Source organism: Schistocerca americana, chromosome 6 (genome assembly GCF_021461395.2).
Source record: "Schistocerca americana isolate TAMUIC-IGC-003095 chromosome 6, iqSchAmer2.1, whole genome shotgun sequence".
Lineage (NCBI taxonomy): Eukaryota > Metazoa > Arthropoda > Insecta > Orthoptera > Acrididae > Schistocerca > Schistocerca americana.
The window spans coordinates 185,953,467-186,088,679 of record NC_060124.1 but is presented as its reverse complement, the minus strand read 5'-3'; the positions used below and the strand labels follow the sequence as shown (position 1 = coordinate 186,088,679).

At 40.5% G+C, this 135,213-nt stretch overlaps 1 protein-coding gene across 1 annotated transcript; it reads left to right on the top strand.

Annotated features, from left to right (window-relative positions):
• The first annotated feature begins 34,299 nt into the window (after positions 1-34,299).
• On the top strand, positions 34,300-132,927 carry LOC124619672 (glucose-6-phosphate isomerase). Its single transcript, XM_047146213.1, has 11 exons — positions 34,300-34,500; positions 34,599-34,692; positions 59,892-60,083; positions 60,311-60,391; positions 97,339-97,554; positions 97,713-97,952; positions 99,760-99,899; positions 114,458-114,641; positions 114,780-114,984; positions 115,107-115,173; positions 132,202-132,927. The coding sequence occupies exons 1-11, from the start codon at positions 34,370-34,372 to the stop codon at positions 132,320-132,322; spliced, it is 1,671 nt and encodes a 556-aa protein (XP_047002169.1). The 5' UTR covers positions 34,300-34,369; the 3' UTR covers positions 132,323-132,927.
• The last annotated feature ends 2,286 nt before the right edge of the window (positions 132,928-135,213 follow it).

Genomic DNA, 135,213 nt, shown 5'->3' with positions numbered 1-135,213 from the left:
AACCAGGTTTTAAATTGTAAGACATTTCCAGGGGCAGATGTGGACTCTGACCACAATCTATTGGTTATGACCTGTAGATTAAAACTGAAGAAACTGCAAAAAGGTGGGAACTTAAGGAGATGGGACCTGGATACACTGAAAGAACCAGAGGTTGTACAGAGTTTCAGGGAGAGCATAAGGGAACAATTGACAGGAATGGGGGAAAGAAATACAGTAGAAGAAGAATGGGTAGCTTTGAGGGACGAAGTAGCGAAGGCAGCAGAGGATCAAGTAGGTAAAAAGACGAGGGCTAGTAGAAATCCTTGGGTAACAGAAGAAATATTGAATTTAATTGTTGAAAGGAGAAAATACAAAAATGCAGTAAATGAAGCAGGCAAAAAGGAATACAAACGTCTCAAAAATGAGATCGACAGGAAGTGCAAAATGGCTAAGCAGGGATGGCTAGAGGACAAATGTAAGGATGTAGAGGCCTATCTCACTAGGGGTAAGATAGATACTGCCTACAGGAAAATTAAAGAGACCTTTGGAGATAAGAGAACGACTTGTATAAATATCAAGAGCTCAGATGGAAACCCAGTTCTAAGCAAAGAAGGGAAAGCAGAAAGGTGGAAGGAGTACATAGAGGGTCTATACAAGGGCAGTATACCTGAAGACAATATTATGGAAATGGAAGAGGATGTAGATGAAGATGAAATGGGAGATACGATACTGCGTGAAGAGTTTGACAGAGCACTGAAAGACCTGAGTCGAAACAAGGCCCCCGGAGTAGACAACATTCCATTGGAACTACTGACGGCCTTGGGAGAGCCAGTCCTGACAAAACTCTACCATCTGGTGAGCAAGATGTATGACACAGGCGAAATACCCTCAGACTTCAAGAAGAATATAATAATTCCAATCCCAAAGAAAGCAGGTGTTGACAGATGTGAAAATTACCGAACTATCAGTTTAATAAGTCACAGCTGCAAAATACTAACACGAATTCTTTACAGACGAATGGAAAAACTAGTAGAAGCCAACCTTGGGGAAGATCAGTTTCGATTCCGTAGAAACACTGGAACACGTGAGGCAATACTGACCTTACGACTTATCTTAGAAGAAAGATTAAGGAAAGGCAAACCTACGTTTCTAGCATTTGTAGACTTAGAGAAAGCTTTTGACAATGTTGACTGGAATACTCTCTTTCAAATTCTAAAGGTGGCAGGGGTAAAATACAGAGAGCGAAAGGCTATTTACAATTTGTACAGAAACCAGATGGCAGTTATAAGAGTCGAGGGACATGAAAGGGAAGCAGTGGTTGGGAAGGGAGTAAGACAGGGTTGTAGCCTATCCCCGATGTTGTTCAATCTGTATATTGAGCAAGCAGTAAAGGAAACAAAAGAAAAATTCGGAGTAGGTATTAAAATTCATGGAGAAGAAATAAAAACTTTGAGGTTCGCCTATGACATTGTAATTCTGTCAGAGACAGCAAAGGACTTGGAAGAGCAGTTGAATGGAATGGACAGTGTCTTGAAAGGAGGATATAAGATGGACATCAACAAAAGCAAAACAAGGATAATGGAATGTAGTCTAATTAAGTTGGGTGATGCTGAGGGAATTAGATTAGGAAATGAGGCACTTAAAGTAGTAAAGGAGTTTTGCTATTTGGGGAGCAAAATAACTGATGATGGTCGAAGTAGAGAGGATATAAAATGTAGACTGGCAATGGAAAGGAAAGTGTTTCTGAAGAAGAGAAACTTGTTAACATCGAGTATAGATTTAAGTGTCAGGAAGTCGTTTCTGAAAGTATTTGTATGGAATGTAGCCATGTATGGAAGTGAAACATGGACGATAAATAGTTCGGACAAGAAGAGAATAGAAGCTTTCGAAATGTGGTGCTACAGAAGAATGCTGAAGATTAGATGGGTAGATCACGTAACTAATGAGGAAGTATTGAATAGGATTGGGGAGAAGAGGAGTTTGTGGCACAACTTGACCAGAAGAAGGGATCGGTTGGTAGGGCATGTTCTGAGGCATCAAGGGATCACCAATTTAGTATTGGAGGGCAGTGTGGAGGGTAAAAATCGTAGAGGGAGACCAAGAGATGAATACACTAAGCAGATTCAGAAGGATATAGGTTGCAGTAGGTACTGGGAGATGAAAAAGCTTGCACAGGATAGAGTAGCATGGAGAGCTGCATCAAACCAGTCTCAGGACTGAAGACCACAACAACAACAACAACTTGTTGGTTATTTGGGGGTCTATGCAAGAATGGTCTAATGTCTGTATTTGTATCTTTGTATTGTATATATGTCAGCTGAAATTTTTCGTCTATATCTAACATGTGTGTCACTTCTTGTTCAATTTGTGCTTGTTCTGGTGGCTGTCTTAAGATCTCGTTTTCCTCTGATTGTTTAATTGAGGTGTGTTGTTCTTTGTTTGTTTGCTCTGGAATGTTTGAGTCCATTACTGTATTTCCTTCTTCTTCTTCTGATTGCACATTATTTTGTTCAAGTATTTGTTGTACTTGTTGTTTGATGTTTTCTAATTATGACTGGGGTATCCTGTTATTTTTGATTATTAGATGGATCTGATCAGCTAGTCGTTGTTCTTTTAAAAATTTTAATTCTGGGTATCTGGTAATAAATGTTGTGTATACTTGTGATCTGTATCCTGTTGTGTTGGTTCCTAAGTTTGTTGCTTGGTAATAACAGAACATGTGGTGTACGTTACCTTCATCTGACCATCTCATCCTCTATCTTTATTTTCCTTCTAGAGTGGTTGCAGGAAGCATATCCTGCAAAATACCTCTATTTGGATTTAAATCATTTTCCGTGTGGCTAGCAGTGTCGTTACCATTGTGGACGGGCATAGGGTTCAAGCGTCGTCCCCAACCATGACTGCGCTTGTCCAAGGCTTAATTAGTTCTGTCCTGATCCAACTAATCACACTAAAAGGGGGCTAGCCCTATAAGTGGTTTGTTCTTTTCGTCGCCTTTTACGACTGGCAGAACATACCAGAGGCCTATTATTATTATTATTATTATTATTACATCACCTGACTGCTTTCACATTTGTCCCTGCCTTTTGGGAAATGCCTGCGACAGGACTGGAGCGTGTTGTAGTATGGGTCAGATTTTGCATCTATTACAGGATAAGCCCCATGGGACAGCTAGTTTCGAGATGGGGTGGAATAGGGGCAGACATGGATATCGCGTGAGTTGGGTAGGCAGTGGAATACCTATGTGGGGGGGGGGGGGGGGGGAATTTTTCATTTCAGGACATGATGATGAGAGATAATCGAAACCCTGCTGTTCTCTGAAGTATCATTATTGAATCCTGATGATGACAGAAAAATTGTTATGAACTATCATTAATGCAATACAAGTCATCCAATCTTAGCATTTAAATAAAACTAAATTATTTGGCTGCCTTAGTCTTAAATCAGTATTTATGTCTCCAAGAATATATAACCTGTCCTTAGACCATTTTTCAAGAAGTAAGTCAGTTTTCTCCAAGACTGTGCAAATGCCTCAACATTAGTGTCTGGCATACAGTACAAAAATATAGTTACGATTTTTAATATGGGCTGTAACAGTGCACCTGCTTCCATTGCATTTTCTATGCTTGTATCACCCACACTAAAGACACTGTATTGCACAAGTACTGTAAGCCCACCAACCTGATTTCTGTATTCTCTTCTATGATGCCTCTTCAGTAACTCATCAGTCTGAAATCACAGAGCTGAAAATCTTAATGAGTTCAGGATAGTTTTTGCCCAAAAATGTACACACCACCACAATTTTGGTTTCAATTTTTCATTTATTGTCTTCAAGGTCCTGTTGTTGGATGATGTCCAATTTCTTGATTCATACAACAAAAATACTACTCAGGACAGACTATCATTATTAATTTGGTTTGTAAAACGTGTAGTGATCTAGAAGTTTGGAAAAGTATGAGGAATCATTTTACACATCTGGATTGTTACTAATCTGTTTATGCATACAAGCTCAATACTGAACATCACAGTAGAGTATGCAAAATTCATAAGTAATGGTTCAGTCAATTAATGAAGTAAGCCACCTTGTGCATAAAAATTGGAGTAACAGAAGCACAGCAGTCAAAGATGAAATCTAAAAAGCACAGAGTCAAAATCTGCAATGTGTAATGTGTCTGCTTCTGAACTTTAATGATAATTGTCGTGTAAGTTAATTTTTTCCGCAAACTTGTAGCTGTGTTAACGAAAAGTTGGAATGCTAGTCTTTACAATGAGTGGTATGATTGTCACCAAATCTATTTATTAGCTCAAAGTATTTTCACTGCTATTTACTACAGTAAAATTTTTAATCAGGCATAACTTTTAAACAAAACTTTTTTTTTTGCTCTCAGATTGTGACCTCCCCTCTCCTTCTTTCTCTCTCTTGCTCTGTCGTCGTCGTTTTCTTCTGTTCTCCTCGGCTGTCCAAATTTTCTTCCTTCTTCCTTTGTCGTACCACAGCTATATCTCAGGGTTTTCGACAAAAGGGAGGGAGAAGGCGGTACATACGTGGTTGATCAGGATGATATAGTGCTATGTGTGAGTGTCACACTTGGGGATAATTGTAGTGTAGACTATAATTTTATCGATCTACTAAATTGAAGGAAAACGACACAGTTTATAAAGTTCCAACTTTGGAAGAAGTTTATTGATCCCAAGAAGTTGAAACAAAACTCATCCGTTCCAAATGTCATTCACAACGAGAGTAGTTAGTTTTCTAGTGTGCATGTTGTGGTCACCACTGATTAAAATGATCATTCCGGTTATTCCATTACAATCTGTGTATTGGTTGCTAACCAATGTATCAATCAATCGACTATTCTTTGATTAATATATGTCGTATTCAAACAATAAATCAAACCCCATTTACTGTAAGCACCAAGAACGATTAATAAAACGTCCAATAATTCTTTAATAATTATTACCAAGTTAATGTCAAGAAATTACGGGTAGTATCAATTAAACCTTCATGCGACCATAACGCACGATAGCCTACCGCGTATCTCAAAATTCACGCCATTATTTCAAAGTCCGGCGCGGTCTGTTTGTAACGAAGTTTAGCTGTGGATCTCTAGAATATTTTCCAAACCAACTCGAAGTTGTGGATTATCAGTTTTAGGTCAATTCTTTAAAATTAAAGAGTACCCACACTCGATTACAACTTGTCCGCGCACTTGAGCAACTCAGAAGTTATTATCTTTTTCAAAGAAAAGAAAAATAACACATAACGTAGCATTGTTATCTGCTACGTCAAAAAAAACTCATTACCTATTGATTCTTATACAGTGTCAATCTCTCAGCAAAGATTGCACTACAAAAAAATCTCGACTTGAGATGATGTCACGTGTTACTACCTGTTTTGACTCTCCTACTCTCATTCTCTCACGTGACACAAAGTATATCTTACTTTACTGGACATCCCGACAAGATTATTGCTTGAAGATTTCGTGGGCTACTATTACGATTACTCATGTAATGCTACACTGCCCCCCCTCCCCCAAAACCTTAATATCTTTGAAGAGGTCATAGATGTTGGAAGTTTCTCTGAGCGATGTTGTGTACTGTTGTTTTTGAACCAGTCATTTCCAGACTCATACCACAAGTTATGGACACTGTACATCGATCTTTAAAGTGATGTTAAAATGTGGGGCGTAACAGGATTTGCCCATTAAATAAACCACAAATGTCATGAGATCTGGCCAAATTTTTAGGTACATTTTCATAACAAAATATCACACTTTCACTTCACTGCACTAATTTCACAACACTATTAGTTGAGAAGCCCTTTTTTTAACTGACTGCACATAGCAGGGATTGCAGCCAATTCTCATGGATAAAATGGCCAAGGCAGCAGCTGCCATCGGCTGTTCAGGCTGCTAAAGACAGCTCAGTCATCTTCTTTGGCTCTTCGTCGTTCGAAGATCCCAGTACTGCTGCTCGTCGATCGGCGATTCCAAACAGGCTGCTTATAACGCCGGGTTATCTCATAGTTTGGCTGATAGGGTCATCTCTATTTCCCAATAGTGCGTCTTCTTAATCTCTTTGGGGTCAGCATTAGATCTTTGACACTTCATGTTTAACAACAAGTCGTTGCATATGTTAAAATAATGTGTTTTAATTTTCCTTTACAATTATACAACGAATGATGTCCGAAATGAATTCAATAAAAGATATCCACGTTATTAATGCATTTCCACATTGTACCTTCCACTGTTCTAAATTACTTTGGTGACCATTCCAGTATTTCTATCATTCTTGTGTTTACACAAAACTCGTCCTCCTATTTCGCACCTTACTGATGATTATTTTACGATAACAGGCGTAAAAGTATCTTAATGTATTTCGTGTCCAGATTCACTGTAGTTGACAATGAATTCTCCAATGTGATCTTTTGCAGGTCATCTTCTCATCGATGATGATCTCCTTTCCCTTTTCCATACAGATCTTCCTTCTTATATTCCTGTCCTTTTTCTCTTTATAACCACTACACACAAATATGGAATTATTTTTCATCTTAATACTATTATTAATAACATATTCTTCACAATGTATAAAAATGTAAGACAAATACTTACAGATTTTAAATCAATTCTTCATTCCTCTGAATAACACTCTTGAAATCCATCAGCATTTCCTCTCTTTTTAACACAGAATCTGTTATCCAATTACTTTTCCAATTCGGATACCATTTTTGCTGACTTTCTTCATTCTGTCTCCTTCGAACATATGCTTTCTTCTATGTACATATACTATTTAATAACAGTTAAAAATACTCTGCTTAACTGTATACTACCAATATACCATAGCATTCATGATATGCTTTTGCCCTACTCGTGTGGCTCCATTCCACTAACGGTGTCCCAGTATCAAATTCCTTCTTTATGCTTCTTTCTTGCAGTTTATTTCCATATTACTGTCCGTCTCTTAATTTCTTTATGGTGAAAAGAGTCCTTTTATGGTATCTGAGTCACAATCTGCTTAACTCCCTTCATGTGGTAGCTGCATTATCTTGTATGGCCCTGTATATAAATACTGCCACTTTTTGTTAAGTTTCTTCTTGCTTGATGGTTTTGGATGATTTCTTATTAGTATTTTCTCACCAACTGTATATGTGGTTACTTTCTTTACACTTTTGTCAAACTTTGCTTTCCGTAGTTTAGCCTGATGCTGGAGGTTCTCATAAACGTTTTGCAGAATGTCCTCTTCTTGAATTCTGGGCCAATTCCCAAACCAGTCTCGAGATTCGTTTCTTCCATGCATTATTTGATTCAGTGAATATCCAGTAGAACCATGTGGCAGGTCATTGTAGATCCTTTCGAATTCCGGCAACCAATCAATCCACTGGTAGTGTCACTGCGGTATATGCACACCCAGATATCGGTTTACGAGGGTTGTTTTTTAAGTAAGGGCCGTTCGCGCGTATAGCCCCGTAGTTCGCGCGGACGCCGCAACAAGCCACCGCGCCACTTGCCGGCATCCTTCCCGTTCGCACTGATGCAAGTTGCAGCTCTGTAGCTGACGTGTACGCATCGCTGTGCTACTATATAATGTTTACGATTATTGAATCACCCGCCGCGTGTGAGATAAGGTCAGTGATACGTTTTTTGACCGCGAGAAGCCTATCAGCTGCAGAAATTCATCGTCAGTTAACAGAAGTTTATGGCTTGAATGCAATGTGTGAAGGTAAAGTGCGTCAATGGGTTAGAGAGTTTAATAATGGCTGTCAAAACGTCCATGACGAAGAACGCTCAGGCCGGCCCTCTGTGATCACTGATGATTTGGTGGCTGCAGTCGAAACAAAGATCCGTGAGGACAGAAGATTCACAATTTCCACTCTTTCTTTGGAATTTCCACAAGTTTCAAGATCGGTTTTGTACAAAATTGTGTCTGAAAACCTAAATTTAAGAAACTGTGTTCTCGGTGGGTACCCAGACTCCTCACAGAGGACCACAAACGGAAGAGATTTGCCACTTCATTGGACTTTTTGATTCGTTACGAGGAAGAAGGGGATGACATGTTGAGTCAAATTGTCACTGGAGATGAAACATGGGTATCCCATATCACTCCCGAAAGCAAGCGACAATCGATGGAATGGCGACACACAACCTCACCCGTCAAGGTCAAAGCCAAACAGATGCTGTCAAAACGCAAGATTATGGCAACTGTGATCTGGGACTGGCGCGGTGTTTTGCTAGTGGACTTTATGCCACGAGGAACGACAATCAACTCAGATGCCTACTGTGCAACTCTAAAGAAGCTCCGCAGAGCAATTCAAAACAAAAGGTGCGGCATGCTGACAAAAGGAGTTTTGCTCACACCTCTCAAAAGACTCGGGATTTGATTGATTCTTTTGGCTGGGAAGTTTTGGACCATGCACCATACAGCCTCGACCTTGCTCCTAGCGATTTTCACCTTTTCTGGTACCTGAAACACCATCTTGGCGGGCAGCGCTTCAATGACGATGATAAAGTGAAAGCGGCCGTGAACTCTTGGCTGTCGGAGCAGGCGGCCGAATTCTTTGTAGAGGGAATTAAAAACTTAGTTGTACGGTATGACAAGTGCTTAAATAAACAAGGCAACTATGTAGAAAAATAGGTAAAAGTGTGCAGAATCAGAAAATAAAAGCTTTTTACAAAAGTATTTGTATCTTTTTAAAAAAATAAAAACAGCCCTTACTTAAAAAACAACCTTCGTAATTCCCGAAATAGTCTCGCGATCAGATTCCCACAAGGATAGAACCGTGATATGTATATATGTTTGATATTGTGTTCCTTCATAGTCCTTTTCCACAATCCACTAGTATAATATGCTGAATTATCAGTTAGAATCAGCTTTGGTTTTCCATAGTCAGTAATGAAGTTGATGATGAACTTCCTTAACATTGTCTGGACAATTAGACTCCGCAAAGGATATAATTGACATAGTTTGAAAAAAATGTAACAGGCCAGTATGTACTTCAACCTCCCTCGTGCAGTCGGACATGGACCACACACATCGCAAGCTATTAGCGTTAAAGGTTGGTGAGGCTTTATGGGATGTAGCTCAATCCTTCTGCAATAGTTTATGCGTTTGGTCTTTTGACATATTTTGCATTTGTTCAGAATATTATTCGCTTGCTGTTCTAGCTTCGGATAATAGCAATATTGACCCAACTTAGCTTTGCATTTAGAAGGCCCAAAGTGTCCCCACTTCAGATGAGTATACCAAAGTAATGGTTCTATATAATCTTTTGGGACGAACCTTTCCATCCATCATTGTTGTTTTCTTCCCTAAATAATACCTCAGATAGCCGGCTGAAGTGGCCGTGCGGTTAAAGGCACTGCAGTCTGGAACCGCAAGACCGCTACGGTCGCAGGTTCGAATCCTGCCTCGGGTATGGATGTTTGTGATGTCCTTAGGTTAGTTAGGTTTAACTAGTTCTAAGTTCTAGGGGTCTAATGACCTCAGCAGTTGAGTCCCATAGTGCTCAGAGCCATTTGAACAATTTTTTTGAATACCTCAGATTGTAAAATATATTGACATTTAGCATTAGTAGGATTTTTATATTTACTTTACCCTTAATAGTCTTCCAACATAGGTCTTCTCCTTGCAACTTTGACAGCTTTCGATACAGTTCTGAAACTTGTCTTTCACAGTAATTTACTGATACATCTATTATTTTAAGATTTAAAGATAGTTCATCATCTTCTTCATTTGCTCTCCCTTTTGGTAATATAGATAAAGAACAAGAAATGACATTGTCTTTTCCCCTTATGTATTGCACCGAAATGTTGTATTCGTGTAACAACAGGGCCCATCGGGTTAACCTTGAATGAATCATTCAACCCGTCAAGATATAGGGTGAAGCATTACGATCACAATATATCGTAATCCTCTTCCCATTAACAAAATGCCTGAACTTCTTGAGTGTCCAAATTACAGCTAATACCTCTAATTCCATGATACAGTATGCTCTCTTGCATTTAGATAGTGTTCTGCTTGCAAACCCTATAATTTTAATGGTGTTCAGTTCATGGAGATCATCTATTTGGAACAACGTGGCCCTAAGCCTTTTTCTGTGGCATCCGTTGCAATACAAAAGTCTTGTTCAAGTTTCGGATGGTGCAGAAGTTGTGCATTAGTCAAAGCATATCGGTTTTTATCAAATGTTTGTCTGCATTCCTGGATCCATTTCCAAGTAATGTTCTTTCGTAATAGTTGTAATTAACAGTCTTGGCTAGTTATTGGTCATGCAGAAATCGTGGAAAAATGAATCGAGGCTCAAAAAATACTTTAATTCCTTTTTACTCCGAGTATACAGTCACTCTTTGATGGCATTCATCTTCTTGGGGTCGGGCATAATTCCGTCCAGCGTAATTATGTGTACAAGAAACTTTATTTGATTCTTGACGAATTTTGACTTCGTCAGATTCACCGTCACTCTGTACTCTGAGAACTTCATGAATACTTTCTCTAATAAATCGAGATGCTCCTCATATGTCGTAATCGCGATCAAAAGGTTGTCTACACACTCGGTAGCTCTATCAAGTAGACAGCTTTTCCCAAGAAAGATAAAAGCAATGTACTTCCGTAATTCAGGTGATATTCTCGTCTGCCAATATGAACTCCTCATATCCAGGGATGTCAAATAGCGGGCACCGTTAAACTTCTGCATAAGTTCTTCCAAATTCTCTGGTCTCGTTTGCGCCGGAACAATAATTTTGTTAATTTCCCTGGCGTCAAGAACCACTCTTACATCACCATCTGACTTTAAGACAGCCAAGAGAGGGCTCGAATATGGAGAATTAGAGTGCACTATTATTCCCCACTCTTACATCTTAGTGATTTCTTTTCTTACTGCCTCTCTCTTAGACCACGGAACAGAGTATGAAGTGTGACAAAAAGCTTCATGAGGATATGTCTGAATATCAAACTCGAACTCCTTGATGATTCCTGGATGTTTACTAAATACTGGTGCATAATTAGTCAACAAACAGAGTAAGTCTTCCCTCTGATCTGACGTCAGATATTCGGAGTCAGAGACTTTGCCTCGTATTGTGTCTTGATCTATCTCGTCTTTCAGAAGATTCGATAAAATAAATTTCATTTGCTATATCACACTTAATACCACTATAGCTAATCATTAGCTTTTTACATCACTCTGGGACTACTTGGCCCTTCATCATAGTAATTGTTACAACCTCGCTTCCGGAGTGTAACATACACGTTCCTTCCTTTAAATTAATTACTCCTCCAGCTCCACAGAAAAAATCAAGACCCCAAACACAAGGCACGGCCATTTTCGAAACGATCAGGAAGGCACTTTCTATAGTAGCCCCCCGCATTATAATGTCGACTCGTGCCTGTTTTGAGACTCTCTGCGCTATCGCACCAAATGCGTCGGATACAGTGCGTCCAGTAACAGGAAACGTTAACACTCTCCCTTCTTGGCTGATCTGTTTATAACAATCTAGTGTCATTACACTAATGGTTGCGCCCGTGTCGATCAAGATTTCAATATTGATGCCATTTATTACTGCTTGCACCACAGTCTGTAAAATTCGCCCACGTATTTTGGAAATGTTCGGCACTTCTTCACTTAACTCTTCCCATAAGTCCAAATCATTATTATATCTTAATCCATTTCTTGAAAAATGATGCCTGCCCTCCTTTTCATCCCCAGTCATCCTAGGAAGGCTTTTGGAGACCAGTTTTAGTTTAACCTTTCGCTAGATGTGTTCATTGGCGGTTCATGAACTTCAGTTATATGAATGCTGTGTTCAGAGATCGGTATTGGTTCCCTCCATAATTCTGGTGGTCTGTCATTCATAGGGATCGGTCCTTGCGGCTGTGATGCTGGTGCGGCTCCTTGCGGATGATCTGCCCACGGTTGTATCCTATCAGGATCTTCTTCCCCATATGTATCACGTCTGCTTTCCCGTATTGATATAATTTACTCGATTGCCATTATTCCCATAGGTTTTCTTATTATAATAAGCATCGCGGTTATATTGATCTCTTTCATTGTTAGTTTTATGATAGCCATAAGACGTTTACTTTCTTTCTGGTAGTGTAGGCTTAGAATTCCTATCTTTGGTGTGGTCATTACAACCATCACCACGATTACATCATTATGCTGTGTAACAGACATTGATTATTATTCTAAACTTTGGAATCTTCCAGAATCATATCAACAGAATCAACTGCAGACAAAAATTGTTCCACATCACAATCAGGAACATTTATCAGTTTTTTGCGAATATGAATTGGTAACCTTCCCTATAGAATGGGTATTACTTCCCGATGTGAGATAGGACCGTTCCAACACCTCGTTTTGTTAATGTATTTATCGAAATACTGTCGCAGTGAACTTCGCTTACTGTTATAATATTCGGGTTCGTACACTTCCTTATGCAACCGTTTCTATTTGCTCTTGGACCAGTATTTTGACAGGAAAAGCTGCTCAAATTTTGCGCAAGTACTACAGTTCTTGCTTGCTTCTGCAGTCCACACTGCTGCTTCACCTGCGAGTTTGGATACGATGACCTGAAGCTTATCTTGTTCCAGCCAACTATGTGGAAAAATACGCTTGAAGTTAGTTATGAAAATTTTTTGATGTATGTTGTTCTTTTCTGATGAAAATGTCGTAAAATGCCTGCTTTTAAAGATGCTCGTTTCAACTTTTAGAGACGATAGATGCCCTCTCTGTACAAACGGATCATGTTCATTCTCGTAATCTTCATAGAATCTGTCAGGTACCTGGCACCGTAGTTACATTTACTCTCACTACAGTGTCTACCGTTTTTCGATTTGTCCACTGAATGATTATCGTCAACCAAAACATTTTGTGATGACCTCCGACCTAATTCGGGAATTTTAAAATTAGTGTCCTTTTGTCCCTTCGGCAATTTTTCAATTCTTCAAGTACCCTTTCTTTAATTTCCTGAAATTCATCTGTAAACAATTTGACAAGTTCCGACTGTTTCCTTTCGATAAGCTCGGATCGTTTCACGTCGATGGCGTTATTAAATTTCTCCTCAACTTCGTTATTTTTAGCCACAATCCATTCGTTAAGATCTTCCTCCAATTTTGAAGTTTGTTCCTGTAAATAATTTTCAATACCCTTACAAGTATCTTTTTCGAAATCTATCATTTGTGCTGACAGGTTCTCGATCTGCACACCGGTTTTCAGACAACTACTTTCGCAATTGCCGACTCTGTTTGATAAATCGACATGCCCTTGTGAAATAATATCACATTTATTGTCTACTTCACTGATTTTTCCCACAAGTTCAAAATATAAATCACTGACATCCTTAGATACCTTTGTTTTAAATTCTTCGAACTTAGCATTTAATCATCCTTCTCAGTTAAGTTGTAATTTCTCAAACTTCTCATTTAGGGAACCCATTTCTATTTTCAGTGAACCCGTGTCTGTGTTCAGTGAACCCACGTCCATTTTCAATGAACTCATGTCTGTTTTGAGTGATGTCATGTCTGTGTTTAGTGCCACCAACAAATCCAGTATCTTGGCATCCCTGTCCGTTATCACCTTTACTTCATTTGGGCCACCGGCTGTGGCACCTATTTCCCTATCTGTTTCAGTATCATGCACATCACTTTCACCATCCCCAGTGCTTGTGATTCTATCTCTCCCACATCTGATATTTAATGGCTCCCCACTCTTAGGTCATGCAATGTCTGTCCCACATTTAATTCCTGAAATGCCTCACCCTGATGCTCAGGTTCTGTTTCATTGTCACTACTCCCTACGTCCATATTTTTCCCACTCTTATTCAGGTCTCTTTTTCTTCGAGTAAGAATTTTCACAAATTAAATATCCCAACACACTGCTGTAACCAAAGTCGTGACAACACTCAACAAAAGAATACAATAATAGGTTTCAATTCACTACTCTACTCACACCTGCGGGTCTCACATTTCAGTACCGCATACTTATTCGGTAAGGCCGTGCGAAGTTAGACGTTACGGCCAGATGTCTCCTACGCTGCAAGATACTCAGGGCCCAAATTGGGCGCCATATGTGATCTCCCCTCTCCTTCTTTCTCTCTCTTGCTCCGTTGTCGTCGTTTTCTTCTGTTCTCCTCGGCTGTCCAAACCCTCTTCCTTCTTCCTTCGTCGTACCGCAGGTATATCTCAGTGTTTTCGACAAAAGGGAGTGCTACGTGTAAATGTCACCCTTATCTCCGTTTTGGAAAGATTGATGACTAAAGCTGAAACAGTTCTGTAAAAAGGTAAGTGCTCTCTTTTTCAAACGGTGAAAATTGTAGTGTAGACTATAATTTTTATCGATCTACTAAATTGAAGGAACATGACACAGTTTATAAAGTTCCAACTTTGGATGAAGTTTATTGACCCCAAGGAGCTGAAACAAAACTCATCCGTTCCAAATGTCATTCACAACAAGAGTAGTTGGTTTTCTGGTGTGCATGTAGTGGTCACCAATGTTTGAAATGATCATTTTGGTAATTCCATTACAATCTGTTTATTGGTTGCTAACCAACATATCAATCAATCGACTATTCTGTGATTAATATGTGTCGTATTCAAACAGTAAATCAAACCCCACTTATTGTAAGCACCAAGAACGATTACTGTAACCTCCAATAATTCTTTAATAATTATTACCAAGTTAATGTCAAGAAATTACAGGTAGTATCAATTAATCCTTAACGCGACCATAACGCGCGATAGCCTACAGCGTATCTCAAACTTCAAGCCATTATTTCAAAGTCCGCGCGCGATCTGTTTATAACAAAGTTTGGCTGTGACTCTCTAGAATATTTTCCAAACCAACTCCAGATTATGGGATAAAGAGGACCCACACTCGATTACAATTTGTCCGCGCACTCGAGCAACTCAGAAGTTATTATCTTTTTCAAAGAAAAGAAAACTCACGCATAACGCAGCTTTGTGATCTGCTATGTTAAAAAAAAAACTCATTAAATATCGATTCTTATACAGTGTCAATCGCTCAGCAATCGACTTGAGATGACATCAAATGTTACTACCTGTTTTGACTCTCCTACTCTCACGTGACACAAAGTATATCTGACTTTAATGGACATCCCAACAAGATTGTTGCTTAAAGATTACGTGGGCTACTATTACGATTACCCATGTAGTGCTACAAGATACGGAGACTGCAAGTGTAACAATGAAATCTGCACTAAATAACAAATGGGCAGATTTATGCCGACACCACATGCAAATATTACTGAAAATCAAAACCAAAAGACGCCCAGAGACAAAAAGGAGAGAAAAAATTATTGGTAGTAGTTGGGGTGTAATTAGAGCAGGTGGAGGATGTCAGCTCTATCTGCCACAGTATGTCAGGACTGACATATCAGAGGCTGATCCCCCCGTGATAAGTACAGTTGTAGCTTATCTTCAGTGAGTCAGTGTTTATTGACACATAGTCTAGTTCCCTTGTTTATACCTAACAGAATACTGAGATTACCAACTTTATTTTCTAATGAACTGACATTTATATATAAGAATAATCATGAATCATCACCACAAAGGGGTAAAGGTGGATTCTTAGGCAGCAGCACTTCATTGTCCTCACTTTACACATAGTCTTCTCTTATAAGGAGATTGTGTACATACAACAGCAGCTAACTTCTTGATTGCATTGATGCTCCCAGCAAAGTAATTTGCTCAGAACCAGCCATAAAAATATCACTGTTCCTTTCTTGTTCTGCTAGACTCTCATACAGTGACTTCATCCATGGCATGAGTTTCACCCAGGTTCTGTGTATTTGTTTTTTGCAATTTCTTACTAATATAATTGAACATTTGTAATACTGTCCTATGAAAGAAATGTAATTGTTACCTTTCTCATGGATTTGTCTATGCATTTGTAGCAGTAACAGTAACTATGAAAAGATGACCAAATAATGTAATACTTAAATTTTAGTTATTGCATAGAATGTAAACAAACAGTGATATACTGAAATCATGTAATAATACCAGTTTCATCTTCTCAACTATTTATCATGAAATAAATTAGAACTATTTATTGTATGTGGTGAAAGGACAATATGCCATTCCCCCAGTGCTTTTTTTGTATTTTTCGTACAATATATGTCATGCACTCATGAGGTACCTGTTTATTATCCTGTATGTGCTTTCTGAATTTACCTTGCAGTTTATTTTTGTAACAAAAAATGCACTAAATATGGCATGAACATAGACATCATGTTACTCTATGAATCAATATGTTTCATCTAGCCCCAAATAACTCGGCACCCATACTTTTCTCAGCGCCAGGTATGTCTACCTTTGCATTAATTGTTAATGGGGTGATTTTGTTATTAGGCACTCCAGTCAATTATATTATTAGCCGTACTGGGATGAGCTGTCCATATGATATTTTGCAGACTCACTAGCTGGAGCTTAGAAGTTCTGCTTTTGAATAGGCTTCATCTGTTGAACTGCATCCCCCTACCAGGTAGTGCTCATACACAACGAAACCCCCACCACTTCCACTGTACCCATCCATACAATACTATCTGCACAGGTATGGGACAATTTACTTTACTCTTAACATGATGCTTCCACATTCAGCCACATGCAAATGAACTGTCACCTAGCCACTCTAACTTAGTTCTTGTGCTACACAACAGATCAGTCATCACAACAAAATGCCTGCTCAATCTTGTTATGTCAGTGTTCATATAGGGAGATAAAGGAGGTATTTACAGAATCCGAAAATTAATTGTTGTAAGAAAATCGCATCTGAAATGTAGTGTTACAGAAGAATGGTGACGACTCTATAGGTAAATTGGACAACTAAATAGGCGGTACTGAATAAATCTGGTAAGAAGAGAAATTAATGGCATAACTTTACTAAAAGATGGAACTGACTCTTAGGACACATCTCTAGGCATTAAGGAATCATCAAGTCAATTTGGTACTGGAGGGAAGTGAGTGGGGTAAAAATTACAGAGGTGCACCAAGGTTTGACTACTGTAAGCAGATTCAAATGGATGGAAGTTGTGCCTTATTACAAAATGTAATGGAAGCTGTGGCTTATAACAAAATGTATCCAAGTTTCCCGAGTAAGTTACAGCCAATGCTTTTAACAGAGTAGTATCCTCAGAGATTTGTACATCAAATACGCGTCTGTATCTTTATTATTTTCAATTATCTATTCTCATTTCCAATATTTACTATCAACAAACACTTGATAAATAGTCGGCGGATGTAGAACACCATCCAAACAGTTCTTGAAGGCATAACAGTAATGACTGTTTGCTGGGTCATCCTCAGCTGTTAGGCATCACTAGGTGTGGATACAGAGGGGCACATGGTCAGCATACCACTCTCCCAGCCGTTGCCAGCTTTCATGACCAGTGTCACTACTTCTCAGTCAAGCAGCTCCTCAATAGGCCTCACAAGGGCTGAGTGCACCTCGCTTGCCAACAGCACTCAGCAGACCCGGATGGTGCCCCATCCAAGTATTAGCCGAGCCCAACAGTTCTTAACTTCAGTGATCTGACAGCAACTGGTTTTACCACTGTGGCAAGGCCATTGGCCAAAAAAATTTTAGTTTAATTTTGATTGTGTTCTGACCAAAGAAAACTAGGGCGCAATTGTCTTGTACATGTCCCTTGGTGTATTACATAACTCACAGACTTCAGCATGTTTACACAAAAAACATTAAACATTAGATGCGTGTTTCAACACAGGATGCAAGCTGTACAGGATAATCTGTCAATGCAAAATTCACATACTTTGGCAGTACTCTATCAGCAGTGTTATTAACGCAATATACCTTATGCCTTTGGTCTCGGCAAACCAAGTTGAACTTAGGCAATGAATGCCAGTGTAATAAAATCTCAATCATTACTATGATGTTTAATACAATTACAATTCCACATTTTGCTCATCTTTACTCTCAGTGCATACTGAAATCATTAATAATACCAGCATTTGTAAAGATCACAGTACAGTGTGTAGATAAACTACGAATACTGTACAAATTACAGTGAGTACTGTTATTAGCTAACAAGAACAGACACTATGTTAACCATGGTTGATTAGTATGTTTGTGACTGTAATTTAGAATAGAAGCAAATTCTTCAGAGAATGTGGCATTAATACAAAGAAAAATATTTATATACACATTAAAATATGAGTTTAAAACTGCATCAGAACAATGGTCACATAGGATGAAACTCAATAAAAGTACCACCTGTTGATAGGAAAAATAAAACTACCTTAAACACGCACATCATAAGCTACTTACTTTACAACATTACTTACCATCCCATGATTGGAATTCAGTCATTTTTTGAGCACTGCTGTAACGTACTCTTTCTGTCCATGTACCTCAAAGACGCAAAAAATCTGTAGTCATTCTTGAAGCACTTAATGATGTCTTCTACTGTACTTTATGAACATTCCTCAAGCATGCATCATCAGTATTTGGGCATAGTCTGACAACATTGAGACAATACGCATTAGTAGAAGTGAATCTATTAACTTCTGTGAACGATGTTACTTCCCATGTTTTGGTGCAGAAACAGTCTTGTGTTGATTTTATAAAGTTCTGTCAAATAATAGTTAAAGTAAGACATCTATTTAAATTACATATTTCTACTTTGTTAATGAAGTTACTATATGTGAACATGGATTCAACTTTACAGTGAGAATCGCCACACTTATTGATATACACTCCTGGAAATTGAAATAAGAACACCGTGAATTCATTGTCCCAGGAAGGGGAAACTTTATTGACACATTCCTGGGGTCAGATACATCACATGATCACACTGACAGAACCACAGGCACATAGACACAGGCAACAGAGCATGCACAATGTCGGCACTAGTACAGTGTATATCCACCTTTCGCAGCAATGCAGGCTGCTATTCTCCCATGGAGACGATCGTAGAAATGCTGGATGTAGTCCTGTGGAACGGCTTGCCATGCCATTTCCAACTGGCGCCTCAGTTGGACCAGCATTCGTGCTGGACGTGCAGACCGCGTGAGACGACGCTTCATCCAGTCCCAAACATGCTCAATGGGGGACAGATCCGGAGATCTTGCTGGACAGGGTAGTTGACTTACACCTTCTAGAGCACGTTGGGTGGCACGGGATACATGCGGACGTGCATTGTCCTGTTGGAACAGCAAGTTCCCTTGCCGGTCTAGGAATGGTAGAACGATGGGTTCGATGACGGTTTGGATGTACCGTGCAGTATTCAGTGCCCTCGACGATCACCAGTGGTGTACGGCCAGTGTAGGAGATCGCTCCCCACACCATGATGCCGGGTGTTGGCCCTGTGTGCCTCGGTCATATGCAGTCCTGATTGTGGCGCTCACCTGCACGGCGCCAAACACGCATACGACCATCATTGGCACCAAGGCAGAAGCGACTCTCATCGCTGAAGACGACACGTCTCCATTCGTCCCTCCATTCACGCCTGTCGCGACACCACTGGAGGCGGGCTGCACGATGTTGGGGCGTGAGCGGAAGACGGCCTAACGGTGTGCGGGACCGTAGCCCAGCTTCATGGAGACGGTTGCGAATGGTCCTCGCCGATACCCCAGGAGCAACAGTGTCCCTAATATGCTGGGAAGTGGCGGTGCGGTCCCCTACGGCACTGCGTAGGATCCTACGGTCTTGGCGTGCATCCGTGCGTCGCTGCGGTCCGGTCCCAGGTCGACGGGCACGTGCACCTTCCTCCGACCACTGGCGACAACATCGATGTACTGTGGAGACCTCACGCCCCACGTGTTGAGCAACTCGGTGGTACGTCCACCCGGCCTCCCGCATGCCCACTGTACGCCCTCGCTCAAAGTCCGTCAACTGCACATACGGTTCATGTCCACGCTGTCGCGGCATGCTACCAGTGTTAAAGACTGCGATGGAGCTCCGTATGCCACGGCAAACTGGCTGACACTGACGGCGGCGGTGCACAAATGCTGCGCAGCTAGCGCCATTCGACGGCCAACACCGCGGTTCCTGGTGTGTCCGCTGTGCCGTGCGTGTGATCATTGCTTGTACAGCCCTCTCGCAGTGTCCGGAGCAAGTATGGTGGGTCTGACACACCGGTGTCAATGTGTTCTTTTTTCCATTTCCAGGAGTGTATTTAATTGGGAATATTATACTATATAATTTCGTTGCAAGGAGCAAATGATCTGCTGAGTTGGGAGCAGCCTGTCCCTTATTGAAGGAGGCCTACCACCTGCTGAGCAACCCTCCACCAGTGACCACAAGCAGAGTCGAGATTGATGCAGGTCAGTGCACAAACAGGTGTCATGATAGCCTCCCACCTTAAAGAGCACTCTAAACAACACGATAGACACAGACACCTCAGGTGGACGTCCACAAGATTACCCTGAGATGAAAAGCAATAAGGTGATGTTGGCCAACTACCTGTGAGGATAGAATCAGATCAACTTGAACAGCAAAGATTGACAAAACGGTGATAACTGATAAAGTAATCCGGTACAAAGGGTGGCTGGCACAGCAGGAAAAACTGAATCATAATATTAGTAACTTCGAAGAAAATAAAAGACGCCAAAGACTGAGTCGTCTGGGAGACACCATGGCAGACCAGTTTGGTTACCATACTGGAAGGAAAAAGATTAGTCCCAGCTACAACTGGACCCTGAGAAAAACACCAAGGCATAACATTATTTACTTGTCATTTTCTTATAATATTTTCTTTAGCTATACATGTACCATGTATAAATTCAATGTTCTGGTCTTTTCTTTAGCTATATGTATGCTAACGTTCTCTGGGTGACATCAAGAGACAGTGTGGTGCTGGGGTGCAAGACTCACACGTCTCTCAATTCAGTTAACTTGCCCATTGTGTGTAGCCGATCCTCTTCTCTGGTTAATCTGCTATGTTGATCTCCGAAAAGCTTATTCTCCGACAATACGGTGCTGGTTAAAGGAATTTACTAACTACTTGTGATTCTTGAGTTTCTCCCGGCGTATTTGATAATCAAAATATCCATGGGTGTACTGTCAGTCTACAGTGTCCAACGGGAAAAATATTTCGGCGATCATACACAGGAGCCGAAATATGTTTTTGGAAGCCCTGTCGTCATCTGAATGGAAACCTACTTGCTTTTTCCGTTATGTGGACGACACGTTCGTCATCTGGCCACATGGTATGGATAAACTCCTTGACTACCTTACACATCTAAACTCCATACACCCCAACATCAAATTCGCTATGGAGACTGAAACGGAGGGTAAATTACCTTTCCTTGACGTCTTGCTCAAGAGAAGGGCTGACAGCGCCCTAGGTCATGGGGTGTATCGGAAGACAACGCACACTGATCTGTATTTGCACGCAGACAGCTGTCACCACCCATCACAGAGGAATGGGGTACTTAAAACTCTAGTAAATAGGGCGCACACTATCTCTGACGCAGAGAGTCTACCCCAGGAATTGGAACATCTGAGAACCTTGATTCGAAAAAATGGGTACTCAGAGTGGCAGATTCAATGTGCTCTCCGCCCAACCACTACAGCACAACCAGTGGAGATGGGTGAAATCACGAGGGAGGAGGTAGGCACTGCGTTTATTCCATATACAGGCACACTCTCGGGAAAAATCGCCCGCTTTTTGAAGAAACACCGGGTCGGAACTGTGTTTTGCCCTCCGAATAAAACTCGTGCACTGGTGGGGAGCGCCGAAGATGACCTCGGTTTGAGGAAGGCCGGCGTGTACCCGATTCCGTGTCAATGTGGCAAATCGTATATTGGTCAGACGATGCGTACCGTCGAGGATCGATGCCGTCAACACCAGAGGCACACTCGACTGATGTACTCGAGCAAGTCGGCGGTCGCTGAACATTGTTTGTCGGAAAATCACGCTATGGAGTATGAACGCGCGAGGATTCTGGTACAGACGTCGCGATACTGGGACAGCGTTGTTAGAGAGGCCATCGAAATTCGCACCAATGACGACCTCATAAACCGTGACTGTGGCTATAATCTTAGCAAGGCTGGGGAACCAGCGATTGGGTTAATCAAGAGTAAATCGAGCAAACGTATAGTTGTGACGACCACGGCGGACAGAGCCATCACTCCGACGTCATCTCAGACGCCGTCGCAATCTGTTCCACTGCGCGACCGTGGCGTGGGGTGCGGAAAGCGGAGGGAGCGCGCCGCAGGCGGAGGGTATTTAAATCGGCCGCCGTCGCGACCAAACCCAGTTCCCTCTGAGCAGCCATAGCGTACGGATCTCCGTGACGGCACGTTCACAGGAGGTCAGTCCGTCAGTTCACCTGATGATGGCGACATGTATGATCGCCGAAATATTGTGCCCATTGGACACTGTAGACCGGCAGTACACCCGTGGATATTTTGATTACTAACTACTTTTCTATTCTTGGAATAATTTGTGTACTCGTAGAATACTTTTCACTTCAATTACAATATATTTTCAACATTCATAAACAACAACTTTGGCAAGCTAACTCATTCTTCGAACATTAGAATCGTTTACACTTCTTCAAAATAGCTTACATGTGTCTCACTTCGATCATAACCAAGACATAGAGTATTTCGAGAATCTCTAGTCTCAAAACGAGTCCAATTCAAGAGTGTCCTTAGGAAACTACTTTCAACTGTCCACTAGTCTTTTTACAGTCATCACAGACATAAAATAGCACAGGATACTACATAAACTTTTCTTGTTCTTCTTTGCCCGTACACGAAACTCTGTGGACCGTACAGCAAGTACTAGTCGGCAGCCATTCAGCCACCATGTCTCTCTTTTTGACCTGCACTTACAAATAAACTATGTGCAGTCAGCTGATTCGTTTCTCCTACTCATATCTAAGACATCAGATGTTAGAAACTGTGAAAGGCCGAGTGATTCTAGAATTTCCTCTGAAATTCTCGAAGCACTACATATTATCCCCCTGAAATTGAACATGTGATAATTTATAAAGTCACATGTAATTCTAACACTATACATTGCAACACAGCTCTTTGTATTTATTTAGAGTACACTTTAACTAACTTTTCCTTCATTCTACTCTCACACTAAGTTGGCATCAAACTAGAATATTTAATGGCACTCTGAGAAGTTTTCCTAATATTTAGGGTTCGTTGGGACTCTGTCTCAAACTGTCATAAACTCCAGGTGTCACAGACCCTTAATTATGGTTGCTCTTTACACTACCATTCTCTACTGTTTTTCTTTTTCTTTCTTTAGTACCAACCCATTTCATTATCTACAGTTTCTCATAGTCTGAAGGAACTCTGGGCAAATAAAAGTGTCCTTTCAGACACTCTTAAACAGGCAACCTGACACTGCTAGTAGAATAAAGAATTCAAACTTACCAGAATAATTTCTGCAGAATATGTCTTTTGTCACGACACTGCCCTTTTCCTTTTAGGCACAGTGCCTATACCTTACCTATTGGTTGACTCCATGAATGCTCACACCCCTTTTAACTTCCTAATCTATGGTACAGGTCAATCCCCTTCTTGGTGCCCATGTCCATACAGTATAGGTCAGTCTCTCTTGAGTCTGCCTATCTGCCCTTTTCATCCAATAAATGCTGGGTGTGCCCTCCTTCTCCTTCCTCACTAGGCTTCATAGTTGATTGCCCCAGTATACATCTTTATGAACACCGTAATTAAATATTATCTGGTAAAATTAAAATCTATTTCACACTTCATACTCACTCTTTAATACGTCACTTCATATCCTAGATTCCTCCTTTACACAACAACTTCTATGCTTCCTGCATACATCATGCCTACATCCATTATTCAATATATTTTATGCTTACTTGCGTTGTAAGAGTCCCACTATCCTACACGTCATCAGAATATTTAATACACTGACCCTACTTAATAATTTCTCCTCTGGCTTATGTCCTCTTTCCTTACTCACGTATCCTCCTGATTTATACTTGATTTAGGGTTATCCTAGCTTTTCTATATGTATGTACATATGTCATATGAGGTGATTATTTATATATATATATATATATATATATATATATATATATATATATATATATATATATATATATATATAATAGGTGATGTCGAATCACCAATAAGTACAATAATAATAATAGATCTTACACACCTAAATATTTTTTAGTACTTACATATATGTCATGTAGAACGGTCACAGCAAACAAGAATGTGTGCATACTTTCCTTGACAATTCTCACAACTTTTCAATCTGTATTTTCACTGTTTGCAAAAAAAATGGCTCTGAGCACTATGGGACAAAACTTCTGAGATCATCAGTCCCCTGGAACTTAGAACTACTTAAACCTAACTAACCTAAGGACATCACACTCATCCATGCCCAAGGCAGGATTTGAACCTGCGACTGTATCCTGATTCTTCAGTTGACTTATGTGAAGTAAGTTGAAGGTTATAATGAACCACGGAAATTGGGAAGGACTTCAGCAATAAAGTGTATGAATATGAAAAGAGCAAAAGATAGCTAGGTACTCAATACAGAAGTAAAAAAAAAAGTAGAGACAGTTGCTAAGATCGAAGAAGTGAAAGAAGATAGCCCCAAAGACAGGAAACCCTTCCCACCTCCTTACCCCAGGATCCGTACTTCAAGAAATATTATCCTTGGACCCATAATCATTTGTGGTTGGACCAATAACCTGTTCTCAAAAGGGCATGCACATTATCCCCCCATCCCACCCTTCTAAAACAAACAAACAAACACACACAAACACACACACAATTTAACATGATTCTGCATGATTCTGTAATTCCTTTCTCTGGATGGGGATGGGAGAGGGGATTATGAACAAGACATACATAAAATGGGACACTATAACATATGTAAGAATCATAACTCCTTTTGCAATAAACAAATTTATTTTACTGCAGTTGTTTTTAACATGTCATACTAAAAAATCACATTCATTGGTACAGTAACTGCAACATAAGAGATACAAGTCTCATCCACTTCAATAAACATTTTAGGACAGTGGATTTTCACAGTCATACTAAAAAATCGCATTCATTGTAACATTAACTCCAACACAAGAGATACAAGTGTCATCCAATTCAATAAACATTTTAGGACAGTGGGTTTTCACAGTGGAATGTAAACCATTTCATTTTCTTAAAGTGTATCTATGATACTACTATTGACAGTGACATAACATTAATATATAACCAGACACATTAATTTGGCACAGATGGTAAATATAAAATAATGATCTTGGGTATTGGCCATGGCCTACCCTTAGTAACCATGCCAGAAAATATAGGGTGGTTGCAGAGAACGCTTGATTGTGCAATCCTGTAGTCATTCTGTTGCGGTACTGGATGTGTGACATGTTTCTGAAAATAAATCAAAGGTTTATTGAATGAATTATTGAATACTTTTGATAGAACCTGGCAGAAACAGAAATAACAAACATAACAAGAATATCATCACTATATGTCAAATTAGAAAAGAATTAAGTACGTACTCATTAGTAGCATCAATGTTGTATGCAGAGTACATCACTCCGTCACCAGTGAGGTACAAACAAATCTCAAATGAAGTACATAGGAGTAAAAACTCCTGCATTTGAACAAATTTAAGTTGTCAAATGGTGAAGCATATAGTCAGCTAATCTGATCACATCTTGCATCACATTGTAAGTGATCACAGGAGATAGTGATGCTAGTGTTTAATGACAGTCGTTTTGTATGTGCATCTTCAAGGCATCAATCATTCTAACAGCACCTTCACAATATATACATTTACTAATGTTACTTTGTAACATTACATGAATATGTCCTATATAGTCAGATCTACTTTGTGTCACATGAGTCTAGGGGAGTCGAAACCATTAGTTAGATTAGATTAGATTATATTAGTACTTGTTCCATAGATCATGAATACGACACTTCGTAATGATGTGGAATGTGTCAGGTTAATAGAAGGTGTCTATACAACATATTACATCACACAAAATATTACATGACACTTAATATTTTTAATTTTTTTGTGGGGGTTGGGGAAATTTGACTTACTATATCCAAAAATTCATCTAATGAGTAGAAGGAGTTGCCATTAAGAAATTCTTTTAATTTCCTTTTAAATGCTACATGGCTATTTGCCAGACTTTTGATGCTATTAGGTAAGTGAGCAAAGACTTTCGTGGCAGCATAATTTACCCCCTTCTGAGCAAAAGTTAGATTTAACCTTGAGTAGTGAAGATCTTCCTTTCTCCTAGTGTTGTAGCCATGTACACTTCTATTACCTTTGAATTCGTTTGGATTGTTAATAACAAATTTCATAAGTGAATATATATATTGTGAGGCTACAGTGAAGATCTCTAGCTCTTTAAACAAGTGACCCATGTCATATCAATTTGAGATTTTTTTATACATGTCATTCATTTCTAAATTTTTTGATTATTTACAGAGTAAAGAATTTAATTATATGCAACATTTAAAAGGTAATGAGTTTTAATGAGATAGACATAAATATGTTTGACATAGCAAATAACCTTGTTGCATTATGCATGATATGTTTTCTGTTTGTCAGAAAAAGCAAAAACTTCCGTGTTGCTCGAGTGCGCGATGAAGTAGTCGTCGAGTGCGGATCTGCTGTAACCTTCATGAATGGGCATAGAATTGTTAATTTACAACCAGCGGTTGATCTAAAAATTACTCTAGGGAACCATGGCCCGGCTTTGGTGCAAACAAAGCGTCCGCGAATTCTCAAATATCGGCACGTGTTCAAGATACTTGGCTGGATATCGGGTGTTATCGTCACATGTGTGATTCAGTAACATTAACCGTAATTTATGGACAGTAGCTTGATCATAACATCAAAGACTTATATGAGAGCCATAGTAATCGTCTTGATGCATAAAGCAAGCGAGAAGCGATTTGCTGTCGGGATCGACAAATATTAATCATTGCATAGTCAGCTTGTTGATACATTGCTTAGTAACTCATAAACGGACAGTGATAGAATTATTGAAACGATCTTTTAAGTATCAGTGCCCACTACAAACACATCAGAAACTAATTACTCTAACTGTGAGTGACTTCTGGATTGCATGAGTTTTCTTTTTATTTCAGTTAATTGGTATTAATAAACTTCTTTTGAGGTTTAAACTTCATCAATGGTGTCGCGCTCATTCAGTTTAGTGGAACGATAGATAGTACTAGTCACACTACTATTCATAGTTTTAAAAGAAAAGGGAGCACATACCAGTTTTTCTTTTGAGAAATGTTCGTACTTCAGTCGTCAGTCTTCTCAAACCAGAGGCACAAGTGATGCTCCCTCACAGTGATACGATATCGTGAACCGCCACACACATGTGCCCCCTTCTCACTACATTTATGCATTGGAAACCCTGAGATATAGCCACGGTACGAAGAAGGAAGAGAGAAGAGGAAAGATCAGCAAAATAAATGGAGCAAAGCGAGAAGGGGAGGTCACAACTTGACATAAATACACTATCACAATTTCAAAGGAATAGTGATTTCTTCCACTCACTGGCAATAATGACATCACTGTAAAACAAATATTTACCTAAAATCAAGCATACGAAATCCTCAAAATTTAACACAACAATACAAAAATGAAAAATTTTGGTGTTGTAAATTTCGTGTCACCTATGTATCTCAAATGAAGATCACAATACCAGTAACTCATACACAGCTCAAAAACTGAATGCCACAATTTTCACTTTACCTACATAGCTCCTACAAAGGAGGAACGAACATAAAATTCTAAAACATGGTGTTGCAAATTTCACTTCACTCACATAGCTCAAGCAAATCCCTAGATACCACACCTTCTCCCACACTATCTAAAGCAAAGTCCACAGAACAACAAACCAAACCACGCTCACATGACTAATATCAGAAATGTATTCTAACCAATGATGGTACACCAAAACCCAAGATACCTACCAATAACAATCCAACACAATTACCAAACACTAACAGGGAAATTCCTAAAATTGATGAAAACCTACATCATCACCAATTTTAATATACACAAACAGCTTCACTCATTGCAGCATGCAATGAACTACTCATAAATATCTGTATCTTCTTCACAACCGAAGAAAAATAATATTAAATCTCCAGCTACAAGAAACACATGGCACTAATATTTGCACACATAAAAATGAATCCATCGGCCACAATTTGCAAATTCAAACTAACTCACCAGAAAACCAGTACAAATTCTTCCAGTAGCAACCTGGAACATTCAATTCATGTCAAGCAACTCACTAACAAACATCCAGCACGAGAGAACGCCACCAAGGACTACAACACACCCTCTACAAACACAAAGACTCAAAAACGTCAAGGCTCACCATGACATCACACATCACATCACAGGTCAAAGCAGATGGGTGTAGCATCAGCTCCTGACCTGCAAATAACCTCACGTTAGCCTCAGGTAGAAAATAGCGATGAGATAATGACTGCCAATTGTCAATAAAACATGGCTAAATTATCCAGAATGAAACGTAATTACTTTTGGAACATTTGTTCAGAGTCTGCGTAATTTTTGTACAACCCAAAAAGGTCAGTACTATCTGCTTTACATTTTGAAATCTTTGCACTGTTCTGACCCACAAACAGGACTGACAGCATACTTTTATTCACTTTGACCTACAGCATTTTTTTTAACAGCGCAGCTAATATTTAAAACTTGTCCATTCTAACACTGAAATTCTAATACTTACAGCCTAAACCACTTACTCTCTAATGGTACTTATGATTAATAATAAAGAGTGAATTTACTCGACACTGATTTGATTTACGAATTTCTGAATGTCAGCCGAGACATTCATACAAATCCTTACCTGGTGTTACAGCATCTTGTTTTGCAAATGCAAATTTCCCATAATATCTCCCGTTTTTCTGTATGTCTCTTCTTGTCCATAGACATCTCTCTAGTGGAGGGCAGGAAATCTGTTACAAATCACAGTGATTGAGAAGTCACAGATATTACAATAACAACTCTACAGAATGCGATTTCAGTCACAAGTAGCATTTCACATTCAACGCCGTGTGCCATCTGTTGGTCGAATTTCGTACTGCTTTCTGTAAACCTGGTGTCATGCTATGGAATTAGCTGCGATTTCAGTGACAAGTTGCAACCAAAAGTCGTTAAGTAGCGACTAAAAACCGCAGTTAATATTCTTTGTCCAGTACCATTTGCTGACTGACGTTCGTACTTCGTTATAAGAACCTTGTGCCCCACGAGATCGATATACTGTGTGTGTATACTGTATGACGACATGCACATTCAGCACTAGTTATAGTTGGTCAAACAGAGCTGTGACCCTGAATGTCTTATATCAATAAGAAGCACCATTGCCTTTTTCCCTGAAAATATCAGAGACAAGTAACTTAAATGTGTTTTACTCTGCTTCCAATATGAGAGTTGTGGTCAATACTCCACATGCCTACAGGACTTTGCAATGTTAACACAGCAGGACTCAGACATCTGTATAAGTGTAGTGAAATGAAAATGATACGTTATGAGACAGTTCAAGACTCTGGAGAAAAATTTTACACCTTGAGTTCTACATGGCAACTGCACACACACGAACTTTTTGCTAATACTACAACTACCTACACAAGTAAACTTTTCCTATGTTACCGTCAAGTACTGCACTTACAACTAGTCCTGATTTAACTGGAAGATCCGCACTTCCCACTTTCATATCAACAGCCTCAAGACTTCGGGCTATGTTACAGGTCAGCATCACCACACCAAGATAATTGCGGGTACGAGAGGCATGCCACTCTCCAGCGAGTCTTCACAGTAATTAAATGGCGGAAAATTTACGGACATGGAATGGCTTAACATGGGGAAAATGAGATTTTCATTATTCACTCACTGTATTTAACATTTATTTATCATTCCTTTAACATCGCATAATAACTTCAACTATGTTTACGGTTCAGTCACTCATTCTGCACACTTGTTTCATAATTATGGCACTTTTAAGCTGCGAGTCCTCTTGAATCTTCACGATTCCCTCTCAAGAGCTTTGATGAGGATAGATACGTACAGCAACCAGTAATCAGAACTGCAACTGCAAAATCACAAGGATTATTAAACACTTTTGCTATTACTAATTACAAGCAATGTAATCGACACTATTGCTAATATTTCCTGTAATGAAAGCAACTCAACGGGGGATGTTTCATATTTGCAAGAACGACCTCACTTAAGTAATTAAGTTCATCTAAACACTTAGAAACTAACCTCTCGTCTGATGGAGAGAGTCTTAATATGCAGTGACAGTTTCTCCAGATTTGTTGACGATGATATTTTGAATTATGGCTATACCGAGTGACTGAAACGTAGTTCAGGAACCTGTGAACATAAGAATATGTTAGAATCCATTTTCTACACACGAACTATTACGGTACTGTATGGCTACTTACGTATTAATTACACTATTAATATTTTCACAATTGTTTCTTTAACACAAAATTAAAGCCAATGGACGAACAGATGTAAAACATACTTACTAATGACAGTTTTCCTGAGATGCAATTTTCTGTCGACAAATGTAACTTTTTCATATGGTGATAAATCGCAGAAATCACAGAAGTCGCAGAAATACCAGTGGTAGAGTAGATTCATTAACTGCGATTCTAAACTGCGACAAATCACAGTTAAGAGTAACAGATAATGGAGAGTAGCATTCACAGAAATCACAGATGTCGGAAAATCGCAGTTTGGCCCATCACTAGATCTCTCTCTAAAGCTGCATACACACTGAGCCTTAAACATGTTTTCAAAGTATGTTTCCGGCTGCTTGATGTGGACACCTTTTGGAAACATGTTTCGAAACACAGAAACATCTATCCGTAGCAGCGTCGGTACAGATAAAAGGAAACAATGCTTCGGGCTAGCCACCACTTGTCACTGCTGCACGGCACTAGCGTGCGTGTGTGTCATCTACTGTTAAGTGGTGTTGTGTTTACTATAGTGTCGTTTTCGCTTAATTTTTCTAAAACAATGGAGTGGTCAAGGCAGCAAATTGTTGATTACTTGACATGTACCATGGGGAGGATTGCTTATGGAACGTCTGGAGCAAGAAATATAAAAACAAGTGTTAAAAAACATGATGCACTTACAAAAATTGAGTTGCTTTTGGCACGGACAAGGAAAGTGTAGAGAAAAATACGATCGCTCGTGGTTGCTTACAGGCGTGAGAAAAGAAAAATAATTTTCTGTCAACCATCTGGTAGTGGTGCAGACACTGCATATGACTCCAACAGGTTCGGCTATCGGCCGCTGCAGTTCTTGGACGATGTTCATGAACCGAAGGAGACAACAGGTACTGTGGAAAATGATGTATAGTACACAGTCACATTCACCCATAGTTATTTTGCCACGGTACACTTCTTTGTGGGCTTAAAAAATAGTTAGCAAACTTGTCTCGAATTTGGTTATGCGTGAAAGCAGCTTTCCTTGGTATATTCTGTGCTGCAATGAAAATTGATGCAGTGTCATCTCATCTCCATGTGTCTGGAATCATCTCACCTATTTGTAAACTGTAGGAATCGAAGCTTTCTTGTGGGGTGTACTAGTGCCTCAGCATTTCACCTTAAAAAACTGTTGGGACATACAGCTGTTAAGTGTGACAGTTTTGCCTTCTGCGGTTGTAGCAACATAGGTTTCCTAAACACACAAAAAACTGAAGCCATAACGCCGAAAGTGTTCTCAACAACCATTCTGGCCCTAGAAAATCTGTTGTTAAAAACTCTCTCTTTTGAACCTTTAACATGTTTTCCTGTAAGGGAAAAGCATCGTCTGCCACAAAAACATATGGTTCCACCTGGTAAGCCATCAACTTGGAGCAAGTTTAGTTTCTTTTTGTTAATTAACTCACTTATGCTTGCGTTTTGGAACACGTCACCATCTGATATTCTGGGTTAGCAGCCGATATCTGCGTACAAAAAGTTACAGCTGGCATCGACAACAGCAAGCAGCACAATGCTGAATGAACCTTTATAATTATAATATTCACTTCCACTACCAACAGGACACTGTAGCACTAAATGTTTCCCGTCAATTGCTCCGACACAGTGGGGGAACTGACGAATCTGTGAGAACAAACATACCGTTTCACGCCAGTCGTTTTCAGTCGCTGGTATCTGAAAGAAAGAAATTTGATTTCAGGGTTTCGTACATTCGCTAGAGGGAATAAATGAAGATGAAGAGGTTGTGGCTGGACCTTCCAGTCCTCCACCACGAATAATTATAAGGGTGGGCGAGAAAAAAGTCATGCAGCAACCCTACAAGACTGCGTCTCAGTTATTAAGTAAAGTGCTGCAAAAACAAGAAGATAACAAGAACGATGAATGTAGTACATATAGGCAGTATGTGGCATCAGTGTTACGGAAAAAGCCACAGTTACAAAGATAAAAAACAATGCCTTTGCTTAATGAAGTGTTAACGAAACAGCATGTACCATATTTGGGAAGTCAGCAGTCGACAATGGGTATGAATGTGGCAGGGCCATCATCATCAATTAGTAACTCCCCTGTTACATTTACGATTTATGTAGACAGTGATAACACAACTGAAGAAGTTGTGTATGGAGATCTGTAATGTAATTGACAAATAATAATATTTATTTATTTATTTATTTATTATCATCCCAATGATCACATTTGTGATATAGGATTTGTCAGGGTACATTTTAACAACTATATAATATCTTTACAAAATTGTTATCTGTGCTGAATTCATATGAATCTATCTTATGGTTAATACAATATACAACTAATAAGTGTTTTTATAATATAATTTCTTATGTGCTTAACAGACATATTCACTGATGTAATTTCATTTGTCACATTAACTTAAACATATATTCTTATACAGTTGTGCAGAGATATTCACTTATGCTGTAATAACATTTGTCAAGCATGTGGTTCTTTAAAACAGTTTTAAATTTATCCTCATTTTCCAGCTGTTTGATATGATTTGGTAGTGCATTAAAAAGTTTGATGCCTTGATTATATACATGTTTCTGACTTCGGGTCCTTGTTACAGCTTGTATGTGGAGATCTTCACATTGCCGTGTATCGTAATTATGGTTGTCTGTGTTGGTTTTCATTTTCTCCTGATTTCTTTTGATCACCAACAGACATTTCAAAATGTATAATGATGGAACTGTTAAAATTTTCAATGCTTTAATAAGGGGCCTACAATGAGCTTGAGGTGGGCTCTAGGTCATTATCCGAATAGCACGTTTTTGTAATTTGAAAATCTCATTTAGGTGACAATTTGTTTTTCCCCAGAACACTACCCCATAGGATGCGATGGACTGAAAATAGCCAAAATATACTAATCTGGTACATTCATTACTACAAGCTCTTGAAACTATTCTAAGTACAAAACATGCTGAATTTAGTTTTAGTGCTATGCTCACCACATGGTCCATCCAGTTAATCTTCTCATCAATGTGCATACCCAGGAATTTTTAACACTGTACTCTTTCAAGTTGTTTGCACTCCGCTGCAGAGTGAAAATCTCAATCCGGAAACATCCCCTAGGCTGTGGCTAAGCCATGTCTCCGCAATATCGTTTCTTTCAGGAGTGCTAGTTCTGCAAGGTTCGCAGGAGAGCTTCTGTAAAGTTTGGAAGGTAGGAGACGAGGTACTAACGGAAGTAAAGCTGTGAGTACCCGCCGTGAGTCGTGATTCGGTAGCTCAGATGGTAGAGCACTTGCCTGCGAAAGGGAAAGGTCCCGATTTCGAGTCTCGGTCGGGCACACAGTTTTAATCTGCCAGGAAGTTTCATATCAGCGCACACTCCGCTGCAGAGTGAAAATCTCATTCTGGAAACATCCCCTAGGCTGTGGCTAAGCCATGTCTCCGCAATATCCTTTCTTTCAGGAGTGCTAGTTCTGCAAGGTTCGCAGGAGAGCTTCTGTAAAGTTTGGAAGGTAGGAGACGAGGTACTGGCAGAAGTAAAGCTGTGAGTACCGGGCGTGAGTCGTGCTTCGGTAGCTCAGATGGTAGAGCACTTGCCCGCGAAAGGCAAAGGTCCCGATTTCGAGTCTCGGTCGGGCACACAGTTTTAATCTGCCAGGAAGTTTCATAACGAGAAATGTTTGCCGCCAGTGTAGACGGAAACAGAGACCACAAAAAAAGTCGGAAGCATTTGCGAAACATCGCCGAAAACAATGTTTCTAACAGAACATGTTTCCAGCGACACTGTGTAGCGGCTTAAAATTTAAGGTGACCAACGATATTGCACGTTAGCAGAATTTTGCTTCTATGTGACTTATTTTGATAGTCGACCGAGAGTCGACAGAAGAATCGAGTTCATTGACATTGGCGGTTCAGCAAATTGCAAGCTGTGGTGGGCGTGTGAATATGGAACGAAGAGGCGATTTAACGGCAGAGCCCGCTTGGGCAAAACTCAACGAATGTTTCAGTAAATATGGGGACACATTAGATATCAAAAAAATGATGAATGAAAATCCAAATCGCTTCGAAGAATTCAGGTATAATTCGTTCATCTCACCTTCAAATGACCTTTGTTTACATTTCGAGTTCTGTTGTTTTAAAAGTAATAAAGATTCGTCTGTCCGTAATTTCGCAGCCTAAAGATCCAGACGCCAGACCATGGGGCTATATTAATCGACTATTCGAAAAATCGCATCAATTCCGAGATAATGGGAACGCTCTTGGAACTGGTATGTTTACGTCGTCGTGTTTACATTTTACCATAATAACAGTCGTAACGGAAACGTCGGGATTCTACTTAGTTAGATTTCCAGGTAGCGTGCTCTTCACATTAAAACAATGAAATTTTGTGTGTCCATTTGCCAGGTCCAGTAATACCCATACCATATGTTCTGCATGGAATGTGTTGTTTACGGATCACTTTTAAAAACAATACTAATAGCTCTGAGCTTTAATAGCCAATCCCTTAAACGCATGTATATGAGGAGCTCGTTTGCGCTTGTCAAAAAGTTAAGACTGGCATTCTCTTTGCAAACATCCAGCACAATACAAATTTTAACATTGTTTTGCTCCAAGGACAGTTTGTTGTTTTTACCAGTCCATTGACAAAGAATGTAATATAGCACCAAATGCACGTTACAGTCTTCAAGGAAATTATGTTACCAGAAAGTTTGTTATTGAAGTCTTTCATAAGTAATGGTGACTTCCTTCTAAAGCAACAGTTCAAGGAAACTGACCTTTTCTTTTAAAGTTTTATCATACTAGAATACAACGTAACTGTTTGTTGAACTTATCTTAATACTTACACTGTTTTGTCCTGAATCAGTAGAAGGCAGAAGTCTGTCACTGTAGCTTTGTGTATGGTCACTGACAAGCTTACACTCAAATAGCAATATTACTGTGTACAATCTTAGACTATTGTAGCCATGTGTCATCAAAAAGAAAATCAGTTCAAAATACTTATTCACATTGACTGCATTACTGCAACAGATGTGCAGAAGGCAGATTTTTCTTCACACACAGGTTATTTGATATTATTAGTAATATATACTCATCAGCCAGTACTAAGAAATTCATCGATTGAGAAGAAGTAAATGGCCATCAATAAATCCTTTAGGCTCCACTTAAACTATTTATTTATTCATCTATTTTTTTTATTCATTCATTCGTCCATCCACAGTCCGTTCAGTACATCAGTATTTGACATATTAGGCACATTACAGAAATAATAAAAACATATATAAAACATAAACACAGTAGGCTAGGATAGGACAGAAACTTTATTAGTAGCTGAACACTATTGCTGCAGGCAAGTTGTTGAAAATAGGTGTTTCTGAATAATGGTTACCTTTTTGCCTCAAAGTGACTGATTTTTGTGAAGACTATTCTTATTTCTAGTACTGATTTCTGAAACTAATCTGTTGGTTTGCAAAAGAGATATAAATTTTTTTATCGGTTTCATTAAAAAATAAATATACCAGGAAGTAGTAGTCATATTCCCAGTTTCCTGAATGTGCCTCTGGGGATGTTCTTGCATTCAAAACATGTGTAATATGTATTACACACTTTTGGTCCCTGAAAACTTCAACATGGCTTCATAAGTTACCCCAATAAACTCTCCCATATGGTGTTATGGAATGAAAGTAAAAGTAGTACATGCTAGCTTTTTTATTTTTATAGCACATGTCTGACAATGTTCCCCAGGAGCTAAGTGTATTTCCAGACCACAGAAGTCCCTCTATCTCTCTCTCTCTCTCTCTCTCTCTCTCTCTCTCTCTCTCTCTCTCTCTCTCTCTCTGAACAAAGAGGCAATGGAAATAAAGTATGTGGTCAACGGGGCCAACAGTTTTCAAGTGAGCCTGTTTGGGATTTGGTTTTAGCAGTAATACATCAGGAACGCATATATGGAGGCAGGGGGCGAGTTAGAGAGCCAATACTGGGGCTCCATTTCCAGAACCTGTACACCCCACCAGTGCCCCCCCTCGAGCAACTATCACGACTTCTGTTACACTGGCAAGTAATTGGTTCATCTGTTGGGCCCTCAGCAGAGGAGTCTGCAGTTCAGTGGCTGTAAAGGAACCAATTGGTCAAGTACCTAGCCTTTGGCTGAAGGTGACAAGTGGGGAAACTCTTCAATATGTTGCAACAACACAGTACCATAACTCAGCTGATAACACAAGAAGGTTTCATAAAAAAAAAGAAAAAGCAAGATGGGTCTGTTCCTGTGCCCATAATGGCTCTTTATTTATAAGATGCTGGATTTATGTGCAATCAGTGTTAGAAGGTTAACAAATACTGTTTATCAGACAGTTATGGCAGAATCGCAAGAATCATAAATGAGGTATTATTTGGTGGGGAAAAAATTCTGTCCATTTTCATGAGTTAGTTTCATGTTCCACCGATCATTTTGCATGAGAATCTTAAAGATTTGGAGCAATTCATTTTACATTCCCATCTGAAATTGATTTGTAAATATGGCTGCATACTGAACATTTATAAGGCTTCAAACAATAAGTCAACACATACAGTACTTGCAGAGTCATGTTTCCTACAGTAACAGTTACAGCATTGTCACATGTTTTTTGCTTATTCCCCACTGAAGAGCAGATGTGGAATTTCTATAAAATGGTTTTTTACACACAGTGGAATGGAACAGTGTACACACTTCTCATGGACAATATGTCGATCTACCACTGCACTGCAGAAGTAGAATATCAAAAGCTACCCTATTCACATCTTTGTTGCAAGTCATTCCAATTTGGTGTATTCTAACACATGTCATTGAAACTCCACATTTGTAGTTCGATGAAGAATAAGTGAAAAATATATGTTACAATACAGGAACTTCTATTTTGAGAAATAAGACTCTGCATGTACTGATAACGTTAACACATATTGTTTCCAGCAAATGTTTAGCTTTTTATAAATAACAACTTATGAATGACTCACAAATCTGACAGTAATTCTCTGAGTTACATGGTATTCACCCTTCAGCAATGAGTGATTCTGTAGCCACACATCTCCATATTTTAAAATAATTTTTGTTCATTTTCAGGTGTTTGAGGTGGGTACTTTCTTTGTTAGCAGGATTCCTCGAGAAATCTTCTCTACTGTTTGGATCAGATAGCAGTCAGTTGCTTGACTTTATCCATAAATATGCCCCTTTTTCATTATATTACATTTGTGCTGTTCCATGGATGCTGCAGAGTTTGGATCTCTGGGATGGTGGGACAAGGTCAAAGAAGTAAATGTCCTTAAGTGCAACACAATTCAGGGACTTCAAATTACAAAATGCTATTCTATTATTGTGGTAAAGTTAATCATTAAGTAACCAAAAAATTTAATTTTAAGATTTCCTGAGAAGATACACATCAGTGGGATAAGTGTTGCAAGAATTTAGCCTCGCACTCCACATTACTTACATGATATTTAATATGCTATGCCAGTTTTAGTTTAGTTATTTTCAAGTTCCATGGGTGATAATTGTAACTCCTCGCTCTAACTGGAAATGAGTGAGTTTTACAGTTATAATACATGTCCTCAGTAAAACAATATTGAAAAATGCTAACAATGTACAAAGTTGTCTGCATACATGCTCTACAAACCACTGTGAGTTGCATGGCAGAGTGTACTTAACATTTTACCACATGTTAGACTTTCTTACAGTCCAATCACTTACGGACTGCTTAAATGCCTCTGTGCATATTTTACTTGGCCTGACCCTGTCTTTGCAGTTCCAATCGGAGTGATAGATAGGGATTGATGGATAATTGTAAATTCTTCGCACAATATTGATTCCTGGAACCTTGTAAGTAGGCTTTTGTGGGATAGCTGGTATCTTAATTCTGTCATGAATGAAGCATACCTGTGTCCATTTTTCCCACTCTGCTTTGTAAGTGTATGGTCTCTCCTGTTAGTCCTGTTTGATACGGGTCCCACACAGTCAAGCAGTATTCTACAATGGGACACACAAATGATTTGTACGCATCTCTTGTGTATAATGGATTTTTCCTGTATCCTGCCAGTGAACTGAACTGAACTGAACTCTGTCACCTCTCTTACCAATGACTGTGCCTTTGTGGTCATTCTATTTCATATCCCGACAAATTATTACTCCCATGTATTAGTAAAAGTTGATTGATTTTTAATTGTAAATCATCGATGATGTATTCATAGCGTAATATGTTTTTACATTCTGTGAAGTTGATCATTTAAAATTTATGAACATTTAAAACAAGCTAATATTTGCACCACTTTGAAATCTTATCGTGATCTGACTGAATATTTATGCAGGTTTTTCAGACAATACTTCATTATAGATAACTGCATCACATGCAAAAAGTCTGTGGTTATTATTAATATTGTCTGCAAGGTGTTTAATGTGCAACATGAACAACAAGGGTTCTAAAACACTTGCCTGGTGCATGCATGAAGTAACTTATACATCTGTCAATGTCTCTCCATCCCAGAAACATGCTGTGTCTTCCCCACCAAGAAGTCCTCAAAACAATCAAAAATTCCCTTTGATACCCCATACGGTATAGTGTGGTTAAAATGGGACCTAATACAGCCAGAAATTGTGTGCAAAATCTGACAGGTATCCTACTATATCCTCGAGACATGTGTAATTTTAGCAGCTTCAGCTGTTGCTCAATGCCCCCACTGACACTATTATCTACATCACTTGTCTTTTCAGTAGAAAAGTAAATGGGAGCAGTACAGCTGTCTCTTCTGTAGTGGAGGACCATTTGGAAATGAGTTCCATATTTCTGATTTTGCTTTGTTAGCCCTCAGTTTCAGGTCCTGTGACATCGTTGAGCATCTTTGGTGCCATGGACAGCCTTTATACATGACCAGAATTTCTTTTGCTTTTGAAAGAATTTTCACAATAAGACTCTGCTATTGTAGTCATTGAAGGCTTCATTTATTCCCATCTTGACTGACATAGGTGTTTCACTCAACATTTCTATATGGCCACATGGTTTTTCATCTGTTTATGCAATAGGTGTTGTTTCTTTATAAAGTTTGTTTACAGTGACTTAGTACCTAGGAGGATCCCTCCCAGAGCTGTTCTACTAGATAAATGGGTCACAGTTCTTCTACATAATACTGCTCAGAGGTAAATGTAAAAGTTCCTCTTTAAGATGTCACAACTGCCTCTTTAACTTGCAGAATATGTAAATCTTCCTGCTTGTTTTAGCTGCCCTTTGTATTTTAGTACAGTGCTCCATATTTTCATTGAATGTTCTTTGAGTGCTAAACTAAGGGCATTAAATGGTTCATTTGAGCTATTCACAACGTTACTCAGTTCGTTGTGCCTAGTAGGCACAATATTTTAGCGATCAGATGTGTTGCCTTTATCAGGCACATTCATGTACTGATTTTGTGCAGGCACGTGGTTGACTTGTATAGCACCCCCTCCCCCTTCTCCTGCCAGCTGCTTCGTATGCAGTTTCTGAATGGAGGCACATACTGTCATCTGAAAAGGTTATAGTGTTGATGGCTGTAGCCAGGACCACCAGGCCCTTTTCGCCAGTTCATTGTGTCTGCCATGTGATTACTCTGTAATTATACCGAGCGCTTGTTCCCAAGCTGTGCTGAGACTATAACTGAAGCCGCTATTTGGAGGATTGCCTTTGGTGCATATTTTCTTGGCTTCTCTAATGACAGTGTCTCAATGTTTTGACATTTGTACTAAGATCCTGCTGCGTTTGTATTTCATTGCGCAAGTCCAGTGCTCTGTGACTGCTGACTACAACTGCTACATTAGTTGAGTATGTTGTTGGTCTTCTTAACAGTTTTAAATGGTACCCACTGTTTGTAGTATATACGAGGTTTGTCTGGAAAATACGTATAAAAGTTGAATAATGTCTTTATGTTACTAGTTGCAGTCACCGCCAGGTGGGACTACTGCTGTAATCAATCCTATCAATGCTCAGTTCAAGTCGGAGCACTCTGCGTAAAGGTGGGAGTGTGCGGCAACTTGTTCACAGTTACCCTTTTTCACCTGCTGTCGGCATGGAGCTCTCTCTGATTGAGGAACAGCGTGTCAACATCAAGTTTCTTGCAAAGCTAAGCAAGAATGGCCATGAGATTTTCGAGTGTTTGAAACAGGTTTGCAGAGACAATTCTCTGAAGGAACCAACTGTGAACAAGTGGTTAAAAAGATTCCGGGATAGCCGAGAAGAAGTGAACGATGACCCTCGCCCAGGACGCCCGTCGACATCGAGTTCCGATGCAAATGTTGAATGAATTCAGGCTTGTGTTCTTAAAGACCGTAGATTGACAGTCAGAATGACTGATGACGAGCTGTCAATCCCCAAAACAATCGTTCACGAAATCCTGACACAAAAACTTGAAATGAAGAAATTGTGTGCGAAAATCGTACCGAAGCTCTTGACGCCAGAACAGAAAGCAAAGAGGGTTGAGTGCTGTGAGGATTGGTTGGAAGCAGAGGAACGAGGGGACTTTCTCAACCGAGTCATCACTGGAGACGAGTCTTGGTTTTACGAATTCGATGTGGAGCTCAAATCTCAAAGCAAGGAATGAAAACTAGCAGGAGAACCGAGAACAAAAAAGTCGTGAAAATCAAGGTCCAATGTGAAGACAATGTTGATTGTTTTCTTTGATTCTAGGGGCATTGTTCACAAGGAATTTGTCCCTTCTGGCCAGAGAGTGAACGGAAATTTTTACGTTGAAGTTCTGACACATCTCAGAGCTCGTGTGGCCCGAGTTCGACCGTAGTTGGCAAAAGGGGGCAGGTGGAGCCTTCATCACGACAATGCACCCGCTCACACGTCGCTCGTTGTGCGCAAGTTTTTGGCCCGAAGATCAATCACCGTGACAGACCACCCGGCTTATTCACCCGATTTAGCCCCATGTGACTTCTTCATGTTCCCGAAATGCAAAATGGTGCTTTGGGGGCGGCACTTTGGAGATGTGGAAGCCATCAAGGCGGAAACGACATGGCAACTGAACATCACCACAACTGAAGACTTTCACCAATGTTATCAACAGTGGAAACGGCATTGGCAGAAGTGTATCGCATCTCAGGGTGAGTATTTTGAAGGTGACCATATTGTAATACCTGAATAATTGTAAAATAAAGTTATTATTCAACTTTTATAGTTATTTTCCGGACAAACCTCGTATGTCTTGCCACATTGACACAGAATCTGGTATACTCAAGATTTGTTGGGTTAAGCTCGATGTCGCCTTCCCTGGCAGCAAACTGGTGTACAGCATAAAATGCTTTGGCTGCCTCTTTCTGGTTTCGTCCTCCACAGATTGTACTGTAGTGATGAGGCAAGGGAGTGCATCTAATCTGCCCATTCCGAGTAACCATTTTTCTGGAATACTGTTCTCAGGTGTTCAACTTTCTGATGGAGACATTCTACATTATAGATAGTGTGTACTCTTTCTACTGGCTTTTTGAGCACTTTACTCCTCTGTGGCTGGAGGTGGCAGGTGTCTGCACGCAGGTACAGTTTGGAATGTGTTTTTTTCCAGTGATGCTGGATGCCATCTCTTGACCGTGATATCCAGGAATGATATTCTTTCCTCTTCCTTCGTCTGCGTAGTGTATCTGATGTTGCTTGGTATGGAATTTAGATGTGTGAGCAAGTTGTGGCGTTTCCCTTCCATGGGCCCAAATTATGAACATGTGGTCTACATAATGAAAAGAAGCAGTTAGTTTCCTTCTCGGTGCGACTTCAGGGTTTCCACCTCGAAGTGTTCCATACGCATATTAGCAACCACAGGCGAGAGTGGGCTGTTCATTGTGATTCCTTCTGTCTGTCTGTAGTATTTTATCAGTGGTTTGGTTGGATATATGCCCTCTACTTTAAGAAATGATTCAACATGTGTAGCATGCATTTTAAAATTTGGCAAGAAATTGTAAATCCTCCTCCAAATAGTTAGGGAGCAGATTTGGATGATTGAGTGGCTGTTTTCTCCCCAACGTTTTTTATGTTGGTGATCAGTCAGCCATGTGTCTCTTTGTGAAGTTTCAGTGCTTTTATCCCTATAATCTTCATTTCAGGAAGTAATATTTTTGTAGATGTTAAGAACACCATAACTTTATTTACATGCGAGGCCGTGTGCTTGTGCGTGTGAAATATCATGCAAACAGTTATTCATATTTTTATTCTGTGTTGTAATATATCCATTATACGTAAGTCTAATTATTTAAAACGTAACCTTTTATGCATTCCAGGTTCATTTGTTCAATATACTTTTAACCTCGGACAATATTAAATGGACAAGTGTTAGCAATGGTGGGAGTCTCCAGGCTCTGTGGGTAATTCCCTAAGGTGGCACCCCTTCACACCCTCACAAAAATTGACATTATCACATATTGTTGAAAAACTACTTATTTGTTTTCATGGCACTCACCACAGTAACATTGTTGGTAAGGAAAGACGTCTTTGGGCATTACAAAAAATACACATATTAGTATTCAGCAAGGGTGTTGATAAGCAAGCCATTGAGCACTGTAAAATCATCATTATCAGTAGCTGGTTTCCTGTTTCTTCTTTTAACTGTTGCCAATATAGATTAAATTTTATCGGAATTTTTGATTTCAGAAAATATAATAGGATTTTTAATAATGTTCATTAAAACAGCACAGTATTTCTTGTAATGTGGGAATGTGAAGTCAGCCCTCCTTTTTTTTCCGCATCATTTCCAGGGTTGCCACAGGTTCTGGAAATCAGGGAATATAAGGGAATTTCAAACATTTCAGGGAAATATCGGGGGGGGGGGGGGGGGGACACTGCAAAAATCTCGCTTTTGTCTCAGTAGATGGAATGGTTTGTTTACTGAGGTGTCATGCATTGTCGCTGGCTGTGTGCAGCGGAGTATGTGTGTGACTTTCCTACTCTCATTCCTAATACTTCTCCCCTTCCTACAACTCCCCTCAACTTGCAGTCAGTGCTGCCACCACTTCTTGCTGCTAACCTAGCAGCTGCCGACTAGAGGCAGGGAGTTATGAGGAGTGGTTTGTTTGGATCTGATTCAGAGACTGTAGGAGCTGCGGCCGGAGATGGTGGTCGTGTGTCCATGCATTGTATCTGAGTGACTGCGTAAACGTGTGTGCGCTCTCATTTTCTGACAAAAGCTTTGGCTAAACATTTAGTTGTGAGAGTATGATCGTCTTTTATGTGGGCCTGTCTGCGGCACAGCAATTATCTTTACAGTAAGTTGCTATCTGTCCTCATTATTATCGATGCTCAGAGTATTTGAACTAGTTATCTATGGCATGGATTGACCACCGTTGTCTCCTTTGATCAACATGAGCTCATATGGGTCATGAGTAGCTAGCCACATGAGTGGATTTCTGCGACAGGCCAAAACCAGTTTCTGCAGGTATCTGTAATGGATCAGGCCTGCCAGTCTGAAGCCATTCGGTTCCCACTGATGTGCAGGCCCTGTCTGTCGGATCTAGTCTCACCGATCTGCCCGCAGGCTGGATCTGTTTGCATGTGACATAATGCAGCGGATTTTCGTGGTTTATCCATGGACCCAGGACTGTGGTGCTCCTCAGCACTGTCTTACCACAAGCATGTTGTACAGTGTGCCGTTTTATAGACTTTTTATTTGTTCTAGTAGGTTTTGGACTTCAAAAGTAGTTCATATGTTAAAAAGTATGGACAATAATGAGGAGGAAATTGTCTCAGTCTCTGGTGGTTTGTACACATATATTTCTTGGAAAAAAAAAATCGTGCAATATCTGTTAAATAATAGTTATAACACATTGGGTAATAACTGACAATAACGAACATAGTAGAACCAACATTTTATTGGCGGTCACCTACAGTGTTAGTTTACACAACTCTTCCCCACCATATACACTGCTTTCAAGATGCCTACTTTTTTCTGAGGCTATTTCTAAAAATCAGTGAAGGTATTATAGATCTGTTTTGCAACTCCAAGGAAATGCGTACTTTCATCACCAAATGTGTTTCGTTTTATTGAAATAAAATAACATCAGTGGTCTTAATGAAACACACAAACTATTTAGCTTGCTATCTCCATCTAAACCATTATAAAAGATGTTGATGTTAGTACTTAAGATTTTTGCTCGTGTCAGGAAACTCCATCTGCTTGCAACTTTTTTTTAGATATTTCCTAGTTTGCACTGTTGTGTCTTGTACCATAGCTGCAAAGACAGATTGTCAACTTACGTCTTAAGTTACGCTTGAAATCTCAAAATTTGTCATGGAAAAACTCTAAAACTTGTCTGGAAATCAGAGAAATTTCACGGAATTTCACTTGGGGAACTTGTGGCAACCCTGATTTCATGTAGTTTTCATTTCTTTTCACATGGTAGTGTGACTCCTTTTCTAATCCAGAGCATTGATACACTTTACAACTGACACCTGTCAAGTCCCTCCAGTCAACTTCCTGTTAGGCTGTCTTGAAAGTTTCTATTGTCTCTTCATTAATCACTCTTTTTTGCTGGATGCCATTTCACAGTAATCAGGAAAGTCATTTAATGTGGGTACATGTTGTGAGGGTACAGCCCAAAACAATTTAACACCAGAACCGTTAAAGACTGATGCAACTGAGCATATAATGTACCTGACAGCCGAAAGAGGCATTTTGGCTTAGCGAGGTTGGACCCAGTGGTGGCCGTGCGTGAGTCCCAGTATGTGCCACCAGATGGTAGCATGTTTGAGTCACTGCAGTTCAGCAGATGACAGAATTAAGTACCTGTGTTTCTAGATGCCTTGGACAAACACTGCAGTATGAAAATACTATGACTGCAGGAGTGCAGCAGGTAAACAGTAGATCTGGCATGTGATCTGGAAAACACCGATGTGTTTTAGCTGTTGCCAAGGGGCATGGAAGGGGTACCCACCATGAGCTGAATGGCCAGAGTCACCACTAAATAGGCATAAATAGGGTAAAAACTGTTCAAAGACAGTTATAGAATAGTACCACCTTTAGAGATAGAAAAATTGTGTGTGTGTGTGTGTGTGTGTGTGTGTGTGTGTGTGTGTGTGTGTGTGTGTGTTTGTTTGTTTGTTTAGTTAAAGGTCTTTACAATTAAAATTAACTTTAAAAGTTAATATCATCCCCTTGCCTTGTGCAATTTCTGTAAACCTAGTCAAAGGATAGAGCTTATACAGCTCTATTAGGACAAATTAGTGTAAATGTTTTATAAACATTATATATTTTAAATTTCATGTTCGAATATGTATTCTGAGCACAGAATGCAGAGTTTCAGCAAAAGATTAATAATGTAATGAGTGTAATGGCAGCATATCATTTAGTCGCAGGTCTATGGGTATAAATTTAGTTTTATTTTTTCCTGGTGTATTAATGGCAAAATAGCATAAGGTATTGATTGCACTTAAAAAACTTTGATCATTAATGAACTCAGCAGAAAACTAGGAACAGCAGTGAAAAGCTGAGAAAATTTCCATTTAATCTGATATTGAGGTGAGTGTCGTAGCCCGGGCCACATGCTGCACACGAATGCCTGTGAGAGAGGTGATTGTGGCCGACGCTGAAGTGAAGAAATACTGCTGTCGTCCCAGAGTAAAGAGGATGCAACACAACTGCTGATAATCTCGTATGAAGCCTCACAACTGTGAGACGCAATGAAGGCTGTCGCTAGCAGAGATGCAGTGGTAACTCCAGAAGAATAGATGCAGCCTGCCTCAAACTGAAGTCCCAGTCCATGCGGCAAAATAATGTGTTAACACCAGTAGTTCTGGCCAGAGTTTTTGAGGTTCCTTTGGCTTAAGGTAAATACTAGAGCTGCCCTCAGATCCTCCAATGAACATCTCCCTTCCCTCACCACCTCCATCCCCCCCTCCCTTCCACCCACTCTGTCAATTGAGACTATATGGTGCCACAACACAACTACAATGCCCTGGCTGAAGAATGGTAAAGTTGAGCACTTTTTCCATTTTTACTTTTACAACCCTTTTGTTTCTGAGGTAGTTGTCAATCCATATCATTGTACAATTTGCGAAAGGCAACTGTTTCATTTTAATAAGTAATATATTGAAATCACTCATGAAAAAGGCCTTACTGAATTTCACCCATGGTAAAATGGTTGTTTCACATCTGTCCATTGCATGTTTTGTGTCATCAGTCATTATGATTAATGCAGTTGCTGTAATATGGTGTTTTCAGAAGGTTGATAGATATTTATTGTGGATATTAAGAGTTTGGAGGTAATCTGTCAGCTGTTCATAAACAGTATACGCCAAGGCGTTAGATACTGAAGATAATATGCTGACTGGCTAGCAGTCACTTAGTGATTTTGGATTTTCATTCTTGGGTATGCGTTGAATTAAACTCTGCATCCACACAGGAGGGTATGTACCACTAATTGGAGAAATATTGATGCTGTGTGTGAGAACTGGAATAATAGTGAAACTTCCTGGTAGATTAAATCTGTGTGCTGGACCAAGACTCGAACTCGGGACCTTTGCATTTTGCGGGCAAGTGGACGGGTCACGAGTCATGCTTGGGTAGCTCAGTTGGTAGAGCACAACAACATTTTTAGTCATACCTAAGCGTACTGCATCATTGCCTACTGCTGCAGAAAAAATTTCCATACTCTGTGTTTAGAAGCAAATTTTAGGAAAGACAGTTCTGTCAAGAAGATGCAGTCTTGTGGTTGATAATTTGATGATTGAGAATTGGCTGCTGTCGAGGAAAAATCATTTCTTTCTGCAGAAGCTTGAAAAACAGTACCAGATTGTGCCATTCCTGTGCCGAAGCTGTACAACATTTACCACGATGTTGCAGAAGTCGACATGCTGTGTACAGCAGAGCAGGATTGCCTAATTTTGACATTGTATATTTTGCTTTGCTATGTTTCACAGATTCCTGTGTATTTCATACAGTTCAAGAAGTGGATTTCACTTGAATCTTTTATTTTTTTATGCTGAATCATGTTTATTGATTATTTGGCATAGTTCTGAAGTCAACTGTGGCGCAAGAGCTCTCTGTACTTTGTCAGAATGTTTAAGAGCATGTGTGTCACACAATGCAGTAAGTTTGTGATTTAATTCACTGAATTTATCGTCCAGTGTCAGCCCACACGAGTCTCTCACAAGACTTCGTTTAATGTCGTTTTGTTAAGATATGTTTGTTACTGATTCCCGGCCCCCCTCCATGGATTTTATTTCCTACTCTGAATTTTTCTTTTGTTTCCTTTACTACTAGTTCGATATACAGATTGAATAACACCGAGGATAGGCTACAACCCATCTCACTCCCTTCCCGACTACTGATTCCCTTTCATGCCCCTCAACTCTTATAATTGCCATCTGGTTTCTGTACAAATTGTAAATAGCCTTTCGCTCCCTGTATTTCACCCCTGCCACCTTCAGAATTTGAAAGAGAGTATTCCAGTCAACATTGTCAAAAGCTTTCTCTAAGTCTACAAATGCTAGAAACATAGGTTTGCCTTTCCTTAATCTACCTTCTAAGATAACTCGTAGGGTCAGTATTGCCTTTCGTGTTCCACCATTTCTATGGAATTCAAACTGATCTTCTCTGGGGTCGGCTTCTACCTGTTTTTCCATTTGTCTGTAAAGAATTCATGTTAGTATTTTGCAGCTGTGACTTATTAAACTGATAGTCCAGTAATTATCACACCTGTCAACAGCTGCTTTCTTTGGAATTGGAATTATTTTATTCTACTTGAAGTCTGAGGGTATTTCGCCTGTGTCATACATATTGCTCATCATATTGTGGAGTTTTGTCAGGGATGGCTCTCCCAAGGCTATCAGTAGCTCTGATGGAATGTTGTCTACTCCCAGGGCCTTATTTCGACTTAATTCTTTCAGTGCTCTGTCAAATTCTTCACGCAGTATCATATCTCCCATTTCATCTTCATCCACGTCCTCTTCCATTTCCATAATATTGCCATCAAGTACTCCGCCCTTGTATATACCCTCTATGCACTCTTTCCACCTTTCTGCTTTCCCTTCTTTGCGTAGAGCTGGCTCTTGATATTCATACAGGTGGTTCTCTTTTCTCCAAAGGTCTCTTTAATTTTCCTGTAGGCAGTATCTGTCATACCCCTAGTGATATATGCCTGTACACCCTTACATGTGTCCTCTAGCCATCCCTGCTTAGCCATTTTGCACTTCCTGCCAATCGCATTTGTAGATGTTTGTATTCCTTTTTGCCTGCTTCATTAATTGCATTTTTATATTTTCTCCTTTCATCAATTAAATTCAATCTCTCTTCTGTTACCCAAGGATTTCTACTAGCCCTCGTGTTTTTACCTACTTGATCCTCTGCTGCCATCACTATTTCACCTCTCAAAGCTACCCTCTCTTCTTCTACTATATGTCTTTTGCCTGTTCCTGTCAATCATTCCCTAATGCTCTCTCTGAAACTCTCTACAACCTCTGGTTCTTTCAGTTTATCCAGATCCCATCTCCTTAACTTTCCACCTTTTCACAGTTTCTTCTGTTTTAATCTACAGTTCATGACCAATAGATTGTGGTCAGAGTCCACATCTGGCCCTGGAAATGTACAGTTTAAAACCTGGTTCCCAAATTGCTGTCTTGCCATTATACATTGTACTTGTATTTAGCTACAAGGTGTGCAACTTGGCTTCCGCCGTTTGTCGATAGATGGCGACAACGGTAAGTAGTGGTCGAAAGAAACAGATCGGAGACGTCAGGCAGTTATCTTGAACCTCAGTGAACATAACCTCATTCAAACATTAGTTGATTTGTGTCTGCATCATAAAGTGTTTCTTGATTGAAATGTCAGTTTACGAGCCTAATTCTCGTTGTTTGCTGGAGGTGTTACTGTTTTGTTTCAGTATGAAGAAAACAGCGGCTGAGTCTCATTGAATGCTCTCAAGCACATATGGTAAGGATACTGTTAGAGAAAGAACATGTTGTGAGTGGTTTCAGTGCTTCAAGAATGGTGATTTTAACGTCATAGACTGGCATAGTGGTGGAAGACAGAATGTTTTCGAAGATACAGAATTGGAGACATTGCTGAGTGAAGACTCGTGTCAAACTCAAGAAGAATTGCCACTATTAGTGGGAGCGACACAGCAAGCTATTTTGAAATGTCTCAAGGCTATGGGCATGATTCAGAAAGAAGGAACTTGGGTCCCGTGTGAGCTGAAACCAAGAGACGTTGACGGCATTTGTGTGTTTGTGAACAGTTGCTTCAGAGGCAAAAACGGAAGGGATTTCTGCATCCCATTGTGACCGGGGCAAAAAATGGGTTCATTACGATAATCCTAAACGCAAGAAATCATGGGGATATCCCGGCCATGCTTCCATGTCTATGGCCAAACTGAATATTCATGGCTCCAAGATCATGCTCTGCATTTGGTGGGACCAGCTTGGCGTTGTGTACTATGAGGTGTTGAAACCAAGTGAAACAATCCCAGGTGCTCGTTATCGAACGCAATTAATGCATTTGAGCAGAGCATTAAAAGACAAACAGCCCTAATACAGCGAGAGGCATGATAAAGTAATTTTACAGCACGACAACGCTCGACCCTAAGTTGCAAAAGTGGTCAAAACATACTTGGAAACGTTAAAATGGGAAGTCCTACCCCACCCTCCGTATTCTCCAGACATTGCTCCCTCTGACTTCACCTGTTTAGATCAATGGTGCGTGGCCTGGCTGACCAACACTACCGATCTCACAAAGAAGTTACAATTTGGATTGATTTTTTGGATCGCTTCAAAAGATGAACAATTTTTTCGACACAGGATTCATACACTGCCTGAAAGATAGGAGAAAGTTGTGGCCAGTGCTGGAAAATACTTTGAATGACACATGTGTAACCAATTTGTTTCATTAAAGCTTCAAATGTTGGGAAAAAATGGTGGAAGCAAAGTTGTACACCTTGTATAATCTATCTGAAACCTTCCAGTGTCTCCAGGCCTCTTCCACATGTTCAACCTTCTTTCATGATTTTCAAACCAAGTGTTAGCTGTGATTAAGTTACGCTCTGTGCAAAATTCTACCAGGCAGCTTCCTCTTTCATTCCGTATCCTCATTCCATATTCGCCCACAACTTTTCCTTCTCTTCCTTTTCCTGCTGTGGAATTCCAGTCCCCCACGACTATTAAATTTACATCTCCCATCACTATCTGAATAATTTCTTTTATTTCATCATATATTTCTTCAATCTCTTCGTTGTCTGTGGAGCTAGTTGGCATATAAACTTGTACTACTGTGGTAGGTGTGGTCTTTGTGTCTAACGTGGCTACAATAATGCGTTCCCTATGCTGTTCATAGTAACTTACCTGCACTCCTATTTTTTTATTCATTACTAAACCTACTCCTGCATTACCCTTAAATGAGTTTGTATTTATAACCCTGTATTCTCCTGACCAGGAGTCTTGTTCCCCCTGCCACCGAACTTCACTAATTCCCACTATATCTAACTTTAATCTATCCATTTCCCTTTTTAAATTTTCTAACCTACCTACCCGATTAAGGGATCTGACATGCCATTCTCCAATCAGTAGAACGCCAGTTTTCTTTCTCCTGATAACGATGTCCTCCTGAGTAGTCCCCACGCGGAGATCCAAATGGGGGACTATTTTATCTCCTGAATACTTTACCCAAGTGGACCCCATCATCAATTAACCATACAGTAAAGCTTCATGCCCTTGGAAAAAATTACGGCTGTAGTTTCCCCTTGCTTTCAGCCGTTCGCAGTATCAGCACAGCAAGGCTGTTTTGGTTGATGTTACAAGGTCAGATTAGTCAATCATCCAGTCTGTTGCCCCTGCATCTACTGAAAAGGCTGCTGCCCCTCTTCAGGAACCACACATTTGTCGGGCCTCTCAACAGATACCCCTCCGTTGTGGTTGCACAGCTATCTGTATCACTGAGGCACGCAAGCCTCCTCACCAGCAGCAAGGTCCACGGTTCACAAGTAATGTAAAATACAAAAATTACAATTCAGAATGCAACTAAACTGCATAAGACACACTCCAACATCTTAAAACAGCAGAAATATCTCTACGAAAATCTTAGTATGCACCTGAAAGGCACTTATACAATCATTTCGAGCATTGTGAAAGCTGGATTGCAATAAAGAACTGAAGAAGCCATTGGAATGTGGGAGGGAAAAATATTACGCAATATTTTTGGATCAGTGAAAGATGCTGTCAGGTGAGAAGCGAATAACATACACATGTAAAGATATGATTTTGCTAAATGGGGACAACCAGCGGGAAACAGTCCCTGAGCAAGTAAGGTCATACGGACAGACATATGGAAATGCGTTGCAAAGGAGATACAGCCACTTGAAGGTTGAGATGAAAGATATTTGACTGTGACCTCCTTATCACCACCTGGCACATGATCTGCCAGTATGTCTTATGCCAGGCTACCGTTTGGAATATTTTACATTAAGAACTACCGCCATCCGTACCACTTTCTGTATCATTTACAGCTCGTGCATGCCTTATTAGCTATGGGCTTACCTGTGCAACAACGGTGTTGTCGCTCTCCTGTCTATGGCTGAGAAAGTTTACTTGTATCCATTTGAATCTGGGAATGTCCCCATGAGGTGTATGTGGAATATGTTGGAAATGGCCCTTCGGAATGGGTGATTTACCGAAGGGTGGTTGGACGTGACATCCTGTCTTAGCCTGTTGGCATTGGATGCAGGCTCTCGTCTACACCGTGCAGTCATGTTTAATGTTAGCCCAAACGAAACGTTCTGTTATGAGTTTCAGTGTCGAGCATACACCGAGGTGAAACAAGTTGTGGAGGAGGTTGAAAAATGTCTTCCTGAACTTCTGTGGGATGACTGATCATTGCCATCATGGGGTGCATCGCACCAAACTACTTCGGTTGTGCCTGTGATGGTCCACTACTTGAGCTGAAGGCCCGTTGTGTGTCCAGCTAGCAGGTTTTGAAGCTCGGTGTAAGTTGCTTATGCCTCCCCTAGTTGTTCGAAGTCAAGGTGTGCTGATGTGGCAGCAAATAGTGAGAGGTAGTCAGCCACCATGTGTTCTGCTCCCCCTACACATTGGACATCCGTAGTATATTGTGAAATCAAGTCATTGAGGGGAGGTATTGACTTTCAGGTTTGTAGTAGCATCAGTCAGAGGTTGGTGGTCTGTGTAGATAGCGAGCGATTGGCTGTCGATTTCATCTCGGAAGTGCTGAACTGCCTCGTATATCGTAATATCATCAGAAGCTTGTGATTGAAGGTTGACTACATTTTATAGGAGTGGGAAAAACCGTAGGGGTTGGATTACACTGGAGACTTCCAGTTGTAGCACTACCCCATTCGCCCGGTCACTAGCATCTGCCATTATAACATTATGGGCATCCGGCGATGGGAGTGGTCTGAATGAGCTCGGTTTCGATCTTCTTGAAAGCTGCTTGCATATCAGAAGTCCAAGTGAGCTTATGTTTGTCTGATGTGTTCTTGCCGTGAAGTGACTCTGTGAATGGCAGAAGGGTTTCTGCTGCATGGGGGAGTGTTGTCAGTAAAAATTAATTACTCCTAAAAAAACGGCACAACTCTTGATAGTCCGTTGGGGTGTTAGGTTATGGATTTGGCCTATCTTTTCCAGGGTGGGGAGGATGCTCAAAATGTCGACGACGTGACCTATGAATGTAACACATTTTTGCTGGCATTAGCATTTTTCCTCAGTGACCGCAACACCATCTCTGCTAGTTTGTCGGATACTGCTTAGAGGTGTTTCTCATGACCTTGAGCTGTTTGTTAGGAGATAATTACATTGTCCAAGTAACAATAGCAAAAGAGCATGGTAAAAAACAAGCCATCAATGAACTGTTGCCAAGTCTGGGCTGCATTCTTCAGTCCGAAGGTCATAAAATGGAACTCAAATAGGCCAAATGGTGTACTTATAGCCTTTTCGGGATGTCCTCCGTGGCCACTGGAATCTGCGAATAAGCTCTTTTTATAGGCGATCACGCTAAAGAGGTTGTGTTAGCCAGTTCCGGGAGAGGTCCTGAATATTGGTCACGGAGTAACTATCAAAGACTGTGCACATTTTCAAATGTCTATAGTCCCTGTGACAGGCGCCATGTTTTATCTTTTTTCATTCTCATAGTAATCAATGAGCCCACACACTGTCTGATGATCTGATGGTGCCATCGCTTCAGTTCCTTGATCCTGGCTTTGGCCATCTTTAGTTTGTGAGAAACGAGATGGTGGGGCCAGTGTTGGACTAGTGGACCGGGGGTAGTATTAATTCTGTGTACGGTACCATCATGTACAATGTTAATCTTTTTATGCGGCTGATGTAGATTAGCATGTGAGGCACAGAATCTGCTCGCAGAGGCGATATTACTTTTTATACTCGGCCCACTCACGAGAGCAATATCATTGTTTTTGCACGGCCTGCCCACGGGAGTGTTGTCACCAGAAGTAAGAGGCGCTGGACTGATCTGTGGTTCTGAAGCCCTGGCAGCATCTCGGGCCTGCGGTTCTCATTGTTGCCGGTGCGAGGACAGTTGTTGCTATGTGGTGTGCAGTTGTGCCATGATCTCGGAGTAGCGCTTGTGGAGGTGTTCGTTAGCTGCTTGTGAGCTGGCATTGGTGTGGCAGAGGTCAGTGTTCGCAGTAATCATGGTTTTAAGCTCCTTGAACAACACCTGGCACTTTAGCGTGAGATCCAGTACTGTTTCAAAGATAGGAGAAGCGGGCGACGGAGTTTCATCCATCGGTAGGTGATCAGTGTTTACTCCTCTGATCGGCATGTGGGCGTCGCATTGTAGCAGTAAGGACTGCCCAGGTCCGGCAGAAGGTTATAATGCCTCAAAAAATCTGCACCCAACACTGGCTCTACAGTGTTGGCCACAAAAAATGTTCATAGGTGAGGGGTGTAGTTATCCAGTTGAACTGTGATAGAGGCTATGCCTATCACTGGAATCACTGAGTCTTCCATGACGCATAGTTGTATAGTGGATGGTACATGTTTTCCAGGAGCCACCTGAGGTGGCAGTGTACTAAAGTTGGCGCACCTATCGACTAGGAAGTGTGCTCTAAGATGGTTGTTGTAGACTAACCAGGAAAGTACTTGGGCTCAAACAAACACAAATAAACCAAAATCGTGTGAGAAATTATGTAAGGGTCTCTTATTGCACTAGTGATACTTCTGCATTTGCAAAGCTCTGCAGTCGTCCGTTAGAGGCCTCTACGTATGCCATGCCGCATTGCACACTGACATGCAGGTACACCAGTCGGAACCAGTAGGGACAGTGCAGTGTGCCTCTGAAGTTGCGTTATGTGACATTATTTGTGTATCGAAGCGTCAGATGGCTTGGCGATTGGTAATCAATCCTGCTAATGTATTGCGATTGGTTGAGATGAAGTTACGAAGTACCCTTCTTCGTGAAGATGGTATTGGTGTAAAAGACAAATAATTCGCATGTTTTCTGGTATCTATTATAGTGCAGAAATATGAGCATAAGTTAGAAACAGATACTGTTGTAACACTAACACATAGTGATGATGATAGGGATGATAATGATGTTGCAATTAGCTAACTGTGCAACACATAGCTACACGATCGATGTCGCTATATCAATGGATGGACGATTGGCAGACAAACTCTATATTTGCTTCCAGAAATCCAATGGATAGTTTGGACCCCGCGTGTCAAGGGAAATAGAAACGCGGTGCCCTCCAAATGTCGTCGTTGATGCAAGTGTGAGTGGGAAGATGACGAAACAACATCTGAAGACGTTTTTTCTGTTAGTTTTGAATCCATATTTGTCAAGAAAGTCATTAGTACTTTGTGACTCCTGGTCTGGATATAAGGATGAACAAGTACTACTGGAAGCATCTGGCGGAAAACATGTAGATTTAAAAATCATTCCGCTTAAAACTACAAAATATGCACAACCTCTGGATGAGTATTTCTTCAGGCAATATAAAATATATGCCAAGAGAATAACAGACTTCGTTAAATTATGTTACAGTAATATGCAGCCGAAATTGCACGACAGATTCTTTATCATGAATATGCATTCTGTCATTTACAATCAGTTATCTGCAGGAGTATACAGACCAATGCTTCGTTACGTGTGGCAGAATGCTGGCTACGATATTGGTGAACCAGTGAACAACTTCAAAAGTGTCATTTCAACACTGTTCAACACTGATATTATAGAATGTGCAAATACGCTACGCGATCAACTTGCATTTCTTCACTGTGTGTTTTGCAGTCATTCGTGTTGCTCAGAGCATTTTATTGACATTCCGCATTTACATTTATAGTTAAGATTGCTGCATTGTGTATGGCGTCTACAATTACATCTACAGTGATATCTAGAGCATGACTGCAGAGTTTTGCAGAAAAACGATACCCACCAGCACATTCAGAGGTACATAATGGTCCTGTAACCAAACGTTCATACAGATCTGTTTGTTCGAGCCCAAGTACTTTCCTGGTAAGAGCCATGCACTGTTAGAATCTAGATGCAGATTATAATGAGTGTTGTAATGCTTCATAGTGAGGCAGCTTGAAGCAGGGGAGTGACCTGATGTGCCTGTGTCAGGCTGCTGTTCTAGTTTGGGTAACTGCTGGACATGTGTTGGCAGTGAAGCATGCGTGGAACCACGAGGGGCGGTGTGACCGGGCAGGTACAGTAACCTAGCTAGGGGAGTTGTTGTGGCGGTTAGGCGTGGGTCGACAGCCAGGTGTGAATGCGGCAAGTGGTTGTTTACATTCCACTACACACGTGGCGCCTGGGTCTGTCGTGGTATCTGATTATTGGTGCCTCACTGCAACGTAGTCTTGTGAGGCTGCTGCGGGCATGACGTGGATGGGCTTGGGTGAGGTCAGAGCAGATCAGCGACTGTTGGTTGGCCGGGCACTGCACAGTGAGTGCTGCGCAGTGGTCTCCACGGGCAAGGCCAATGTGGAGACGTGTGGGCTGGCTGTAGATGCAACCGGTTTTGATGTTGGTGCCGGAGCCAATGTGAGTGTTTATCAAGGCATGATGTTGTGCGAGGGTAAACATCCAGTTGGCAAGGCATAACCAGGTTTCCATCTGTTTGTCCTCAAGCATTAGCATTGCTGTCTCAATGTTTTCAGGCAGCTTCAAAAGCTATAGTGACCATAGAGCACAATCTGATAAGAGGTTTGTGTCGATTCGGAGGTGTAACCTGTGCCACAGCACTGACTGATTTTCATGGCCCAGCGACGTTTCAGCGATGGCTAGGTGGAGTGGGTGTTCAGGTGAATGCGGTAGGCCTGTAATGTGAGTGTCTTCACTGTCACATTTCAGTTAGTGTTTGGTGTGTGCAATAGAAGGTTGCTGATAAGATCGGTGTTGGCGTGGTGGTGGTTCAAAAGCACCAAAAACTTGTCATGGTCGTCTGTGATCCCGGCCGGCTGCATCATGCACTCACTGAGTGTGAATCATACTTGCGGAGAATCAACTTGTGGCAGCAGCAGGTGTAACCTGATGTATGGCCGCTGGTAATCTGCTTGGTGGCGAGGGGCCGCGAGCAGTATGAGGTGGTTGTAATAGTGCAGAGTATCTGGTGCGGGTTTGTGAACACTGTCTGGTGGTGCCGATAGAGGTGGCAGCTGTTGTCGTGGTGCAGTAGTTGTGGGAGGTATGTCAGTAATGGCGGGTATTTTGACCAATTATCACGGAACATGGCGCAGATGTCATGGAGGACGGTGATGTAGTGGGGCACCAAGGAATGTGGCATGGTGGACGGGTTCTAATTGGTGGCAATTGTAGTGGATGGCACATCGGCGTGGGTCACCCAATGCGGCAGCTGGTGAGGCTTGCCGTATTGATATGCTGTGGTTGTGAGGTGTGAAAACCCTCCACAGTTGCAGGTAGACACGGTGTGCCTGCTTGTTGAGTGACGTCACATGGCTGGCATGGTCCTGAGCACGGTGCGGCTGTTGTCGGTGTGACGTCACTATGATGATGTCATGAGGGTCACGGTGTGGCTGTAACAAGTATGATGTCACCCGGGTGACGTACAGTTCCGTGCAGAGCATAAAGTTCAGGCGTCGGCTGTAGAATAACATGGTCTGGTGCATGAAGGTCACTTGTAGGATGGATTTGTCCACAATAACCCGTAAATATTGGTTCTCTGCAGTAGAAGACGGTAGTATATGGTGACGATTGTTTGACAACAATTGCGGTACTCTGGAGGGTGTCCATAATTTGGTACATTGCACACGGAATGTCGATATGTGCTGAGTGACTAGAATGAAAATGAATGTGTGTGGTTCATTAACACTGTCACTGATTGGTATATTAGTAGCACTGGTCATGTGGGAAGTGGGGATGGCAGCAGGAAACCATTGTTCACCGTGTAGGGTCACTGTTGAGGTAGCTCAGTTAATTAAGGGAGTAGCAGGCTTCGTTTCACCACCTTCACTGATAACATCGTACTTGATTTGCGATTTAGTGTTTTTGTCTATTTGCCGAGAGATCATTATGCCCTGGTTTGGCGGTTGTCGAAACTATGGGAACTTTGTCGACCGTTCGAGAACTATAGTTGCACTGGTTATATCGTCCGAGAATCAGCGAGAACACCAAATAAATGCACTGATAAATTGTCTGTATTGATGCCAGGTGATGAAGCATCATTATGGGGCATATTCTTCGCGGCGTGGGGTTTGTATCCCACAGTAATTGCTGGAATCCTGGCATAAGAATAGCTCGGTATTTCACGGTGCGGTTGAAAAGAAAATAACGGGGCCACCACTATTGGTAGTTGAGTGGGCGTGGTAATTATGACAATAAATAATCACTCACACTCCCATCACTTACTGCGAATACTGTTATTCTTGCAGCGCATAACCAATGCGTGTAGTATAGAGCGCATACTACAGATGACTGATCTGACAAAGATATAGTTGTTCTTGCTGCGATAGGGTAGTGATATTATACGGGATAGAGCCAGTGGCTCTATATCCACAGAAAATCGTTGGTGTTCTTTCAGTCGGTTTCAGCCACCCTCCCTGAAAAAGAACAAACTGTCCCTTCTCTGGTATTGCTACAGTTTGTCAGCAATTGCTTAATATCGAGATTTTGTCTATGTAAACTGATGATCAGAGTAACTTTCCTTGATTTTGCTGATACAAATGGGAATTTAAAATTCAGGTTTTGCCCCTTGTCGAGCTTAAGATTGCAGCAGACACGAATTCTAGTGCACACGTGGCAAATTAGACTCTGTTGTGGCTACTTGGTCCAAGTCATTACCTGGATTACTTTGTGGGATTATTTCTATTTGACTCAGTACAGGGTGATACGCAGTAATTCGTCACACACAGAAATATATTAAGATGTAATGATCATTTAGCTGATGTGAATTCTGATTTTATACATGAACAATTATCCTAGCATTTTAAAAGAAAGTCACATAATAATTTTAATGTAGAAGTTTATGACAGCTAAAACATACTTGGAAAATGTGATCAGTAGCACAGTTGGTGTCAAATATCTGTGACTATTGGTGAGACAGGAAGGGAGTTTGAGTGAATAGGAAGAAATATAAGGTCCATATTACTGGGTGAGATATATAGAACTCTCTCCACCTTCACCAGTGATTAACGAGTAAGTTGACTTAAGTTTATGTTCATTGTGAGGAAAAATGAGACAATGGAGGATTGGATGATTTGCTGACAGGCATTGTATGTGATAGCATTACTAGCAGTTAGTAATGTGGTTAATCTAGTTCCATTGATATTGGTCAGTGTTTTTGTCAAAGGGCCTAAATGAATGGCTACTGATGACTCATATCATGTATCCAACAACTTGTATTTTTTTAGTGTTGTCTTCTTGTCACGATTCAGGGCTCTACACAGCTTGCCTCTACTTGCAGTCGGATAGCTCAACATGTCAACAGACTGCCTGGAGAGATCACGCGATGAGTTCATGGCGTTATTTTGTGAAATTCAGACAGATGTGTCAACACAGTTTGATGCTCATGTATTCATCTGCATCCCATTGTGCATTCCTGCAATTCCAGTAGCATTCAGCTACATGAAATTTCTGGTTATGAAGAAATTAATGTAATAGACTTCTGAGCTATCATTTATGTGTGATTTGTGACATGACCATCTTGGATTTCAGGAAAATTGATTATAGAAAGGAAAATATACACGAACCTTTGCAACACTTCATGTGTGTTTCCTCATTTTTACTTCCCAGCAGCTGTACACAACATTGCATTTTTAAATATCAACAGAGAACTACGGAGGGAAACATTTTTATGTGAAAATTATTTTTATTGTAATTTTAGTGTAAAATGTCCATCAATTTTGAAATGCCATTTCTTTAAACATATTTTTAAAGTATTGTGCAACAGCTCTTTTCTTGTCAGATAGTACATTAATTCTGGAAAAACCTCCATACTGGGGGTGATAAGTCCCCTGTACAATTACGTAATTGCTTTTATCTGCTCATGAGTAGTCTTTATTTACTAATTTATTGCTTTCAGGCTAAAGCAAGACAAGTTGAGAAAGCACGTGATCTCATGTTTTCGGGTGCTAAAATAAATTTTACTGAAGACAGAGCTGTTTTGCATGTGGCACTGCGAAACCGTAGCAATACTCCAATTCTTGTTGATGGAAAAGATGTAATGCCAGAAGTGAACAGCGTTTTGGAGCACATGAAGACATTTACAAAACAGGTAAAAAGTTAATAGTTGGTTGTACTAGTATTGATATTATGAAGGAAAACACAGTAAATGTATTTAGACATGCTTGCTCATCACACTCTCTTTATGTAAGTATCCACTTCTTACTGCCTCATCCTAGAATGGATAGTTCTCATTGCTCACATTATGTTTAGAGCAGAAAAATTGTGTTAAGGATTATGCTGCATTTGTCGTAAATTCTAATAATTCTTTTTTTCTAGGTGATCACTGGTGAATGGAAGGGATATACAGGAAAACCTATTAAAGATGTCATTAACATAGGAATTGGAGGTTCAGACTTGGTAGGTATGAATTGTAAGATTCAACAATACAAATAGATTAGTGAAGTAATAACAAATTGTGTACATAAGTAATAACACTGGTTGTGGGGTTTTCTATCTGGCAACAGTGTTGGGCATACCCTTGCCTGTGGTGACAGCCAAAAACTACAGAAGTCTCTATTGAGTTTCAGCTGTCTAATGTAGCATGATGATCTCTACCGATTTTTCGAGCACAGCTGTTATTTCTCGTGTAGTTTGAATCTGCATGATTGAATTTTAAGCAAGAGAGTATCATGAAGGTATTTTTTTTTTCCAGATTCTTGTACAACTACAATTGAATATCTTAGCAATCGTTAGGAGAGTTCATTTATTCATGGATTCAAATATGTGGGCAGCTGAAGGCATATTCAAAAGGTTGAGAATCAATTGAAGATAAGCCTTTATAGAGTTGAAGACCACAAACATCGAAATCTGCTCAAACTGTGTAATAACCAGGAATTTACAGGAAATTGATTTTATGTGGAAAAGTAAGAAAAACTAAGGCACTCATTTTGTCATAAACCACTCTTTGAGGTTTTGCTTTGGGTATCAGTCAGTAGTGGAATCACTGCATAAGGAATGTTTGTTGCTCTATTGTGGCTGCCTGTATAGCACTAACAGACTTCAGTACTGCCCACAGATTTTTTTAGCTAATTGGTATATTTTTAATTGGAGAAGGAAATATGTAGAAAGAGATATTTGAACATGAATGTTAGGTAGATCAGTGGAGAACATTCAGATGTTGTGTTTTTCCTAAATTCATTATAAGTTATTACTGTGCAGACTATCGTACAGTGTCATGCCTAAAGCAAATAATGACTGCAGCATGATTATCACCCATTTTGTAACATGATGCATTATTGCTGTTGAAGTATGTTAATAATGGCAGATTGAAGAATGAATTGAATTTAAGCCTTCAGAGTTAACGACCACAAACATCAAAATCTGCTCAAACTGTGTAATAACCAGGAATTTACAGTAAATTGATTTTGAGTTACAGATTGAAGAATGTTTGTGGAACTGTTCATCATGTACATAAGGCTGTTGTACACTGACCTAGTGTGACATGGATCGGTCATAACAATGATAAGAACAGGCCTTACAAGGATAGCAGGAGAGGTTCTAAGTTGCATAATTTTTGACAGAACTGGAAAAAATTATTACATTTTTTTTAATAGTTTCATTGGCTAGCTAATGCTGCAAAAAGTTCTACATCACTACGCAGGGTATCTTAAGTTACCTTCTCTCCATAATACCAGTATCATACGCTATTGTGAGAAAAGTTTATTGTGAAACATTTTTGGCTTTTGTTGTATTTTTCCAGTTGCATCCTCAAAATTTTACTCCTTTACTCCATGCAAATACAGAATTTAAGTTTGCTCGTGGTACATTTTGTTTCTTGCTTTTAAGGATAATGTCTGTTTCAAAAAAGGTAAATCTGCTGCCCAAATTACTGTTACCTTTTTTTCTACTTTATTCACCCATAAATTTACAGTTGCACTTTTTTACTTTTCTGATAACAAAAAGCAAGATGTAGCAGATCCAAGACTAATTAGTTACTATTCTGAATCACATAGTGTTTTTGAAACAATTAAGTATATCGAAATGCTGTCTTGTGGTAGATCGGTATAAAGAATCACAGTGGTTCACTAGAGGTTCCCAAGTTATATCTAGCCTTACGTATGGGTGTGTTCATTGTATTGTGTTGATTCTACCTAAAATGAAAATGTAAGTATTAGAAACTAGTCAGCTTGAGGAGAGAAAACTCCTCAGCCAAGATCACATATGGAAAACCTCTATTTATGATGACTGGTTTCGGTAAACTAAATTACCATCATCTGATCTTCTGTGATGAACACCTGTCTTGCTGTGCTGCCATCAGTTTCTGATTCTCTATGGCTGTTGATGCATTATTCAGCAATATTATTCGGCTCGGACATTCTGGTAGGTCAAACACCACTTGTTATTCCAGTTAACTATCGCCTACAAAACTTCTCGAAACAGTACAAATTACTGTTTTGCAAAACTGCGTTTTCCTTATAGCTAATTATCTTTCTTCTGTCTATACTTTCTTTTATATGGAGTTGAATAGTGCTGATATTTCAAGTTCGGTGCTAAGTGCGATTAGTATGAGGAAGACGCAGTATTGCAAGACAATTTTCACTGTCTCAAAAATTTTGTACACAATAGATAAATGGAATAATGAGTGGTATTTTGACCCACCAGACTGTCAGAGATGAGTAACATTGTCGAATAATGCATCAAAGACGGAAGAGAATCATAAACTGATAGCAGCACAGGAGAAAGGTGTTCATCAGAGGAGGTCAGAGGATGGTAATTCAGTATACTGAAACCGATCATTGTAAATAAAGCTTTTACAAATGTGATCTTGGCTGAGAAGTTGTCTTTCTTCCAGTTGAATATTTACAGATTACCCCGTATTACTCAGTATGAGCAAGAGAACTACACTCATGCTCATAAATTAAGGATAATGCTGATACATGGTGAAACAATGCTCTGGTGGGTGGTTTGCGGGTTTAAATCAACTTGGGGTCTGACCACGTGGTGCATTTGACCTGCGGTCATTGCACGATGGCACTGGCAGCAGTCCACATACGCAGAGGTGTGTTGGTGCATATCAGAGTATGGTGCAGCGAGTAAGTGTGCAGACGTTTTCAGATGCGCTAATGGTGACTGCGTATTGAAAATGGCTCAAAGAACACATATTGATGACGTTATGAGGGGTAGAATACTAGGGCAACTGGAGGCTGGTCAAACACAGCAGGTCGTAGCACGGGCCCTCCGTGTGCTGCAAAATGTGGTCTGAAGATTATGGCAACGATTCCAGCAGACAGGAAACGTATCCAGGCACTACAGTACAGGATGTCTACAGTGTACAACACCACAAGAAGACCGATATCTTACCATCAGTGCCCGCAGACGTCCACGGAGTACTGCAGGTACCCTTGCTCGGGACCTTACCACAGCCACTGGAACAGTTATCTCCAGACACACAGTCTACAGATGACTGAACAGGCATGGATTATTCACCCGGAGAGCTGCAAGGTGCATTCCACTCACCCCTGGTCACAGGAGAGTGTGTAAAGCCTGGTGTCAAGAACACAGTACATGGTCATTGGAACAGTGGTCCCAGGTTATGTTCACGGAGAGTACGAGTACAAGTATAGTCTGAACAGTGATTCTCACCGGATTTTCATCTAGCGTGAACCAGGAACCAGATACCAACCCCTTAATTTCCTTGAAAGGGACCTGTATGGAGGTCGTGGTTTGATGGTGTGGGGTGGGATTATGATTGGTGCATGTGCACCCGCACACATCTTTGACAGAGGAGCTGTAACAGGTCAGGTGTATTGCGACGTCATTTTGCACCAACATGTCTGCCTTTTCAGGGGTGCAGTGGGTCCCACCTTTGTCCTGATGGATGATAAAGCGTGGCCCCACCGAGCTGCCATTGTGGAGAAGTACCTTGAAACAGAAGATACCAGGTGAATGGAGTGGCCTACCTGTTCTGTAGACCTAAGCCCCATCGAGCACGTCTGGAATGCTCTCTGTTGACGTATCGCTGCATGTCTTCAAACCCCTACAACACTTCAGGAGCTCCGACAGGCACTGGTGCAAGAATGGGAGGCTTTACCCCCGCAGCTGCTCGACCACCTGTTCCAGAGTATGCCAACCCATTGTGCGGCCTGTGTACGTGTGCATGGTGGTCATATCCCATATTGATGTCAGGGTACATGTGCAGGAAACAATGGCGTTTTGTAGCACATATGTTTGGGGATGGTTTTCTCAACTCATCACCAATACCGTGGACTTACAGGTCTGTGTTGTGTGTGTGTTCTCTATGTGCATATGCTGTTAGTGCCAGTTTTGTGTAGTGCCACGTTGTGTGGCACCACATTCTACAATTATCCTTAATTTATGAGCATGAGTGTAGTAAGATTGTACTTTAATAAGAGGAGAAACACTTAGAAGCTTAATCTGAACATCATGCTAACAGTAAACTGGCACTGTGCTGCTTAACACTAAATGTATCATAAAAAGTGTTGCACTTCACTAAAGACAAGCATTGTTTGGGTTTTTCGATTTGCAACCCCTGTCTGTATGTAGAGCCATGGAGGTAAAAGCAAGCCCACATTCTCCATGCATTTCAGAAGAGTGCATTTTGCCTCCAGCAGTGGCTTGCATACATTGTTCGGTCAGTTGACATGCCTCAGAATGTCATTTCGGAGTTCGAGCTTGTGCTCGTTGTCTCTTTGAATCGAGAAGGTTTGTTGTCAACCAGGGTTGCCATCTCCCTAGTCGGCATACACAGTGATGTCGTCATTTGAACATTAACAACCACTGTCATGAGGCGCATATCATTGAAGACTGGCCCTTTAAATGTTGCCTGTGGTCTACACAGGCTGATGATGGCTCATAGTTAACCTGAGGAGCCAAATGTAGGGAATGTTTTGACCCAGACAGCGCACAACTATATCCTTTCAATTAGTTTTGCAACTAGACATTCAATAAGAATGACAGTGAAATGAGCCTGGTATAATTTTAAATGAAGATGTGGGTAAGGGAACCTAGATCACTGGATTCTTTTTGTGTTTATAGAGTACAGGATTTGTGTGATGCCTGATGGCCATTGAAACAGTTTGCAGGTGGCTGGGTGCTGATGCGTGTCCTGCAGATTAAGCAGGTTATGTTTCTGGCTGATACTAATCAGAATTCAAACCAGAAACTATTAGGTAAACTGTTGTAAATACTTGTGAAAATAATCAACTTTCCAGTTCTCTAGCTTATGATATAACTCAATACATTTGTGAAGTTATGACATGGCCACAAATAATTGATGCCTAGAGTCCCTTCAATTGTTTAGTTAACTTTTTGTTGTTCATGGTGGGATTTTTTGACGAAAAATCTGCAAATTTCATCTACATAATTTCTTTCCTGTGTGTCCAATGGCAGTGTGAACATAGAAAAGAGGAGCTTCCGATGAACTTGTTAGTGTATCAGAATGTGAAACAGGAATAAGTCATCACATTTCATAAAGTCTACGATTCAATTTTGATATGAATAAGATAAGGGGCAAAGTTTTTATAAGAACTTGCTGCTGCTGGATAAATAATATTGGCACTAAAGACAAAATTAAAATTTTCTTAAGTTCTCAGATGAGCAAATGCAAATACATAATAATGACATGCTGAAGGCAGTTATCAAAAATACGTCTACATCTACATTTATACTCCGCAAGCCACCCAACGGTGTGTGGCAGAGGGCACTTTACGTACCACTGTCATTACATCCCTTTCCTGTTTGTCGCGTATGGTTCACTGGGAGAGCGACTGCCGGAAAGCCTCCGTGCACACTCGAATCTCTCTAATTTTACATTCATGATCTCCTCAGGAGATATAAGTAGGGGGAAGCAATATTTTCGATACCTCATCCAGAAACGCACCCTCTCGAAACCTGGACAGCAAGCTACACCGCGATGCACAGCACCTCTCTTTCAGAGTCTGCCACTTGAGTTTGCTAAACATCTCTGTAACGCTATCACGCTTACCAAATAATCCTGTGATGTGACGCATCGCTCTTCTTTGGATCTTCTCTGTCTCCTCCGTCAGCCCGACCTGGTACAGATCCTACACTGATGAGCAATACTCAAGTATAGGTCAAACGAGTGTTTTGTAAGCCACCTCCTTTGTTGATGGACTACATTTTCTAAGCACTCTCCCAATGAATCTTAACCTGGCACCCACCTTACCAACAATTAATTTTATATGATCATTCCACTTCAAATCATTCCGTACGCATACTCCCAGATATTTTACAGAAGTAACTGCTACCAGTGTTTATTCCGCTATCATATAATCATACAATAAAGGATCTTCCTTTCTATGTATTTGCAATACATTACATTTGTCTATGTTAAGGGTCAGTTGCCACTCCTTGCACCAAGTGCCTATAATGCTGCAACTTCTCTGTATACTACAGCAACATCTGCGAAAAGCCGCATGGAACTTCCGACACTATCTACTAGGTCATTTATATATATTGTGAAAAACAATGGTCCCATAACACTCCCCTGTGGCACGCCAGAGGTTACTTTAATGTCTGTAGGCGTCTCTCCATTGATAACAACATGCTGTGTTCTGTTTGCTAAAAACTCTTCAATCCAGCCACACAGCTGGTATGATATTCCGTAGGCTCTTACTTTGTTTATCAGGAGGCAGCGCGGAAGTGTATTGAACGCCTTCCGGAAGTCAAGGAAAATGGCATCTGCCTGGGAGCCTGTATCTAATATGTTCTGGGTCTCATGAATAAATAAAGCGAGTTGGGTCTCACACAAGCTGTTTCCGGAATCCATGTTGATTCCTACAGAGTAGATTCTGGGTTTCCAGATACGACATGATACACGAGCAAAAAACATGTTCTAAAATCTTACAACAAATCGATGTCAGAGATACAGGCCTATAGTGTTGCGCATCTACTTGACGACCCTTCTTGAAAACTGGAACTACCTGTGCTCTTTTCCAATCATTTGGAACCTTCTGTTTCTCTAGAGACTTGGGGTACACGGCTGCTAGAAGGGGGGCAAGTTCTTTCGCGCACTCTGTGTAGAACGGAATTGGTATCCCGTCAGGTCCAGTGGACTTTCCTCTGTTGAGTGTTTCAGTTGTTTTTCTATTCCTTGGACACTTATTTTGATGTCAGCCATTTCTTCGTTTGTGTGAGGATTTAGAGAAGGAACTGCAGTGCGGTCTTCCTCTGTGAAATAGCTGTGGAAAAAGGTGTTTAGTATTTCAGCTTTACGCATGTCATCCTCATTTTCAATGCCATCATCATCCCAGAGTGTCTGGATACGCTGTTTCGATCCACTTACTGATTTAATGTAAGACCAGAACTTCCTAGGATTTTCTGTCAAGTCGGTACATAGAATTTTACTTTCGAATTCACTGAACACTTCACGCATAGCCCTCCTTATGCTAACTTTGACATCGTTTAGCTTCTGTTTGTCTGAGAGGTTTTGGCTGCATTTAAATTTGCAGTGAAGCTCTCTTTGCTTTCGCAGTAGTTTCCTAACTTTGTTGTTGAACCACGGTGGGTTTTTCCTGTCCCTCACAGTTTTACTCAGCACGTACCTGCCTAAACTCATTTCATGATTGCCTTGAACTTTTTCCATAAACACTCAACATTGTCAGTGTCAGAACAGAAATTTTCGTTTTGATCTGTTAGGTAATCTGAAATCTGCCTCCTATTACTTTTGCTAAACAGATAAATCTTCCTCCCTTTTTTATATTCCTATTTACTTCCATATTCAGGGATGCTGCAATGGCCTTATGATCACTGATTTCCTGTTCTGCGCTTACAGAGTCGACACGTATGGGTCTGTTTATTATCAGTAGGTCCAAGATATTATCTCCACGAGTCGGTTCTCTGTTTAATTGCTCGAGGTAATTTTTGGATAGTGCACGTCAAACAGTAAAACTCCATTTCATACCTATTTACAGATCAACAGTGAAAGGTAAGTGCATGTGATTAATGTTAATTGCGTAGCAATTCTTTTTTCTGTGGCTATTATTGAGTATGCAGTTCAGTAAAGGAAAAGGGAACATGTAAAAAATTTATATAAAAAAGTACACACAAGTTCTGCAGCATATAACGATTGTATATTTTTACCACATTTGCATTACCTACAGCCAAAAAATGTGTATAATTGTAGGTGCTATTCTTTGCTCTTAAAAACAGTTATTAAAATGTAGGGGTTTACTTCTAAATAAATTTCACAGAAATATGTTTTAATTGAAAAGGTAAAAAAGTGTTCAGAGTAGCAGAGATTCCATTCGTAAATTACTCGCAGCAAAGTAGTGATTCCTATCAAACATTTTCAATTTTTACAAAAGCATTCGCATCACTATAGTTTACCATGGTCTTCAGTTCCTGACTGCACTCTCATAACATACAGTAGTCTGTTGTCTTGTTACAGTGTATTATTCATTTGTTGTTTTCCATCATCAGGGATTTGGAATGAGTCAAGATATACATAAACATGAGACGAGGACAATCTAATCTGTATACTGCATTAATAGTAGACTGTAACTACACTGCTTGGTGGTGCTGTTTTACATCTACATCTATACTCTGCAAACCACAGTGAGGTGCATGGCTCAGAGTACATTCCATTGTACAAGTTATTATGGTTTCTTCCTGTTCCATTCATGTATGAAGCATGGGAAGAATGATTGTTTCAATGCCTCTGTACACGCAGTAATTATTCTGATCTTATTCTCACGATCCCTATGTGAGCGATACATAGGGAATAGTAGTATATTGCATGAGTCACCATTTGAAGCCAGTTCTTGAAACTTTATTTATAGACTTTCTCGGGATAGTTTATGCCTATCTTGAAGAGACTTCCATTTCAGTTCCTTCAGTATCTCTGTGACATTCTACCATGGATTAAACAAACCTGTGTCCATTTGTGCTGTCCTTCTCTGTATACATTCAGTATCCCCTGTTAATCCTATCTGGTACAGATCGCACACATTTGAGCAATATTCTAGGATGGGTCACACGAGTGATTTATAAGCAATCCTCTTTGTAGACTGACTGCACTTATCTAATATTCTACCAATAAATCAGCCTACCACCTGCTTTACCCACAACTGAACCTATGTGATCATTCCTTTTCACATCCCTACAGAATGTTATACCCAGATATTTGTATGAGTTGGCTGATTCCAACAGGGACTCATTACATTCATAGGATACTATGTTTTCTTTTTCATTTTGTGAATTGCACAATTTTGCATTTCTGAACATTTAAAGCAAGTTACCCATCTTTGCAGCACTTTGAAGCCTTATTAAGGTCAGACTGAATATTTATGCAGTGTCTTTCAGATAGTACTTCACTACAGATAACTGCATCATGTGCAAGAAGTCTGATGTTACCATTAATATTGTCGGCAAGCTCAGTAATATGAGACATGAACAGCAAGGGTCCCAACACACTTCTCTGGGGTACACCCGGAGTTACTTATACATCTGATGACTCTCCATCCAAGATAACATGCTGTGTCCTCCCGACCAAAAAGTCCTCAATTCAGTCACAAATTTCACGTGATACCCTATATGATTAAACTTTTGGCAATAAGTGTAGAAGCGGTAATGGGTCAAATACTTTTCGGAAATAAAGAAATACAACATCTGCCTGATTCCTGTGATCCAAGCTTTCAGTATGTCATGTGAGAAAAGTGCAAGTTGGGTTTCACGTGATCAGTGTTTCCAGAATCCATACTGGTTGGCGTTGAGGTGATCATTCTGGTCAGGATACGTCATTGCATTTGAGTTCAGAAGATGTTATAAGATTCTACAACAAATTGATATGAAGGGTGTTGGTCAGTAGTTTTGTGAATCACTTGTACTACTCTTCTTGTAAACAGGTGTTTCCATTGCTTTTTTCCAAGAACTGGGCATGGTTTTTTGTTCAAGGGATCTACAATAGATTATAGTTAGAAGAGAGGCTAACTCAGTCACGAGTTCAGTATAGAATCTGAGAGGGAGTCCATCAGGCCAAGGAGCTTTGTTCAGTTTTAACGATTCCAGGTGCTTCTCAACAACGCTGACATTAATATTTTTTTCATTCATCTTTTCAATGGTATGAGGATTAAGTTGGGACAACTCTCCTGGGTTTTCCTTTTTGAAGAAACATTTGGTACTGGATTTAAGCATTTCAGCTTTAGCTTTATTGTTGTTGTTGTTGTTGTGTCTAGGCAAGACAGCCTAGACACAATGCGAGGAAGCCGAAAGGCACGCGCTACGCTCACGTAGATGGGCGTGAGGTCTGAAACAGGATACGTAATGAATGCTATAAAAAAAAGTACGTAGCTTCTGGAATACATAACTTTAATCCATCCTTTTGGTACATCTGGAGATTGTGGCGATACAAGTGAGACTCTTTAGATACATGCAATCTTACTAATGGCGCCTTGCTAGGTCGTAGCCATGGACTTAGCTGAAGGCTATTCTATCTGCCTGCTCGGCAAAGGAGCGAGGCTTCCTCAGTGTGCATCGCTAGCTACGTCGTCCGTACAACTGGGGCGAGTGCTATTCCGTATCTTGAGACCTGCCTTGTGGTGGCGCTCGGTCTGCGATCACACAGTGGCGACATGCGGGTCCGACATGTACTAATGGACCGCGGCCGATTTAAAGCTACCACCTAGCAAGTGTGGTGTCTGGCGGTGACACCACAGTTGTGGTCTTCAGTCCTGAGACTGGTTTGATGCAGCTCTCCATGCTAATCTATCCTGTGCAAGCTCCTTCATCTCCCAGTACCTACTGCAACCTACATCCTTCTGAATCTGCTTAGTGTATTCATCTCTTGGTCTCCCTCTATGATTTTTACCCTCCACGCTGCCCTCCAATGCTAAATTTGTGATCCCTTGATGCCTCAGGACATGTCCTACCAACCGATCCCTTCTTCTAGTCAAGTTGTGCCACAAACTTCTCTTCTCCCCAATCCTATTCAATACCTCCTCATTAGTTATGTGATCTACCCACCTAATCTTCAACATTCTTCTGTAGCACCACGTTTCGAAAGCTTCTATTCTCTTCTTGTCCAAACTATTTATTGCCCATGTTTCACTTCCATACATGGCTACACTCCTTACAAATACGTTCGAAAAGACTTCCTGACACTTAAATCAATGCTCGATGTCAACAAATTTCTCTTCTTCAGAAACGCTTTCCTTGCCATTGCCAGTTTACCTTTTATATCCTCTCTACTTCGACCATCATCAGTTGTTTTGCTCCCCAAATAGAAAAACTCCTTTACTACTTTAAGTGTCTCATTTCCTAATCTAATTCCCTCAGCATCACCCGACTTAATTCGACTACATTCCATTATCCTTGTTTTACTTTTGTTGTTGTTCATCTTATATCCTCCTTTCAAGACACTGTCCATTCCGTTCAACTGCTCTTCCAAGTCCTTTGCTGTCTCTGACAGAATTACAATGTCATCGGCGAACCTCAAAGTTTTTATTTCTTCTCCATGGATTTTAATACCTACTCCGAATTTTTCTTTTTGTTTCCTTTACTGCATGCTCTATATACAGATTGAATAACATCGGGGATAGGCTACAACCCTGTCTCACTCCCTTCCCAACCACTGCTTCCCTTTCATGCCCCTTGACTCTTATAACTGCCATCTGGTTTCTGTACAAATTGTAAACAGCCTTTCGCTCCCTGTATTTTACCCCTGCCACCTTTAGAATTTGAAAGAGAGTGTTCCTGTCAACATTGTCAAAAGCTTTCTGTAAGTCTACAAATGCTAGAAACGTAGGTTTGCCTTTTCTTAATCTTTCTTCTAAGATCAGTCGTAAGGTCAGTATTGCCTCGTATGTTCCAATATTTCTATGGAATCCAAACTGATCTTCCCCGAGGTCGGCTTCTACAAGTTTTTCCATTCATCTGTAAAGAATTCGTGTTGGTATTTTGCAGCTGTGGCTTATTAAACTGATAGTTCCGTAATTTTCACATCTCTCAACCCCTACTTTCTTTGGGATTGAAATTATTATATTCTTCTTGAAGTCTGAGGGTATTTCGCCTGTCTCATACATCTTGCTCACCAGATGGTAGAGTTCTGTCAGGACTGGCTCTCCCAAGGCCGTCAGTAGTTCTAATGGAATGTTGTCTACTCCCGGGGCCCTGTTTCGACTCAGGTCTTTCAGTGCTCTGTCAAACTCTTCACGCAGTATCGTATCTCCCATTTCATCTTCATCTACATCCTCTTCCTTTTCCATAGTATTACCCTCAAGTACATCGCCGTTGTATAGACCCTCTATATACTCCTTCCACCTTTCTGCTTTCCCTTCTTTACTTAGAACTGGGTTTCCATCTGAGCCCTTGATATTCATACAAGTGGCTCTCTTTTGTCCAAAGGTCTCTTTAATTTTCCTGTAGGCTGTATCTATCTTACCCCTAGTGAGATAAGCCTCTACATCCTTGTATTTGTCCTCTAGCCATCCCTGCTTAGCCATTTTGCACTTCCTGTCGATCTCATTTTTGAGACGTTTGTATTCGTTTTTACCTGCTTCATTTACTGCATTTTTATATTTTCTCCTTTTATCAATTAAATTCAATATTTCTTCTGTTACCCAAGAATTTCTACTAGCCCTCGTCTTTGTACGTACTTGATCCTCTGCTGCCTCCACTATTTCATCCCTCAAAGCTACCCATTCTTCTTCTACTGTATTTCTTTCCCCCATTCCTGTCAATTGTTCCCTTACGCTCTCCCTGAAACTCTGTACAACCTCTGGTTTAGTCAGTTTATCGAGGTCCCATCTCCTTAAATTCCCAACTTTTTGCAGTTCCTTCAGTTTTAATCTACAGTTCATAACCAATAGATTGTGGTCAGAGTCCACATCTGCCCCTGGAAATGTCCTACAATTTAAAACCTGGTTCCTAAATCTCTGTCTTACCATTATACGAGGGCCGTTCAGAAAGTAACCTCCGGTTGATTTAAAAAAAATACACCAAGTTAAATAAAAATATTTTAATATATACATCTTACAACTACATCTTTGCACTATTTTTCTACATAGTCTCCATAGCGATTGAGGCACTTATCGTATCTCTTCACAAGCTTTGAAATTCCTTCTGATAAAAATCACCCGCTTGTGCCTGGAGCCAGCCTGTGATCGCATCTTTGAGCTCTTCGTCGTCATCAAACCGCTGTGACCCGAGCCATTTCTTCAAATGCATGAAGAGGTGATAATCACTTGGCGCCAGGTCTGGGCTGTAAGGTGGATGGTTGATAACGTCCCACTTGAAGGACTCAAGAAGGGCCGTTGTTCTGCGAGCAGAGTGAGGACGGGCGTTATCGTGCAAAAAAACGATACCGGAAGTCAGCATACCACGGCGTTTGTTCTGTATAGCCCGTCGTAACTTTTTTATTGTTTCACAGTACACGTCTTGATTAATGGTCTTACCATGTTCCATGAATTCAACCAACAACACCCCTTTGGCATCCCAAAACACCGTTGCCATCAGTTTTCTGGCAGAAAAATCTTGCGAGGCTTTTCTTGGTTTGGTAGGCGAATTTGAATGTGCCCACATCTTTGATTGTTCTTTTGTCTCAGGGTTCACGTACTTAATCCAGGTTTCGTCACCGGTCACGATTCTGTTTAACAATGGTTCTCCTTCGTCCTCATAACGTGACAGAAAGTCTAATGCAGAGGCCATTCTTGGAGTTTTGTGGTGGTCGGTAAGAATTTTGGGCACCCATCGTGCACAGAACTTACGGTAACCCAATCTTGCTGTCACTATCTCGTACAAGAGAGTCTTAGAAATCTGTAGAAAACCAGTAGACAACTCCGACATTGAGAAACGTCGATTTTCGCGAACTTTTGCATCAACTGTCTGAACGAGTTCGTCAGTCACCAATGATGGTCTACCACTCCTCTCTTCATCATGAACGTTTTCTCGTCCACTTTTAAATAAACGTACCCATTCACGGACAACTCCTTCACTCATAACTCTTGGTCCGTACACGGCACAAAGCTCACGATGAATAGCTGCTGCAGAATATCCTTTGGCTGTAAAAAACCTTATGACAGCACGCACTTCACATTTGGAGGGGTTTTCTATTGCAGCACACATTTCAAACTGCCACAAAAACTAAACTAGCGCAGGTACGACGTTCACTCGAGCACGGCTTGATGCCGACTGACCTGTTGAGTGCGTGAACGCACAGATGGCGTCGCTACTCCCCCCACAACCCGCACTGTGACCAATCGGAGGTTACTTTCTGAACCGCCCTCGTATAATCTGTCTGATACCTTTTAGTATCTCCAGGATTCTTCCATGTGTACAATCTTCTTTTATGATTCTTGAACCAAGTGTTAGCTATGATTAAGTTATGCTCCATGCAAAATTCTACCAGACGGCTTCCTCTTTCATTTCTTAGCCCCAATCTATATTCACCTACTATGTTTCCTTCTCTCCCTTTTCCCACCGTGACCCTCAATTTCAGTTCCTGTTCATTCGCTAGGGACTGGACACTAACTTTGGTGGCACTAGCAGCCTTTACATGTGACCAGAATTTCTTTGCATTTTGTGAAAGATCATTTGACAGTATTCTGGTCGGTAATCATTGAAGGCATCATGCGTTGCACTCTTGACAGCCAAATGCCCTTCATTCAGCATTTCTCTATCTATAGCCCTATCCTTTGTTTTACACCTATTATGATGCAGTAATCTCTGTTTCTTTGGAAGTTTCTTTATAGTGACTGTATACCATTGAGGTTCCCTTCAGTTATGGACTTTTCTGCCGTGGAATAATCGGATCTACTGCCGGATGTTTGTGTCGCTCTGGCACAATATTTCGGCCACAGCTCGTTCACCATCTATGGTCGTGGTAGCTGTTGGGCCGGACCTGCATTTGGCGTTCCGTTCGTGGTCCGCACCCGCTTGGCGCTGCCCCCTGAGGTGTTGCATTTCCCTGGTGCTCCGACGGATGTCCGCGCCCGCCTCATCCACCATCTGCAGTTGTGGAAGCTGTCTGAGGCCCATCTCGCTTCGGGAGCTCTGTTCAAGGTCCGTGCCCGCCAGGCGCTGCTTGGAAGGTGTTGTCTCTTCCCCGGTGCTCCCTCAGACGTCCACGCCCGACTTGGTCTCCATCTGTGGCAGTTCTCTGAGGCCCGTCCTTTGTCGGGCACTCCGTTCGTGGTCCGTGCCTGCCTGGTGCTGCTCCTGGACAAGATCCTCCAATACGGCAGTCTCAGGTAGCACCTGAAGAAGGCAACGAGTTACGTGGCCGAAATATTGTCCAGGAACAGCACCAGGTGGGCACGGATCGCGAACGGAGTGCCCGGCAAAGGATGGGCCTCGGAGAACTGCCAGAGACGGAGACCAAGTCGTCGTGGATGTCCGAGGGAGCACCGGGGAAGAGACAACACCTTACAAGCAGCGCCAGGCAGGCCCGGACCGCGAACGGAGCGCCCGATGCGAGACGGGCCTCAGACAGCTGCCACAACTGCAGATGGTGGATGAGGCGGGCGCGGACGTCCGTCGGAGCACCAGGGAAGCGCCAATACCTCAGGGGCAGCGCCAAGTGGGTGCGGACCACGAACGGAACGCCAAACGGGGGTCCGGCCCCAGACAGCTACCACGACCATAGATGGTGGATGAGCTGGGCGCAGACGTCCGTGGGAGCACCAGAGAAGGGCCGAAACCTCAGGAGCAGCACCAGGCAGGCGTGGACCGCGAACGGAACGCCCGACACAGGACGGGCCTCAGACAGCTGCCACAGATGGCGACCAAGTTGGGTGCGGACGTCCGAGGGAGCACCGGGGAAGAGTCAACGCATTACAAGCAGCGCCAGGCGGGCGTGGACAGCAAAGAGAGCACCCAGCGCCCTCTGGGCATAAATACTGGACAAGATCCTCCAATACGGCAGTCTCAGGTAGCACCTGAAGGAGGCAACGAGTTATGTGGCCGAAATATTGTGCCAGAGCGACACAAACCACCTGCAGTAGACCCAATTACTCCACATGTCAAGATCTCGCCGGGAAAGCCTGAAGAGTTATATTCTTTCGAAATTGAGCCACAGTTCCTCTGCATGCTCCTGACCGTGCTAAAAGTTTCGAGGTCCTTATTGAGATATGACCTATTGATTTGTATCTAGTTGAGTGAGCATATACATCTTTTTTCTTGGTTTAGTTGTCCCTTGTACATTGTAATCATTGTTGCCACAACCACGTCAAAGTTACTAACACCAGTCTCGATGTGGACATCCTCAAAGAGGTCAGGTCTATGTTTCCATTGTGAGTGGCATTTTTTTCTGTTCTAGGTAGTTTTCAGAGAAGGCATTTAGTCCTGTTTCACAGGATGTCTTATCACGCCCACCACTAACAAAACTGTAATTTTCTCAGCCAATTGTTGGATGACTAAAGTCTTCACCAACAATTGCAGCATGATTGGGGAACTTACGTATAAGTGAACAGAGGTTTTTCTCTAATGTTTTTGGTTACATCAGGAGATGAGTCTGTTGGGCGATACAAGAATCCAGTTATCATTTTATGTCCACACCTGGTACTGAGTCTTGCTCCAACAATCTTGCATGCAGCTTCAATTTCTATGTCAGTGGATTTGAGTTTCTTGTCACGTGTGACAAACACACCACCTTCATTTTCCGTTTGCCTATTCTTTCGATGTACACTTACAATTTTCGCCAAAATCTCACTGCTATCAATTTCATGTTTCAACCACCTTTCTGTATCTAGTATTATATGAGCTTCACTGCTTTTCATGAGCACTTCAAACTCTAGCACTTTGTTGTGAATGCTTCAGAAGTTTACTATTAGGATTTTAATACTCTCACCTCACTTGTGCCATGAACTGAGGAAATCAGTGAGGGAAACAGCGGCTTTGAAAGTGTTGCTGCCTCCTCAGTTTTATCAGTTTTACTATACTGCTGCCACCAAGACTGAACCCCCACCCCCGTGATTTTGTGTTTTGGCTCAGGACAGTTCAAATTTTTTGCATGTACAAATGATCCCAAAATAGTATCCCATTGACAAATCTCATCACATTCATAATTCACATGTACTTAAAAAATAAATAAAATGAAATAAAAATTTGAAAACTGAATCCTCAGTTCAGTTCTTTAGCTCATAATTTTATCTCCAGGATGATGCAAGTAGTGATGTATCTAATTTATCCAGTTTTCATCCTTACCACCCAAAAATGAATGTATTGAAATGTAAAACAAGCAATTGCAAATGAATATTGTATTCACTAATATAACAATAACTATATAGCTGATGATAATCATTGGTTACTCTACAAGGCAGCAAACTACTTTTACACCTACATGATAACAAATAGTATCAACCCATCCCCTCCCCTAATGTCTCAACATAAGCAAGTAAGCCTCTACATTTCTGCATAATTACTGCAGTGTACATTCTTTTGACCGTGTTTATGTCATAGTTTTAACTTCACACTTACCTATATTAGCAAATTGTCAACTCCGTGTTGGCTTAGAATGTGTCCTATCAACTGATCCCTTTTTTTTTAGTCAAGTCATGCCATAAATTTCTTTTTTCTGCAATTTGATTCAGTACCACATCATCATTTATCTGGCACTACATTTCAAAATCTTCTATTGTATGCTTGTTAGAACTGTTTATAACATCCAAATTTCACTTTCGTATAGGTGTACAGTCCAGACAAATACCTTCAGAAAGGGCGTCATAACTTTAAATTTACATTCAGTGTTAATATACTTTTTCTTTTCGGAAACCTACTGCTTGCTATTACCGGTCTTTGGTTTATGTTCTGTCTGTGGCCATTGTCAGTTATTTTGCTGGTACAGCTCATACGATACATTAATTGCCTCAATTCCCAGACTAAGTATTGCCTGATTTTAATGAGACTATATTCCATAACTCTTATTTTACTTTTGTTCTTATCAGTCTAACACCTTACCAAAACACTATCCAATCTGTTCAGTTATCTTCCAAGTTATTCACCATCTGTATCTTCTCCCAGAACCTTAATTACCTTTCCAAATTTCTCCTTGCATTCCTTGCTCAGTGTACAGTGCTAAAACTCTCTCTCTCTCTCTCTCTCTCTCTCTCTCTCTCTCTCTGTGTGTGTGTGTGTGTGTGTGTGTGTGTGTGTGTGTGTGTGTGTGTGTGAGGGGGGGGGGGGGGTGCGGCGTGTGCGCTGGGGGAGTTACTTTATGCCTACCTTTTGTAAATATTGTAGTCTAGTCATGTACTTTGTATTGTAAAATTTTGAAAAGATGTTTATTGTTTTAATGAATTCTTATACCAGATTATGTAAATGTTTTAATTTTTTCAGTTTAACTTAAACAAAAAAATTTTAGTAGTAGTAGGTTTGACTTTTCATGACAAATGTCATACTCTATATTTTTAGTTTCTGCAGCCTATTTACCCATCAGAATATCTGTAAGAAGTACATTGTTAATGAAAATAAAACTTAGTTAATGAAATTTGTATTTTACTTATTTATTTGTTTGTTTATTTGTGGTGGCTATATATACTATTATGTGGTATTGCTTATTTCAGTAAAGTCTCTCTTGGTCTGGCGCATTACAACTTACACTAGGTGCCTCCTTGTTTTCGCTGTAATAAGTTCTGAATGATAGACCACTTTTGCCTCATTCCTGTCCTTAACTATTGAACTTCCCATTCTGTCTCCTGCAAGGTAGTTTCCCATGCCATTGCCCAGCCTTACATTATTTCTGATCCCATCAGCCTCTCTCTCGTGTTCTGTGTTTGCCAGGAATATTTCATTTTCAGCCTCAATGCATTTTCCTCTGCCACTTCTGCCTGCCATTCTTAAAACCTATATCACTATCCATCTTTTCTAAATATATTAGGAAGCTATCTGTGAATTAATTTGGTGCATTAACCAGAACACACTGAATATTGTCAGCTGGCCTCCTTTTTAGAGTAGAAATGATTGTTTGATTTTATCCATAATGGCTATGGGATCATGTAAGTCACAGTCAATGTTAAAATTTTGGTTCAGCCACCTATTCACAGTGTAAAAAACACAAAAATTAATGCATTTTGAAGGCCAAGTCTTCATCATCAAATTTGTTACTCAAGAATCTCTAAAAGTTAACAAGATAAAATATAAATAATAAAGTTACGTGGTTACTTTTCAAGCAACTGTGTATTCTTGAGATGTACATCCACAACCGCAACAATTGATAAAATAGACTAAAATGAAATGGCATATGTTGCTCAGAGTATTGACAGCTTGACAATAACAGACATTTGTCTCTGTGGTCCAAATATCTCCATGAAAGCCACACACAGAAGACAAACACAGAAGTAACATGAATGAGGACTTCTTGCTTGTAAACACGCAATGGAAGAGATACCAAAGAACAAAGGTGATGCAAAACGTTATGGGGAAGCTTAAAAGTTAAAATCCTATCGAGAACAGAAGGCCAAATGTATAACTGTAAAATTGCTAATACAAAGATTGGTATCAGAAAAGATCTACGAAGATTTTGAATGAGGTTGCTCGTGTCACTTGTAAGCAGTTCACAATTATTGGTGCACTTGAGAATCTGTCTGAATGCCTTAGGTTTTAAAGTTTTACATACAGACTGCTCTCATGTTTTGTCCCCTGCTCTATATGCTGAAACATTCAGGAAATCATTTTGGATCTGATCCTGCTTTCTACTGTGCTTCTCCTCAACACTTCTACAGAAATACCTTTCAAAATACTCGTAGGTTACAAAACAGGATGCAGATTATCAGCACTGTTGAAACTCTTCAGACATGGATTGCTAATGAAAGGCAACATATGAGCATAATTTACCACTCTTCCTTGCTCTAGATTTACAAATTTTGATCCTATATAGTTTTTTGTGGTACAGAATCCTCCACCGTTGATAGGTTTATTTAAAGCTACCACTGCTTTATGTACAATGTAAGCAAAAGATAGGTTGCTACTTACTGTTAAGATGCCACGCAGGGAGGTGAGGAAGGGGTGAGACAGGAGCGAAAAAGGACCGGAGCAGGAAAGGAGGATTGGTGGAGGGCAGCACACTTAGAGGGTTGGAGAGTAGGAGACGAGAATAGGGAGTAGGTGATGGACAGAGGAGGTGGAAACCATTGGATGGAAGGTGTGAGGACAGTATGGTACCATAGGTTGAGGTCGGTATAATTTCGGGAGTGGACAATGTGTTGTACCCGATTGTTAGTCATACCAATATAAAAAGCTGTTCTGTGGTTGCAGCAGAACTGGTGACTCAAATGCACATTAATTTTGACTGTTGCAATTCTATTTTTCAGCTCAAATCCAAACTTTTGTTCCAATATGGAATATTCAGTTCACAAATTAAACCTATTCTGTCATTCAAATTGCATTTTATCTTTCATTTTCCATTAACTGGATGCCCCTCTTAAACTTAGTCTTTGATGTTTGAAGCTTTGTTTAATCTCAACCATTCACTTTTGATATAGGTTCCAATATTAAATTAATTGAACCCACTTTCATTTCACAGCTGTTAAGAGGTCCTACATCAATTTCATTAATCTAATATCTGCCATGATTCTTGACTGTGGTACCACAAATACCAAATGAATTTCTCCATTAAATTTTGGTCATACAGTTGCATAAATTCAGTTTCATCTTCTAATATTTCATCTTATATTATTCAGCTATCTTCAAAGTTAGACGAAAGACAGACATTTCAGTACCTGCTCCATACTTTTAAACATGCAGACCCCACCACTCCGTATATGTTCTCAGATACACAGGCACCAGACACGTTGATCTCTAGCAAAGAAATACATTGTGAATGAATTATAACTGTGGCTGCACAGTCATTCACGCTGGAATGTCGATGTATCACTCTGAACTGCATTGTTGCAACTTCAATGTAATTTTATTACAGAATTGGATCCATAACTTTCCCAAGCTGAAACCACTCTCTCTATTAATTAAATTCATCTTCAAGCCAATTTCAATTGCCTCTTTGACCATAAAGTCCCAGAAATGATGTAGACACTAAAATTTCAATGTTTTTGAAGAACACAGTGTGGCCAGTATCATTACAGAGTTCTGCCATAACCAATTTATTTGGCTGTAAGAGGCGGCTGTACTTGCGGTGTTCTGTACATCTTTCATGGACTGTATAAATCGTCTGACCAATGTTTGAGGGGCCACATTTGTAGGGGACCATGTAAACCACAGCCTTCCAGAGCATCTAATCATCTTTCATGGAATCCAATACAAGAGTGCAGCTGTCTTTAGTACAGGATGAAAAATCACTTTTACTTTGTGCTTACTGAGGATCCGTCTCATTTTTGATGATAGGCTTCGCACATATGGCATCTTCTTCTGCATTGCTTTAATTTAATTCGTAGTGCCTTACATATCTGCTGTGGAGAGTACGTGTTGGCTTCAAAAAGTAGCTTTAAGCATACAAGCGTATCCTGCAGACTGCTCTCATTGACAGTGATGTGTGCTCTGTGAGCTAAATAGTAGAAGAAGCTGAATTTATGCAGCTGCACACCCAAAACTTACGGGCGCAATCGTTGCACTGTGAAAACATGGAGATGCATACCATCTGAACTATCCATTTTCATACTCTTAATGAACCCAACACAAGTCTCAAATCACACACTGCACACAACAGTACATTTTTCACCATTTCTACTTATATTTCGGGATTCTTCTGATTCACACAGTTGAGATGTTAAACCTTGTGCTGTCACAATAGCCAAAACAATCTCTCGCTGGTTCCCTGCTGCTTTATGCAGAGTGCGGCTGCTTGGTGGCATGACACAGTAACATCGGTGGTTTGCCTAAGAAAACTCACCACTGCTTTTAATGTTCTCATTGTTCTGTGGCATAATTTCAAAGGTAATTTTGGCTTCACAAAATCCTCTTAATTTTTTTGTCTGCACACTATTTGACTTCCTTTATTACATAAATCAAGATTCTGGGCTTGCCTACGATTTCGTCAAACAAATCTGGGACTAGACTTGATGTTCTCATTTTTCTGAGGTCAGAACACCACTCTGGTTGTAGAAAGTTCATTAAAACCACAATATGTTTCACACCAGTGTAGGCACACCCTCAGGTGATATAAATTGTGTCTGCAACGTTACTGTATGTTTTCTTGAAGCCTCTCCCCATTATTCACATCACTGATTAATTTGTCAAATAGATAAAAAGAGGGTGCTCCATACTATCTGCTGGAGACAATCCGGGCACCATTATAAGGAAAAGAAGTTCGGTGTTCCTTATGGCCATGCCTGCTGATATGGGACATATCCTTTTTGTCTATTTGACAAACAGTTCTAGCAGGTTCTAATTTACCAGTGATGTGAAGGATGGGGAGAGGCCTCCAGAAAGCATTAAATAATGGTGTAGACACAATATACAGGGTGTCTCCCTAACTCCACCTCCTCAAATATCTCTGGAACAACAATAGATATTCAAAAACAGTTTTCTTCAGCATGAATGTATGGCAGGTGCTTGGGAAACCAAATACTGTGCAAAATTTTAAAACGTAAACAATACTATTTTCAACACAAGCTTGAGTATTTTTAAATGGACACCTCCTATTATTCCATATGCAATAGTAGCACAAAAATTACAAAAATAATGGTGTTGGTTGCATCGCAATAAGTCAATTACACCCCAAGAAATTGCTAAGCGGAATTGACGCTTGAAATGTATGAAGTGTACAGCTAGCGCACGTCCTGAGACTCAGGTGTGCACCTCACGCTCCCGGTAACCTGATGTGAATGACGTACTGTGTCAGTGGAGCGTTAATGTATGGTGTGGTATTGTGTAGTCATACATCATTGGCCCATATTTCATTGATGGCACTCCTAAAGGGGGATAGTTTAGCCCCCTCTTGAGCTGTACCTTACTTGAACTGGTCCACCTCCTATAATGTGTCAAAAATGCGGTATCAGAATGATGTTTATTGTTGCAAAATGACAACTAGAGGTACAATTAGTGGTAACACACTTGGTTTCATGTTTTGAAACCTCATAAGTTCTGAAATAGGTGGCTTGTAAAGGATAGCAACGGTGTCACAGTTTCTGACGTAATGCATCGCATGTAGTACTGTGCTGAGAGCAGGGGTTGCCTGCACTGGCGCCTGTATCCTGCTGTAAACATACCAATATCACCACGGCATGCTCTACCTTCAGTGTACAAGTGTCTCCTAATCTGGTCTGCTGAACAACTCTCATACTGTAACATAATTCACTTATGTTGCTACATTAAAACCTGTTTTCTTGGGGCTTTTTACATTTGCCGTCATCTAGTCGATATGCTGGCCTTTAGTAATAAAGAAAAACTGGATATTACTTTAATTTATGGTGAATGTCACAGAAATGCAACTGCAGCTGTGACACTGCATGCTGAACACTACCCATATCGGCAGCATCCGTCACGCTGAACCATTGGCAACATCTGCAAGACATTTACGGTAACAGGAACCTGGGTCCCCACAAAACATCGATGTACAATGCCAGCGACTGGCAATGGAAACAAAATTGCTGTTCTGGCTGGTGTAGTGCATAATCCTCAGGTGGGTGTACAAGAAATTGCACAAGATGTAGGAACAAGCCACAGTAATGTGTGCAGAATCTTGCATAGGCATCAGTTTCATCTGTTCCATATTTCACTGCACCAAGAACTGTACGGGAATGACTTTGAATCCTGCATTGTATTCTGTCATTTTGTACTTCAGCAGTTACAAGGTAAGCCAGTATTCCTGAGCAATATGTTGTTTAGGACGAGGCTTCATTTACAGATCATGGTAATGTGAATCTGCGGAACATGCACTACTGGTCCATGCAAAATCCCCACTGGATTCACAGAGTTGCTCATCAACGACAGTGGAGTGTCAATGTTTTGTGCGGTATCATAGCTAACTGCATTGTAGATCCCTGTTTTTACTGTGGAACATTGAATGGATAGTGACATGCATCATTTCTTCAACACACACTAGCGCTCGTCATAGAGGATCTAGGGTTGGAAACTCATCTATCAATGTGGTTCCAACATGATGGATGTCCCACACAGAATGCAAAAGTTGCCAGAGACATTCTAGATGTGACATTTCCAAATAGGTGGATGGGGCAGGGAGATACTGTGCGATGGCCAGCACGGTCCCCCGACTTGACACCATTAGACTTATTTCTCTGGGCCGCAGTGAGAGACAGTGTACCAAGAACCCCCAATGACAGTAGAGGATATGCAATATCATATTACTGCAGCACATGTGGCAATATCTGTAGAAACTCTACAGTCTGTGAAACACTCTCTTGGTACACATCTGTGAACATGTATTGATGCAAACGGAGGGCACTTCGAACATATGTTGATGTAACACAGTTTCATTGGTCAAGATGTGGGGGGTGTTTTCTATGCTAGATGTAATGCACAACAATACAGTTTCTGTGGGCGACAGGGCACTAGTAAATGTGCTTAGCAAAGTGAATTCAAGTGTGTTATCTCTAATTGTAGCTCTAGTTGTCATTTCACCAGAATAAACATACATTTACAGTTTGAAAAAGGTAACTTTGCTTTTTATTTTTGTGGATTATGCATACCTCCCCATTGTGTGCGCCCCCCGACACAGGCAGCATGAGGTGCACGCTTGAGTCTCAGGACGTGCGCTAGCTGTGCGCTTCATTTATTTCAAGCATCAACTTTGCTTTGCAATTTCTTGGGATGTAATTGACATATTGCAATGCAACCAACGCCATTATTTTTGTGATTTTTTATGCTATTGATTACATATGAAATAACAGGTGGTGTCCATTTAAAAATACACAAGTTTGTGTTGAAAATAGTATTTGTTTACTTTTTACAATTCCGCCTAGTATTTGGTTTCTGAAGCCCCTACTGTACATTCATGCTGGTGAAAACCGTTTTTGAATATCTATTGTTGTTCCAGAGATATTTGAGGTGGCAGAGTTAGGTGAGACACCCTGTATATCACCTGAGGATGCTCCTAAATTGGTGCGAAACCAGTAATGATATTCTGCAGCCAAAGCGGTGTTTTGCTTTCATATAAAAATGTGGACATTTGGCTGTGGTTCCCTGCAATTTGAGATATTCTGATGTTTTCTCACAGTTTAAAAAAAATGATTGTTAAATACTTTCAAATGGATGGATAACTGCTGCGATAGGTTAATTAGTTTTGCTGAATCTAGACTTACTTATTACACACATTTGTCAGTTACATTACAAGTTATCCCCAATGCCGGCCAAAAAAAGAATAGATCAACACCTTGCTCTGATGAGCCCTTCTCACACCCACTTGTGACATTACATACACCTGCCACAAGGATGGTTTTACTAGCCTGTTACAACTTAAAATATGTATGTAACCAAGTTGGTGGCATATTATAACTAGTATTCATATTTAAATTGAGGTTGTGACTTGTATTGTCACACTGTAATGTAGAAGGATGGAATAGCAAATGTAGCCACAGTAAAATCTCATGTACTTGATGCTATAAATTTACATTTTTTTGCATAATGAAGATGTTGTTGTTGTTGTTGTTGTTGTGGTGGCCTTCAGTCCTGAGACTGGTTTGATGCAGCTCTCCATGCTAATCTATCCTGTGCAAGCTTCTTCATCTCCCAATACCTACTGCAACCTACATCCTTCTGAATCTGCTTAGTGTATTCATCTCTTGGTCTCCCTCTACGATTTTTACACTACATGCTGTCCTCCAATGCTAAATTTGTGATCCCTTGATGCCTCAGGATATGTCCTACCAACTGGTCCCTCCTTCTTGTCAAGTTGTGCCACAAACTCCTCTTCTCCCCAATTCTGTTCAATACCTCCTCATTAGTTATGTGATCTACCCATCTAATCTTCAGTATTCTTCTGTAGCACCACATTTCGAAAGCTTCTATTCTCTTCTTGTCCAAACTGGTTATCGTCCATGTTTCACTTCCATACATGGCTACACTCCTTACAAATACTTTCAGAAATGACTTCCTGACACTTTAATCTATACTCGATGTTAACAAATTTCTCTTCTTCAGAAACGCTTTCATTGCCATTGCCAGTCTACATTTTATATCTTCTCTACTTCGACCATCATCAGTTGTTTTGCTCCCCAAATAGAAAAACTCCTTTACTACTTTAAGTGCCTCATTTCCTAATATAATTCCCTCAGCATCACCCGACTTAATTCGACTACATTCCATTATCCTTGTTTTACTTTTGTTGTTGTTCATCTTATATCCTCCTTTCAAGACACTGTCCATTCCGTTCAACTGCTCTTCCAAGTCCTTTGCTGTCTCTGACAGAATTACAATGTCATCGGCGAACCTCAAAGTTTTTATTTCTTCTCCATGGATTTTAATACCTACACCGAATTTTTCTTTTTGTTTCCTTTACTGCATGCTCAATATACAGATTGAATAACATCGGGGATAGGCTACAACCCTGTCTCACTCCCTTCCCAACCACTGCTTCCCTTTCATGCCCCTTGACTCTTATAACTGCCATCTGGTTTCTGTACAAATTGTAAACAGCCTTTCGCTCCCTGTATTTTACCCCTGCTACCTTTAGAATTTGAAAGAGAGTATTCCTGTCAACATTGTCAAAAGCTTTCTGTAAGTCTACAAATGCTAGAAACGTAGGTTTGCCTTTTCTTAATCTTTCTTCTAAGATCAGTCGTAAGGTCAGTATTGCCTCGTGTGTCCCAATATTTCTATGGAATCCAAACTGATCTTCCCCGAGGTCGGCTTCTACAAGTTTTTCCATTCGTCTGTAAAGAATTTGTGTTGGTATTTTGCAGCTGTGGCTTATTAAACTGATAGTTCGGTAATTTTCACATCTCTCAACCCCTACTTTCTTTGGGATTGAAATTATTAAATTCTTCTTGAAGTCTGAGGGTATTTCGTCTGTGTCATACATCTTGCTCACCAGATGGTAGAGTTTTGTCAGGACTGGCTCTCCCAAGGCCGTCAGTAGTTCTAATGGAATGTTGTCTACTCCCGGGGCCCTGTTTCAACTCAGGTCTTTCAATGCTCAGTCAAACTCTTCACGCAGTATCGTATCTCCCATTTCATCTTCATCTACATCCTCTTCCATTTCCATAATATTGTCCTCAAGTACATTGCCCTTGTATAGACCATCTATATACTCCTTCCACCTTTCTGCTTTACCTTCTTTGCTTAGAACTGGGTTACCATCTGAGCTCTTGATAATCATATAAGTGGTTCTCTTTCCTCCAAAGGTCTCTTTAATTTTCCTGTAGGTAGTATCGATCTTATCCCTAGTGAGGTAAGCCTCTACATCCTTATATCTGTCCTCTAGCCATGCCTGCTTAGCCATTTTGCTCTTTCTGTCAATCTCATTTTTGAGGCGTTTGTATTCCTTTTTGCCTGTTTCATTTACTGCATTTTTATATTTTCTCCTTTCGTCAATGAAGTTCAATATTTCTTCTGTTACCCAAGGATTTCTACTAGCCCTTGTCTTGGTACGTACTTGATCCTCTGCTGCCTTCTCTACTTCATCCCTCAGAGCTACCCATTTTTCTTCTACTGTATTTATTTCCCCCATTTCTCAATTGTTCCCTTACGCTCTCCTTGAAACTCTGTGCAACCCTCAGTTTATCCAGGTCCCATCTCCTTAAATTCCCACCTTTTTGCAGTTTCTTCAGTTTTAATCTACAGTTCATAACCAATAGATTGTGGTCAAGAGTCAACATCTGCCCCTGGAAATGTCTTACAATTTAAAACCAGGTTCCTAAATCTCTGTCTTACCATTATATAATCTATGTGATACCTTCTAGTATCTCCAGGATTCTTCCATGTATATAACCTTCTTTTGTGATTCTTGAACCAAGTGTTAGCTATGATTAAGTTATGCTCTGTGCAAAATTCTACCGGGCAGCTTCCTCTTTCATTTCTTAGCCCCAATCCATATTCACCTACTATGTTTCCTTCTCTCCCTTTCCCTACTCTCGAATTCTAGTCACCCATGACTAATAAATTTTTGTTTAGTTTAGAGTGCTACTTCAGTCGTGTTCCTTATCTTTGGATGAAACAGGTAATTATTGGTCTGGTGATACATATAACTCAGATTATCCATTTACTGATGCTGCACATATGCCATATCCATTGCAAAAGTCCTTTTGAAGCTATTGGCAAATAAATAAAATAATGATTCCAAATGGCATCATTGTCACAGAAATTCACCGTAAATATTACTTAGGTGTAAAGAAGTCAGTATAAATTCATAAACTAATTTCTTATTTATTTTGTTAGTAAGTATTAAAACTCTTTATTGTCTTGTTAAGGAATGAAACAGCATGTTTCTTTAACCTTTCATTTATTTTTAACATAAAACCATGCTACAAAATTGATTTTTTACTGATTTATTACAATGAAAATTTCTGAAACAGTTGTTTTGTTTGTTAAAACACAATGCAGCATTGCACTTGGAGCATTTAGTTCTTGAATATATCTTTACACAAAGTCTGTATCTTGATTCTGATTCTAAATGCTCTGGCCAGTGTCCTATTTGGTCAAAGCGCACACCAGCAACTGGGCAAATTGCCTTAGGCTTTCTTTTGGGAGCATGTAGCCTTGGACAGTCTGTGGTTGGATGGCCCCTCTTTCTTGCAGGTGTAACAATTCCTTTCTTCAGCAAGGCACTTGCTATTTCTGCTCGTAACTTCAGCAGTGGTGTATATTTCTCATTTTTATGAGCGCAATGTTGCCTGCAAAGCAGCCAAGCATTCACACAATCCAAGTCTATGAAATGGAAAATATTTCTCAGGTAGTACCTCTTGCTTTTTATGTTTATTCTGTATATTTGGACCAACATATCATGGAGGTCCACTCCTCCCATGTTCGTATTATACTCCTGCACAATGTTGGGATGTGGAACGTCTATATACAATCTGTTTTTTTACTCCAACGTTCCACATTTTCAACAGGTTCCTTGCCTTAAAAAGTAGAAATCAGGTGGACAGCTTTATTGTCATACCATTTCAAAATTATAATTTTGTTTGTTTCATCTGCACGATAATCACAGGTTCCTCTGCCTTCTTTTTTTTATCTCTGCAGACGGCATCCATGCAATCTGTTTTTTCTTATGGTTCCCACAAAATATATTCCTTCATTTTTAAGCTTTACTGCTAGGTTGAGGAAAGTAAACCAGTTGTCCATAAAGAGTTAGAAATTGGCATGCCTAGGCAAGTTCTCAATCAGCCGAATCACAACATTTCCACTCATTCCTCAGGATTAATTGCAGTGTTTGTTCCCCACTTCAAAATCATAAATGTAGCCACTTACACCAGCTCAAGCAAATACTTTTATGCCCCATTTGTGTGGCTTTGATTTTATATACTGGTGCAGATATATGGAATAATAAGTTCATCAACACTGTTGTATTCTTCAACTTCGGTTCTTAGAAAATTGTTCTTTAGTTGATCTAAAAATGGCCTGACATTGAACAACTTGTCGTGATGAGGATCATCCCTGGATAACATATTTGCATTGTCGTTCACATGAAAATACCTCCTCATCGACAGAGTGGCATCAACTCAGCTATCTGATTATGCCTTGTCTCATTTGCCCAATACATCTTGTAACTCGGCACACTCACAATACCACTTAGTAAATGAATGCCAATGAACTGTCTTGCTTTATTGACTCTAGTGATTATACTTTGTCCTAACACTTGAGTAGAGTATAGATTTGTCTGCGTAACTAAATTGTCAGTTATAGTCTCATCAATAAAACTTTCAAAATGTTGGAGGGGAGAACATTCTTCACTTGGTGGATCAGAAAACTGCACAGCACACTGAACATCCATAGCCTGCAGATCCTTGCATACCACGTATAGCTCAGGCAATTTTCATTTCCTGTTCCTAAAGTTTCAAGCCATACAGATGGGGAGTTTCATCATCACTAAGAGCTTCTTCTAAACTGTCCAGCTCAGGTTCTGTCTGTAGAGGCGAAACTTGCTGTACTTATGGATCATAGCCACTTTCATCATCCGAAAGAATTTCGTCATCTGATATTTCAGAGTCAACACCATGCAGAAGAAGAAGAAGAAGAAGAAGAAGAAGAAGAATTTCATCATCCCGTAGAGCTTCATATTTTCTATGCTTAACCTATAAAGAAAATATGATGCAAGAATGAAAATCACGAAATATCATATAAGAACAAACACAATTCATTCTTATGATACAAATTCATTTATGCTTACCTCATACATACTAATGTATCAATGACTCCAAATGGCGCAATTAGAAATTCGTAGTAATTACTCAAAGAAATGTATACATAACTGTATTGTAAACCTACCATATTTCTTTCCCTTGTCATTGAGGAACTAGGTAAAGTTGGTTTCGTAACCTGGAATTTCAGTATACGCAGAATAAGACTAAACACAACAATCATTGTTCACTCACAAATGCAGTAGCACAACTCACAACACTTCTTTGTTCTGCACTTCAAACAAACGGTGAGTCACGAAAGAAAACGCCACTACGATCTGTTGGCCAAACTTGGAACTATGCGAAGCGATGCCAAATGGTATAATTGAAGCATTGGGAAGCTCAAAAAAGCCAGGAAAACTTAATGATGCCATTTGGAATCGCAGATGCAGAAAGGGTTAGTATATTGATTTTTTGAATGTATGTTGGTTTTCTGAATAGGGTCTGTAAATCAGCTGTTGAGATGTAGTCAGCATGGTGAAGTGTAGTTATAAGTACATTTGTAATTATTTTTAATACAGAGAGATTATGATATTTTGTGGACTTCAATGAACTCAGGATGGAGAGATTTTTCAAGGAGATGCTTACTCCCTCTCCTATCACAGATATAAATGAAAAAACAGTGAAGTGATTAGTGGTGAAAAATTACTGTGCTCCATTATTTTGTAAATGGAAATGGCTTGAAAAATTTTAAAATGAAAATATCTTAAAGATTGAAAAAAATAGCCAATTTTTGGATAATCCTGTGAAGTACCTTGAACTGAACTGTGCTGCAGTCTCTTGGCAGGGTGTGCAAATCAATGTACTGTTAGTGTAAGGACTTCCCTCTAGATTGGCAATCAAGCTGCACATTGCTGCTATAGATATTGTGATTTAAAACAGTTGTTGTTTGCACAAAATGAAAAACTATTGGAAGGTTCCTTGCTTGAGTATAGATGTAGGAGAAAACAGTTTTATCTTCTGATGGGGCAGTAGTATTAGGCATACTTCTTCAGATATCATGTGGTTCCTGTACAACAGCTGATGACTTCCCATCCTTCTCATTTAATTTTGTGAAAGAATTTTTGGAATATTTTTGAACCTGGAACTAAAGGTGATCTGATGAACTCACTTCCAGAACCATGGGGCCAAATATTGTTACTGGTGACATCAGTACTGGTATAGTCAATTAACAAATGCTCCCAAAAAGCACTTAAGCATAAGAAACAAGATGTCTGTTTAGAGTGGCAATTAATCTGACAATAAATAATCTGTTTTAAATTTGCTTTGCCTGTTTTTGTACATTTGTCAATATTTTGAATTTTCAGCTTTTCATATACATTGGAACTGTCGCAATTATTCATCTTCACACCACCTTCAAAGTCAAATTGATTGCCTTCAAGCCAGAACACTTTTAAGTTTCCTGATACTTTCAGTTGATGTTGGAACAAGAATTTGATCACAAGAATTAAAAAGAAGCCTTAGGTGCCCAGATATTTGTTCATGCCTAAATGGACAACTGCTGAAAGTCATTTGATTTTATACAGCATTACAGTTTGTTCTTTGTGTATGTCATGTGTAAAATGAATGCTATAGCATCTACAATCTGTAATATACATTCTTTTTAGTATACTCAATTTCCTGTTATCAAGCTCCTAAACCAAAATAACTAGGTGTCCCAATGTTTTTTGTGGTTGGAGAAAATGAAGAACACATAGAGAAGTAGGAGAGAAGTTGGCTAAGTTTGCTACAAAACAATAGATTGAATACATACCCCAGTACTTACAGCTTTATCCTTAATGTACATATAAAAGTGTCTTTATCCCCCCAAAAAATGAGTAAAATGCAGCCATTACCGTCATATCAGGAAAGAAAAGCTATTAGGGGATGTCTGATTGCTTGAAGTATTTAATGTCTTTTCAAATTGTGAATTGTACACCTTATATTTCAGCTTTTGAAGTTAATATACTGGAAACAAATAAAACATTCGACTTTATTTTGTGAGACTTCTGTGAAATATTTCCAGGCCCATGATTTTCTCTCTGTTTCTATCAGTATATATGGCAAGTATTGCAGGCAGGACACCTCTATCCTATGAATGCCAAACCATTAATTGTGGGAACTACACTAGCTATATCAAAGCTCGTTTCCATTTTCTACCTTTCATCTCACCAAGTCACCATTTAAAATTATTTAAATCTGATTGCTCACAAGCAAATTAAATTCACGAAAATATTTCAGAAGTAAAGAAATTTTGCAAGATAATGACCATGGTGTGGAATTTAAATAGAATATAGTATGCTTGAATATTTTCACTGTCTACCATCATAATTTATTCATTGGGGTATCTAGCTTAGCTATGAACATTGTACCATAATCAAAACACAATGGTGAAAGAGAAATTTCTCCTGAACTTGTGAAATTTTGTTCCTACACTAAAATCAAATATTGTGTAGTTTGTTAAATGATATGGATGCAGAAAAATAAAATAAAATGTACTTTCATTTTCTGCTCCTCAAATTACACTGTATTGCAGACAACAGTTCATAGTTTTATCAATGAATGATCACACTTTCACGAACATTGGTAAAACATTCATGTATCATTTGTGCAGCTCAAAGCTCTGTTGCTATATAGTGAGTCCCAAATCTAGTGGTTATGAAGTTTTGTTTGTTGTTGGTTGTAAAATGTAGCTTGTTGTATTAGTAGATGCCTAGCATTCCAAAGCACTCTGTCTTTGTCAGAGTTGGAAGGCAGTTTTGCCACAGTTTTGTGTCCTTTTATTTGCTTTTTGACTGTATAGCTGCATTTTTGTATGTCGTTTTGGGAAATGTATTTTGGTCTGTGCGAATTTTTCCGTGCTCACACTTCTGACACATTTTTGAGAAAATCCCAATTAAATGTAAAGGCTATCCTCTTGTAGTTTTAGCAGTTTATCTTACACTGTTTTATCTATGTGAGTGCTGTGCAAGTGGACCCCTGATGGTGCTATTCATCTGAATGTAATATATGTTTAGATCAGACATGGCTTTGATATCATAATCATATGAGAATAATTTCTGTTTGATAGACAAATTATGAAGAAAATTCAGAACAAAGCTTTTTAAGATTTATTTAAAGGAGAGCTCTTGTGTCTTAATTGAAATTTTCTTACCCATTATGAGATATGTGTAAATAAACGCCACTGTGAACATCACTCGTAACTGAGGTTAGTAATTTCTGATATTAAAATATAAAGATGTGTGTTTGTGTGTCTCCTTTCCCCGTGTAGTAGTGAAATGTACAAATAATGTCACATCATTGTTTGTTTTGATTAATGTAAATTAGTTCCTACTGCTACAATTTCAATATTTTCACTGTGGTTAGTGCTATATTAACGAAACTGCATTTTTTTTCTAGGCAACTGTAAAAAATATGATGTCTAACTTGAACCTAGTTTGTCATGTATGCCATTCTTGAGCGGTTTAGATAATGACATGTTGAGGAGCTTTGGTACTACTAGTATGTGTGTGTGTATGGGAGGGGGGCATGTGAGAAGAGGAATAGGAGTAAAAACATGATAAGAGGAAAAGTTGGAGATGGCAAAGGACTGGAAATGTGGTGGCTAAAATGAGGTATTGTTGTGTGTTCAAAATTACTTTGGGACTGACAGTGTGGCAGGAGCACATGGAGGTATGGAGCAGAGTTGCCACACCCCACATGGGATTAGCTTACACCCAAACTCGCAAACTACTCACTTAATAAACATGGAACTTGCATCAGTGTGTTGTGGAAGAGCTGCATTATGTTTTCATGTTAGTTTTATTTGCGGCCACACAATATTGTGATGATATACAGACAGTTTACAGAAATGCATTTTGTTATGAAATTAGAGAATTTTTGACATGAGGGAAACTTTTTTGTTTTTGAAGTTAGATGAACACAGTAAGTAAATGAAATCTTAAGATAACATCAATTTTTCATGTACTTCATGCCAGAACTCTGTCAGTTTCATAACGTGAGGTAATTTCAGGTTACTGTGACGCACAGTGTTCCGCATGCGTGTCAAGTACTAAGTGGTCGCCTGTATGGTTTTGTTATGAGAAACAGATCGCTAGATTTAGAGTTATCCTTTTATTAATTTTTCTGATCCTCCTCCTTAATTCTAACACAGCAAAATATAAGATTTATGCATGTTTATTGCGGTGAGAAAACGCATCTTAAATAGGCAAGCCAGGACTGGGAGAAAGGACAAAAGTGGTACAAAAAATATTACTTCAGTTTTTTAGCAATTATATTGTTAACACTGACATTTATAGTGTTATGTAGAATGACTTCCTGAGATGATCTTCCTTTGCAGTTAGTTGTTGTGTAGCTCCTTACCATTGCAAACTGCTCACTTCATGCAGGCGAATCTGCCTATACTTAATTTTTGTGGTGATAATGGAAAAACTCTACCAGCATCACTTTCATTGCTATGACAGATGCTTGAAGTAACACTGTAACTGTCACTATTGCTATTTAATGAAATAGTCATCTCCTCCATTGAATGTTCCAAAACAGCTTCATTCTGCCATGCTTTCTCCATAATGATCTACATGATGTTAGCCTTCTTCCAGTCTTCAGAGATGGCATTACTGTCAGTTTCTTTTGTGAGTGCTTAGACTGCAGAAAGGGTAAGTTTATTCCTGGCAACAAAACTTTTAATTGCGCATATATTAAATCTACGAGGCCACAGTAGCAGTGGTAAGATGGTAACTTAACAATTGCGTGCCCATACCTTTTTGCCAGCTTGTAGATTTTGTATTTGGAGAACTGTTAATGGAGATATGTCAGTTCCATAAGCTCCACCTTTCTAAGATTATCACATACTTTGACATTACAACTCTGAAGCCAATCACAGTCATTTCCTGCTTTTGCTTTGCCATGGGAAGTGCCTTGACAACAACTACTGAATATGCAGAAGCATTTATCTTGCTCAGTAGGTGACAATTTCCCCAGATTTTTAATGAGTGATTCTAGAAACAACTTTGTAAATGTAATGTGGTTTGTTTCTTCATGATAATCTCCTGTCTCATTTGATTTAACAAGCCAGAGACCATTCAAGAGAAGATCTTCCATGATGGCTGCATGACAAAGAATAAATCTATCTCCCTCACCTGAAGGCATTGCCATTGTTCCATTAGTTGTGTCATCTGTCCAGCTCTGCTTCATAACGTGACCAGAAATGCCCCATGTTTCATTAAGCCACACTATTTCATCCAATATTCATACGGAGGCTGTGCCTTAAAAATTGGCATCGCCATGCAGCTACATTATCCCTCTCCGTCAACAGAAAATGGTCATAGAAATGTCCATAGTGAAATCCTAGGTCATGCAAAACTGTGTTGAAAAAGACCTGATTGTTTAAGGGTGATCAATAACAAGTTGAATGTCAGAGTTTCCTTTCTACGGTAATAATAGCCATGACAACAAATAGCATCCTAAACAAATGCATCTACGTATATTGTAATCTGCTCCCCCTGAGACTGTCTATCTTCGATGTTTTTCCAGCTTCATTTTATTTCTCAAACATTTCCTTGCCAATCTTCACAATAGTGTTTTTATTTGAGTACAGAGCCATAGCAGTTGTACTGATCACATTGTTAATGGAGAACAGTGAGCCACCATTAAGTGATTCAGTCTAAGTAGGCACAAATGTGCAAATCATTTCTCTCAGCTGACCTCGTATGGCAGTCCCCTGGTCAAGAGAAGAACACAGAACTTTTCCACTCGTAACTTTTGATATTGTTCAGTACCACATAAAAAATAACAGTAACAACAAATAAAATATTACCTCTTGCAACAGTAAAAAGACAACAGACAAAATCACAGGATGCAACGTTCACAAAGTATACAAACTGTCCGGAACTCCGACACAGTACAAGCGGCAAGTGTTGCAGTATGGAGTAAAGGTTTGGCAACTTCAGGCGGTTGATGTGGCTACAGGCCTTGCGGGATTGATGGAATGCAGTCCGTGCCTCCAGCTTGGACTACCCGCTGTCATAGTTATCAATTGTAAAGTAATTTTGACCAGACTATAGTAGAGGTTTGTGGGATAAAAGATGTACTGTGGTTGATTTCCATGATGGCTATTCAGATAGTTGGTTACTAGTCATACCTGTAGGATCCTCTGCACTAGTTTGCAGGATTAGTGGTCATTTACATATATTGCTCTATCTTTGACCTGAGAAGAAATGCTTGTGACTGAATTGTTTGAGATGGCAAGAGAGAGATGTGTGAGACAGGGATTGCCCCTCCATTAGGTTGCAGGGATTAGAGCGAGAGTGTCATTGAATAAGGACACTCGGTAGATTGGACAAGTAACAGAGTACTACTTTCAGGAGTGAGGGAAGAATATTCCTCATACCAGAGCATTCTGAAAATAAGAGGAAGTCAAGCTATGGTGAAAAAGATGGTAAAGCTGGGTGATTTGGGCATTAATAAAGTGGATAGGGCTGTGTAGAGCAATGTACAATGTTTGAAGCAGTACAAGTAGATTGCAATCATGAATTGGGTTTTTGGAAATAAGAGTTACTAATATGTTATGTTGTACACAAGTACAGGAGAATGTAAAAGATCGAATATTGAAGTACTGCAAATAGAAAGATAATGTACAACAGAAACAGAATCCTGGTTTGAAATAAGTGCTTGTGGGCAACAGAGATAGGGGAGAGGGGGTCAATACAGAAGTCACTTTGCAAGATTGGTCATTTTTAATAGCAGTTCATACTGTCCTACACAGGCGGATGGTACATACAGTAGACATATGTATCACAGAGAAAAGAAAAGAAATGCTTTGAAATAAGTGTTGCAGACAACAGAACAGGGTTGAGGTTTTCAGTATAGAATCACATGTGTGACTGGCCATTGCAGCAGCAGATGCTGAAACTGAACTACATGGATGAGTGGTACAAAATAAGCACACAAAGGCTTTCACAGCATGTGAGTGCAATAAAATCTACTTTAGCTTTGTGCTGTGCCAGTCCAAAGTGTGTCCACTAAATTTTGGAAAGCTTTTCCACTTATGAAGAAAAATTCTGGGAGGGACAAGAAATGTGTCTTATTGAAATTTACTGTAATTTGTTAAACTTGTTTTGTGATGTTGCATGTATTTATGAGAGTTTTTTTTTTTTTTTTTTTCCCCAGGGACCACTAATGGTCACAGAAGCTCTGAAACATTATGCAATTGGTCCTCAAGTACACTTTGTTTCTAACATTGATGGTACACATTTAGCAGAAACTTTGAAAAAAGTGAATCCAGAGACAACATTGTTTATTATTGCATCAAAAACATTTACTACTCAGGAAACAATAACAAACGCAACATCAGCTCGAGAATGGTTCCTGGCAAAAGCAAAAGACGTAAGAATTTAAATTGATTATCTTACTGTTTGTTAATAATAATAATACTAATATTTTATTATTATTACTATATTATTTTACTATAGTTGAATTTATACTGATCATTTCATGTCAAAAGGGTATTAAAATCAAAGCTGCCTCCCATTGATTGTTTCCAGAAAAGTGCTGTTGCAAAGCATTTTGTAGCTTTATCAACGAACACGGCAAAGGTGGTGGAGTTTGGAATTGACCAAAACAATATGTTTGGTTTTTGGGATTGGGTTGGTGGAAGGTACTCCCTATGGTCTGCTATTGGACTGTCGATTGCTCTGTCGATTGGATTTGACAATTTTGAACAGTTGCTGAAGGGAGCTCACTTCATGGACAACCATTTTTGCAACACTCCACTTGAGAAAAATGTAAGTTGGTTGTTGTACTTTACTCATTTTAAGGCAAACACCTGGAAAGAAGAGCAGTTTTGAAAGTTTTCTGAATAACTCACTTTTAATGTTGTTATATATGCAACCCAATGTTTCAGATTTCAATAATGTTACCTTAAGTGCCTTCATATTGGGAAGATGTACTATTGGGAATAACAACACACTCCCTAACCAAGAAACAGAATAATACAGGGTTATTACAAATGATTGAAGCGATTTCACAGCTCTACAATAACTTTATTATTTGAGATATTTTCACAATGCTTTGCAGACACATACAAAAACTCAAAAAGTTCTTTTAGGCATTCACAAATGTTCGATATGTGCCCCTTTAGTGATTTGGCAGACATCAAGCCGATAATCAAGTTCCTCCCATACTCGGCGCAGCATGTCCCCATCAATGAGTTCGAAAGCATCGTTGATGCGAGCTCGCAGTTCTGGCACGTTTCTTGGTAGAGGAGGTTTAAACACTGAATCTTTCACATAACCCCACAGAAAGAAATCGCATGGGGTTAAGTCGGGAGTGCGTGGAGGCCATGACATGAATTGCTGATAATGATCTCCACCACGATTGATCCATTGGTTTTCCAATCTCCTGTTTAAGAAATGCCTAACATCATGATGGAAGTGCGGTGGAGCACCAGCCTGTTGAAAGATGAAGTCGGCGCTGTCGGTCTCCAGTTGTGGCATGAGCCAATTTTCCAGCATGTCCAGATACGCGTGTCCTGTAACGTTTTTTTCGCAGAAGAAAAAGGGGCCGTAAACTTTAAACCGTGAGATTGCACAAAACACGTTAACTTTTGGTGAATTGCGAATTTGCTGCACGAATGCGTGAGGATTCTCTACCGCCCAGATTTGCACATTGTGTCTGTTCACTTCACCATTAAGAAAAAATGTTGCTTCATCACTGAAAACAAGTTTAGCACTGAACGCATCCTCTTCCATGAGCTGTTGCAACTGCGCCGAAAATTCAAAGCTTTTGACTTTGTCATCGGGTGTCAGGGCTTGTAGCAATTGTAAACGGTAAGGCTTCTGCTTTAGCCTTTTCCGTAAGATTTTCCAAACCGTCGGCTATGGTACGTTTAGCTCCCTGCTTGCTTTATTCGTCGACTTCCGCGGGCTACGCGTGAAACTTGCCTGCATGCGTTCAACCGTTTCTTTGCTCACTGCAGACCGACCCGTTGATTTCCCCTTACAGAGGCATCCAGAAGCTTTCAACTGCGCATACCATCGCCGAATGGAGTTAGCAGTTGGTGGATCTTTGTTGAACTTCGTCCTGAAGTGTCGTTGCACTGTTATGACTGACTGATGTGAGTGCATTTCAAGCACAACATATGCTTTCTCGGCTCTTGTCGCAATTTGTCTCACTGCGCTCTCGAGCGTTCTAGTGGCAGAAACCTGAAGTGCGGCTTCAGCCGAACAAAACTTTATGAGTTTTTCTACGTATCTGTAGTGTGTCGTGGCCATATGTCAATGAATGGAGCTACAGTGAATTTATGAAATCACTTCAATCATTTGTAATAGCCCTGCATGTGGAACTATGGTAATAGAAATATAATAGGTGTGGGTAACATTTTCAGCCATTGGCAAAAGCTTTACTTGTTCATGAAATAGAGATGTTGAAAAAAAATTCTTGGATTTGTGTAACTTTCATGAATTTTAGTATGGTTGCCATACACAATCGTCATCCACATTCTCCCTAATCTCTTATTTCAAACTTGTATTGTAGTTCATTGACATTGTCAAGTCAGGTTAATATTAATTAGACTTTGCTTCTTTGTTACAGGCACCTGTAATTCTTGCTCTTCTTGGGGTTTGGTACATAAATTTTTACAAGGCAGAAACTCATGTACTCTTGCCATATGACCAGTATCTGCATAGATTTGCCGCATACTTCCAGCAGGGTGATATGGAATCAAATGGAAAGTAAGACTCAGTTTTACAACAATTTATAATTTAAATGAGAATTTTAATGAGCTTATTAAATGTGTTTGTTTAAACACATAATAGATAGTTAAAATTGTTGTGTGTGGAACAAAGCATTGGTAGTTCGTGACTTAATTGTTTACTTCATGCATCAAGATACTCATTAATAGTTCATGTACTCAGTTTGTATTTCAGCAGTTATGAAAAGGGTAGACTGCTATTCACTGTAAAGATGACACATTGAGTTGCAGACAGACACAACAAAAATACTGACACACTAAGCTTCTGGCCAAATTCTTCTTCAGGAGAGAAAGGAAAGAACACACACATTGACACAAGCAGGTAGCTTTGCTATCTCCAGCCATTTTAGCTGTTCAATGCAACACTTGCAGTCCGGCCAAAGCGACTGGAGATATCGGTCGTGTGTTCATGAAGTGGCCTGCTTGTGTGAATGTGTATTTTCCTTTCTTTCCTGAAGAAGGAAATGGGCAAAAGCTTAGTGTGTAACAGTGTGTTTGTTGTGCCTGTCTGCAACTCAACATGTCAGCAATCTATCCTTTTCATAATTTTTGATATTCCAGTCTGGATTGTCCATTGTTCAATTTCTCTTTCTCAACCATTCCGTTTTTTCTTAAGTCAAATGTGATGATTTGACTTACTTTTTGATATCATTGCAAAAATAGTATATTTAATGCACACGATTATAGTTTTTAGCCCTTAGCTAACACCAGCTCACACTCTTGAGAACGTGGCTGTTGGAACAGCCAAGTCTTGCTGTTGAGCTTTTGGACAATTATGCAGGATGACCTTCAAACTGTGCCCGTTGCACGAGATATGAACAGTATATTATCTTATTTATTTGATTTTTGAAATGCATTCTTACTATCAATTTTGTAACTTTTGCGTTCAGTATTGATGAAACTAGGTGAAATCTTGAAAGCTGAGAGTTTCAAAGACCAAGGAAAAATGTGGTTCTAGTATCTCAGATTGGTAAGCTGGGATGTTTTATCAGGTGACAAAAAGCAGCAAAAATGTCTGTTCCACAACTTTAGATGCAGAGACTACTGGGCATTCATCTGTCTTATGACTGCACAACAAATTGGAAGTTACTGAGTCCAGTCGTGGGACAAAATAACGATGACAAAGGAAAACAGTAAAATTGAAATTAAAACGTTGATAAATCTTGAGGAAATGACGTTGGGACCACTTGCAGACCGGGATGAAGCTGTGTTCATGAAAAGGCATTTCTTAGGGACATACCTTTCAAATGAATCATGCAGTACTAAACAATAAACTTCTGATCCACTGAAACTCAAAACATCAGATCCACTGAAACTCAAAACATCATCTCTAAAATAAGTCACCAAAGGCTTACATTAATTAGAAATAGCAAATAAAAAGTATCTTTCACAATGATTCTGAAATCAGAATGATGTTGAGACAAACCACCCCACAAAAGACAGACATCTTCTTGATACAAAAAGTGAAAAGGCCACTATATTCTGAAAGGATGAAAACCTATGTAAGTATGGGGGTATCTCAGAGTGCGACAGTGTTGACAACACTGGTGGGGTTGACCCCATGGGTGTGTGGGGAGGTCGAGAGTAGATTTGTCGGGGCAGCCGATTAGACTACCTCACCCCAAGCGTGGAGGTTCTGTAGTGATAGCAGGTGCAAGTACCTTATTTTCTCGAATCTTAGCGCACTTTTTGTCCGGTTTTTGTAATCCAAAAAACCGCCTGCGGCTTAGAATCGAGTGCAAAGTAAGCGGAAGTTCTGAAAAATGTTGGTAGGTGCCGCCACGACTAACGTCTGCCGTCGAATATATGTAGCGCTACTCAGGCATATTTTGCAGGCACAAAGATAAATACTTGCGCCATAACCTCTGTGTCAGTAAATAAATTTAAAGAAAAAAGGTGGAAGAAGAGTTTTTTTCTCCACCCTGAGTTTCGACCACTGCATTTTCCTACATTACCCAATGAAGTAAATACAAATTCCATATTGTTCATCTTCGAATGTAGCAGCCTTTCAATGTACTACGAAAATCCGACTGGTAAGACTGTTTGGGATGTTTGTCCGTCAATATGGCTAACTCTGCGTTCTGAATTTTTTCCTACCTGTGACAAGAGATGGTTCCTAATAGGAACTTTTATCAATTGTGAATCACATGCAGTATTCTCTTCACCATAAGAATAATACGAATGTAAACATTTTGCCATGTATTCTTTCGTGTTTGCTGCTATCTCATTTAAATCCTGTCTGCCTAATAAACTACGAAACTAAGAGTGAGACAACAGCAAACGCGGAAGAATATACATACCATGTCATGTTTATATTCGTATTATTCTTATGCTGAATAGTGATACAGTCAGAAATGAAGCACGGCAACTGACTAGATTTTTAAATCTAAGATGACTGTAATTTCTGTGCAGAATGTAATGTACTAAAGAGGCGTCTGCAAAGATTTTCAAACGGAGAAAAATATTCAATAAAATCTCATTTAGAACAGCTTCTATCATACGCAGTCTGTTATTTGGTTCTTGTTTATCATTATCAAAGAAAGCAGCAGTGTAAGTAACAACAAATAGCAGTCTCTTGCCATTGTTTTGCTAATGAGATGATTCCTCTCTTTTCTTTTAATTGTAAGCGGCGGTACCGCGCACAAAAGCAAGTCACGCCGCGAGCGGCGACAGGCCGCAAACACTCATTATCAGAATGCGACAAACAATGCATGACACAGTACAATAAAGCATTTTCAGCTTTGAGTGACGTAAAAACCTATACCAAGGAGAATGGCACTTATCAGATCAAAGAAAAATAAGCAATCACTTCAAACCAGGCGAAGCACGTGAAAAAGGGAAGGTAGCCGTATAAATATGGACGGAGCGCCTGACGCATAGCAATGCCTACCTGGTAAAGCTTAACTGCTGAGCTTAACGACTCGAACCAAACTACTGTAGCTGTATCGTCATTCATTTGACTTAAATTGAGTCTCATATTACAATGGACCAACTTCGTTTCGATTTGGAGGTGCGGTCTAAAACTTTTCTCTCCCCTTGAATTTCGAGTCTCAAATTTCAGGTGCGGCTTAGATTCGGAAAATTTTTTTTTTTTTCCTTGATTTTGAGTCTCATTTTTCAGGTGCAGCTTAGATTTGAGTGTGGCTTAGATTCGAGTAAATACGGTATGGGCACATTCTGTTTGGAACTAGTTGATTTATTTCATAAGTTCAGAATACATCGAAGATCCAGTGCTCACATAATGCTGATGCATAACAAGTGAGGGGGTGTCAAACCTGCAGTCCCCGGCGGGCAGTGTGTTGTCAGGATCCCACCCATCACTTTCAAACGGTTCAGTGTAGCTTAGAGCAATGGGTGCTGCTAGGTAGGCACTCGATGCAGCTGATGCTGAGTTAGTGGTGGCCACACAGTCCTGCCTTGCAGCATAGCTGTGGCTCTGTGTTGTTGCCGGCTGTTTGGCGATATCTCCTGAGGAGTGAATCCCGGCCTCAACGTCTGCATGGCTGCACCTGGCAATTTAGTAGATACTAAATGGGTCATAGGCTAGAATGGACCTCGTTCGACCCTCTGCTCACTGGAGCTGATGTTGGTTTGTACAGTAGATGGTTCTGTAGAATGGTGTACAGTGATGACTGCCTGCACAAGTGGACAACAGTAGAATGACAAAGCGTCTTGGGTCACACTGCAGTAGTCATTCCACAGTGGCCACCATTTTGATTCCTTCTGCTGTCTGGCTGGCCATGGTCAGGTGTTTTGACAGGCAGATCCCCTGGTATCACATGGCTCCTTGTCACATTGCTGCAGGAGCATGCTGTATTTAGGCAACAATATTGGTTACTCACCGAGTGGTACCGACATACGTATCAGCCATAATGGCGAAATACTGTGCCAGCTGGTTACTGCAATTAATATGGCTATGGCAGCTACGGCTTGTGCGGGTCAGCACCACTACACAAGTGAGAAAGATTTATGTTGTTGTCTCTATATGGCCTTTTTGGGTCAACGAAAAGAATGTAGATATTTGTATCTCACTAATTGGGAACATATAAGTAGCTCCATTGTGTGATGATGCTCTATGCATCAAATGCTGCTACCCAGGTACCATTGTTATAAATCGCAGTGACTACTTAGCAGAAGGCCTGCACCTGTTATGACTCCTCTGCTTATAAACTCTGCCAGAGTGATCTCATCCCAGAAGTCCAACACAACCTCCAATTCCTGCTTAAAGCCTCAGGTCCTTCCCAGAACATATCTCCTGAATCCATTCCCCTCCTTATCCCTATGATGCCCCACACACCCACCTTTTACATGCTCCCAAAAATCCAAAAACTCAACAATCCTGGCTGCCCCATTGTGGCTGGTTATTGTGCCACCACTGAAAGAATTTCAACCCCTCCAACCAATCGCCTGTAATCTAGCCTCCCCAAAAGACACCAACCACTTCCTTCACAGACTCTCCACCATCCCCACCCCTTTACCTCTTGGATCCCTACTGGTCACTGTTGACGCCACTTCCCTAGACACCAACATCCTCATGCCCATGGCCTTATCACCATTGAACACTACCTTTCTCCTTTCTCAGTGCCCTTCAGACTACAAACCCACTACCTCATTCCTCATACATCTCACTAACTTCATCCTAATCCACAACTACTTCACCTTTTAAGGGAAGATATAAGATATGCAAACAAATCCATGGCACAGCTGTGGGCTCCAGCATGCCACCCTGCTATGCCAACCGGTTCATGGGCCATCTAAATGAGACCTTCCTAGCCTCCCAAAACATTAAACCCCTTGTCTGGTTCAGGTTCATTGATGATATCTTCATGATCTGGACTCAGGTCCAAAACACCCTATCTTCATTGCCTCACAACCTCAACACCTTCTCTCCCATCCATATCACATGGTCGTCCTCAACCCAGCATGCCATCTTCCTACATGTTGACCACCTCATTTCCGATGCCTCTATCAACACCTCTGTCCACATTAAACCCATCAATCAACGACAGTACTTGCATTTTGACAGCTGTCATCCCTTTCACGCCAAAAAGTCCTCCCAAACAGCCTGTCCACTTGGGGATAGCAAATCTGCAGTGACAAAAACTCACTTGCTCAGTATGCTGAGGGTCTCATGAAGGCCTCCATAGACAGGCACCATCCCCCAGACCTAGTCTGCAAACATATCTCCTGTGCTATTTCCCCTCACACCCCCAAACCTCTCACCATCCTCAAGACCTAGCCATAAAGGAGTGTCCCATTCATCACCCAGTACTGTCCCGGACTGGAACAACTGAACCACATCCTTCGCCAGGGCTTTGGTTACCTATCATCATACCTTGAAAATGAGGGACATCTTACCTGAGATATTCCCTCCCCCCTCCTCCCCCCCTTCCTATAGTTGTGTTCCATCGCCCACCCAACCTCCAAAACATCCTAGTCCATCCCTATGCCACTCCCGATCCCAACCTGCTGTTACAAGGATCATATCCCTGCATTTGATCCGGGTGCAAAATCTGCCAATCCATCCACCCAGCACTTCTTTTTCCAGTCCTATCTCAGGTTTATCCTATCCCATCAGGAGCTGGGCCACCTGTGAAAGCAGCCATGTCATTTCCGAGCTCTGCTACAATCGTTGCACAGCTTTTTATATTGGTGTGACTACCAGTCAGCTGTCCACCAGGATGAAAGGCCACTGCCAAACTATGGTCAAGAGCAAAGTAGACCACCCTGTGGCACAACATGCGGCCGAACATCACACACTTGATTTCAATAGCTCCTTCACCACATGAGCCATTTGGATACTTCCCCCCACCTCCAGCTTTACTGAACTGTGCAGATGGAGTTATCCTTACAACACGTTCTCCACTCCCGTAATTATGCCGGCCTCAACCTATGGTAGCATACTGCCCCACATGCTCCACCCAACACTTTCCGTCCCCTCTGTCCCCATCACCTCCTCTCCATTCTCATCTCCCACTCTGTTTATTTGCAGCCCTCTGCCAACACATCCAGCTGCAAGTCTCTACTTACCTTTCAATGAGGCACTTTATACATGCTATCCATTGACCGACATCAGAAGGTGCAAAAGTACCAGGATGTTATAATTAAACTGATAGTGTTCAGAGAGCTGCAGTGCAAGCTGTATACATCGCAGGAGGCTGAAACATCATTGATATGTTAACTAGTTGTTGTGCTTGTAGGGTAAGTTGGGAAAATGATAGTTCCACTTTCTGCCAACAGGTGAAAATATGCATTGTGCACTGTAAGCAGTCAGAATGTGAAATGTTCCCTGTTTTGATGTCAGTATGCCATTTGTCACTTGGCGACACATGTTGATTTCTTTTGTGAAGGTAGCTGTACAATGTTAAGAAGGTTTAAGTTTTGTGTGTGAAACCCAAAGGCTATTGAGAAGAAAGCTGCTGGTAAAGTTGTATTATCAGAACGTCAGCAAAAGCAGCACTGCATTGCGGGAATATAGCCAACAGTAACCACTGTGGAGAGGCCCCATGTCAATAAATGGATAGTTGATGAAGTTGCATCTCACGCGTAAAGTTCTGCAGCCAGTGCTAAGCTGTGTTATGGCCATTCTCTCTCCCCAGGTCAACAGTTCAAAAGATTGTATGGCACATTCTTCACTGGTATCTCGTCAAGATTCTGAATGTGCACCAAATGAAGCTCCAAAACAGACCACAACACTATGACTTTGCCCTTTGTTTCTTGGCATGCATGGTAATGGATGACATGTAGCCAGGAATATTCTTTGGATGGATGAGGCATATTTTACTCTACTTGGTGGCGTGAATGTATAGGACTGTTGCATATGGTGTTCTACTCTACCACATGCTCTGCAGAAACATCCATTGCACTCAGCTTATGTGCCTGTGTGGTGTTTCACAAGGTTTTCATTCTCAATAATTTTTTTCTTTTTTTCCCCCCTCTCCCAAGGAGATCACACGTTGTCGGCCTGTTAGGTGTACAGTGACATTTGCACATTATAAGGACCTCCTTGTGCGGAAAAAAAAAAAAAAAACGCTAAATCTTAACGTGCTGAGCACCGATGAGATGCTTCCAGCTGTTGACATGGAACAGTTGTTAGCAGGCAACCTCTGGGAAACCTGCTGCACCTCAGTTGTATAAGGCTTACCTAGGCATGCGGGTCTCTGTCTAGGTGACTTTTATCTCCCTAGCTACTCATGGGACCAGGATGAATCTTTTGAAGTTTTCTCTTCCTCCTCTCAGTGGAAAGAGTGGGCCACTGGTAGGTACCAACACACAATAAAACAAGAGAGCTTGTGTAGCCAGTGCTCCTTATTCTGGATTTATTCAGAGTGGTGGTATTTATAATAACAAACCACATGCTGCTGTCCAGAGTGTGTTTTTCACAGTCAAGCGGAAGAGGGTAGATTTGAAAAGGTTTTGTCCATCTGTATCCAAAAAGCCTTAGAGGGAATCTGTGGCTCTTTAAAGTCAGTCAAGCACTTGCAAAATGGAGCATTGTTAGTGGAAACTTCTAATTCCCAGCAAGCAGTTGACCTCCAAAACGCTAGATGTCTCGGGAAGTATGCAATAGACACCTTGAACTGCAGCAAAGGTTTTGTGACTTTCAGGGATCTCGTTGACATTTGCAGAGGAGAACTGAAAAATGAGTGGGCCAAAGAAAGCATTGTTGATGTACAAAATATAATGAGAAGGATGGATGGCGATCTAGTGAAATTGGACTCTCTCATACTTACATTCAACAGCAAGAAGCTTCCACAGCATGTCAAGACATGTTTCCTTTGTGCCAGTGTGTGGCCTTATTTTCCGCACCCTAGGCACTGATTTAAGTGCCAGCACTTTGGGCACACTACTGTTGGATCCAAGGGAGAAGCCACTTTTGGCAAATGTGGTTGTTCATCTCCTGTGAAGTGTGTCAACTGCTCTGGGTATCATTATGTCTGGAGTAGGGGCTGCTGTATCTTTTTTGAAAAAAGGAATATACAGGACATAAAAACTACGAAACCTATCTCGTATGGAGATGCAAAGATGATTTATGAGGCCCTTCAGCCCCCAACGTTCACTACCTCCTTTGCGTTTGTTCTTAAACAGCCAGTCCCTAAAACCAATGTTGCTCCACAAACAGAGTTTACCAGTGTCAGCACTAGTAGCTGTGTCTCCGAGTGCACTTGCTCTGCTGCAGTTATTTCAAAACCAATACCTCCATCCAGGTCAAGGCTGTGGTTGCCATTGTTGCGGAGCTATCTGCCCATCCAGAGTTTCAACCTGGTCCACAGTTGTGGCCCCAAAGCCCATTCAGGGCAAAAAGTTGAAGACAGAGCATCACCTACTGACAGAGCCAGGAAGCAAATTGTCTGACGATGTTGATCTCATCATCTCTGATGTACTTCTCGATTCTTCATCAGAGCTAATGGACCTTGATGTCAGACTGGGGCGACCAGCTCACCCCAAAGCTGAGCCTCCTCATACAGTAGACTCTCCTCGTAGATGGAAAGACAAGGTGAAGAGCAACCCCTGTGATAAATGGCTCCCATCCTTCAGTCTCATGTTAATGGGTTCAGGACACATGTGGAGGAACTGAAACTCCTCGCACTGGAATGCCCAGTGTGCATGTGTTTGCAGGAAATGCGTTTTAAAGCGTCTGATGCCCCTGTCATAGGGGGCTATACAGTTTATCACAAGGATGACCAGAGTGGGGAAAGGGCCAAAGGAGGGGTTGCTGTGTTTGTATATAATGCTCATCGCAACTGTACTCTCCCCCAGACTAATGAATTGCAAACAGTTGCAGATGAAATTCACATGGATCTGAGGAGCACAGTTTGTTCCTTGTATTTACCTTCGTCTGATGCAGTAGACTTTCAGGCTCTCACAGATCTTATGGAGCAACCCCCCACACATTTCTCCTGGTGGGTGACTTCAATGCTCGTCATGTCTCCACTTGCCCTTGGAGTTGGGTTTTGGAGGACCTCATGACATCCCGAGAGCTGTGTATCCTAAACACTGGTACTCCCACTCATTTCTGTACTGCCACTGAGTCATTCTCAGCCATTCACCTATCTTTCTGCTCTAAAGCCCTTGCAGACTCTGTTCAGTAAGAAGTCATTGATGACCTTATTCCAATGACCAGTTCCCACTCCACATTAACTTGCTGGATGAGGATTGCATCAACAGAACCCACCAGAATGGATGGTCAGTAGGGCTAATGGACGGTGTTCAGTCAACTGGCTGTGTTCTAACACCATAACAGCTTCCAGGAATGGGTGGACCATATCACCCGAGTGATCCATCATGCCGCTGACTTATCCATCTCAAAGTATTCAGGTCATCTTAGGAGGCAACCTGTACCTTGATGGACTGATGAATCTGTTCAGCTTTCCGGGATAGGAGTGGAGCTCCTTGACTGTTTAAATGCTGCCCAGTTTCAGACAACCTCACACTCTTTCAAGTTGCGAGAGCCAAGGCTTGATGTATAATCCAGGAGAGCAGAAAAAGGTCGTGGTAAGCATTCTTGGACTCCATCAACTGTTCCATTTGTTTTATTTAAGTATGGGAAGCCAAACACAGTCGTTTAACAATAGCAGCCGTACTGAAACGGGTGTCTCCAAACAACACCCAAAGACATCGCTCAGACACTGGCAGAGCATTTTGCAAAAACTACAGCCCATTCCAGCCGGGATTCGACATTTCGCTGCTACTGTGTGACTGTAGAGAGAGGCAAGTTGGGCTCCAGATCCACCAGTTCAGAGTCCTACAACTCCTCTTTCTCCATATGGGAGCTAGAATTGGCCCTGTCTGAGATGCGTGACACTGCACCCGGTCACAATCCAATCGGGTACTGCGTGCTTCGACATCTGCCACCAGCATTGAAGGAAATCATCCTCGAACGTTTTAATTTGATATTACAGTCAGCTCACTTCCCCAACTTGTGGTGAGAGGCAATTTTGATACCTCTCCTCAAATGATGACAGGATCGCAAGTGTCCCAGTAGTTACCGGAGTATCACTTTAGCGAGCTGTGTAGGAAAGACCGTGGAGTGAATGGTTAACTGTCGTTTGGTCTGATTGTTAGAGATCAGGCAACTTCTTAGCCACTCTGTGTGGATTCCAGAGATTTCAGTCCACTGCCAACAAGCTGACCCTGCTAGAGATGGCCATTCAGCAGTCTTTTCTACTTAACAATCACTGTATCAGCATATTCTTCAGTATCACAGCATATTCTTCAGTATCAGTAAGGCATATGATACTACATGGAGACACAGTATTCTCATGCAGTTACATCAATGGGGCTTTCGTGACCACTTCCCCATCTTCCTATGGTCTTTTCTGTTTCAGTGGTTTCTTAGGACTTGAGTTGGTGACACACTGTGTGATCATTTTGAGCAGGAGAGTGGTGTCCCTGTGGGCAGTATCTGAAGTAGTACCCTCTTTGCCATAGCCATAAACACTGCCAGTTCTTGTGTAAGTACTGCTGCACAATGCACCTTATTTGTGGGTGATTTTGCTGTTTTCTTTTCCTCCTCCAGTGTTGCAACAGCGAGCCGTTGGTTGCAACTTACATTGTGGCGGTTAGAGGAGTGGACTACAAAGACAGGTTTTCAATTTTCTGTAGATAAGTGTGTGTGTGTGTGTGTGTGTGTGTGTGTGTGTGTGTGTGTGTGTTTTCATTTTAATTGTTCTTGTTATATTTTTAATTTACCTGACTCGCATGTGAGGGACACCATCCTAAAATGTAGAGACTCAGTAAGATTTCTGGGCCTCATTTTTGGCTCCAGGTTGTTGTGGTTGCCACACCTGAGAGACCTGAAAGCCAGAACACACAGGGCACTGAACATCATAAAGTGCCTTACCTGCAGATCTTGGGGAGCAGGCAGGGTTCGTCTGCTCCAGTTTCTATAGGGCTTTTGTGTGTTTGCGCACAGTATATGGATCGGTGAGGCCTTTCTATTTGAAGGTCATTGACGCTGTCCACTATGAGGGGACTCAGCTGGCTGCAGGTGCTTACTGGACCAGCCCCATACACAGTCTCTGTGTAGAGGCCGGGGAACTGCCACTCACTGTCCAGTGGCAGCTCCTCATGGTGCATCAAGCACGTAAGTTCCTTGCAGCTCTGACTGCACCCATGTATCGTACTGTTACTTGTTCAACTTTTCTCCAACTGCCCATGAGCCACAATGTCATTTGGGATCTACGTGCAGCACGTGCTGAAGTTATTCAGTGTGGAGCAACTCCAACGTCGAAAGCAGGTTTTTAACTGTATGCTGCCCTGGTTACTGCAGAGGCCCAGAGTAATTTTACATTTGGTGCAGGATAGGAGAGATTGGTTTTTCATACAATATTTTCTGATATTTTATATGAGCACCAAAACTATGTAGCTGTCTTTACAGATGGGCCTTAACAGGGGGTCTCAGGTGGTTGCCCTATTGTTTTTTCAAATTGTCTCCTCAAGGTTTGACTACCTCAAAACTTTACTGTGTTTAGACACAGAATTATATGCGATCTTGCGGACATGGGAGCAGGTAGTGCTAAATTTCTTGCCTGTTCCAATTCTTTGTGAGTGCCCCTCCAGCAGATGAAGTAGCCCACACTATCGAACTACAGTGACTGGGGAAGGAGATGCTTTTCATGCAGGGTGCTGGGGCATATGGGTATTGTGGGGAGAATGAAAGGATGGCTCTAGCAGCTGAGGCGGCATGTCATGATCCTGAGCTCTGATCACATATCATATGCTGTGAGGAACTTGTGACCATATACTAATAAATGTGCCGAATAATTGTTATCATGTGTTTGATTGTCCCTCCCCATTTCATGCACCCGTACCACGGTCAGACCACTTACAGTGCCATATTTTCACCAGGTGGCTGAAAGTGAAACCATTATTTTTTTCAGCATACTCTACGAGTATGCCGATTAGTGAACATACCGTTGATGTTCCAGTGACTTGCAATATATACAGCCTGCACTGCAGCACTTGCAACATTGTCAGTTTAAGTATGACCACCTGGCACAAGCAAAGAGCACGGAGTGAACTATACGCTGATCAATGTGGGGTGACAAATGCTGTATACTTGTGACCTCGGCTCAAACTGAGAATAGCTTCTCCTGACAAAATATTTAGTAAGCCAAACTAAAAGTGTGGACAATGACTTACTGATAGCATTCACTGTCAATGTTTATGAATCTGTTCCAGGCTACAGTCCAGTGCAATTGTGCCCAGATCACGAGACTTGTTCTTTTTATCCCCCCTTGAAGTCCTTTCAGTTACTTCAAATATACGAGGGCGGTTCAGAAAGTAACCTCCGATTGGTCACAGTGCGGGTTGTGGGGGGAGTAGCGACGCCATCTGTGCGTTCACGCACTCAACAGGTCAGTCGGCATCAAGCCGTGGTCGAGTGAACGTCGTACCTGCGCTAGTTTAGTTTTTGTGGCAGTTTGAAATGTGTGCTGCAATAGAAAACCCCGCCAAATGTGAAGTGCGTGCTGTCATAAGGTTTTTACAGCCAAAGGATATTCTGCAGCAGCTATTCATCGTGAGCTTTGTGCCGTGTACGGACCAAGAGTTATGAGTGAAGGAGTTGTCCGTGAATGGGTACGTTTATTTAAAAGTGGACGAGAAAAAGTTCATGATGAAGAGAGGAGTGGTAGACCATCATTGGTGACTGACGAACTCGTTCAGACAGTTGATGCAAAAGTTCGTGAAAATCGACGTTTCTCAATGTCGGAGTTGTCTACTGGATTTCCACAGATTTCTAAGACTCTCTTGTACGACATAGTGACAGCAAGATTGGGTTACCGTAAGTTCTGTGCACGATGGGTGCCCAAAATTCTTACCGAGCACCACAAAACTCAAAGAATGGCCTCTGCATTAGACTTTCTGTCACGTTATGAGGACGAAGGAGAACCATTGTTAAACAGAATCGTGACCGGTGACGAAACCTGGATTAAGTACGTGAACCCTGAGACAAAAGAACAATCAAAGATGTGGGCACATTCAAATTCGCCTACCAAACCAAGAAAAGCCTCGCAAGATTTTTCTGCCAGAAAACTGATGGCAACGGTGTTTTGGGATGCCAAAGGGGTGTTGTTGGTTGAATTCATGGAACGTGGTACGACCATTAATCAAGACGTGTACTGTGAAACAATAAAAAAGTTACGACGGGCTATACAGAACAAACGCCGTGGTATGCTGACTTCCGGTATCGTTTTTTTGCACGATAACGCCCGTCCTCACTCTGCTCGCAGAACAATGGCCCTTCTTGAGTCCTTCAAGTGGGACGTTATCAACCATCCACCTTACAGCCCAGACCTGGCGCCAAGTGATTATCACCTCTTCATGCATTTGAAGAAATGGCTCGGGTCACAGCGGTTTGATGACGACGAAGAGCTCAAAGATGCGGTCGCAGGCTGGCTCCAGGCACAAGCGGGTGATTTTTATGCAGAAGGAATTTCAAAGCTTGTGAAGAGACACGATAAGTGCCTCAATCGCTATGGAGACTATGTAGAAAAATAGTGCAAAGATGTAGTTGTAAGATGTATATATTAAAATATTTTTATTTAACTTGGTGTATTTTTTTAAATCAACCGGAGGTTACTTTCTGAACGGCCCTCGTAATAATCTAAAAGAAAAATGACTGTTAAGGTATGGAGAATATGGTACCACAATAGTCCTCCTGGCATACCTATTAACCCTTTCGCTGCTGTGGTAATATATAAAGACCCACTACGCCATTCCCACATGTTTGGACTTGTATATACGCAGCACTTGGGTTTTCCATTGGTAATATGGACGTCTGAATGCACACTGAGCTGCCGACCTGTCACTGCTGTGGATAAGTTACTTCCATATATCAGTGAATAAAAATATTTAGAGTATTTATTGTACAAGATATGTGCCTCATTTTGGGCTGTCATTTGCAAAAAACCGCTTCAATATCTTGAATCATTTATGAGATACAATGATTGTAATGACCAGATGATTCTTGATGCAAAGTACATGAATGATTGTGTCGTATGCAACTTTCCTTTGGATATAAAACACAATTACTCGAGAACAAAATGAAATATCCTTCTGCTCTCAGTTTTAAATAAAATTTTGATATCTTCATTTCATACAGCACAATGATTGAGCTAAAACCAACCATATTCAAAGTTTACACAATGCATTTTTACTCTTCAAAATTTTGTGTGATGTTTTACTTAATTTGATGCAGCGCAGTAAATATGATGGCTTATGAAAAGAAATTCAGTTCTTTATTGAGTGATGATATCAGATTATAAGGTGTGCAAAAATAAATTTTTTTTCACCTAATAGTTTTAAAATCAGATGATAAGTATATCAAGTTGGCCAGAGTGCCGTCTCTCAACATAGGCCTCCAGCATTTAGTGAGTACAGCCATAATGAAAACTGCCTCAGCACGGAATGCAAAGAGCATGTCTATAGCAGCGAAAGGATTAATAGCTACTGAGTAGAATTTTGATTACTATAAACATACCATTTTATATATTGAAATACAGTAATCACTGGACCAAGATACGCTTTTCACAGGTACATAACAAGCACAGGAACAAAAGTCAACTATAGTACTGGTCCTATTGTTTGGGGAGAACCTGGAACCAATGGACAGCATGCTTTTTACCAGCTCATTCACCAAGGCACAAAACTGATACCTGCAGACTTCATTGCACCGGCGTTAACTCATAATCCTATTCGTGACCGATTGCATCACAAGGTACGTAGTACGTACCATATGTTTGTCTTGTCACTAAGTGCAACAAACGAAACTGCAAAAACTATTCACTTTGTAATTTTATATACAACATGTAAACAGAAAAATGTTTTTAATTAAGAAATTAATTAAAATTTTTAGATACTCCTGGCAAATTTTCTTGCACAAACTGAAGCACTGATGAAGGGAAAGACACACCAGCAAGTTGTTTCAGAGCTAGAAAAAAGTGGAGTGGCACCAGACACTATTGATAAGCTGGCACCACATAAAGTGTTTGAAGGAAATCGTCCCACTAACTCCATAGTGGTAAAAATGGTTACACCTTTCACACTTGGAGCTCTCATAGGTATGTAAAACAATTACTTTTTAGTTAATTAAAGGCAGGTACACTCTTTAACACTAAAAATCTCTTCTGTCTTCAATATTAAAATGCCCTGTTGGTTATTTTTTTTCTTTATTTTGTTCCAGCTTTGTACGAACATAAAATATTTGTCCAAGGAGTTATATGGGATATAAATTCTTTTGATCAGTGGGGGTAAGTAATACTCAGAACAAATATATAAATCATTCCAGCATTATTGTAAACAACAGTGCATAAGTGTGTCAAATGTGGTTGAGGACGCTATTTTGTGTCAACAGTGCAGTGAAACAATGAAGAAAAAGAGACAAAAGGAAGAACATAAATAAGAAACATACACTATGTCCCACAGTGAAGCAGAACATTCAAAAGCTTGGGATAGTTAAAGATATAATGTAGAAGTGAAACTGTCATTACACTTTGTATTATCAATAACCACTGATAATACTCATCTTGGGCACAAATTTCTGGGCCTCCTGTGTTATTATTGTGGTAACACGGACTTGCACAGTTATAATAATCTAGATAATTTGCATGATTAACTCATGGATACCTAATTGGAGAAGGAAAGTTGCTGCTCACTATATAGCGGAGATGCTGAGTCGCGATATGATGCACAACAAAAAGATTCACATAATTATAGCTTTCGGCCGTTAAGGCCTTTGTCAGCAACACACACACGCGCGCCCCCACACACACACACACACACACACACACACACACACACACACACACACGCACGCCCCCCCCCCCCCTCCCACACACACACACAGCTTGCACACACAGGCACACACAGCTTGCACACACACACACACCCGTAGTCTCAGGTAACTGAAACTACATTGTGAGAGCAGCACCAGTGCATGATGGGAGTGGTGACTGGATGGGGGTAAGGAGCAGCCTGGGATGGGGAGAGGGAAGGATAGTGTGGTGGAGGTGGCGGACAGTGAAGTGCTGTGCTGCAGTTTAGATGGAGGGCAGCAGAGAAGATGGGGGTGGGGAAGGAAGTACCGGAAAGGAGAGAAATAACGAGAAATTAAAAGACTGGATGTGGCGGTGAAATGACGGCTGTGTAGTGCTGGAATGGGAACAGGGAGGGGGCTGGATGGGTGAAGACAGTGACTAACGAAGGTTGAGACCAGGAGGGTTGCAGGAACGTAGGATGTATTGCAGGGAAAGTTCCCACCTGCGCAATTCAAAAAAGCTGGAAGCACCAGCCATACCCTGGATTTCTTTGTAGGCATTACCTACACAATATAATTGTCCATCCTTACACAACCCCTGCTCCCAATCCCTTACCTCATGGCTCATACCCCTGCAATAGACCTAGATGCCAGACCTGTCCCATACATACTCCAGCCCGGTCACTAACATCACCTATCCCATCAAAGGCAGGGCTACCTGTGAAACCAGTCATGTGATTTACAAGCTGAGCTGCAACTACTGTGCTGCATTCTATGTAGGCATGACAAACAACAAGCTGGCTGTCTGCATGTGAATGGCCACCAACAAACTGGCCAAAAAACAAGTGGACCACCCTGTTGCTGAGCACGCTGCCACACATCTCAGTGACTGCTTCACAGCCTGTGCCATATGGATCCTTCCCACCAACACCAGCTTTTCTGAATTGCACAGGTGGGAAGTTTCCCTGCAATACAGCCCTCATTCCTGTAACCCTCCTGGTCTCAACCTTCGTTAGTCACTGTCCTCAACCATCCAGCCCCCTCCCTTTTCCCATTCCAGCACTACACAGCCGTCATTTCACCGCCACACCCAGTCTTTTAATTTCTCTCCTTTCCGCTACTTCCTCTCCCCCCCCCCCCCCCTCCCCACCTTCTCTCCTGCCCTCCCTCTAAACTTCAGCACTTCAGTGTCCACCACCCCTACCATACTATCCCTCCCTCTCCCCACCCCAGGTTCCTCCTTACCCCCATCCAGTCGCCACTCCCATCATGCGCTGGTGCTATTGCTCGCAATGTAGTTACAGTTATCTGAGACTGCAGACATGTATGCAAGTTGTTTTTGTGTGTGTGTGTGTGTGTGTGTGTGTGTGTGTGTGTGTGTGTGTGTGTTGCTGACAAAGGCCTTAATGCCCGAAAGCTGTAATTATGTGAATCTTTTTGTTGTGCCTATCGCAACTCTGCATCTCCGCTGTATGGTGAGTGGCAACTTTCCTTCTCTAATATTGTTACATTCCATCCTGGATTTTCCATTGTTTGATTATGGATACCTTAGTTGCACCACAATGCAGCCGTGTTCTGGATCTTGGACAAGGATACTGAGGCAGTATGTTTCGTTGACACTTATTGCTTTTTTATAATCTGTACATGACTAGTAGGTGAGCTACTGCGTTACACCCGCTTCTAAAGTCAGTTTGTTCCCACATGAATATGGTCCAATGAGTGTTCTAGATCTGTACCAAGAGGATGCAAAAAATTTCCTGCCAGCGGGATAAACTGTTATGCCTTGTCCCTTGACTCCTGGAAGGCATTCCCTAAAACTGATTGTGTACTTTCAGGTGTTCAGCCAAATTGTAGTTACCATTTTTTTCCTCATGAAGTTTGGGGCATTTACTGAAGTACATGAACTCAAAGAAAGGTCAGCGTTGGAGATCTGGAAATCCTCAACAAGTAATCAAGAGCACAATCTGAAAACAGGAGGGTGCTGCACTATTAGTTCTACATGAATTAATGGACTGATTCTCCAAACTGTGCCTTCTGAAAGTAAATCTTGTTTGCTGGATGCTCCCTATCTTATACAGATTCGATCTTTTTTATACTGAGCTGCAGTTCAAAAGTGTTTTCCAGAGCAGTACTTCAGATAGGGCCTATCGTTAGTGGCATTTACTGTATACGTTAATTTCATGTTGGCCAAAGTGGCCTGGCTCAATTTTAAGTAACAGCTGTTGCAAATAGTCCACTCCTTTATGAGCAACTGATATCAAGTATAAGCACAGCAACAGTACTTAGATTGCAGTTCTTAGAATGCTTAGGTTAGTAATTTGGTGTTGAATACTTGATTGACACAATTAAAGATGGTTACAGACTCTACTGTTGTGTAGAAATGTAAGTATATTTGATCACTGTTTTGAAAGGAAGCTGCATTGGCCACGGTCAGCAATCTTCAAGCTGCTGTCTTGTTCTGGGGTGTGATGACATTGAAGCACTTGTTGTGAAAACTGTTGCTTACAGCACTGTCAGAGATACCAGATGTCTCATTACCTCCAGATATGTCTGACACCTGGGTAAATGGGAAACAGTGTCAGTCACAAATCTTTGGGTGGAAGGTGAAAGTGATGACCGGCTGTCCAGTTGTCATCGTATGCCATAGAACATTTGATGTGTTGCCCATTGTTGAGAGTGCATTTTGCCCAATGTACTGGAATTGGTGCTGATCTCCCTGAAAGATCCAACAAGTGCAGAGTGTTGGTTTGCTGATCATCGTGAGCTCCAAGATTAGGCAGGTGATGGAGCATCCCAAAGAAACAGCAAGCAGGTCAGGAAGGAACACTTGGGTCCACCCGATATGTTTGCCAGATATGCTCAGAGATATGGAGAAGGCTCTGCCAGTGCTATTGAACATATGTGGCAGCAAATTTTTGCTCATATTGGCACAAATGAAGGTGGCTGACGAAACTGGTAAAGACAACTAACCTTGTTCCCAAAAGTGATTGCAATCCTTGTTTTTTGAGATGAATGGAACACACATCAGAGGCTCAAATGTTTGTGATGTTGGATGGGGAGATTTCAATCAGTTTTTTACTAGAAGGAGAACTTTAAGATCCTCGCCTCTCCCCATTTCCCATTTGATTAATAGTACACTACATGCATGAAGTAGTTATCAGCGTAGTAGAGTAGCTGTGGTGTGCCAATGTGAGTTTTATAGTGCAGAAAAACCCCTCCACAGGGCCAGAACAGAAAGCTGACTGAAACTAGAAGTGAATTTCAACAAAATTTTAAATTCAGATTGGAATGTCTGTTGCAAAAATAGTATTGATTTTGGCAATGAAGGCAGTAGTAAAATCATAAATATTATGATAACATCTATTGAGGAGAGTACGTATTTTGAACTTTGCTGCAGATAAATGTTGAAGGTTACTCATACTTGCAATTGGGTGCTTTTATAAACTCCATATTTCAGGAATTGTAGTGGTGGAATATTTGAGGAAATACTTAGAGAATACAGCATGTAAATTTCTCGATAAAGTTACTGTATTAATAGCTATAGACTGGGAGAATGGGGAAGGACAAGTGACAAGAATAGGGATTCAGGTGACACTGTTCTAAAGGCCTTTTCGAAAAATAGAGAAGTAACTTATTAAGTTTCCTGGTTACAAACAGGCCCTAAATGTTTATTTCTGTTAACACAGAGCAGGGAATCGGTGATCGTAGTGCTAATGTAGCATCAGTGATTGCAAGGCGACAGTAGAAATGTTAAAAGATAAGAAGGTATTTCTGTTTAGTAAGTGTGACAAGATGATTTCAGATTATCAGAGCACTCAGTGTCACGCATTCATGTCAGAGACCCAGCATGTTGAGTTTAGTACATTACACATTAGACAGGTATGTGCTAAGTAAAGTTATAAGGTATGGGAAAGATCTATCATGGTTCCACAGCTGTGTTAAATTGTTGCTCCAAGACAAAAGCTTTGTTGGGAGAAAAAAAAAAAAAAAAAACTAATGAAGTCGAAATGAGTCTCTGGAGAGCTACATGTGTACTGTTTAGTGAGTTGAAAAGCAAAATTTTGATCTTGCATTAAGTCAGTATGTATCAGATCTATCTATCCATTCATTCAGTTATATATTGACACTAACATTACAAATATTGAGGTAAATGACTGGTATGGAAAATCAACTAAAATCTCTCAACAGAGGAAAGGTGGCGACATAACTGTATCAAGAAAGGAAGATAAGATTTAACATCTTGTCGACATTGAGGTCATTAGAGATGGAGCACAAGCTCGAATTGTGTCAAGGACAGGGAAAAAATCAGCTGTGCCCTTTCAAAGGAACCATCCTGGCATTTGCCAAGAGCATTTTAGGGAGCTGGCCAGATGTGAGTTTGAACCGTCATTGTCGTGAAGGTGAATCCAGTGTGCTAATCACTGTCCCATCTCACTCGGTGACATATCTATATGATTCTCCATAGAATATGTGAAAGAACCTGCTGATCTTCTAGTAGCAGGTCACTGGAGGAACACTGTTTCAATGCTTGGAAAAATGTGCAGGCCATTCCCCTTTTCAAGAAGTGCTGTCAAAACGGAAGCATGAAAATAATGACCTATGTTGCTGATTTCAATCCACTGTATGTTTGAACAGATTTTATGCTTGCATATATTTATGCTCCCAAATATTTAATTTCATGTGGCATTCTGGAGCCCAAAGATCCCATCTGTAGGAATCAGTCAGGCTCCTATGTTCATTTACAAGGCCTAGGAGTTAGTATATACTGGTGCCACAATTGTGAATATTCCTTGACTTCTGAAAGACATTTAAAAAAATTCTACATTATCACCTAATTAACAAAATGAGAATGTCAGATTGTCAGCCCAGCTTCATCATGGATTGAAGAATTTGTAGCAAATAAAACACAGCATATTAATAAATGAGAAGCACCAGTTTGCTTTTGTTCTACAATATTACTTTTATTGTGTTAACCAGTTTTCGGCTTAAAAGGCCATCTTCAGACATTTACTGAGTATGGTCACCAAAGAAGTTACAATATTTGCAAACAACATTGGAAGAGAAGTAACACATCTAGACTGAAGCAGAAACATACAGCAAGTAACATCTTTGACTGTGTGGTGGTAATGCAATGAAGAAGTAAAAAATCGAACAGTAAATAAATAAAAATGTAGTAGACAGGAAAAACTTTAACACAAAATAGGAACAGCATGCCTAAATAACAGATTCTATTAATAAACAAAACTAATAAGATAAAGTGAATGCTTGACAAGGCTACATCTGGGGGTATAAAACAATTAAAAGAAGAAACTATCAGTGTAACTACAGAATACATAAAGAACTTAAGCATTGCCAATAAGACAAACAGAAATAAATAAATAAATGCAGGAAAATGAAGGTGTTTGAGGGAACATACAGTAAATGCAATCTTGGAGAGTGTGGTGGTACTGCACTTTAACATTATATTCAAAACTGTGGCTATGCAACAGTTTGCATTATATAAATGAACCAAGTAAAATATAAACAATATTTGATGAGCAACTACAAGTGGTGTTAAACATGGACAGTAATGCATGTACCAGTTAAAAGAAAGCCTTAACAATTGAAACTACAGTCTATATGGAATACATAGACAACTTCAACAAAACAAAAGAAATTAATGAATACAGGAAAATGGGAATATGTAGGAACAGACAGCGTGGGAAGTAATGGACAACAGAGATGACTGTATGAAGTTTAGGAGAGGGGAGGTGTTGAGCTGTGTCTGGTCATTTAGAATTAGATCTGGACTGTGAGCAAGATGTTTGTTAATTTCCAGGGCTTCCAGCAGGTTGAGGTATAGGACACTGGCTGGTAGTTGTGACGCTCACTCAGTACATGCTCAGCAAATGCGGAGTTAGAACTCTGCAACCTCCAGCTGCATTCATATTCAGCCAGCCTAGTTGCTATGTCTCTGCCTGACTGACTGATGTAAAATTTGTCACGTTCAGAACAGGTGATTTTGTATACCCCACTGTTGGCTAATAATTGGATCTTATCTCTGCCATTAAAAATACACTGGTCTGTTGTGTTCTTAAAGTAGTAGGAAAGCCAATACTGGCTTTCAGTGCTTTGGCTGCAATTTGTGATACCTCACCTAGATATGGTAGTGCACACCATTTCTTGCAGACAGTGGATGGGGAAGCAGGTGGGGCATAGAGGAGGGGTATAATTTTCTGTTTTTGTTTCCTATGCAAAATGTGGTCAATAATTACTGGACTGTAGCCATTGGCTGCGGCAATAAATTTTACTGTATCTAACTCGCCTTAAAATCATCTCTGGATATGGGGATGGATATGAGATGGTGTACCATTGAGTGGAAAGCTGCATGTTTGTGAGCTATGGGATATTGTGAGCAAGAAGGTATTACTGTTCCTGTTGTAGTTTTTCTATAAATTTTGAAATGATGTGTGTGTGTGTTGTGTGTGTGTGTGTACTGATGTCAGTAGTGAGACTAAGTAACTTATGGATTTGTTGCTAATCTTTATGGTGAACTGAATGTTTTTAGGTTGACTGTTTAGGTTTTTCAAAAATGTGTTGAGTTGTCTTGTAGTACACAGTCCACAGCATGTTGTTTTGATTAGAGAAAATTCTTTGTTATGCAAAAGTAACTTGGGGCATAACCTGAGGGAATGGCACAGAACCATTACTGTACACAATGCTAAAGAATTGTAGTAAAATGCAGGAAGACTTGTAGAGGATCTGTACTTGGTCCACATACTGGCAGTTTGACTCTCAATCAAAACAAATGTGACATACTACAGGGTGTTTCAAAAATGACCGGTATATTTGAAACGGCAATACAAACTAAAGGAGCAGCGATAGAAATACACTGTTTGTTGCAATATGCTTGGGACAACAGTACATTTTCAGGCAGACAAACTTTCGAAATTACAGTAGTTACAATTGTCAACAACAGATGGCGCTGCGGTCTGGGAAACTCTATAGTACGATATTTTCCACATATCCACCATGCGTAGCAATAATATGGCGTAGTCTCTGAATGAAATTACCCGAAACCTTTGACAACGTTTCTGGCGGAATAGCTTCACATGCAGATGAGATGTACTGCTTCAGCTGTTCAATTGTTTCTGGATTCTGGCGGTACACCTGGTCTTTCAAGTGTCCCCACAGAAAGAAGTCACAGGGGTTCATGTGTGGCGAATAGGGAGGCCAATCCACGCCGCCTCCTGTATGTTTCGGATAGCCCAAAGCAATCACACGATCATCGAAATATTCATTCAGGAAATTAAAGACGTCGGCCGTGCTATGTGGCCGGGCACCATCTTGCATAAACCACGAGGTGTTCGCAGTGTCGTCTAAGGCAGTTTGTACTGCCACAAATTCACGAAGAATGTCCAGATAGCGTGATGCACTAATCGTTTCGGATCTGAAAAATGGGCCAATGATTCCTTTGGAAGAAATGGCGGCCCAGACCAGTACTTTTTGAGGATGCAGGGACGATGGGACTGCAACATGGGGCTTTTCGGTTCCCCGTATGCACCAGTTCTGTTTATTGACGAAGCCGTCCAGGTAAAAATAAGCTTCGTCAGTAAACCAAATGCTGCCCACATGCATATCGCCGTCATCAATCCTGTGCACTATATCGTTAGCGAATGTCTCTCTTGCAGCAATGGTAGCAGTGCTGAGGGGTTGCCGCGTTTGAATTTTGTATGGATAGAGGTGTAAACTCTGGCGCATGAGACGATACGTGGACGTTGGAGTTATTTGGACCACAGCTGCAACACGGCGAACGGAAACCCGAGGCCGCTGTTGGATCACCTGCTGCACTAGCTGCGCGTTGCCCTCTGTGGTTGCCGTACGCGGTCGCCCTACCTTTCCAGCACGTTCATCCGTCACGTTCCCAGTCCGTTGAAATTTTTCAAACAGATCGATTAATGTATCGCTTTTCGGTCCTTTGGTTTCATTAAACCTCCGTTGAAAACTTCGTCTTGTTGCAACAACACTGTGTTCTAGGCGGTGGAATTCCAACACCAGAAAAATCCTCTGTTCTAAGGAATAAACCATGTTGTCCACAGCACACTTGCACGTTGTGAACAGCATACGCTTACAGCAGAAAGACGACGTACAGAATGGCGCACCCACAGACTGCGTTGTCTTCTATATCTTTCACATCACTTGCAGCGCCATCTGTTGTTGAAAATTGTAACTACTGTAATTTCGAAAGTTTGTCCGCCTGAAAATGTACTGTTGTCCCAAGCATATTGCAACAAACGGTGTATTTCTATCGCTGCTCATTTAGTTTTTATTGCCGTTTCAAATATACCGGTCATTTTTGAAACACCCTGTAAGAAGAAATAGGCAGAAAGATCTGTTGTTTGCTGAGCAGTGACAGGCAACAGCCACTTGAAATTAAATATTTGGGAGCATAAGTACAGAGGTATTTAAAAGGAAACAATCACATAAAACTAATGGTAGAAAAGCAGATTCATTGGAAGAATACTCAGGAAGGGTAGTCCACCATTGACACAGGAAGTAGCCTACAAAAACCCCCATCTGATCCACAGCTGAGTATTGCTCCTATTTTGTCCCAGATAGTATTGATATAGCTATTAGGGAAGATTCAAAAGGTGGACAGAGTGTTTTGTGATAGGTTTGTTTAGTAAGAGCATAGATGTCATTGAAATGCTCACTTAATTCCAATGGCAGGCACTATGAGAAGTGCTGTACATTATAGAGAGGTTTACTGTATACATCTAAATCTACATGGATACTCTGCAAATCACATTTAAGTGCCTGGCAGAGTGCATACATTCCTTCCTTACATATATATCACATAAAGGTCATTACAGTAAAATGAGAGAGATTTAATCTTGTGCTGAGAGCACCATTCACAAGTGGAACAGGAAAAAGGGGAAGAGAGAGTGATACATTTAGTACCTGCCACCACACACCGTAAGACAGGTTGTGGTATGTAGACGTGGGTAAATGGATGGAAACATATACGTGTATTTGATCACATTGTCGGCAATAAATCACTTGAAGCAGTAAAAATTTTAAATGCATGGCATTAACTGACCAGAGAGGCCTTAAGTGGGAAGCCCACGTGAAGTTAGTTGTAGGAAAAGCAGACACCGAGTTAAGGTCGTCTCAAGACATACTCTTGTTTGAACGATTGAGTGTACCAATATAGGACCTGTATGATGTACGATTATGAGATAAGATACAGAAAAAAAAAAAAAAAAAAAAAAAACTGGCACAATATGTTATGGGTTCAAGGCATTAAAAGTTTCCAGTAGCAGTCACTACTAGAGAGGAGTGTGCATCAAGTAGTAGTTCACATTCCAAGAAATGCCATGCAGCATATCATTTCCTTTCATATGCATCTTCTGAAATGACCACAGTGAGAAAAACTGAGGAATTAGAGATCATATAGAGTTTACAGACAGCCAGTGCACTCTGCATGACTGGATGATATAGGTGCATGAAGTCCCCTCTTCCATATGCAGTAAGGCAGCTTGCAATGTTGATGTAGGTGTAGATTGAGGCTGTGGAAGAAAGTGCAGCTTTCTGTGGAGAGTTAAAAAGGTGCATCAGTTTCATTACACATACCCTCGTGAACGGTACTCTACAGACTTATGTAAATGGCTCCCATGTAATGAAATCTGGAATGTTTCCTTGGTATTTTATTTCCCTAATGGGAGTGTTTAGGAATAGGCCATTGAAATAGTCTAGTAGTTGACCTGTAACTTCCATATCTTGCTAGGTTTTATGCTTCTCTTACTTTTTTCTCATGGTCGGCATACAGTTCCAATGCTGCAAGGGTCCCGCTATTCAGTACCCTTGAACTAGGACACAGTTTCTCACCTGTGGACTTTGATCTGTTGCCTTGAAGATGCTGAAAGGGACTTTTCTTGTTCCAGTGGAGTAACACAATCAGAGAAGTTGAACTCAGTGTCCTGTAACGTACAACTCTTAAACTAATCTTAATAAATCTACTACACATGTATTACATTACAGCTAGATTTTGTCATTTGTCTGTTTCTCATGAGATTCTGAACAATAGTACAATAAAAAACAGAACATCAGTGCCATTATGATCTCTTTGGCGGCATAGAGGTCCCGTGTGCTCTATGCCTTTCCCTCACAGCTTCATGGAGCAAATGTCTCCACGCAGCAGGTAGAAGCACCAGTCCATGGCCCGATTCACCGATAGCACACACCATCAAAAAACCTCCCGAAAGTGGGGTGCTTTCTACTTACTTCCAACTTTAACCCACAATCTTTCATCAGCCAGTGGATAGCAAGAATGTGGAACATCTCATTTATTAATGACATGTTACACCTCATATTATTCCACCAAGATTAAAGATGTCATGCTCATAAACTGACTTCTAAAAGTTTAACACATTTGCAATAAATATCATTTTCAAACAATAGTGTAGTGTTACTACTTTACAAAATACTAATGTTGTTTGCAGTTCATCTCCTTCTGTGACTTTGCATAATATTTCACTTAACTCAGCTCATATTTCACTAATTATGTCCCATCATAAGTTTACCTAACACCATGTTATGTTTGGATCCGGTCCCTATGGGCCTCACATACAGTTTCCTTTTTCATTGCAGTCTTTATTTATCACAGTATAATTTCACCTCTGCACCATCATTTGAAAATTTTAATTTTGTGATTACATTTTAGAATTCTTGTTTCGTTCTTAATACCTGAGCTACATAATGTCTACTTCCCTTAGATATTGGGCCGGCCGCGGTGGTCTCGCGGTTCTAGGCGCTCAGTCCGGAGCTGCGCGACTGATACGGTCGCAGGTTCGAATCCTGCCTCGGGCATGGATGTGTGTGGTGTCCTTAGGTTAGTTAGGTTTAAGTAGTTCTAAGTTCTAGGGGACTGATGACCACTGATGTTAAGTCCCATAGTGCTCAGAGCCAGCCCTTAGATATTGGTATTCTGATATGCACAAATATTTCTGTAGGTTTCTTGAGATATTACACATAGCTACTTATCTTGCTTTCTTTGCTGTAAGTAGGTGACACTAGTTCACTGTCATGTTCTCTTTACTCCAGGTCTTGGCAGATGTATTTATTCGCAATTTTAAATTAATTCATTTACTCAAAGAATTACTTCCTGGATTGAAATCAATGATCTGTTTAACTTTTCCTAACCTCAGATACTTGCTTCCTTAAACTGCTGTAGAAATGTACTGAAATTTATGAAGTTTAATCAGCCAGGTCCATACTACATTACACTAGTCTGGAGAATGCTTCTATAACGTCAGCAGCCTTCCTGTGCACATTTACACCTCATTCTAGGGGCAAACACTCCTCAGTTATCTTTCCATTTGATATGCAAGTGTTCCTTTACAACTCTCCCTTCCTAAAAGTGGTACAGGTCCTTGCTCCTTCAGATCCAGTGAGCTAAGTCGTGCTTTCCATAGGTCCTCTTACCCTTTACCCTCCTAACATGTTGCCTTCAGGCACACTGCACCATCACTTTACAATTACTGCCTAATTATCTTACCCAGCTTACACTCTCATAAGCAGAAGACATAACTCCTATGTTTGACTCTAGTGATCATTACTTTCTGTAATTCTCACCTTTATCAGGTATTGCCTTACGTTAATACTTGCAACTCTTAACAGTTCTGTGCTGTGCCGCTATTGTTCCTTAACTGCAAACTATTTATCCTTGTCGTGTGCTTCTCCTTATGCAATACCTTCTGCCAATAATTATGTTTCACATGCTTGGCTTGATCGATGGTCACCTTATTTTAACTTCTTTTTCACCCTTTCCCTGATTTTAATCTAACATGTTATAGGTACTTATTGCAATAGGTATGTGCTTATTGCAATTCTTCTGTCTCTCCACTGTTACTATAATTTATATGCAATGTGCACATGTTCGTCTGCCACCGTTCCCCTGACACGACTAACATGCGGCACTTAATTATCAGTAATAAAGTTTGTCACACTATGTGGTATACCTTATCAATATACTTAAGTTATTGTACATTAAGTACAAAAAAAGAAAAACACAGCATTCATACAAAATGTATAAAATACAGATTTGAGATGACACACAAGTTTTAACAGTATTGTAAATGTTATTCATACATACATGAGGTATCATTTTATGTGTGATTATATGTACTCTCGTACACCACACAGATACCCTATGGTCTGACTTTGGTGTTTCATATACCTAATTGTGGGATAGGATACTTAGAGATGATATCTTTCAAAAGATTACAGGATAGAAAAAGAGTGGAGAGTGACAGCATATCCCTGCCAAACTAGCTTAGTATGCATGTTCCCCTGAGAACTTAAAATCACTTTATCACATCAGTATTATATAGAAAACTGAGTCGCAGATAGGCACAACAGAAAGATTGTCACAAAATAAGTTTTTGGCCAACAAGGCATTTGTCAAGCGCGCGCGCACACACACACACACACACACACACACACACACACACACACACACACACACCGCCGCCACCACCACCACCACCACCACCACCACCACCCAGTTTCTGGCAGCTGTTTATTACATTCCATCCTGGTTTTCCATTGTTCGATAGACCTTTATCTTGGCTTGTTGTGGTGTGTAAAAATTATACTGCTTTTGAGTGTGGTATATTCATAAACTTGTAGGGTCCACAATACTTTGGGAAAAGAAACTTACTAGTTTCTTTCTTTATATGGGAACTCTGATGATGATCTAGAACAAGCGTTCATCCTCTTACACAATTTATAGCATCGTAAGACCTCCCTAATTTTTCTGCCTAGATTCTTGAAATAATAGAATTTGTTCATGTGTTGTATATATTTTCATATTTGATTAGAATTAGACTCACCAATAGAAGTAGGTGTAAAAGAGGAATCAATTCTTTCCTGTACTTCTTTTTCTGCAGACTCGTGCAGTCATCCTATTGTCGAGCTTGCCTAGTTCACTAATTAAATTAATTAATACAGTGGAATTTCAATTTTACATTCTGTGACTATGTTTTTGAGGATCCCATGCCATAAATACATAGCCCCTGTGAAAAACCCATAAGATCAGTGCTAAAAAATACCCCAATTTTACATTTCTTCCTACTGAGGTTTACCTCGATTCTAAGTTCTTGCTCAACGTCTTGCTTGATTTCGTCCAATTTTCTTCCTATTGACATTTGTTGTGATTGAACAAGTTATAAGTGGCACAAAAGACAGATGGTTTGCACCATGGGTCGTGGCTTAGGCCGTTGCGGAGAGGGGAGATGTGAGAGAGGAAATGCTGACATCATTCACGATTGGCGTTGCCAGCACAACTTGTAACATTTAGCTTCATCACACGTTATGATACAACTACTGCTGTGTTGCAGCGGTAATGAAAAAACATGACAGTCAGTGCAAAGCGTTCCGGACCGAGCCAATATGTGATGGTAGGGTCCCAGCCACCACCTTTTCTTGTGCACTTGTAACTAACTTTCATCTTTTTGTATGTATTTCGATGTACTGTATTCAGCAACAATATCAATCATGAATCTTTAAATTCAAATGCAGAGTCTCAAAGAATATGTTCAGTCATAATCAAGGAAACATCACTCATTTCTGGCTAGTGAATTCTTATTGGCTGATGACTTGTTAAGTCACCCAGTACCCATTGCAGCCACCGCACTACACTAGCACTCACAAAATGAGTGGAGAGGGGGAGTGGCCCTTCAGTGATGGGAGTATTGGTAGGGGTGAAAGCATTTTGTGAAGTGCTAAAAATATACTTTTCATGCAGATGATGTTCTATGACAGAGATTTCACATGAAAATAGAATACGGGTTTTGCGGTAGCACATTTTAAAGACTTTAGTGTTCAAATCTGACATGATACAGTTGCAACAACTACATACACTACTCACATATATATTTTGCATTGCATACACCACACACTGTAGATCGTAAAGATTGGCAGCAGTGATAGAGGCCATGAACTGAAACTGTAGCACGCATGAACCGAAACTGTAGCACCTGAGCTTTCTTTCAAATTTACATTTTACATAGTGTACAGAAAGTCTCTGAGCCAATTTCTGATCAGCTTGTAACATCAATTGGGGAAGTAAACTCATTTTTTTACATCTGTTTCTCTCATCAAGCCCAAAATAACACTTTAATAGTGGTGAGCATATGAAGTGTGGCTTGTAAGAAAAGCATACCTATCTGTGATTTTTTAAGAACTGATGAAACTCATAATTACGAAACATTGTATTGACATTTAATTCCTTCACTTTGTATAAAATGTGTCTAAGTATTGGAGAGGATAGTGATTTTTAATCATATGTGTGGTTTTGCTCAGATTTTGTGGTTTTTGAACATTTTCCTTGATTCTGCCGTTTCCTCAATTTTGCATTTTTTAAGTCTAGACGGGATGAAAACATGAAATAGGGGTTATATATTCTCTTCTAAAATCATCCCCTTGAGCTTTAAAAGCTTCCTGGAGTTTGTTTTAAACGCATCCTCTTGAAATTTAGCCAATAAATCTGTTATATCTATTGCCTTTGCCACAGTTGTCATTATACTAGTGGTTACAGGCATAGGATGTACTAAAATTATAATTTGGAGCTCACCACTACTCAGCAGTTCAACTATGTCATTCCTTAACAGTGTTGACTATAAGCAAATTTTGAACTAATACAGTTCACCATATGTCATTATTGCGTGCTGCAGTGAACCAGTCGGGCTGCTGGCTCACTGTGTATATATTGCGATGTTCGGCTATAGCAGGCTGCTGCTGCAACTGCTGTGGTGTGGTGCTGTAAGCTGCTCGCCAAGTTGAACTGTTTTCACGAGGTCCTCCAGCTGCTAATATGTCATTAATCTTCTTCTCAGAGCCCAACGTAAACTCTTCTATGTTGCATGTTGAATTGTATGTGTGTGACTTGTGTCTACGTTTCATAAACAAGCACGACAAGATACCAGTTGATGCTGTTAATAACAACAACCGCAGTTTATATTCTCCAATTCCCAATAAATTTTTCTTGTTTTTCTCTGACATGCGTAGATGTCTTCTCCTTTAATATATGAATAATTTGATAGCACTGTATAACGTGTACCCAATTAGGCAGCATTCCATTGCTGACTCCCATTGTCCCTAACGATATTTCATGAGTTTTTTTACAGCCCTCCTTTTCGTCTGTTTCTTTGCAATTTCTGCTCATGACCTGCACCGAGGTTGCCAAATGAATTGTTTCCTTGGTCTTAATTTTTCCTAATGGGGATGTTAAAAATGGATTGTTGAAACAGTCCAGTAGTAAATCCATAGGTTTTGTGCTTCTCTTACTTTTTTCTTGTGTCCACTGTGCAAAACCAATGCTGCAAGGGTCCTGCTGTTCAGTACCCTTGAACTGTGACACAGCTTCTCACCTGTGGACTTTGATCTGTTGCATCAAAGTTGCTGAAAGAGACTTTTCTTGTTCCAATGGAATAACACAATTAGGGAAGTTGAACTCAATGTATTTCCTATAATGTGCATCTCTAACTTCCGTTGCTGAATTGACTGCACATGTGTTACATTCCAACTAGGTGTAATAATTCATCCCTCACACACAAGACTCTGAACAATAGTACAATAGAAGCAGAACATTAATGACATTGATTTCTTTGGCGTCATGGAGGTCACATGTGCTACCTGCCTTTCACTTGCAGCTCCATGGAGCAGATGACTCCACCCAGCAGATAGAAGTGCCAGTCTGTGGTCTGCATCACCGACAGCACAGGATCAGTACAGTTCCTGTCTGCACAAACAATCAAATACCTCCTGAAAGTGGAGTGCTTCCTAGTTACCAGTTACTTTAACCCACGAATATCTTTTGTTGGCCAATGGGTATCAAGGATGTTGCAGATTTTTTTTTGTGGGTGAGATGTTACACCTCAGTATGGAACTGAAAATTTTGGCCCCCCCTCCCCCCCTCCAAGAAGAAGAGAAAGACGTCACGGTGCTCCAGTTTTTTAGGAACTGTCTCCTCCTGCAGGCATTCTGCAAATAATTTTGCTAGTTCCTCAGATACTGTTGAATGTAGTCCACATCCAATGTAATACTCTAGAACAGTTCAAGAATATCATACATACAGAAAGCTTTACATTCCACAAAACAACTAAGTTGTGGCAACAGCAAAAATTATGAGCACAGTATGACAACATAAATATCCCTTGAGAAATAGTCGTGGACAGTTTGACACAATTTCAGAGATGCAAATTTTGTTCTTTCAGTCGTGACAACAAATTTCCAAAGTTCTGATAACCATTCACTACCCATATTGAAAAATTGAGCACATTTGGTAAGAAAGTTAAAACAGATGTTCACAGAATATATTTTTCTTAGCATTCGTTTGCAGTGTAGGGTCATAAGGACTTGAAAGGGACTGTGTGTATAGTATATTTACAAAGACAGTTAGGGTTAGTGATTATTGTATAATGGTAAATAGTCATTTTGACTGGCTGTATGTTTATTAATATTATCTTTTTGCTTATTTCAGAGTCGAGTTGGGAAAGCAGCTAGCAAAAGCAATTGAACCAGAACTGCAGCACTCTTGTGCTGTCAGTACACATGATGTCTCCACTAATGGTCTGATTAACTTCATTAAGTCATGTTGGTGAAGGAATTACCATTCCATCTGCTTTTATGTACTGTGAAATAATGATGTATTTAAATGTCAGCTGTGCCATATTTTAAGTTACTGTTTGTTGACTACCACAAAATTGTATCCCCCCCCCCCCACCCCCCCCCCCCCCCACCCCCTCTTCCTCTTGTGAAAGTTGAAAAAGGCAGAAGCTGTGTGAGCTTTTTTGCTTCCTTATACCTACTGCACATAATTCTGTGACTGATTTAAGAGATCATGTTCATTTATTAATGATTAAACTCTTATTGTATAATTTTTTGTAAAAAAAGTAAAAAGACATTGTGTAATAATACAATATAAAATATTTCACTGCCTCAGCAAACAATATAAATGTAAAAAATTAATGTAATTAGTTACAAATAGTGTAGGTATTTAAGGTTACACTTCAAATATTGGCGGTCTCTAAATTGGTAAACTGATGTCAGATCTAATCAGGGAGTGTTTGTGAGCTTGTGTGTGCCAGCACAATTTGTTTTATCAAACAGTAACAGCATCAATGGTATGTTCAGCCACAACACAAGACACTATCCAAATGTATTGTGTGGCTATAAATGTGCAATAAACAAACTTAGTATACTGATAGTTACTTTCTTACTTTTGAGACCCCTCTTCTAGTAAATTACACTTCATCATGGTACTGTTGTCAATGAGCAAAAGTAATTGCATACTGCTTAAATTAAGATGTATGTGCATGCTTATTTTAGGTGACATGGCTAGATACTATGAGGCATGTAAAGACATTCGTACAGCAGGAAGTATCACTAACTTAATGAACAAATGGTACTCTGAAGACATTCTAATAGCAGCTGCCAAGCTCAAATTCACAAAGTATGGCAAATGCAGCACTACAAACACAGAAATTTGTAAGTAGTAAAAAGATTTATTCACTGACAAAACTATTTAGTTACGTGTTCCATTGATCGGTCTCGTGGAAACCCTTATGATGTGGAACATGTCAAGTGCACACGAAGTGTGTGTTTGGTTGGGTTTTTTTTTTTAGCTTAATTTTTTTCCCCCCAACCCCATTCTCTTGAATGGCACAAAATGCATATGTTATGCCTGCAGATTTTATTCCTATTCAAGAATTCATATGTGGTATAGAAGGAGTTGTCAAGGAGATATAATTTCAAATTATTTTTATTACTGTTGTCTGTCAGACATTTTATTTCATCTGGTAATTTTTTGAAAAGTTTTACAACAGCATATTTTACCCCTTTCTGTGCCAAAGATAGTTTAAGTAGATGACAGTGTAAGTCTTTCTTTCTTCTGGTATTATGTCACTGTTGTTTTTAAACTAGTCCATGTTGTTGAGAACAGATTTCATTACTGAGTAAATGTACTGTGAGGCTGGTGTAGAATTCCTAAGCTTTTAAACAGATGCCTACAAGATGTGCGACTATGAGCCCCACACATTATTCTAACCACTTTCTTTTGAGCAGTGAATACTTTTTGCCTAAGTGTTGACTTACCCCAAAATATTATTCCATAAGACATCAGAGAGTGAAAGTATGACCTTCATATACTCCAAGGCTAACAAGCATGACTACCTTTAAATATGTTAATTAAGAAAAGTGTCATTGAATTCATTGCAGTTTTTCTTATAAATCAGATACTGCTACACAATTCAGTCAACTTGGTCCTCTTAACAAAATGTGTTTGCTGCATGGGGCCAGTTGTACCAGGTAATTATAAGATTGGGAGTTAATGCAAAAGTCCTATGCAGTTGTGCAATAATATTTTAGAATTTTTTCTATTCTGCCACACAATATTACAAAAGGATGGACAACATTACAAGATTTCTCTCCATCTCAAATCAAACAGTGAGGGGAGAAAGAAGGTAAAGCCTGGACAAAGCTACAAGCACTTATATATGCAGGTCATTAAAAAAATAATGGATATTCCTGGATAAAAAATAATGAAAAGGCAATCTTGAACTAATGTGCAGTGCACATATACATGTAATGGAAAACAGTTTTCAAACCAGCTTTCAAGCTCTTGCTCTTCTCTAGTTAAACTACACACACTCCCACAGTTGTAGCAAGACATTATTGAAAGCAGTTGCCTGTGCAGAGGGGGCAGCAGAAAGGTGTGAGGCAGGTCTTTTGACAAACGACTCAGTGGCTGCACAATGAGATGAAAGGAGTTCAGAGGGTAGAGTATATGGGTGAGAGAAGAGGAAGATGGAGATTAAGCAAACACAGGGAGGGGGTAGAAGGGGGGCAATGCCCACATGGTGAGGGGGGAGGTGCAACAGTTCAGAATGGTTCAAATGGCTCTGAGCACTATGGGACTCAACATCTTAGGTCATAAGTCCCCTAGAACTTAGAACTACTTAAACCTAACTAACCTAAGGACATCACACACACCCATGCCCGAGGCAGGATTCGAACCTGCGACCGTAGCAGTCCCACGGTTCCGGACTGCAGCGCCAGAACCGCTAGACCACCACGGCCGGCAGTGCAACAGTGGTAGGGTGGTAAAGGAGTGGTGTTGGCAGAAGAGAGAAAATGTAATGTAAGGCAGTGGGAAGCAACAGGTTAGTGGAAGTTTAGGATAGGGCAGGGGGGGATTTCGAGAGTGTAGGACAATTCACACCTGCATCGTTCAGACAAACGTCTGCTGGAAGGGAATATTCAAACGGCACATGTAGTGATACAGCTATTGAGGTCATTTGTGTTATGGTGCACAGTACATTCAGCAACTAGATGATCAAGTTTGCAGTTTTCCACAGTTTGGGGGGTAGCCATTCATATGAGTTAACAGTTGGTTACTTGTTATGCCCACACAGAATACTTTACGGTAATTGTGGCAGAGCTGATGTATGATATTCTACTTTCACATGTGGCCCTGTCTTTTATTGGGTAGGGG

Excerpts from the sequence above, each read along its gene's own strand:
- LOC124619672 (XM_047146213.1), top strand. The coding sequence starts at position 34,370 with ATGGAACGAAGAGGCGATTTAACGGCAGAGCCCGCTTGGGCAAAACTC. Across the intron at positions 34,501-34,598 it reads AATCGCTTCGAAGAATTCAG|CCTAAAGATCCAGACGCCAG; the intron begins GTATAATTCGTT and ends GTAATTTCGCAG. Across the intron at positions 114,642-114,779 it reads GTGACCGATTGCATCACAAG|ATACTCCTGGCAAATTTTCT; the intron begins GTACGTAGTACG and ends TAAAATTTTTAG.